This window comes from Myodes glareolus, chromosome 14 (genome assembly GCF_982192425.1).
Source record: "Myodes glareolus chromosome 14, mMyoGla1.1, whole genome shotgun sequence".
NCBI lineage: Eukaryota > Metazoa > Chordata > Mammalia > Rodentia > Cricetidae > Myodes > Myodes glareolus.
In genome coordinates this window covers 6,662,327-6,795,486 of record NC_142039.1, presented here as the reverse complement: position 1 = coordinate 6,795,486, position 133,160 = coordinate 6,662,327, and the positions used below count along the sequence as shown (strand labels likewise).

The 133,160-nt window shown below is 44.1% G+C and overlaps 1 protein-coding gene across 1 annotated transcript; it reads right to left on the bottom strand.

The window, feature by feature from the left end:
• Nucleotides 1-40,439: 40,439 nt before the first annotated feature.
• On the bottom strand, nucleotides 40,440-130,442 carry Prtfdc1 (phosphoribosyl transferase domain containing 1). The gene is made up of 9 exons (XM_048461116.3): nucleotides 130,348-130,442; nucleotides 120,312-120,418; nucleotides 114,225-114,408; nucleotides 58,352-58,417; nucleotides 48,690-48,707; nucleotides 47,284-47,366; nucleotides 46,794-46,840; nucleotides 42,127-42,203; nucleotides 40,440-41,699 (listed from the first exon to the last, which is right to left on the bottom strand). The coding sequence occupies exons 1-9, from the start codon at nucleotides 130,393-130,395 to the stop codon at nucleotides 41,652-41,654; spliced, it is 678 nt and encodes a 225-aa protein (XP_048317073.3). The 5' UTR covers nucleotides 130,396-130,442; the 3' UTR covers nucleotides 40,440-41,651.
• Nucleotides 130,443-133,160: the final 2,718 nt, after the last annotated feature.

Below are 133,160 nucleotides of genomic sequence, written 5' to 3'. Positions count from 1 at the left end.
GCTGAAGTAAATTTTTATTTTCAGTGCTTATGATTGAAATGATTTACCACTGAGTTATATACCTAGTCTAAATATTGCCTATTGCTTTTAATTTTATCAAAAACTTTGTTACCCAGGCTGACCCTGGACTAGTCTCAAACAATCCTCCTGCCCCAGCCTCCTAAGTAGTTGGGACTACAGCTGTTTGAAACTTTAATTATAGTCTAAACTAAAGACATGCATAGTGTATAAAAGGCCCTGCCTGAATCTAACACAGTGTGTTAATTGCTTTTATATTTGATGTGATCAAATACTAGACCAGAATCAATTTAAGTGAAGGAAGGTATTTGGGCTTATAGTTTGAAGGGATACAAGGTCCCCTGGGAGGAGTGTGAGGTGGCTGGTCACATGGTGTCCTCAGTAGAGAAGCAGAGAGAGATGGATGTTGGTGTTGTTTATAGTTCCATTCTGTTCAGCCCAGGAATGCAACCCACCATCCCTACTGTGTTTGTTCCCTTTGCTGTGGACCCTCACTGAGACACCCAGAGGCACAGTTTGTTTGGTGGCACACGCCTTTAATCCCAGCACTCAGGAGGCAGACAGAGGCAGGCTCTGTGAGTTCGAGGTCAGTCTGGTCTACAAGAGCTAGTTCCAGGACAGGCTCCAAAGCCACAGAGGAACTGTTTCAAAATATGAAAAACAAAATAAAGTAAAGATAAAAGGAAAGAAAAGAAAAGAAAAACTGTGCTGATTCTAAATCTGGTCAAGGTGTCGGTCGAGATTAACCATCACAGGGGCTAACTTGTTCTTGAAATTTCTTGGGCCCCAAATATTCACAGTAACAGCAGTGAATAATCGGCAGGACAGGAGCCGTTCTTGCTGCTGCTCCAGCAAGAAAGGAAGCTAAGGGCATTAGCTTAATAACAATGCCAGCAAAGCCACTACCTGGAAGAGTGTTGAGCTAGCTGGCGGTCCAGGGCAGCCCGATTGCACGCAGACTATTCATTCCACACAGCTCTAAACCTTCCTGTGTGTTCTGGAAGAAACCACGGCTTCCAAGCGACCAGGTCCTGCCAAGAACTCTCACTCCAGTGATCTCGCTTAATTGTAATGAGAATATGGCGAGTAGGTGTTTCCCACTTCACCAGACAGGAAATTGAAGATCAAGGCGTTTAAGCTCCTGCCCGTCTCAGCCAGAAGTCGGGAGGGCTAAGATGAAAAAACGATCTTTTCTGGGCGGCTCACGTTTGCCCTTGGCCCTTCACACCCACTCCTCATTCATCTCCCGGCCACCCTCCCTCACGCTTGGTCATTTGTTGCCACCTCTAAAATGAGCGAGTAAGGTAAACATAATTTGAAAGAAAAAGGTGTGAAATAAATGTTCTCTCAGTAAAAAGAAAAGAGGGGTTGGACCTCGAGCAGCAGCTCCGGGTACTGTTTTTAGGGTCAAGTGCACAAGTATTTTGACCCACTGCTGTTGTGGAGAGAAAGGAGGCGGGAAGGCTTGCCGCACTTCCCAGTCTGACTGGGAGGAGGGGCGCCGGGGTGGTGGTGGTGGGGGGAGGGAGTCCTCAGTGAGCTAAGTTTGAACATGAGGACGGGTTCCTTTGTCGCCCATCTGCTGCTTTGAATCCTGTGTTTGTGTTGCCGACACATGCAACGGAAGTGTTTCATTTCATTTATTTATTGTTCATATCCCTCCGGCTTCCAAAGATCAATGGCAGGCATGGAAGTGAGGCTTCAAAAAATTTCTTTTCATACTCAAGATTCTTATCTTAACGACTTGTTTTTGCTGATATGTGTGTTTAAAAATCATGGAGCTAATATAACCACAAGTCGGGAGGGTCAGACTTCTGCTGTCTCTAAAATTCAAATATTTGGATGGGACGCGAAGGTCTGATGCCAAGGACATGCTGATCCGCGACTGAGGGGCTCAAACACCAGAGTCCCAGTTTCATCCCGACTGTCGCAGGGATGCTCTGTTTAATCTCTTTCATCTGCCTTGCAGCTTCCAAAGCCACAATTATTTTGAAACCACACAAGGGGCTGGTAGCGTGAAGCCCGCTCCCTGAGAGTGGTTGGCGGCGGGGCCCAGAGATCCCTGCCGACTCTTTGTTTGGTGAGCACAGGATTCTCTCTGGCCAGCTGAAGGCCTTTTCTTTGTGTCCTGATTGACAGACATGAATTAAATATCACCCCACTGGGCTCTCTGATTGGCGAATGATGACGTACCACAAGAATGTCTTGGGAAAATGGTGTTTCATGATGGGTGGGTGGGGGGACAAGACCAGAAAGGCAGGGATTTTTCAGCTAATCCTGAACTTGACAAAACAGACCTTGATTCTGAGCGCTCTCTCTCTCTCTCTCTCTCTCTCTCTCTCTCTCTCTCTCTCTCTCTCTTTCTCTCTCTCTCTCTCTCTCTGTGTGTGTGTGTGTGTGTGTGTGTGTTTTAAATTTTGGCTGGTCCTGCTTTGTTCAGGCTCTTGAAATGGTTGTTCCTAGAATGGCCTAAGAGAGGATGGAAGCCAATGGACATGAAAACGTAGGAGAGAGAAAAGGATTGCTTTGGCTGCCGTTCCTGCAGATGTGCTTTCTGGTTCTGTTCTCAGGCAGCACTGCCATTGTCCCTGAGCCTCCCCCTCCCCAATGTATCAGTCATGCAATTAGTATTCCCAAGGGCAGTTCTTTGGGCTACAAAGTCCACACTGCTCCCAGCACACCCTGCACAGCCCTGGGCAGAGTCAGCTCCGCACACACAATGGTCTGACTTTGAGCAGGGAGAAACACAGAGTAAGAATGCTTGAGACAAAATGAAGGGCAGAGAAAGCCACTGAAGAACTGCAGCAGCTTGGAGCCGGCTGGATGAAGAGAACGGGTGTGTGATGACCAGAGCAAGCATATTCTTCAGCCTAGGAGCCGGTCAGGGCTTCAAGAGTGTGCAAAGTAGTGTGACTTAGCTAACTTCATTGGTTACCCCACCCCCAAAGACGACAAGCCAAAATGAAGTTTGAGGCAGGAAGAGTACTTGAGGCTCAGAGTTTGAGACCAATCTGGGTAACAAAGCAGCACCCCATCACTGAAACAAAACAAAATGATGAAAATTTTTAAAGAGCATAAATGAAGATTGGAGACTTCTTCATTGAGAAGAAGTCTTCTTTGAGACTGGTTACTCAAATCATGAAGACAGGCGTGGTCCCTGCAACTCATATGAAAAATGCCATGTCTGAAAGCTCAAGCTTTTGTCTCAGCACCGGAGAGTCTGTGACAAGCAGGTCCCTGCAGTTCACTGGCTGGCCGGCACAGCCGACTTGATGATCTCAAGGCAGTGAGAGTCTCTGTCTCTTTTTAAGATGATGGGCACTGATGGAGGACTGATATCTGGAGTTATCCTCTGGCCTCAAGCCATGTGTACGTGTGTGTGTATGTGTGTGTGTGCGCACGTGTGTGTCTCCTCTGCAATCACTCACAGGCTTCAGCTAAGAGCAGTCAGCTACATTTGTGTTTTGTGAACAATGTTTTCTAGTGCATCTAACGTGGACTTGGGTGTGAAATCAGGCTGGATTCCTTGGCCTGCCAGACAGATGATACTGACAGAAGACAAGGGCAATCTCTTGCCCAGCTGTCAATTAATATTGTCGCTGTTTGGCCTTCAAGTGTGGTGTAAAAATTCCTCTTGTAAGTTGAGAACAAGGGAGAAACATTTAAGTGTTGTCTAGATTTGAACAATAAAGGACATGCATCGTTCCTATAAAAGGTTTGCTCAGCTGGGCAGGGAGAGGCTTCTTAATAGTCTGAAAGGGTAGTGTCAGCATTGGGTTGGGGACTAGGGAGAGACTCTAATCCTCAAGTACAACAATTTACAGGGCTTGCTCAGATGAATGGAATGGTACTGTCCAGGGAAGAGTGGAAAGTGCAGTAGCCATGGGCAAACGGAACGGCAGGGTATGGCAAACTGAGAAGCACACAGTGCAATCGTCTCTGGAAATTGAGAGATCAGCTTGCAAAATGGGTCAGAATTTTGGTCAGTACATTGGGACCTTTGGATGAGGATGGTTGATGCTTGAACCCAGGAGCTCCTTCAATCTTGAGGCTGATTTGGATACATGCCCAAACTGGAAGGCACTGGGACCCAGGATTGCAGTCAGGTGACCAGAGGTGATGGAGAAGGTTCATATGGGGACTATGAACATAAGTTCATAACCTTTTAACATAAGGTTAGCTATGGAACTAACCACCTAGTCTTTGACTGCCAGAGGTGTTCCTTCTGGGAGGAGAGTGTTTGTGGTCATGTAAACCGTACTCTGAATGATGTCCTCATTCAACTGTGTAGCTGGAGCGAACTGTCGGTGCTGAGGAAATGGTGGGTGTTGGATGTAGTGTGGCAAGTCCAGCTCCAGGGAACCTTCCTGCATAAGAAGAAAACCGCACTGCTTTCCCAGGAGACCAGCAGCTGTCTGGGCTGCAGCATGGTGCAACCCACACCGTCTCCTCCATTCCTTTTCTTTCCTAAAGCCCACAGTGTTGCTGGGATGATTTATTAGCTCTGCTATTTTTTCTTCTGTTTTTGTTTTTCCTTCAGAAATTCAACAAATTCAGTCCCAAGGTCTTAGATTTCATTACTGCCTTGAAATGCTGCAGAAGGGAGTGTGATTTTTCTTTGTAAGTGAGGTGAACTGGGCAAGGCTTGAGCGCACCTGTTTGCTAGGCCCAGCCTACCTCTCAGTGAGGTGGGCTTAGGAGGGGGCGGCTTTCAGAAGGCAAGAGGGTCCAGATGAGTTTTGGATATGTTTCTTTAGTACTCACAGGCTATGTTTGCTGCTTCGGGTCACTATGTTAGCAGAGGAGCCTGTTTTGTGGGACGGGAGTAGTATAAAGTCCTGATATCGTTGGAGACACTGCTCTTGGAAAGGATGAAAGTAGATGTTGTGAGCTGTTTGGCTCTCATGACAGCAAGCCCCTTCTTCTTTCCCCTGCTTCCTGTTTGACAGCGTGGTCTTCCCTTCTCGGTGTCCTCTTAGCATTGCGCGTCCGTTCGCAGGGGGGTTCTTCCCAGAGTCCCTTATGCTGTTTGCTGCTATCATATTTTTGTTTTTTTTTTAAGTTTTTGGTTTTATTGAGACAGGGTCTCATTTAGGAGCCCTGGCTGTCTGTCCTGAAACTCACTACATAAAGCAGGCTGGCCTCGAACTCATAGAGATCTGCCTGAGTCTCTCACTCTTGTTTGGGTGTTGAGATTATAGGCACAAACAAACACACTCAACACTGGTAACATGCCCTTAAACCTCCAGAACTGCAAACTAGCTAAAGCTTTTTACTTTGTAAAGTTATTCAGTCTCAGACATTTTATTACAGCGATAAAAAGAGAGATGAATACATGATTGATTAGCCCATGAGGATCAAGCCCTCATAAATATTAATATTCTTACAAAAGATTTTTGAGGGAGTACCCTTGCCGCTCTGTCACAAGAGAGCACCACAAGAAGGGGCTGTGTATAGCCAGGATATATGCCCACAGTCTGCAGCACCTTAATCTGGGACTTTTTAGCCACTCTAACTATGAGATAAATTGTGTTGTTTCTAAGCCATTAGATCTATAGCACTTTCTTATAGCTGTCCTAATGGACTATAATGCTAATATCCCCTTTGATATTCCTACATGAAACTATAGTCGTATTCTGAATATTGGTGTTAGTCCTTCAATGTTTGAGTTTGAGAGGAAGAGAAGAGAAAATTCAGCCTAAGTCATGTTACCAGGGCCTCCCGTAACGCATTGGCCTAAGAGTCTATGACAGTAGTGGAATAGTCTTAACATAAAATGACGTAACAGTGGGGATAAAAGGCTTGTCATGCAAGCATGAGGACCAGAGTTTAGACCTCCAGCATCTATGTAAACATCAGGCAGGCATAGTAGCCCACTTTAACCCCAATCCTTGGGAGGCAGAGATGGGATCTAGAGCAAGTTGGCTAGCTAGACTCACCAAGTCGGCAAGCTATAATTCTACCAAACACATCATACATGAGTAAAATTCAGCAACCCATTGAGCACGGATTAATGAGTCCTACTCATGCTGCTAGTGTTCCATTCCTTCCCAGGCTGATGGCTTGTTTACCAACTCAAATCCTAGCACTAGGTGCTGAGGCTGCTGCCTTGAATGGGAGACCATTTTCTAGGACCAGAGGGATAGATGCTGGAGGAACTCTCCTTGGACACAAGCTACCCGAGAAGAAAGTAGATTATTTCATATGGGATAGGGAATTTTCATTTTACATTCAGTCCAGACACAGCCAAAGACTCCTCCTGGATTCATGGGACTCCTCCATAAAGGTTTATGGAAAGGTGAGGCCATGAGTGGAATGTGAGCCTCACCCCAGAGGATTCCAGCTTTGGTTTGTTGGTCATGGCTCCTGAAGACAATTCTTTCTTTCAGCAAACTTCTTCCTTAGCTGGTACCACATCACAGTCATAGCAGCCATGAACTTGTTCTATGTAAAGAGTACCTTCAAGTCAACCTACAACTCAGAAGGGAGGGCAAGGTTGTGGATAAGAGTTGAATAATGGAATCCTATAATATCGAAAGAGCAAGGTTAGGATGATTCTTTATAACAGTAAAATATGCAGAGTGTAATGTTTACCATTTAAGGGGCTGGAGAGAGTATTCAGTGGTTAAGAGCACTTGCTGCTCTTCCAGGGACCAGAGTTCAATGTCTAGTATCCACTCAGTTGCCTAACGACCACCTGTAACTCTAGTTCTGTGGGATTCAACACCCTTTTCTGGCCCCAAAGGGCATCTGAACGTCAGTTGCGCACTCGCACATGCACACGCGCACACACACATTAACACATGCGATTTGACCATATTTAAGTTCATTCCCAGGGAAGGGGGGTGACTCAACAGGTGAGAGTGCTTACTGCGTGAGCGTGAAGAGCCACGTTCAGCCCCCCAGCACTCATGCTAAGAGCCGTTGCATGAAGATGTGTCACTGGGATTGCTATAATAAATGGCTGAATGAAATGGCCAATAACTAGGGAGGAGGTAGCGGTGGGACTTCTGGGCAGAGAAAGTTCTGGGAAGAAAAAAGTTGGTGTTGACAGCCAGACGCAGAGGGAGCAAGACATGTGTGGCAGGATGCAGATGAATAGAAACAGGTTGGTTTACATTATAAAAGCTAGTAGGACAAACCTAAGCTAAAGACCAAGCTTTCATAATTAATAGTAAGTCTCTGTGTCATGATTTGGGCGACGGTGGTCCAAAAAGTCCTGCTACAGCCAGCTGTGGCCTTGTGACTGTAACTCCAACGCTGGGAGGCAGGGATGTGAGGGTCCCTGGAACTCACGGCCTGCTAACTTTGCAGGACAGCAGTGCTTAGTTCTGTGAGAGACGCTGCCTTAAGGGAACAAGGTAAAGAGGAATAGAGGAGGACCACCCACGGCCTTCACGTGTGCATACAAATACACATGGACACACATTCACACGGATGCACAGCTAACATGACCCCAACAGCAGAACTATTTCATCTTCTCTAGTTGAAGCTCTGTAGCCACTGAACACTGTTTCCTCACTCTCCCAGGGCCCTGCCCCAAGGCAAACATCATTGTCTGTCCACCTCTATGAATACTATGGAAGTGGAATAATTTAATGTTTGTCATTTTGTGACTAGCTCATCTCCCTTCCTATAACGTCCTGAGGAGTAATTCCTATTGTGGCATGTGTCAGAAGTTCCTTGCCTTGGCAGAACAATGCTCCATTGTGTGTGTGACCACGTGCTGTGCATCTAGTCAGCTGTCAGTGGGTACTGGGGTGCTTCCGCCTCTTGGTTATGTGAATAGGGTTTTTATAACACGGATGTGCACATATCCATTCAACCCCCACTTATAATTTGCAGTGTGTATGTGTGTGCTTACATGAGGAAATGAGATTACTGAGTGGCTGATTCTGAATGTCAGGCTTCTCTGCTGATCTTCAGGCCCAGGAGAGTAGTAAGAGCAAATAGGCGCTCACTGGAACCGAGGACACACCCGGAACAGGAAGCTGGGATAACAAGACCCAAGTCTTGGGAAGGAATCTGTGCTGGCATCTGATGCCACCCTTCTGCAAAACTGTTTATCGGGAATCATTTCTGCTTTTAGTTTGTGTATGCCTGTCCGCTCAAGGCTCTATCCTCCCACCTGCACCCTGGAAGTTATTTAGATACACATCGTCACTGTCCTACCAGATAATAAGCTTCCTTAAGCAGGGACTCTGCTTCAAATACCTTAGGAGTCCCAATAGCACCTAGGACTGTCTCTGGAGCACGGGCTGAAGTCCATAAATATTTACCAAACAGATGAACCCAACAGAAAACGTTAGAGAAACAGAGCAGCTTACTCATTTCCTGGGGTTCTTCGGGAAAAGCCCTAGGCTGATGTGGACTCACATGTATTAATAGTAGCTGCATAATCAGAGGAAGCTATAATATCATGGTGAAAAATAAAGCAAAACATCTGAAGCACAGGCAACCGTGCGCCTTCTGGACCGGCCTCTGTTCTAGATGTTGAGGACAATCTTACACGATCTTTGGAACAAAGTTAGCAGAAAGTTCAGAAAGCTGTCGGGGAGAAGCCCATGGATGAGTTACTATTTAGCTTGGAGACAAGACCACGAAGGCAAAAGCAAGTATCAAAAAGGCATTTTTTTTCCCCTTTTTTTGAGACAGGGTTTCTCTGTGTACCTCTGGCTGTCCTGGAACTAGCTCTTGTAGACCAGACTATCCTCGAACTCACAGAGAGCCGCCTGCCTCTGCCTCCCGAGTGCTGGCATTAAAGGCGTGCATGACCATTGCCCAGCCCCAAAATGCTTTCTTAAGAAAAGGAAAGTGACTTTCTGACTCTAACAACTGGTCCAGGGCAAGAACTGAAGGGCAAGAGGCAAGATGCTGTGTGGAGAACTATTCAATTTACACATGTAAGCTTTCCAATAACAGAGTGGCCCATCTGTTGTCATGGGGGTGTTCCCTTGTCTACAAACGAAGTGAAGTGCAGATCAGATCTCAACCCTCCCCCCCCGCCAAGTCTCTTAGTAGTTTTCTCTTAAAATAAAAAATTCTAGTCTCAGGTACACAACACCCTGTCTTATCCTTCTGAGGGTATTAATGCAAGACTTGCAGAAAATAAAACCTTCTGCTTTGTGATGCTCGCTTTTCTCAGATTGACCCTTCTCAGCTGTGAACTCATGTTCACCGTGGAGTCTCCTCGCAGCCTGTCATTGCTTTACCTGCTTCCCAGATGCTGGGTCTGCCTTGTCTCTTGGGTATGAGAATGCCCCTTTTCCTTACTGGACCTTTCTAAGGCACCAGCCGTGGTTTGCTTCCCTCCCTATCGCTGTGACAAACACCATAGCCAAAAACAACTTGGGAGGGAGGGAAAATGTTTGTTGGCTTACAGGTTCCAGCTCATCATCAGGAGAAGTCAACGAGGAACTCGAGGCAGAATCTGGAGGTAGGATCTGCGTCAGAGTCTGTGGAGGAACACTGTTTAGCAACTTTCTCTCCATGACTTGCTCAGTTTGATTTCTGACATCACTCAGTACCCGCTGTCCAGGAATGAACCTACCCACAGTGGGCTGGGCCTTTGCACATAAATCCCCCACCCATTTGCCTACAGACCATCCGATGGGGACATTTTCTCATTTGGGGTTTCTTATTCTCAAAGGACTCCAGATTGTGTGAAATGCATATGTGCGCGCATGCACGCATGCACACACACATAGACAAAACCTAACCAACAAAACATTCTTCAGACATTTACAGTCCCTCTGCCCCTCTGAGAACAGCCACCTCTGTTTGGTAGGTCAGGGTCAGAGGTTACCCCATGCAATCATCCTAATGCACTTTGGAAACCATCAACCCCCACTCTTTCCTATAGGTTCCCTTCTTGCTCACACTGCCACCACCTCCAACTTGTGGTTGGAGGCTCAAGGAGTCTAGAGTGGAACTTCCTTTCTATAACAGGCCTTTGCTGTTTGTAAAGATGCAAGACTCTAAGTGAGAGAACTGTAAACGTGGGTTTCATCTCTCTCCCAATGGAGCAGACTGCCCTAGGAATCCTGTGGAGTTTTGAGAAGAGCTTCCTCTGTTGATCCACTCCCGCCTGCCTTCTCTTCCTGAGGAATTCATTCTTTCTGACCCACAAGAACATGCCTTGCTGTTCTCCAGCCATATTACAAGTTTGTCATTTTAAACATATAATCTATTCTGTCAATTTCGGGCATCTGTGCTCAGCTAACCATGTAATCTAATTCCCTGTCCCTTCCAATTCTAAGTGTTATAATTCTCTAAGTGCAAGACAGAAGGCAAACAGAAAACACAGTAATAATAAATGAGTTTATTTAAAAGCCATGAAATCCAAAATTGTTCACAATATCGGCATCAGTTACCATGACATCAAGCTCTTCCAACACTTGGAATATATGTAGCATATACACCTACACAATTTAACTGTTATAAATAGGTATGCACGGATATAATATTATTATATATACATAGGCATAAGGGTAAACTCTCCAAATCACCTTGACTGTCTCTTGAATTCTCTACCAAATTGCCATGTGATTATTTCAGTAACAAAGCCAACAATAGCCTGCTGCCTACCTTCCTCTTCTTCGGATGTTGGTTTTTCTCCTTTTGTATAATGGTGTATGCAAGTGTTACAGACACACCATCAGGGAGCCCCAGATGCCTGCTAAAGCAAACTCATTTTTATTTTTCTTAAAATAACTCAAACATTTATTTTTAGAAATCTAATAGTATTTCCAAGATAAGTTTGTAAAAGATTTTTTTTTTAATTTGTATGTATGTCTGTGCATGTGTGTATTTGAGCATGTGTAGGTACCTGTGGAGGCCAGGAGACAGCATTAGTCTCTCTGGGACTGAAGTCACAGGTAGGTGGTAACGAGTCACCTGCATGGTTTTCTGGAAGAGCAACAAGTGCTCTTAGCCACAGATCCATCTCCCCAGGATTTTAAAGTCCTTTTTAAGACAAGTTGTTCGGGAGGCTGAAGGCGGAGGATGGCTCCACCCGGGAGCGCCAGGCCAGCAATGAAGTGAGCCGCTGTCGTACTGCAGAGCATCCAGGCTGAGAAAGCAGACAGTGCTGCCCAGCCTTTATCCTGCTCTCAGAACCTGCCTGTCCAGCATACTTTCCTGTGACATTTCTCTCCACAGTTACATTAATTAGAGTAATCTTTTGGAGATAAAGTCTCACTTTATGCACAGTCCGGCTTTCAATGTGTGATCCCCTTGCCTCGGCCTCTGAAATGTTGGGATTACTGATGTGTTCTACTGTGAGCCGCTCTTCCGTCTTAATTTTATTTTCTTGCAAAGCTGGAGACCAAACCCGTGGACTCACCTTAAGGCAAGCACTCCTCCTCTGAGCTACATCTTTAGACTTTTTTTTTCAATAATTTAAAGTAACGTGCTTTGACTTCCATTTTGGGCTTTTTATTTTTGGAATTTAAAGACCCATTGTCACACCCTGAGGTTAGAACTCCCTTCCTCACATCCCTGCCCCCCGCACCTTCCCCTCTTCCCTTCCCCTCTTCCTAGGGGTAAATCAACAGAGTTTATATTACCCAAACTATGTAAATTAATGCCTTTTTGTCTCAAGGTAAGCAGCATAACATAATCATGCTTCCTTTTTTTGGTCCCATTTTCAAAGTGTTCCTAGAATTATTAACCCCAATATCTTTTTCTTTGCTTGTACAGTCATCATCAACTGTTTTCATAGTTCTGTAGCACACCCTTGGGTTCTGTCTGCTGCTATTGGTTTAAATCTGGGTCTTCTTCCTCACCCAGTCTTTCCCCGCCGTTGTGTAACAGAGACCAGTTCCCATGCATGCTGACATTCAGTGGAACCCCAATTTCCTTCCATTTACAGATCTTTTCAGTTTTCAAAGATCAATATTCAGCAGTTTTTTCTAAAGCAAGATCCTATGAAAGGTAAAACATTGAGCATTTAAATATCTAAAATGATACTATCTTTATACTTGGTTAAAATCTCTATCTAGAAATCTGAATTTTGAAAAAAGGTCCCTTAAATTTATCTAGAAATAAAAAATCTATTATTGTGATTACTCTGCTATTATTGTGAACAAATCAATGTTGTTTTGATTCCTGATACTTTTTGTGTGGACTGATTTTTCAGAATCTCTTTTTTATTGTGTCTGTTTATTTGCAGTATTTAGTCTGTAACCCATAATTACTGTAGGTTATTCTGTTCTGTAGGAACCAGAAGATGACCAGGTGGGAGACTACATATCTGTGTTTTCAGTTTGTTCCTTGAACAACCCTCCCCTACCCCTCGTGTGTGTGTGTGTGTGTGTAACTAACTCTTTTTTCTATATTGTCCTTCCTTGTGGACAAAGTTATGGCTTCTATTCTGAATGCTGTTTCCCCTACCCTTTCTGTACTTTTTTTGTTTTGTTTTCTTAGAAGATGTTGGGGTTGGAGCGATGGCTTTGTAGTTAAGAACTCTGGCTGATCTTCCAGAGGACTCAGGTTCAGTTCCTTGCACCTCTGTGCCATTTACAATAGTCTGTGACTCCAGGTCCAGGGAATCCCACACCCTCACACAGACATATAGGCAGGCAAAATACCAATGCACATAAAATAAAAATAAATAAATCACTGGGTGGTGGTGGCAGTGAATGCCTTTGACCCCAGCATTCAGGAAGCAGGAGTAGACCAATGTCTATGAGTTTGAGGCCAGCCTAGTTTACAGAATGAGTTCCAGGACAGCCAGGGCTACACAGAGAAACCCTGTCTTGGAGTGGGTTGAAGAGGGGGGTGGGACTAAAATTATTTCTTTAAAGAGATGTTAGCATATCATTCATTTGATATTTTAAACTTTTATTTTTTATTTCTGATATTATTAGATGTTTGTGTTAAACCCATCATATGTAACCACAACCATAAAGGACTCCCAGAGTGAGTCTTTGAAGCTAGAGGTGGCCATCATTTTATGCAGAGTCACACATCAGAAACGGAAAGAACTGGAGCATACAATTTCTCTTTTCTTTACACACTTAACTCCCTCCTTCTGGCAGACAATGATGCAAACAGTACAGACTCCAGATTTCCCTTCTGGTTCAAGGTCCAGTCCTCTACTGATGTCTCCACTTTTCCTTCACTGATAAGAAATAAATATTTACTATTTACATGCCTGGGCTGAGCAAGGAATATAGATCTATGAGTTCTTTGGGGTGACTGTTTCTAAATCTGACCTGGAAGCTAAATCACCTATGTTTGTATTCTATCTACGTTACTTGTTAGTCCTATGACCTTGTACAAGATACTTAATCTCTCATGTGTCCTATGCCTCGTCTGAGAAATGGGAGCACAGTAGGAACCGACTTTTGAGGATATGTTAAAACAAAGTTGTGCTCACCCATTTTACATAGTATGTGTGGTTGTCATGATTATTGCTGCCCCCTTAAGTGACAGGTTGTTGGGAATGCTGCTTTGGTTCTCAATAAGCCCCTTGCAGACAAAACAAACAAGAACACCTGGAGTCAGAGCTCCTGCTGGATTACTAGGCAACTGGCTTACTCTTTAGTCACGAGGCATCAAGTAGCACATGAAGGACTTTTCTGAAGACATATATGATGTCAGTATTTGCCAGGTAAAGTTGGTGATCGCCTAACAAAGCCCCCACTCTCTACAAGGGTGCAGGATGGGTCAAGAGCCTTACATGAATGCTCGGCACCCCACATTTCCTCTTCCTTGTCTTCAGGAAGTCCTCTTTCTCATCTGCTTCCTTCTCTATAAATAGATGGCAAATGCTTGGGAGAATGTAACTCACTTGGAGTTGGGTGAGAAACTCTGCCCTGAATGACTTGCCACACTCAACCCTTGCCCAAGAGTGCAGGCAGGTAGAAAGCAGGGGAGTAGGGATGGGGGTGGGGGAGGTGGGGCCTGCTCTCAGGGCCAGCAGTCAGCGAACACCAGCAGACACACAGTTGGCCTAACTTCAACTTTTTTCCCCAAGGACCTGTGGTATTCTGGAAAGGTCCTTAGATCCAGAGTACCCCCAGAGTTCTAGTGTAAAACAGCTTTAGTGTATGTAAAATTTAGCACCACCCAGAGTCCTTCTACTCTCATTTCTTTTTTCTTATTCCTTCTTATAATTTTCTAATTATACATAATTACGAGTCCACAAATATATCTGCAGCTTCTGGTAATAAGAGGGATCTGGTCCAGGCAACACCAGAATGCACAGGTCCTGTGAGATTACACCACAGATTATGTGGAGACATAGAGATTATACTATTCACTGTGGAAGGAGCTGCAGAGAGGAAGATTTTCAGGGCTGTCTTAAATGGCTCCTGGTAAAGCCTGTTTAGGTTGCCAATTGAGTCATGGGTATCTGATTTAAATTTAACAGTATTTACTAAGCCCTGGCCAGTGTCCTGTGTGAAATAGTATTCACTAAGCCCTAGCCAGTGTCCTGGGTAATACAGAGGGCATTAAGGGAAAAGAATAGACTATAATTTTTCAAAAAGACCCCCCCAAATAATACAGAGCTGAACCAATTTATTGATCTTGGTCTGGAAGTCTGTTATGCTGAATTCAGAGAAGGAAGGGAACCTGACGCCTGGTTTGCATGCCTGCACTTCAGACCCTTGTGCTGGTGGGTGCCCTCCACAGCTGGCTAGGACTGCGGGGGGTGGGCACTTGTCTGTGTGAGACAGGGTCTGGGAGCTTCTGGGAATGCACACGGACTTGACTTTAGGAACCAAAACCTTTTGGAGCTCAGTACTGTTACAGTAAGGAGTTTTTCCTCATCTTCGTGGGAAAACAAAACAACAAAGGCAGCAATGCAGCAGCTTCTTCCTAGAACATTTTCCGCTTCAGGCTCAGTGGCCTGTAGATTTTCACTTTGGAGATTTGCTGGAAGTAGGACCTCAGTGTTGTAGTGTGCATCTTCTCTGGAACACAGAGTCTCTTCTTGTCTGCCTCCCACCCCACACGCCATGATCCCATTTTGCTCAGAGGGGAAGAAACCACTGCTTTAAACATCAGTGAAATACTCAGTCCGTCTATAACCTTGACATTGTATAACCTCAAGTTCTCTGAAGGTGTTGCTAAAACCAGCCATTGTGCACCCCTCAACTAAATGGTGATAGATGGAACTGAAGGTTCCTCCTAGTTTCACCCTTTTGATTCCATAAGAATTAGAATGCTAACTTTGCCAGGCTTGTTCCTGTTTTTTTTTCTTCTGCTTGTACGCTTGGCTCTGGTGTGATCCGCAATAATATTATGTTTACTTAATTCGATTGTGCCTTCTCCCTTGCTGGAACTTTCATAGTTAGTCCAGCTTTCTTGGTCCTGGCACATCCTTCTGTCATTGTATCTCTGGGGTTCTTGAGCATGTATGGTAGATATTTCTGAAGAGATGCCTAGTTGGTGTTTCCTGTGTCTCTACCTATAAAACCCTAAAGTGTTGACTATTTGCTCTCCTGCTTTGGCTTCCCGTGAAACGTCACCTTGTAACTTGCAACCAGGCACGAAGCAAAGGCACTACCCTCAGACACTCTCCTGAGCTGGGGCTGCCTGCTGCTCTTGGAGCCACTGGCCAGCACCGAATGCATTGCTTCTTCAGAGCAGCTGTGCCAACACCATACTGAGAAAGCCAAAGCATCCTGATGAGCCTGCCAATAGAGTTGCTGCCCACAGGGCGCGTTCTCTCACTCCTTGTGGGTAACTACCACCAGAGTGGGTGCTGATCTGGTGGATATAGCTGTTTGCTGCATCCCGGGGCTTCAACCTCATCCTGTCTGTGACTCCCTTTGCAGAGATGGCCTAACAAAACCTTCCTGTAGCCATCAGGGTACACTCTTACACTCTAGACCAATGAAGTGTTGCTAACCCAAGGTCCTGTTGAGAATGTCCATGCTAACAGTGTTCTCCATTTTAACTAGCCTCCTTCTCTTCCCCAGATAAGATGCCGAAGCTTGCTCCCTAAGGATGCACTGGTAGGAATGGCTTTGTTCCCTGTGCTGCAAGATTCTGCCACAGTGTGCATGATGTTGACCTAAACTGCTGAATAATTTCCTAGGGGAGCTTCAGTTCCTTAAAACATCAATCTATTTCCAAATCTCCTTTTGAATTCCAGCCATAAGCACAATTTACAAGCCTATTTCATTGCAAAAAAGTATATCAGTGTGGTTAATAAAGGACTTTCAAGAAAAAAGTTACATTAGGATAAAATGATATGAGTAAAATGGAACAGAGAAAAAGACAGGTGATTCCATCTCCACATAGAAGCAATACTTTTCCTGTGTGTTTCAGTGGCTGGAAATGAACACTAAATGATCTGGATGAATGGTCAGACACATGTAAAAATGACATGAAGTCTTAACATCAAATGTTACTGTTTACAGTCTGCTGGAAGCGTCCCCAGCTGTTACTTAAGCTTATGTGAAAATTGTTGAGTGGTATCCTTAAGACAGGTGAGAAAGTGATAAGCTTTCCACATTTCTAATTTTGAGTGGGTCACAGAAAGTGTGAACAAAACGTTGAAGGATCTCCGGTGGAGAGTTTTGTAAATATGCTTGGAAGAATGGATTGTTTTCTATGAATATGTTTCACATTTTCTTTTGTAAATTTGTTTAGGCTTGCTGAAACCTGAAAGAGGATAATTATCTTAGATAAGTAAGCTAAATTAAGCTAAGCATGGTGGTGCTTGCCTGCAATTGTAGCACTTGAAGGTAGAGACAGGAGGATCCTAAATTTGAGATCTGTCTAGGCTATGGAGTGAGACCCTGAACCCAAAAACAAAACAAAATGAGCAGTAAGTTCTAACAATTTAGTTTACCATTGTCATTGTCATTGTTGCTGTGAAGAGACACTAAGACCAAGGCAACTCTTATGAAAGACACCATTTAATTGGGGACTTGCTTACAGTGTCAGAGGGTTAGTCCATCGTCATGACAGTGGGGAGCATGGTGGAATTCTTGGTCCTGGAGAAGAAGCAGAGAGCCTAGGCCTGGCAAGGGCTTTGGAAAGTCCACCCTCAGTGACAAACTTCTTCCAACAAGGCCACACCTCCTAATCTTTTCAAAGAGTCCGTAGTCCCTGGGGACTAAGCATTCATATACATGGGAGCGATTCCTTATTCAAAACACCACCACCCTCCTTCCCTTTATTTTTTGGATTTTTTTTCAAGGCAGAGTTTCTCTGTATACCTGGCTGTCCTGTAACTGACTTTGTAGCCCAGGCTGACCTCTAACTCAGAGAGCTTCATGCCTCTGCCTCCTGGGCTGGGATCAAAGGCAACTGCCACCTCTGCCTGCCCCCTCCCTCCTTTTATAAGCAGTTCAGTCTCCTGCTCTGAGGACACTTGGGAGGAAAGCCAGGCTGTCACTCAAGCAGCCTGTCCTGCAGGGAAACCACCTCAGCACCTCTGCTTTAGTCAATCCCAACCTCATTCTCTGCTGCCCCCTCCTTGTCTGCTCTGCTAAAAAGAAGTGGAACCCAAGGTTGCTTGGTGAGGAGGCTGAGTAGGAAGAGAGCACAATAAACCCTCCATGTGGTATCCTCAGGGCCTCTCTGAGTTCCGGAGATGAAGGGAGGGGCTCTGGGTAAGAGGGGAAACTTGATTATCAAGAGCAGCCTTTCCTACCTAAAAAGGGCATGGTAAAGGAGGTGGGTCATGGTGTATCCCTTCCACCGCCATCCTTACACTGTGTTGCTGGTGGTCAGAACAAATGGCCTTCATGTCTGGAGGTGGAGAGGCCCTGTGGACAAAACTGTAGAGAACTGGAGTCTTCAGGATCCGCAGTCAAAGACAGCAATCTCTTCAGAAGTAGTTACCATCAGTGGGCCATTTATGCTGGTACCAGAGAAAATGGAGTAAAACTTAGTGTCTAAGTGCTGTGCAGAAGCTGCGCATGTGCCCCAGCTAGGCCTCAGACCATGAGAAGATGCTTGGGAATCAATGAAGTTCACTGATACCTCACACTGGCCATGAACACCAGTCACGTTTAAAATGAAAATGAATAGCCTGTATCTATGTGTTTACACTCCCCTTGTGACATTTTTAGTGACATTGTCTCCAAATTTACCACCAATTTTTTAAAAGTTGCAACTCTTATATGATTTCCCTCATGAGAATACACTCACAGTTTGATATGCACGCAAACATTCAGGTATATGTACACATACATAGCTTATGGCCAGTGTTTCTACCCAGACAAAATACCCAAGAAGACAGTCAAAAGGCTGGCCTACTTTTACTTTCTGTTGCTGTCATAAACACTACCATCAGAAACAACTTGGGGATGGAAGGGTCTATCTCATCTTCCGCTTCTGTCTTACCTCTTCTGGGGAAGCCAAGGCAGGAGCTTCAGCGGCGCAGGAATCCAGAGTCAGGATCTGCAGCAGAGGCCACGGAGGAGCTTCTTTACTGACCTGCTTTCCGTGGCCTTTCCAGATTACTTTATTATCTAACCAAGGACCACCTGCTGTGGGGTGGCACTGCCCTCCCGTGCCACTCACTAATCAACAACACGCCCTGCTCTTGTGTCTCCAGGCCAGTCTTATGGAGACAATTTTCAACGCAAGTTCCTTCTTCGCAGATGACTCTAACGTATGTCAAATTGACAAAACCCAATCAGCACTGTGCTGAACGTGGTGGCTCCCGGGCCCAGAGCCTCCAGTCTGTGGTCATTTTGCTCTGTAGCTTCGGCCTCATGTGTGATGAGGCGGAATAGCACTCGGGAGCACGTAGTAACCAAAGGATCTTACCTGATGCTGAACAGGAGGCAGAAAGACCAACATAGGAAGAGACCAGCAGGCAGAGATAGCCTTCAAAGAGACACCTCAGGGGCCCTCAGTTAGCCTCTCCTTCCTAATAGTCCATAAATGAAGTTAGAGCCTTCACGATCCAGTCGCCTCTCAGTCAACTAGCAGCTGGGGACCAAGCATTCAAGCCCTGAGCCTTTTGAGAAGATGCTTCATATCTTGAGCATAAAAAAAACAATTCTTCAGATATAGTTATTTGTCAACTGAAACTGTGGATGCTGTGTCCAAGAATAAATTCCCAGTGTTCCTAAGACTGTGTGCTAATCCACACCTCAGTCTCATTCACAGAGGTGGTAGCTGTGAGTTGCTCTGTGAACTCATGGCCTTGTCTTCCTGTACACACGTTTCAAGCCCTGCAAACCACTATCTTCTGTTCTATGATTTAAATGTAAGACTCCTGCCAGAGGAGCTGAAGAAAATGTGGAAAAACAGCATGTAGGTTTCAGAGACACACCGTAGATTAGGTTTCTGGCTAGGGTGGTGTCAAATGACCAGGTAGAGCATCCTCTAGATGCTGTTTATACAGGGACAACGTGTGACCCCAGAGATGGTGGCACCAAAAGTGCTTGGTATAGTAAACTCTCATGCCTTAGGCCAAATCCACACCCGGCCGTGTGGGCATCACCATTCCCTGCTTTGACTCAGAAAGTTGTGAATGAAGGCTCTTTGTACAGATTGGAAACTCCTTCCCCTAAAGTTTCACCTTTGAATGTCCTGGAGTTACATACAGCAAAGAGACCTATTTACTTGTTGTTCTTGGCCAAGTAGAAGGAGGAATGTTGGAAAGTGCAGGACATTCCCAGAGAAAAACAGGGCCCTGCCGTGGTATGTGGTTCACAGAGTTCCTTTCGGAGTGAAATTCCGCAGCCCAGAACTGGCCGGGGAACAAGTGTTCACAGCTGCATGTAGGATGCCGTAGAGGACACAATGGCTGCTGTGTGTGCTAGCGGACAAACATTCCCACACAGGCCCGTGCCTGGGAGACAATGGGGAAACGAATCGCCTGCTACACAATGCATCCATTTCCTGCAGCAACAGTGGGCTTCTCTGGTCAGCTCCACCCGATCAAGAGACCCTTCACCAGGGACCATGATTTTTAGAAGTCCACTTTGTATGGGAGTGAAAGACTTGCCTAGAAAGAGACATGGGAAATGATTTTTTCCTTTTATTTCTTTTTTCTGCAGCATAACATATAATTAAAATTGTAATTTTTAATGTCCATATAAAGTTATGTGGTAAAAATACCTTAGAGATGTTCGAAGCTGTTTCAATGTTAAGTCCTGCTGACACTAAATGTGCATGGTTCACCATCAGTGCTAAACAATACGATCAGGAGGCATCGCAGGCTTCTGTGTGGTTCAGCAAGTTGCTGGCTGTTCCATGGTTCTCTGCCCTAGCCTGTCTGAGTTTCTATGGTCATGTGGATGAAGGCTCTGTGGAGAATTGGAGTGGAAGAGGCTCCCTAATATAACAACGTCAGTAAGCATCGGCTGAGCACTTGAGTTGCTGGCCCAGTGTGATTCTTGGAATCTTCACTAGAACTCTGTGAAGGGGCACCATTTTCAGTCCCTGGTGACTTAGCCAAACTCACAGCTCAGGAGCCTTATGAAAGGCACAGCAGAGCCTCCCAGGACAGCACTTTGTTGAGGAGCATTCCGCTAGTGTGGGTGACCCATTCCTAGTCCGTGATGAAATGGTCAACTCTGCCATTGCCATTAGAAAGTTCCGGGGTCATCATAGGACAGACAAGAAGTCTCCAAGAGCCTGGAACGGTGTTCTTTTAAGAGTTAGTGTAAGGGGAGGCTGCACTGGGACTCGGGATCCCAACAAACCTGCCTTACTCTGAGACAAACCCTTAAGAAGGTCATGGGTCTAGGACAACTGCTGACTGGCCACCTGTCGTGTTGCTATCATCTCCTGGACAGCTAACAAACATCAAGAACGTCATGATGTTGGGAGAGTCTTGGGGCGGGGGGGTCCGACAGTGACAATGGGAAGAGAGAAGGCAGGATGGAGGAAACACTGCAGGGACAGAAATGGTGCTTCGGGGTGGGAACTGTCGTGGGAGATAGAGGAACAATAACCGTGGTATCCATACTAATACCACCCATGGGACTTTAAGATGGAGCCAAACTGAGTCTACTCTGTGACTCCCTGAAAGAACAAACCCAGTGAATGCCAGTCTTTACACAGAGAATGCAAACACAAGGGGCTTCTGGTGCACATTTACAATCTAAGCTGCCAAGGCATGAACTTGGCTAAATCGCGGAGAGTCCCAGTGTTTCCCAGTGCCTGTGGTCGGCAGGGGTATCATGGGGAAGATATCCAAGATAAGATCCCTCCCATTCTGAAACTTGAGTTTAAATCTGGGAGTACACAGTGGACACGAGCTTGCACTGATGGGCGTGATGCAGACTCTGGTGTAAGTGTAAGAACAGAAAACCAGCTTCCAGGGTGATCTACCTGGGATGCTGGTAACTCAGAAGCACACAAAGAGACCTGTGAATCTAGAGACAGTGAAAAGCATCCAATGGCAAAATACCAATCGTGCCCGCGGTCCAGGCAGCAGCAAGGGAGGGCCCTGATCCCAGGCAGCAAACTGGTCTGTGTGGCTGGGCCGCAGACCGTGTACCAACAAGCAATGAGAATGACCTCATGAAGACAAACCAACTTTTACAACATTCCTGTCATACCTGAAGGTAGGGACTGTCTGTCATTTGAGACACTGAAGAGTCTGCCCTGGCTTGATAGGTAAGGGATGAGGCTAATTTTAGGCAAAACAGAGACATTCCTTGCTTGCTTTCCCAGAAGACCACAGTTAGCCCCACCAGTGATCCTGAGACTGTTAACTGAGAGCCATAAATCAGTGCCAGAGGATGAGAGAACTCTACTGAATTCCAGGTATGGTGCTGGTCTTTAAGGACATGACAGGCATGCTTTTATATATATATATATATGTTTTGTCCCAATAGTTCTAGAGGAAACCTACATTCTCAAAGTCACTGAAAATATCCCCAGAAACAGTAAATAATCAACACATGTTTCATGCCTTTTTAAAGGTGCCAATGGTCCCTGGGCTTTTTCTCCAGTTACCCACTTGAGAGGAGAAGTAGGCACCCATTTATTTACCGGTCTTCATTCTCTGTTGGCTGGGAGCCAAGGCAGATTCGCTGTAGACTAGGTGTCAGTCAGCTTTCCATAGCTGTGGGGACACATCTAAAGACAACTTAGGGCAACTAAGAAGAGAAAAGGCTTATTTATAGTCACAGCTTCAGAGTTGTCATTTTCTGCTCCCTGTGCCCTTGCCTTAGACCTGAGGTTACAGTATACATCATGGAGGTAGTGACAGCTTCCTTCATGGCCGGCCAGGAAGAGAGAAGTGACCTATGACCCAATATCTTCATTTAAGAGTATGATCCCAAAGGCCTGACTTCATTCAAGAAGACCCCATCTCTTATAGGTTCTTTTCTACCTCCCAATAGCACTGCAGACTGGGGACCAAGCCTCTGGCACATGAGGAACATGTTCCTTTGGGGAACATTTAAGACTATACCATAACAGGTCTACAATGGTGCTGTATGGTTTCTGGACTTCATTTGACTTGTTGAGACAGGGTCTCACCGTGCAGCCCAGACGGACTTTGAGATTTCAGTCCTCTGTCCAGCCTTCTTTGTATTGGAATTACAGGTATGTGCAACCACAACCACCTAACCAAACTGTTGTCATTGCGAACATCACTGGCTAACACTTTGAAAGACCCTGTCAGGCTACCCTCAGCTAGTTCTTATCTGCAGAAGTCATAGGCAAGGACTCCTGGAACAGAGGAAGTTGGGGCTCATTGGAAGGGATGCCCAATCCTTCTGTTCTAGACTCACAAGGAAGGATCCAAGATAGTTCAAAGGGTACTTGAGTAAGGAAAGTGTTTGCATTAGGGTAGGAGGTGGAGCGGTTGAACAGTGTCTCACTAAGTTGCTCAGGGTGGTCTATAACTTGTCCTCCTCCTGCCTTGGCCTCGATAGTGGTGGGACTATATATAAGCATGGATCACCATGCCTGATCCAAAGGTCTGCATTTTAATAAGAGATCTACCCCATCTTTGTTGAAGGGCAGAATGAACAAAACTGCCTGCTTCTGGGGCAAAGGCTGCATCTAGGTTACAATAAGCCAGGCCAGTAAGTCAGTTTTTCAAATAAACCAACTCAGTTGTAACAAAGCATGTATCGGGTGCTCACTATGCACAATGTCTTTGGAGAATATTGATATTTTTTCCTAAGAAGCATTTCTTACCATCAGATGGCTAAAATTCAGGAATTGTTACATTTAGAAATGGCTGTATGTTTTTTTCTTTATTGCTATCCCTTTGTTTCTTCCAATCCTGTTTTCTTCCAATGCCAGCTTGGCTATGGTGTGGGAAGACAAATGATGTCCAGGGTAAGGACATGTATGTGACCTGCAGTGTCTTTGGTGATGTGAGGACAACCAACACTGAACATCCAGGTTACCGTTAAATGAAGTTTCGAGGTTGTGGAACAGATAGGTTTCCCATACACATCTCTCCCTGTCTCTACGATAGTTTGGGGTCAGGCTCACTTAGGAGCTGCCAGTCCCAGACACTACTTCCAAGGACCTGCACAAGTGATTATGTGTCTGGAGGTCCTGTTCCTGAGAAGATCATGGTAGGAGTAGAGAAAGAATGGAAGACATAGGGCTGGAGAGATAGCTTATAGGTAAAAGTGCTTTGTATGCAAGAATGAGGACGTGAGTTCAAATCCCCAGGATACACATAAAAGCCAGGTAGGTAGCATATCTGTAATGGCAGCTCTCCTGTTGGGAGACAAGAAGCAGAAACAAGAGAATCTTGAGAGGCTCATGAGTCGGCTAGTCCAACATATGCAGCAGAAAATCAATGGAGATCCTGTCTCAGAATGGTGGGAAGGTAAGACTGTCCCAGGGTTGTCCTCTGACTTCAGCAAGAGTGCCATGGCATGCACTTGCATTCCTATGCATTAATATGCACTCACGGATACACGCATGCACACGGAAAAAGGGAGCTTTGCCGAGTAGCAGCTTCTTTGCTAAAGGGACAGTACTGTGAGGAAAAACGAATGAAGTCTAGTTCCAGACAGTTGAAGACAGCCAAGAAACCTAGGCTTACCCTAGGATAGCTCAGCTTCAGTGTCCCCAATGAGTCAATGTTAGCATCAGTGCAGAGAACCATCCATTGTGAAATAAGGGAGAAGGATCACTGTCATCATCAGGGAAAGATAATGGCTGTGGTGATAAGTGGAGATCCATGTTGTATCAACAGGATAGGTTTGGAGATAGGAGAAATGCAAGCAAAACACTAACATACTGCTTGACACACAGTGGGCAGTTAACAAGTGTTGGGTACCTGATGTCTCTGAGCAACTTAATACGTATTTGTTGAACAAATGATCAAAGGAAGAATGTGCTTTTAATTTCCTTTTTCTTTTGCTTCCTTTTGTCCTTCCTTCTCTTTCTTTTCTTTTCCTTTTTCTTCCTTCCTTCCTTTCTTTCTTTCTTTCTTCCTTTCTTTGCTTCCTTCATTTATCCCTCCCTCCCTCCCTCCTTCCTTCCTTTTCTTCTTTCCTTTTCTCTTCTCTTCTTTTCTTTTCTTTCTTTCTTTTTTTGACGAGGTCTCACTGTGCTTCTTTGGCTGGCCTGGAACTTGTTTTGTAGGCCTAGGCAGGCCTTGAACTCACAGAGATCTGCTTGCTTCTGCCTCCTAAGTGCTGAGACTAAGGACGCGCACCACCATGCCTGGTCTAAAAATATGTCCTGCATCTGTGCTTCTCTGGCACTGGGTATATCAGTTTCTCATTCAAAGAGACTCAAATATCTTCAACTGGAAGATCCCTCAGGCAGCAAAGAGCTTGACTGCAAGCATAAGGACCTAAGCTCAATCCCTAGAACCCATGATTTAAAAAAGCCAGGAATGATGGGATGGTGCAAGCTTGTATTCCCAAGACTGCGGAGACAGAAATAGGGGCCTTGGGGTTTATTGGCTAGTCAGCCTCACTTATTTATTGGTGAGTCTCTTGGCTGATGAAAGACTGTCTGAAAAACCAAACAGGGGGCAGTGCCTAAGGGATGACCCATAAGATTGCCCTCTGACCCCCTACGGCACACATGGACATGTACAAATATGAACACATACCCCCACACCTCATAAACACAACATATCAATATCAATAAACAGCAATATCTGTGTCTATCTGTCCATGCATCCATCCATCCACCCATCATCCATTCATCTATCCATCATCCATCCATCCATCCATCCATCCATCCATCCATGCATTCATCCATCTTATCTATCTATGTATGCATGTAACTATCTATCATCTATCTAATCTATCTATCTATCTATCTATCTATCTATCTATCTATCTATCTATCTATCTATCACTCTAGTTTTGGGAGTCAGAAATTCAAAGTGTTTTTCATAAAGCTAAAACTAAGTTGTCAGGAGACCTATGCTCCTTTCAGAAGCTCAGTATGGAGCTTGCCTCCTTGTCTTGCCTTTTCCAGGTTGTTCAGACAACTTGCATGTCTTGGCTCATGTGCCCTTTGTCCATCTTCAAAGCTGATCATGCCACATCTTCAAGTACCTCTGCTAATGAATCTGATGCCTTTTCCTATCATCTTTTTTCTGTCTTTGCCCCATCTCCCACTCTTCCTGTCATAAGGACCCCTGTGAATACACTGGGTCAATCTGGATAAACAAAGAGAGCCTCCTTGTCTCAGAATCTGCACTTTAATCACCAGAAAATCCCTCTCTGCTAGGTGCAGCAGCAGCATCACCTGGGAGTGAGGGTGTGGACCACTCTCGGGACCATTAGTGTCCCTACCACTACAGGAATAAATGAACAGCATACTACACTTCCTTCTAGGGCTTCTTCTCACCATGTGACTTTACCTAATGGATCTTGCACTGAAAAATACTTCTCTAAACTGCATAGAAATTCCAAGAATGTTTAATTCTGCAGTGGGCATTTCCAAAGGCTGGTAGTTGAGCAGCTTTGCCTCAGGGACAAGGGCAGTTCAACATGAGGGTGAGCATCTCAGGACAGCTCTTGATCTTAGCTTCTTTGTCCCATATTAATTTTAGGCATCTTAAAGTTGGCTTTTTACCAATATCTTATGTTTTATTAATTGTTTATGCCCTGAAGCTACACAGTGAGAACCTTTTGTCTGTCTGGGTTTCCAGATAAGCAAAGTAAAAGTAAGTAGAGTGAGGACTATGGAGGATCCACTGCTACCTAGATTGGGCACCAGTGATGTAGAAGTCAGAAGCTTGGACTCCTGGCTTTGGCATTTCATTGGTAAAGGAAGGAGGAGGCGGTTGGGTCCTAACTGTTCATAGGATTGTGTATGATGAGATTAAAATTCTTGGTACTGGAGAGTTCAATTAGCAGTTAAGAGTACTTGTTAACTTTGCAGTGAGAATCAGCCCCCAGCACCCACATGGCAGTTCACAATCATCTGTAACTCAGTTCCAGGGATGCTGACACCATCTTCTGGCCTGTGGGCACTGTTCACACACATGGCATACATACACACATGCAGTCAAAACACTAATACGCATAAAAAATACATATGTCTAAAGACCCTTTAAAAAGTCTTTCTGGTTCCCCTGTCAGCTGGTGCACTTTCCTGTTGAAGGCTTCTGAACAGGGACACTGACCTAGTCAGGGCAGAGGCGCTCACTCAGGGTTTCTACCCTGTGTGGAGATGATGTAACAAAACATTCTGATTTCTTGATTACAAATTGAAACTCCTTTTTAAAAGTTTAAGATTATAATCAGTTCAAAGATGATTGCCAAAACAATTTGTACTTTTTAAAGAGGCCATCTGTTCATATTAAACCAGCTTCATAACTGTTTCAACCATAACTTGAATAAGAGTATCTTCAAAAGCTCAAATTCTGCATTTTTAAGAAGTCTTACCTAGCACATCTGTCAGGGTCTCACTTCTGTACCAAGATGCCTGTGACAAAGAGCTTCTAAAGGAAAACGTCTATCCTGACTCTCTGTTCTGGAAGTTTTAGTCCATGTTCAGTGTTTAATGTCAGAGTGTGTGGTGGAACAAGGCACCAAGGAAGGATGGGGGAGAGGGGGGAGGGAGGGAGGGAAAAGGAGAGAGACATACAGAGAGACACGCAGGAATGGTGGAGATAGAGAAAGGGAGAGAGACATACAGAGAGACACATACACACATACAGGGACAGGAGGAGACAGGTGAGTCCCACAGTTCCTTGGAGGGTATGCCCAATTAGCCAAAATCTCGCAAGGGCTTCCAGAATCTTCCATTAGTGCCATCTGAAGAAACATACCTTCAAAACATGAGCCTTTGGAAGACATTTCAGCACCAAACTGGACACCTTCCATAGAAATGCTTGCTAGGCGTTCAAAATATTTTTTGAAATGCAAGAACTAAGATAAAAAGAATACACAGAGAAAGTAATAGGAAAATGCCAAGATGAAATGTTTATATTTATAACCATATAGTTGCATATTTTATGTAATGTCCTTGATTATTACCGCCTAGCATGGACTTTACATATATTATCTCACTTAATCCTACACAAGCACTGGGGGGTAAGAATAAGTTCCATTTAGTTGAAGCCCAGTTTCTTAGGCCATTTGTTAGTCAGTGGAAAACCCATACTCAAAAGGTCTGCTTGTTGCCAAAACCTGTGCCCTTACCTCTTGTCTCCTATCCCAGAAGACACCCCTAACAATGGAGAAAAACATTGGTTTGGCTTAGTTCTTTTATTATAAGTAGGAGTTCTAGAGGGGCAAAATGATTCATTAATAACGTCCACAGTGAGACTGAGGGCATTCTGCTCAGTTTGCTGCCATGCAACAGGTGAACATGCAGTTAGAGTATGCAGACACATTCTGGGCTGGGGAGAGATGCTGTGGGTGAAGGGCAAATTGGGTGAAGTACCTGAAGCTGAAGGGGTGACTTACACCCTCCTGTCACAACGGTTAAGTTGGGATCATGTGGCAGGGGAGAATGGAGGCAGGCACAAAGCCTGGGACAAGCTGGATTACCAAGGAGCCATGGAGCCTCTGGATATAATTCAGAAGAGCGATCTGTATATTTTTTTTATAAGTCTGGAGTTTGTCCTATAAATCTTCCTTAGTGTCAAACTCTGGGAAGTTTACACACATCCGAGACCCTAGGAACAATACACAATTGAGTTGCTTAGTGTATTTCAGAAATGAAGATGCCTTCTAAGCTGTTCACCACAAAAATGAAAAGGGCTAAAGGGTAGCTGATGGTAGAGTGTGTGTGGTAGCATGCTGAGGCCCCAGATTCCACTCCTGTCACAAGAGAGAAAGAGGAGCAAAAAGGGAGGAAGAGAGGAAGGATGAGGGAAGGAGGAGGAAGAGAGGAGGGAAAGAGGCTGGGGAAGAAGAGAGGAGGGTCTAGGGATGGGGAGGAAGAGTAGAGGGTCAGGGATGGAAAGGAAGAGTAGAGGGTCAGGGATGGTGAGGAAGAGTGGAGGGTCTGGGGTGGGGAGGAAGAGCGGAGAGTCTAGGGGTGAGGAGGAAGAGCGGAGGGTCTAGGGGTGGGCAGGAAGAGCGGAGGGTCTAGGGATGGGGAGGAAGAGGAGTTGGAACAGTAGGCTGCCTAGAGAAGAGATGTGTGGAGGGGAGAGGATCACAGGGGAGGTGGGTGCAGTCACCCAATCACCTATCTCCACGCGCACAGACTCCAGCACAAAGGGGACTTCTTCAGCTGCCTGAAGCCTGCGAGCACCAGCTGCAGACTAGGAACGGAGCTAAATGCCAGGTTCTTAAATGCTGCGTGTGGGAGCATCTGAAACAGATCTTAGTCACTTGGACTCAGCCTTAAACACCCACACAACAGAGTCAGACCCCAGCGCATCAGAGAAGGCAGAGCAGCTGCACACCTCAGAAGACTCGGTTGATTAAATCCGTATTCCTTCACTCTTCTCTCTGCAGAACTGGGCCTTCCATCCCCTTTTCTGAACACTGAGAATATAGACTTCTCCAGAGAAGGAGGAAGTGAGCTTCCTGCGGCTATCAACAGCTTTCTAGAGAAGCACTGCCCTTGATGGCTTTCCAGTTTCATTGTCAAGCATCCTCCTGCACCAAAGCTGAGAATTTATAAAATCCCACAAGATGCTGACAAAGTGAATTGTTTGATATCGCTGAAGTTCAGCAACATATGTGGATTTTGGTTGCCCTGAAACAACAGGGTTCCATTTGTTTGTCACCCCTGTGAGAAAACACGAAGCGTAAAACTCAAGAGAGTTAAAACCCTTTCCGAGGAAATATTTCTTTATAATCCTGATAGCAAACACATACCAAATTTACCATCTTAAGTCTTTCTAGTGTATGCAGTGTGTAGCGTTAGGTACATGCACACAAAATTCTAAAGTGTTTTTATTGGTAGAAATGAAACACCATAGCCATTAAACGCGCCTGGCCCTTGGCAATGGCCATTCTATGTGCTTTCTGTAGCTTTGCTTATATCTCATAGGCGTTTTAGATGCCTTATACGAACAGAATCACATAGTATTTGTATTTTTGTGACTGGGTTTATTTCACTCGCCATATTTTCTTGAAGGCTCACTCATGTTGCATGCAGCAGTCTCTGTTTTCCTTCAACCCAGGCTAGCCTCAAACTCCCCGTGTAGTTGAGGACACCTTGAATTTCTAGTCATCCTTCCTCCACTCCAAGTATCAGGATTACTGGTGTGTGTCACCATGCCCCATTTATGTGGTGCTGGGAAATCTAATCTAGAGCCTTGTGTATATTGGGCAAGTAGTCAGCCAACTGAGCAACATCCCCAACTTTTGTTGTTGCTGTTGTTATATTCTGGGTGTTGAATCCTCCATTGTATATGCCTCCCATTTGTTTATTCATTCATCCATCAACACCTTTGACAGATGATTGGGTTGTTTCCATTTCTTAGCTATTTGTGAACTTTGTTCTATGAATATAGATGCTCTAGGAAATAATAATTTCTTAACTGAGGTGCTGTGTCACCGCAGGGAAGAATGAGTACAGCTGAGGTCTCACTAAGGGGTAAGGGGCATCACGAAAGGGGCTCATGGTGCTTTACAAAATCACTGACATAGTTCAAGTTCTGCCAAGACCTCAAAGAATGTTGCCGGCAGCATCTGTAGTGTCTACGCTCATTTCCTTCAAAAACAAAATGAATTATTCTAAACAAAATTGTTTTCCTTTTGAACTTGATGACAATGTTTAGTATTCAGTGAAATGTTCTGTAGTAAATATTGCAAAGGATGTAGAAAAGTTATATTTATTAAAATCTTTCTAACCATCAAAATTGGTGCATCCATCTGTGATTAAGTTAAACTAGTTCCACGGAAAGATAAATAAAAAATAGTTTCTGTTGAACATATGAATTATATGAACATATAATCAATATTAACTTATGAACATCCTAAATTGGATGCTAGCAAATTATTTCAAAGTCATTTGGAATCCTTTTAAATATCTTGAGTCAATTATCATCTCAATGTTACAGTTTGAGTACAGGTTTTGTTTTTTTTTTTTAACTCCTGAGCTTCTCACTGGATCCCTCCCTACCCCCTGAAAAAGTGGATTTAAAGACATGTGGAGAATAGTGTTTGCAGTTCATGTTATTCTTTTTCTGCCTGAAGTAATAATGATAGAAAGGTTTAAAAGCATTTTCAAATGTGTGCAATTCCTTCCCAGCAGCAAGCTTATGTTCCCTATTGCCATTTCAAAGATTAAAGAGAGACTAGACTAAACTATGAATGTGAGAAAATCCTGGAACATTGTTAGGGCCCTCCATCACATGAATATTGTGCATATTTTATTCCTGTCTAAGGAACTGTGAGACAGAAAGGATGAATAAAACATCTGGCTACAAAAAGCTAGTTTGCCTGGGGATGCACTTTGGAAAGCGTGAACTTTGCCTTCTTTGCAGTGGCGATCAGAGAGACCCCAGAAATTTCCTAATATAAATTTCTCCATAAGAAATAGCATTTTTAAAAAGGTGTATAAACAGTACACCCAGCTCTTGGGAGGCTGAGGCAGAAGAATGGCTCTAAGTTTGAGGTCAGCCTGAGCTACAGCATGACCCTCTGTCCCAAGAATATAACCCTAATCAAAAGAAACAAAAAGGCCACCACATTCTTCCCTGATGTGTACAAGACGGGGATTTTACTTCTTCGAATTCATTTCCAATTATTTCTAGTTTTCATTCTTTCATTTTAAGAGCAGATTAACATCAGAGACCCAGGGATCAGTCACTGCACAAGTTTACGGTGCGCTGTTTGACCAAGTTCCCGCATGTGTTAATCTTCACGGGGAAAATGGAGATGCTTGTTTGACTACACAAAGAGAGCAGCCGCTCGGAGGGAAGTGGAAGGCTGCCAGGTGCAGAAACACGGCGTCCAGAAAAGTCACTGATTGTGAAGATCATCCCTCTCCTTATATAAGCGGCCAGATGTTGTTGAACTCAAGTTTTTTAAAAAGCTCATGAGTCATAGAGAGCCGCAGAGCTTAGCAGCTCCGTTAGCTACAGCTCGCTGTGATATGTGATAAGCAGCTTGTAAATGAGGAAAATTGATTCTGTACCAAACAATTTCAGACTCTTAAGTTATAAATGTGAACGACATTGAGTGTGAATGCTGAGTAAGTGAATCAGAGCTGTGTATACAGTGTGTGCTCAAACGCCAAGCAAACAACTGAAATTAGAGCCAACCCATCTAACGAACTCTGGAAGGCATTCAGCTTTGGATAGACCTAGTTGTACTTTATTATCAAATGTGTGTAGGTGTGTCAGGGTTTATTTCTGTTGATGGTTCATGGGGTGTGAGGGGACGCAGACAACTGGAGTGTAAGGAAGCTGGTCAGTCACCTTGCCCACACAGCCAGATTTTTTGAGACAGGGTTTCTCAATAGCTATGGAGTCAGTCTTGGAACTTGCTCTGTAGATGAGGCTGGCCTCGAACTCACAGAGCTCTGCCTGCCTCTGCTTCCCAAGTACTCAGCTTAAAGGCATGTGCCACCACTGCCTGGTTTTTTCTTTACACTCAGTGCAGGGCCCTTGTGTAGGGGATCGTCACTCACATCCAGTGTGGGTCTTCCTTTCTCGCTTAAACCTGTCTAGAAAAACCTCACAAGCAAGCCCAGAGTGCTATCTCCAAGGAAGTCCTAAATTTAGTCAAGGTTAATCATCACAGTGGAGATCTGCGCACATATTTTAGAGATAAGAAAAATGCCTTTGACCTTTGTCCATTCAGAGATCTTGCCAGTTTAAGAGAGCTGAAAGGACTCTGGGAGGTCGAGCCTGGTTTCTAAAAGTGCAGCAGCAGGCGAGTTTACACGGAAAGGAGGCTGACACACAGTTCTCATGAGAAACGTGATTCAGCAGAAGGGACGGTGTCCAAGCGGGGCACCTGTAGGCAGGAGAGAACGTCAGGCAGAAAAGGGTTCAACGTGTTAAAGACCGCTTAATGGGGGCCTTAAAGGGGAGGTTTCCCTTTAAAACCTAGAGAACTTCCAGACAGAGCATGCCGTGGGAGGGGTGGGGGTGGAGCATGAGGAGGTTCTTCAGAGCCAAGGCTAAGGGGTCTTCTGAGACACACCCCGGCCCAGCAAATCCCTATGACCAAGAAAGTATTGGACTTTTATAAGTTTTTTGGTGAGCTGATAGGTTTCATAACTCATTACTTAGTTCAACATAGCATGTGCTAGAAAGAACAGGAAGGAGCCTGGTAGGGTAACTAAGAGCTGTGGAATCATAGCCTCAACTCTCTGTCCCAGACAGAGCTGCAGGGGTGTGTGGTCTGATGTCTTAAAGGAACAGGTCCCCACTGGCCAGCACTTCTGCAATGCCCACCTCTTGCCTTATTAGACAACCCAGGGCTCCTTTCTGAAAATCTTCTTTGTCTTTCTCTTCCTCCCTCCCTCCTTCCCTCCCTCCTTCCTTCCTTGCCTTCCTCCCTCCCTTCCTTCTTTTTCTCCTTCTCTTCTCTTCTCTTCTCTTCTCTTCTCTTCTCTTCTCTTCTCTTCTCTTCTCTTCTCTTCTCTTCTCTTCTCTCCTCTCCTCTCCTCTCCTCTCCTCTCCTCTCCTCTCCTCTCCTCTCCTCTCCTCTCCTCTCCTCTCTTCTCCTCTTCTCTCTCTTTTCTTTTTGGTGCTTGGGATAGAAGCCAGGTCCTTGTATATAGCAGCCAAGCACTCTGACCCTGAGTTATGATTATAGCCCTAGGTTTTATCTTTTAGTCTCTTACAGGACAGTGAATGAAGACAAAATATCCTCCTTCTGTCGGAATAAACCAGGTTACCACATCTCTTTCTTTCCAGGGAGAACAGGAATCTCTCTGTTTGGCTCTCTATCATGCCTAAGATCTCCTCGGAATTCTTGTATTCTTGCTTTACAGACCCTGCGCTTCCCCTTACCATTTTCTGTCTTTCTTATTTATTATTTATGATACTGGGAACTGACCATAGGGCTTCTCACATATGATCCCAGTGTTGAGCTATAGCTTCATAATTCTTATTTGAGAAAGGGCCTTACTAAGTTGCTCAGGCAGACCCTGGACTTGGGATCATCTTGTCTTTGCTGTTCTGCCTGGCTTTCTCTGTAGTTTTAAAGTCTGCTGTTGCCAAAACTACCAACACGATGCTAGAAAGTCAAGTTTGTTGTTAGGTCAACAGAGCAAACCACCTTTATTACCACACAGTATTCAATTAGCAAGCATCTATAAAAGCTTTCTAGCATGGATGTGGGAGATTTCAATGTTATTTCTCTCTCAAGATGGACACATAATACTGTGTGGGTAGGGATGAAATACTAAAATTTATGTTTCTTTTTCTATGTCTGAAAACCAGACCTAAAGCTTCAGAAGCATTTAACGCATGGCTGCCACGGGAGCTGTCACCCGGCCATATACAATGGACTTGTCACGTGTCCAGTCCGGTCTTTAAGGTAACATGCACTTGACGGAATAATAGTTTAGTGTGTGTACCACACGATATGCTTCTGAGTGGGATTACACTGGATCATTCATTTTTTCTTACAGCTTAAGATATTTTAGATGTATTCTGTGTATGAGCGTTTTGCCTGCATGCATGTGTGAGTATGGCACCCATGCCTACCTCCACAGATATCAGAAGAGGGCACTGGATCCCCTGGAACTGGAGTGATAGATGGTTGTGAACCTGCATGGTGAGCCTGAGGCATGATTCTTCCACCGTCTGCCTGCCATGTGACATTTGTGACAGAATCCTCTGTGAACGCCTAAGACTTGCACGGCCATCCTGCAGTTGTGCGGTACAAACTATTTTCTAGGCTGTGAATATTGTTCACATGGCACACCCTACTTGCTCTTGTTAAAATAAAGACAGTTTTGGGTTTTGTTTATTTGTTTTTGTTTTTCCTTGCAACCATCCCTTCATATTAGATTAGAAGCACCGAGGAGCTCCCGCTGTAAAACTGATGATTAGTACTCAGTAGCCTGTTGTCTAAGGTGATTTGGGGGTCACTGTTTCCAGGAATAAGATTATAGGCCCGGCCATTTTTACCACTTCCATGTAATAACGGGCTGTTGCTGGCGTATCCAGCCGTCTAACTTCTGTGAGTTAGATAACACCCAGCTCGTGATGGGCAGGCAGTTCGGGTTGCACTGTAACTGAGTGGTGAATTGTTAAATGTTTAGCTTCCATGAAGGCTACCTTTTAAGGGAAGAACCTGGCTCCCAAATCCCAAAGGCCTCCTCCTCACCTAGAGGGCCCTGCCAAAGGTTCGAAACTGCATCTCTAGTTACCGTGGATACTTCAAGTACCATCGGGTCTGTTGGATTGTATGGACCATGTAGTAGAGCAGCCTGCACAGCAACCTGGACCTGTTATAGAACCTCCTATTCCAGGCCCCACTTAAAACTAGTAGCTTTCCGAGTCGTCTGGTACATGGGCTGGAGTAACACCCCCAGAGGAGGAATAGCTATCACGGATGTAAAGAGGCCCAGTAGCCACTGTACTTCCCCTGGTGGAGGGACGGGCAAGTGAAAGAACTCAGAAGGAGTATCTCTGCATGCCCTGCACTCCTAGAAATCTTACTGAAGTAGAAGGTCCTTGAATTTTGACTTTGATTTTTTTCCAATTATTTTATGCAAATCTCATATTTACATATTTGGTCATGGTGTTTCATCACAGCAATAGTGACCCTAAGATAATCACCCATACATACATGCACACACACACACACACACACACACATACACACACACACACACAGAACATGCATAAGTAGATATGTTTTATCCACACTTTATAACCACTGAATAATCAACTTCTTTACTAATCTTAATAGGAAAAGCACAGGACATTTGTCTTAGGGTTTCTTTTGCTGCAAAAAGACACTATGACCATGGCAACTCATTCCCCACCCCCCACTACTCCACCCCCCCCCCCCCCCCCCCCGGAAGGCAGACCAGGTTGATCTCAAACTCTCAAAGATCTGCCTGCCTCTGCCTCCTAAGTGCTTGAATTAAAGGGAATTAAAGGCGTATGCCAACACCATGCTGCTGACCACAGCAACTCTTGTAAAGGAAAACATTTAATTGGGGCTGCCTTACAGTTTCAGAGGTCCAGTTCTTTATCTTCATGGCGAAAGCAAGGTGGTATGCAGGCAGACATGGTGTGGAGAAGGAGCTGAGAGTTCTACATCTTGATCAGCAGACAGCAGGAGGCCTTGTTACATTAGGCTGCGTTTGAGCATATGAGACCTCACAGCCTGCCCCACAGTGACACACTTCCTGCAACAAGTTCACACCTACTCCAACAAGGTCACACCTACTCCAACAAGGTCACACCTCCTAATGCTCCCACTCCATATGTGCCAAGCATTCAAAGGCATGAATCTATGAGGGTTGTTATCTTGGTATAGGAGGTCCTTCTGTCTATGTGTTGCTTTCATTGATGAATAAAGAAACAGCCTTGGCCTGTTGATAAGGCAGAATTTAGGTCGGCTGTAACATGAAGGCCGGCTAGCTTGTTGGGGTTTCCGTCCCGCCCGGTATCCCGGCAAATCCCAAAGAAAATCACACAGAGGTCTCCATAAGTTATAAAACTGATTGGCCCATTAGCTCAGGCTTCTTATTAGTTATTATGACTTATATTAACCCATTATTCTGATCTATTTTAGCCTTATGGCTTGGTACCTTTTTTAGCTGGCAGTACACATGTTGCTTCTTTGGTGGTCTGGGCAGGAATGGTGGAGGGAGCTTCCTGCTTCCCAGAATAATCCTGTTCTCATCATCCCGCCTCTACTTTCTATCTGGTTGACCCACCTATACTTCCTGCCTGGCCAATCAGCATTTATTTAAAGCATGATTTACAGAATACAGATAATTCTCCCGCACCAGTAGGCGGAGAAGATGGAAGTGAATTCTGACAGGAAGAAAGCAGAGTCAGAGAGATGCCATGGATCCTCTGCCTGAGACAGATGCTGGTTAGAATCTTTGCTGGTAAGCCACTGCCACATAGCGATATACAAATTAATAGAAATAGGTTAAATTAATATAAGAGTTTGCCAATAAGAAGCTAGAGCTAATGGACCAAGCAGTGTTTTAATTAATACAATTTCTGTGTGGTTATTTTGGGTCAAAGCTAGCCGGGCATCCGGGAAAAAACAATCAGCCTACTACTACAGAACCTATTCAAACCACCACAACATATAACTTTCCCGAGGGGGCTGACTTTTGAAGGTAGTCACAGCAACTTATACCCATGCCCCTCGATCTTTTAATATGTTTCTATTCTTCTATCAGGTTATGGCAGTCTTCTACCTTCCTTTGTAATGCCTAACTAAAAATAAATAATAAATAAATAAATAAATAACAAATGTGGTAGAAGTGAGCCTGCCATATAAAATCCAACGCAAGCCACGCCCCTTACCTTTATCACTCAGCTACCATGTTTAGAGGAAGACTGGGCCTTCCAGAAGGGCACATGGGCGATACTCTCAGCTAATCTAGCCGAGAGCCAGCAGTGACAGCTAGACATTCAGTCCTTGGTGTTTATGTGACTTTCTATGAGCAGGGAATTGTCCTCGTCTGCCCTGCCCTTTGTGGTACCACACACCACCCCAGCTTACTGAGCCATAGTGACGTAGCTAGCTTGAATGGGGTCGTATATTGCTGCTTTTATTTACCATTAACTTAATCATGAGCAGCTAATTGTTGCCCCACTGGGCAGTTTAGTATCACTTGGTTGAAGCTCTCAAAATTTAGGTCTTTTATCTGAAGCATCAGACCTCATGAAGCAGAGGAACCTAGACCATACCCCTTCCAGATGCAAAAAATACCAAATAAATACCAATTGTTGGTTTATGCTCCTTAGTCTGGTAATGTTTTATTACAAAGTACCCTAGTAAGGGTTTCTACTGCTATGATAAAACACCATGACCAAAAACAAGTTAAGTAGGAAAGGGTTTATTTGGCTTACACTTACTTCTTTAGTTCATCATTGAAAAAAGTCAGGACAGAAACTCAAACAGGGCAGAAACCTGAAGGCAAGAGCTGATGCAGAGGCATGGAGGGGTGCTGCCTACTGGCTTGTTCCTCACGTCTTGCTCATCCTGCTTTCTTATAGAACCCAAGGCCACCAGTCCAGGGATGGCACCACCCACTATGGGCTGGATCCTCTCCCATTAATTAATAAAACGTCGTCCAGTTGGATCTTACGGAGGTATTTTCTTAATCGAGGGTCTCACCTTTCAGATAACTCTAGTTTCTGTCAAGCTGACATAAAATTAGCCACCACAGAAAGCAATAAGCGATTCCTCCTCTCTGGATTGTGTCACTGTCTGTAGCAAACAACAAAGCACAAGTGTCTCCCCTGTCCTTTCTTGTTGTTTGTTTTTCTTTGATGGAGTTACTCACCACTGTCATACATCACAACACCATCCCCTAGCTTTTGAAATCGTCATTGTTTCTTCTTATCCCGGCTTCTCAACTGAACCTTCCAGGACAGCCTGGTTTGCCGAGTGAGTTTCAGAACAGTCAGGGATACACAGAGAAATCCTGTCTCCGACCCCCCTCCCCGAAAAAAATGAGGCCACGGTGATATGTGTTCAGGCTTATTTTCCCCTGTGAAGATTAGGATTCTGCCCTCCTCCCCTTTTCGTGCCTCCAAGTCTTCATGTTCACCTTTCAACTCTGAGGAAAAGTCTGCTCTGGGGGAGAAAGCTGTTTACATCTAGTTAGAAACTGCATGCATCAAGAACAAAACAGCCAACCTAACTTTGAATAGGTAACAAAAAGACACCTTTTCGGTAAACGTGACCACATTCTGGGGCCACCACAGCTATTAGCAAGGATCCTGGCTGGGTGAGCATGGAGTTCGAGCAGCTGCTTCAGCAGCGCAGACAGACTGCTGTCTGCTCCAGGCTTTCTCCCATTTCCATCAAGGGTCCTGCCCCGTGCTCCTCTGGGCATGGTGTCTGTAGTGCATGAAGCCTCTGGAGTGTGGCCCATTGTGACTGGTGTGAACTGTCTTTTCACAGCGCCCTTTCTCCCTGCACTATACACCCCATAGGTCCTAAAGTGTAATTGCTGCTTAGCCCCTCCTTGTATCAAAGCGTTGACATACTACAGGTGCCCTCGTGCTGTGTAAAGTGGAGAGTTTCACTGTTTTGGCTAAGCCTTCTCTCCTCAGGGTTCAGATGCAACCCTAAAGTCTGACATGCAGCGCCCCCTCCCCCCAAGAGCACCCTTTTCTCATCCCTACACACCTTTGCATGAGGGCATGGTCACCACTTCCACAATCTCCTCCTTCTCTCCTGGAATCTGCCTATCCACTCATCCTCTCCTATTGTCTTGGGATCTGAAGGAATTTCATGACCAGCAAATTAAGAAAAATTCTCAAAGTGCTAAATTTTCCAAATTAGACAGTTGGGTGGAGAGTGAGCTCAGGGTTTTCTAGAATGCAGTATTTTTATTCCAGAGGGAGGGGTAGCTCCCTGACACCTGGGAGGGAATGAGTGACCGCTCTTTCACTGGGAAGACATAAGTGTCTAGCACAGGGGCTGAGCATCCAGACTACTCCGACAGGCTGCTTTTCACTGTTTCAGAATACCAGAAATATGGCAACCCATTGGAGATAGCCAAAGAACACCAAGAGAGTGGTTTATCGACTTCTTACTCGTGAGTATGAAGCTGAAAGTGTAATAAATTCCAGCCAGTTTATAACTAGGCATTTTAATTTGTTTAGAAAACTCCAAAGTATTAATAACTTTATTGATTAAACAGTCCAAATATTATAGAGTAGCACATATATTTTCTCACTCCCCCCCCCCTTTCTGTTTTTGTGGTGTTGGGGCTGAGCATGGCAGGAAAGGGTCCCACTATGGAGATGCAGTCCCAGTCCCGTTCCATGTCTGTGGCAATTAGTGCTGTCAGCTTGACAGAATCTAGAATCATCTCGGGAGCTGGTCATGCCTGTGTGGCGTTATCTTGATTAAATTAATTGATGTGGGACAACCCATCTTAGTTGTGGGTGGGGTCATTTTCTGGCCAGGGGATCTTGGACTGTCTGAAATGAAAACTCTGAGCTGAGCACTTGCCTGCTTTCTTCTGTCTGTCTGTTGATTGTGGATGCGATCAGTTCCTTCGAGTTCCTGGGGGTGTGACTGACTTCCCTGCCAGGATGGACTGCAGCCTGGAATAGGGAACTAAAATCCTTCCTCCCTTAAGTCACTCTTGTGAGGGTTCACAGCAGAAGGGGAACTGAGGTAGACCCTACAAGTGCTCACTGTTAAATAAACACCTGGATGTGTTGCTAAGCAGATTTGATGCTTTTGGAGTGATGTGAGTAAACTCAGGAGCATAAACCCCAGTCAGAGTTTTGCAACAGGAAAAAAAATGTTTTTCCCAAGACGACATTCTCCCATATCCGTGTCAAAATAGTCTGATATGAAAAACTAGTAGAAATGATTAAACTTCTGTGCAGTTACTGCTTTTTTCTTTTTGATGATTAAATATACAAGCCTTCACAATTTTGAGACAGATCAGTTTTCTAATCTGAATAAACACAATTGTCACAAATGATAATGATGCTTACTTAAAATGCAAGATTTTTAGGAAAGCGTTTCTAATATGCCTACTTCATGGATAAATTTCTATTCCAAACCAAGTGTATGTCTGTTTTTCTAGGCCTTTGGGTAGAAATATGGTGTAATGGTAAAGTATATATAAAATGTGAGTCTTATGAATTTCGTTCTACACGATTATTAATCAGTAATGTGCTTACGGAACAAAGCCAGAAGTGACTCCCTTTGTGGCTTCCCCCTTGGGGAATCTGGGCAGGGTCTGTTTTCTTCTCTGGCTGAGACGGGAATAGATATACAGGAAATCTTCCTTCACACGTGAATTCCTTGTCCTCACAAAGCAGGTTTAGGGAGGACAACAGGAAAGTGGCAGATGGCTCCTGGCTTGACGTTTGCTTATCTGAGTGCATGTTTTGGATTTAATCCAGGCTGCCCATGGGATAGCTGCACACAGCCATGCATCCAGGCTCCTGGCTCCCACATATTTCAATGACTGAAAGCATATGAAAGCAGTTGGGGACCATGTCTTTTTTATTATTAGTTTAAAGGGCTCTACAATGTAACAATATGCCATAGATGGTTCAGAACCAAACAAAGACTAGTTATTTCATTATGCATTTTCTCCTTTTAGGAGGCAATATATCTAGCACTGTGAACTCTTGAGCTTACTTTTAATTAAGATCCTTAAGGAAGTGTCACGTATAATGGTGCTAATAGGTCTGTGTGTGTGTTGTGTGTGTGTGTGTGTGTGTGTGTGTTATGCACAAAAACTTCGGTATGTGTGCTTGCTTCCTCTGGCACCCTGGATTGTGTGGGGAGTCATATAAGGACATTTAGTCAAATAATTCGACCTCTGTTCATGATTAAAACAACATTTAACTGTCTTATTCTTCCATGCAAATAAGAGGAAAAATCCACACTTGCTTAGTGCTGATTTTTGAAAACACCCTCCGCCTCTCAATCCCAACATTTGCTCATGTCCCACGTGAATAAAAGGATTCAGCTCAGTGGGGGGGGGGCAGGCCTTGCTGCCATTGTGTTTTTTCTAATTAAAATGCAGAGTACTAAACACAGTCGAGTACATCCATGCACACATGACATGCTGTCATCACATATAGGAAGCTCACAAGAGCACACAGTGAAGGTTCATTTCATAACATCATTAAGGTTCATTGTACCCGCACTCCTGAAAGGCTTTGTCAAAGCAGATAATAACGTCCTGTCACAGCCGGGCAAACAGACGCTCCCGGGAAGCTGTCCTTTGGCTCCAGTTTTAGTGAGGGAACTTAGCTGCATTCTTACTCTACAGGCTCAGGGCTAAAGCGAAGGGGGCTGCAGGTTCTTATTACTGTAAAATGTTATAAAGACACATAGCATTAGAGGAGTTAAGTGAACAATATTTGAGTAATCGGATGGGAGTTTTCCCAGGAAGAGCCCGTGACCAGTGACTGTACTAAAGCAGCAGGTGTGTTCGGGAGCATGAAGGTGCGTGGGATTTGGGATCTGAGATGTTCAAACTGGAAGGAGTCAAAAGCAGGCACAGTCTTCTCTTCCCGAAGAACCGTTGGTATTGACATTTTAATATCCGAAAAGAAAAACTCATTTTTTAAAAGTCTTTTCTATCCTACTGAGTGAAGATGGCCACGGAGACAGACTTTACACTCTGGCTTCCTGAGTAGAAGAATCATATTATCTGGAAAAGAGACGCTGAGGAGTTTTGCTTCATCATATTCGGTATTTTTCTTTACCGTGTTCGTTGATCACGCATATGTGCTGAAACCATAGAGGGTAAAAAGGCATCAGAATTCTATTTTCAGCTTAAAAGTTCACATAGAATGTGTTAGATGCCTTGATGATATTCCCAACAAACGTGTTCACATAGAATGTGCTAGATGCCTTGATGATTATAGCAAAACAAAATAAAATAAAATAAATAAACAAAAAACAAAAACCAGTATAGGGCCATTGTTCTGCTTCCCTTTTCTCAGCACAGAAAACAGAGAAGTGTGACTTGTTTCCACCATCCTGATAGTCCACTTTGTGGGGTACTGGAAGGATTGGAAGAATTAACTGTTTCTCCCCAAGTGTTCCCATCACAAAGTACAGCTACATTTTGCTACTGTTTTTAGTAATCTGTTAAACTGCTGCTAGTATTAACGTCTTAGGTATAGAGAATTTGGGTTTTGTATGCAATACTTACATTCAGGTCTCGGAAGTATTCATTGTAGTCTAAGGCATAGCCCACCACAAAGACATCTGGGATCTCAAATCCAGCATCTTAGCCGCAAAGGACAAGGAAGGAAGTTGAGAACATATTATTGCTGTATGCTGCTCTGGCACTTAAAAGGTAAACAGAAGTGAGAAGTGTTGTGCAAGACAATCCAGTGAATGCCCAACCCAGAAGGATGGCTTGGGGGCTTAGGGACACAAGGCAAACAAGCAAGCATGTGTGAGGAATGGGCCTGCAGTGTACAGAGTAGAGAGAGTTCAGGAGGACCAGCAGATGATGAGAAGTGTGTGTATGGTAGCCATGTGACTTTATTCACAACAAGCGGTATGGAAATGTCATAATGTCTAAGGAGATGGTCTCAAAAGCACAAAGGCCCATTGAAACAGAAAGCCTCATGCCACTGCCATATGTAACCAGGTGCCGGCTGCAACAACTGGGGAGCCATTCTCCCACTATGTTCACGGACTGGAAAACAAAACCTGGGAGACAAAACGAAAGGAAAGGAGCTTGTGAACTCTAAGGAGAGGATGCTGAGGGTCATTTCTGTGCCGAGTGACAATGCAGGGAATCCTGCTTAGCTCTTTCTCTCTGATGAGCGTGGACCGAGAGGAAACGGGTGCAAATGGGTGCAAGGTACTCAGGTTCAACAAAAGAAGACAGTTGAGAAAATGATGTTTATTAGGGAACAAACAACAGGGGACTGGAGAGATGGCTCGGTTGGTCGTTAAGAGCACTGGCTGCTCTTCCAGAGGAATCCGGTTCAGTTCCCAGCACCCACACGGCAGCTCACAACTGTCTGTAACTCCAGTTCCAGGGGATCTGACCTTCACACCGATGCACATAAAATAAAGTTAAACAATTTTTTTTTTAAGGAAGAAACAGACAGCAGTTTTCTCCCAGAGATCATCAGGCAGGATAATGTGTGGGGGCCAGTGGTTTTCAAATTTGCTTCAGTATGTTGGAATCTTGTAAATTCATTTATTATAATACGATCGAAGAGGGGCACGCATGCCTAGCTACATGACACTGCCTTTGGGACGGCCAGTGGACTGGGAGCACAGATAGTGATCTTCATGGTCACGACCATTCTGGGTTTTCATGTTTTTATTTGTTTTGTTGCTGTTGCTGTTTTCTCTGGAGACACTGTTTCTCTTTGTAGACCTTGGATGTCTTGGAACTCCCTCTGTAGACCAGGCTGACCTCCATCTCATGCTGGCCTGTCTCTGCCTCCCAAACGCTGGGATTAAGGGCATGTGCCACCACAGCCCATCATTTTGATATCTATGACCTAATGTTTTCAGCTTACAGACAGTCCTAGAAGGATCAGTTTTCTAGGGGCCTGCATTATGGGGTCACTAAGTAGATGGCCTTTTTGATTCCTTGAACTTGCTGTTTCTAGGAAAAATAACCCAAGAAGAACTGTGGACAGTGGTGTATTTCTGTAATCTCAGTACTTGGGAAGCTGAGCCAGGAGGCTTTTGAGTTAGATGCCAGCCCGGGGTTCCCAGACAGATCCTGACTGAACAAAGAGAAACAAATTTAAAGAGGAGAAGCAAGGACAGAAGGAAAGACATTAGCATTTGAACATATAACAACGAGTCAAAGACGCTCAAAAATGCTGTCTCGGCACTTTAGAAAGGGGAAACAGATTCTGAGCTAGCTAACACACAGAATTAGATTCCAGGAAACCCTACTTGAACAATTATAGACTTTCCAGTGAGCAATGGAGTCCCTACAAAAGTGTGACAAATCAGACTGTGAAAACGGAAGACCAAAGCCGTGTAGAAGGCCGAATATTGTGAAGTTATGGAATAGGAAATATGGATCCATTTTCATTTTTCTCCTTGTTTATACACAGCTATTCCAGCACCATTTGTTGAATATGCTTTCTTTTTCCGTTTTACATTTTTTGCTTCTTTGTCAAAAATCAGGTGTCCGTATGACACACACACACTCTTAAGCAATAGCAACTAACACTGTGAGAAGCTATGATGTGCCAGGCCAGGTTCTTACAGCATACAAGATAAGTTAATTTAGTCTCCAGAACAGTTGCTATTGATATGCCCATTTAAAAGACAAAAAAATGGAACACAACAAGATTAAATGGCTTGCCAGGGTCATGTAACCATACGAAGAGGGCCAGTAAGAAGCCCAGACAGTCTGCCTCAAAGCACGGCATTCACAAACCCTGCAGAAGCTGTACTTGCCAGTGAGCAATGGGCCCTCTGATTTCTGACAGCCCCACTTGTGGGCATATACCCAAAGGATGCTCAATTGTGCCACAAAGCCATATGATCAACTATGTTCATAGCAGCATTGTTTGTCATCGCCAGAACCTGGAAACAACCTAAATGCCCCTCAACTGAAGAATGGATAAGGAACATGAGGTACATTTATGCAATGGAGTATTACACAGCAGAAAAAAATAATGACATCTTGAAATTTGCAGACAAATGGATGGATCTAGAAAACATCATACTGAGTGAGGTAACCTTGACCCAGAAAGATAAATATAGTATGTACTCACTCATAAGTGACTTTTTGACTAAAGGAAACAAAAACCAGCCTACAGTCTACAATCCCAAAGAACCTGGATAACAAAGAGGACCCTAAGAGAGACATACATTGACCTAATCTACATGGGAAGTAGAAAAGACAAGATCTCCTGAGTAAATTGGGAGTATGGGGCTCATGAGAGAGGGTAGAGGAGGGGAGAGGAAAGGAGGGGAGCAGAGAAAAATGTATAGGTCAATAAAATCAATAAAAAGGTTTTAAAAAAGGAAAAAGTGTCTCTGGGTGTCTGTGTCTTTCTCATCTGTGTGTATGTGAATATCTGTGTGTGTGCATCTGCATGTGTGTGCCTGTGTGTGTGTGCTGCTGGGCACCTAGGATACTTCTTGACAAGTGTTCTATCACTGAGTCACATCCCCAGTCTTAGTTGCTCTTATTTTATTTTGTTCTTATAAAATGACACAAGAGATTAATAACTAATTGAATTTGGCTTTGTTTTGTTGTGTCTTCTTGATACGAGATCTCACTATGAAGCCCAGGATGGCCTTGAACTTGCAATCCTTTAGCAGTCTAGTAATTTGAGTGCTAAGATTATGGGCACATGCCATCATGCCTGTCCTTAAGTGGATTTGCTTGTTTTGTTTTGCTTGTTTTTAAGGCTTTATTTTTAATTCTGTGGTGCGTGTGTGTATGTATGTATGTGTGCGTAGGTGGCTGTGGAGCCCAGACAAATCCAATCCCCATGGAAATGGAGTGACATGTGGCTGTGAGTTGCCTCATACAGATGCAGGAGGTGAACTTGGATCCCCTGCAAGGGCACTATGTTGTTAACCGCTGGTCCATCTCTCCAGCCCTATGTTTTCAATGTTGATTGAAAATCTTCTCACAAAACTTCTGCTTAGTAACTGCATATAATGATAGTGACATACAGACCCACTCCCAAGGCCAGCAGCCGAGAGGAACAGGCCATGGGCTCGAGCTATCTGCCTAGAGATGACCTGGTGTGCAGTTAGGAACCCAGCAGAGGACACCTGTGTTTAGAACGAAGAGACCCTGGCTCATGACCTCTCCATACTATGTTTAGTCTAATGTTTTTTTTAGCTTGCTGATGAGAATTGGAACCAAATTGTCCTAGGAGCTTTAGAGCAAACGCAAGTTAGAGAATTTTAGCTGAAGTCTGCCTTAAGTAAGTAAAAAAAAAAAATCTCTTGCTTAGAATAAAAAATAATTCAGTGGCTTGTCTGTCCCTCCTGGGAACAGAGCCAATCTTATTGTGAAGAGGACAGCAAGACACTCTGGACAAGGAAAGTCCCCCAGAGCACATGTCTGTGGTCATGTAAGAACATGGCATACCGAGAGCTCTGCTTGCTCTTGCTCTGTGCTCCTGAATTTTTATTGGCGGTAGCAGGGAGATGTCTCATTAATGTGCAGGGTCTGGAAGGGGGCAGGATAATCCTTCTAAAGCTTTGCAGTGTCTCTTTGATTGGTGCAAATAGCTGCCAATCAGAGACCCTGAATATCTGAATTGGTCTTAGGGGAGTAAGGCCATTTCCACCCTAAAACTGGTCAACTGCATACAATATAACAGTAGAGCTGGGCATGGAGGTTCACGCCTTTAACCCTAGCACTTGGACGGCAGAGGCAGGTGTATCTCTGTGAGTTCCAGGCCAGCCAGCTCTACAGAGAGAGCGATCCAGGACAGGCTCCAAAGCTGTACAGAGAAACTGTATCGAAAAACAAAATAAAACAACAACAAAAGTAACAGTAGAAGTATCCAATGCACCAGGGTATCCTGGGGAAGACCTGTAATCCCAGTACTCAGGAAGCTGTAACAGAAGGGTAGATGCCTGTTTGAGGCCAGCCTGGGCTACGTAGCTAAGCTGATAGTAGCCTGGACTGAATTACATACCAGTGAAGTTCTTTAAAATACAATCAATCAATCAATCAACCAATAAATCCAATACATAGAATGGGGTTGTTGTGAGAGATGCAATTATGAGATGTGCACCCTTGAGGAGCCCGAACCTCCACCACGAGGTGGTGAACGCAAAGAGTTTGTAGGACTATTAGCATCATCTGAAACGCCACCAGCACCAGAAAACCATCCCAAACCCTGAAACACTTACAGTCAGGTCTAAAGCTGTCACTTCTGGCTGTTCTCTTTACCAACAAACTGCCATTAAAAAAAAAAAAAAAAGACTTTAACTACTCCAATAAATTAGGATGTGAATTGCAAAGAGAATTAAACATTGTTAAGTTGTGCACTCCCCTGCCCCACCCCCACCCCCAGGCCTGTGACGAGCCACTGTGGCCTGATTTAACTCCTGCCTGTGCAGCTGCAGTGTGGCATCGCTGGCTGGATGAAGGAACATGCCGAGCAACTGCTGAGGGCTGGCCTGGCTGCTCCTGGTAGCATGTGGAGCAAGGCTGCTGCTGAAGGCCTTGCTCTCTCGTCCCTGTCTCCCTCAGGCTGGCAATCAGATGAGTTTTGTCAGGGAGGTCAAAGCCCAGCATCCCAGGTTCAGGGCCAATGGCTCGGGACAGTGTTCTGGGAGAGGACGCCTCTTGGTCTTGTTTGGGAGGACAGAGCACTGAGTTGTGCTGTGTCTGACTCACCTGGCTACCTTCACCATGTTGGGCTTGTATTTCTCGATGCTGCTGAGCAGCGCTTTCATGGTCCTCCCAGTTCCAACAACATCCTTTGCAAAAAGCAGAAAGTTCACCAAGGCAATTTGCATAGCATACTGCTCTTTACATTTGCAGAGCTGTTCCTTATTAATAAAATGCACATTCATTTCAAATGCCAACCCATAGGAGTCCACACAGAAAGCAGAATCAGTTATGTGTTCGTGGGCATATCATTTGGAGATTGTGCTGGTGAATATTCTTCTTGCATCCTTCAGCTGTGTTGAAGGATTCGGTTCAGCCTCTGGGGAGCATGTGGGTCCGTCCTCATTGAGTGGACCCAGACTCTTGCATGCACAGTCAGGGACTAAATTTGGCCTGGAGGTTACATTTCACAAAAAAGGAGACACATGAATTTTCATGGACATGGGATGTACGTCTGAATACACTGAGAGGATAAACGCCTTGGCCTCCCTACTCCTTAGGGGATGCCGTGGCTGGGAAACTAAGTGTCTGCACGGCAGCTGGTGACAGCCAGGGGTTCCGAGCTCCTCGGCTGCAGTGAACACGGGGTCTCCGCTGCTGACGAGCTGCGGATGCACGATTACACAGAACTGGCAGCTGCAATCTATTGTCCTCCTGACAGAACTCAGCTGTCACGGGTTGGAGAGGAGCACGACAGGTCCCAGTCTAGCCAGGGTCCAGCGACTTATTTGGCTGGAGGGGCTACTCCCTGAGCTGTGTGCAGCCGGAACTGTGCACAGAGAAGGACACACTGAACATGTGGAGCAAAAGCCTGACAACAGAAAGATTTTTTGAATTTCGGTAGCTGATTAGACAGGTGTGCTCCCGAGGGACCATGACCATTTACTGTGGGGGTCTGCTGAGGTCAAAAGACAGCCTTTCTGCATCTTTCTTAACAGAAAAACAAAAGCAACAAAAAACCCACCACCACCAAAACTCCATAACTTTCCCTTGGACTGTCATGTTGATTGATTGAATTTATGATTTTTGAGGCTTGAGAATGGATTAAAGGCATTAGAGGTCATTAGGTGAGGAGAGTTCTAGTTGGTTTTCCAGTTCAATAAATAGCAGTGAATGTATTGGCTGGTTCCACAAGCTGGTTTACTCTCCCTCCAAATGTCTGGCTCATAAATCATGAAAGAACCGACTGAGATGTCTGTGAGATTGGCTATAAGACAGGACCAACTCCCACATAGGCATTGGAAACTGTTGGGATCATTTGAATCCAGCGTCTATAGTTGGCCTCTGTTAACCACCTTTAGAGAGTCACATGCCGGGGGGGACTTGATACTTGGTCGATTTGATAAACAAGGCCAACATTTTGAAACTCTCCTTTAGACTCTTCCGATATCGAAAAGGAATGGTCAGCTTACCTCAACAATGAGGACATTCTGGAGGGAAAAAAAGACAAAAAGGAAAGCATTTCAGAATATGATTAAATAAATAAATAAAAAGCGTGGATCACAAGACAATGCCAAGTTTTGCTTACAGTTAGAATTTCATCATGTGCTCAGTAGATCCTTCTCATCCTGAAAGCCCAAACCATCGGGGGAAACGGAAGTCTCCCAGATTCATTTTAACATCGCCATGGGATTACTTGGCATTGCAATTTTATCGTCTATATTCAGGTTAGTAGCAGGCTCAGGTCAGACCTTGATGCCTGTTTGAAGCGACTATCCACAAAATTATGACATCTCAGTAGTCCATGTCCCCCTGTCTCCCATCTTTGGGATCCCAAGCTCACCTGCAGGAAAGCCGGCCGACATAAGCTACATCATTAATGGAACTCAGCAGATATCATACACTTAACTGTGACAGCCCTGTTCCCATCTAGTCACTCAAATCTCCGCTGTACCTACCCTTAAATTTTCAACCCAAAAGAAAGAGAGCTGGGGTGGGGGTGGGGGGGGTAGTTGAAAGAGCTTTGAGGGGCCTGCTGTGGGCTTTTACTGACACGTCAGATCCCTTGCTGCACGCTCACAAGGTATTCATCGACTTCCCCTAAGAAACAAATTATGTTTTATTCCATTTCTTGTTAGAGAGCTTCTTCACCCACTAGACTCTAAATTTCATGTAGTAGGGGACTGTGTTTGTCTTGTTCACTGATGTATTCCCAGACCCTACTGTATTGCCTGCACGCAGAAGCAACAATTATTTTTTTAATTTTTTTTTAAAAAAAGAATAGGGACTATTAGTTTTTAATCAATAAATTAAAATAAACCAACTGATTGGATTGGTATTAGTAAGCAAATAATGCCCACAAAATTATGACTATGGTAATATACTATTGCAGTCACTAAGTGGGAAGAATTTTCCTTAAAAGTAATGAGGTTTTATTTTATGCTTTAAATTTTTTGTACTTATTTATTTTTTGTGTCAATGTGTGTGGGCACATGTCCCAGATTCCTGATCTTTCATTAATCCTTGATTAAGTAACTGTGATATCAGATCAAAGCATACATTTCTTATTTATATCTGATACATAGGAGATTTAATAAATGAAAAACATTAACAAGCTATCTCCCCATACAAGAAAACTGGGAAAGTTGTATTTTACAATCCATGTCAAATGTGTAGAAATGCCTGTCTGGAAGAGCTTTTCTCTTAGGTATCACATTCTTATTAAACCTACTTATTACGAATATTAATTTTCACCTGGGAGGCAGATGCAGGCAGGTCTCTGTGAGTTTGAGGCTAGCCTGGTCTACAAAGTGATTACCAGGACTGTTACACAGAGAAACCCTCTCTTGAAAAGAAAAAGAGTATTAATTTTATCATCAAGATGAAAGGCTATATTATCTTCTCTCAAAGCCCTTGTATTCTCTCTACACCACTGGACGTTGACGTCATGTGTGGGGCTCAGTCCACTATGTCCTCTAAGACTCCCGCTGCCAGGAATCTGTTTAGCATTTTGAACATGGCTTGCTATGACCTTTGCTCTCGATTCATAGCACTTAACTTGGACATGTATTTTCAGTTTGACTGAGGCTTAACCAAGCCTATTAGCTAACCAGGGTGCTTAGAGAATGCTGTGGTTAATTGAATTTCCTTGTTCACAATCCCTTTTTGGTTCAATTATGTAAACAAAAATTTCTTTCCAAAATATGTTGGTATGCATTCTTGTCTAATTAGGGAGCCCTGAAAAGAATGGTCTGTCTGTCTGTCTGTCTGTCTCTCTCTTTCCCCCTTCCTCTTCCATCTAAAAACTATGTAATATAGAAGTCATCTTTGAAAAGATTAACCCCAGTTCTAAGACTGTAGGAAGTGGGGCTTGCATGTGTACTGATCATAAGGTACGTTGTTAAGTTTGAACAGTTTTAAAGAAAACTGTCACCTCCCATTTCAGCTCCCCTCTCCCCACTTGCAGCTGGAAGAGGCCATCACTGTGAGCTCTGCACTGACTTCCTGGCTGGTTTGCCTGTATTTCTCATATATGTAAGTACTTTACATTCATAAAAGTACATGCATCATGTTTTTTGTTTTTTGTTTTTTTTTTTTTTTTGCAAGGCTGAGGTTGAATGCCGGACCTCCTGCATATCAGGCAAGTGTTCCTGTCTTAGCCTGATATATTTACTAACACATTTTATATAGTTAATTTGTATTTTAAATGTATCAAATCATGTTTGAAAACAGAAAACCTAAAGATTTTCCTTCTATACCCCTTCCTTCCTTTTTTTCCCCAAAACACACAAGGTAAGCAAGTGATCTCCCAGAAAACCATACCCCAACCCTGGCCTTTTTAAAAGTTTTGGTGTGTATTTAACTTTAAAGAATTTAAATGTATGTGTGTTTTAAAAAATATTGAAATTACAGTAGCATTCTCTATTTTATGTAACCAAAATCTCACATCTAACAAAAATGATAAATTTTTAATATCATATAAAGTCAACTACATATTCAAATGTTTCCAGTTGTCCCTAATAGGGCCTTTGTAATTTGTGTCTTCAGTCTAAGACCACACATAGGATTCTACTGTGTTTTGAATGTATTCTCCAGGATTCCTGCATCTGAAAATTAATCACCAGCAAATGCTAAGGTGGGGCCCAATAAAAGATGATACAATCATGTGTTATTCCCTCAAAAATAAAGTACGGTCATCATTGCAAGGATGGATTAGCTGTCTTAATAGCAGATTGTTATAATCTGCTATCAGTCTCTTATCCCTCTCTGTTTCTTGTTTTCCACTCTGCCGTGGTGTATGAAGGCCCAAGGTATAAAAGATGTAATTGTCCCAACCTTGGAAGCATTTGTGTTGGTATCTAAGGAAACCGATCCTTTCCTTTTCATGCACCAGGATTGAACTCAAGGGTTGAGAGACAAATAGTAGAACATTTTCTCTGGTAAGCAAAGAACACTAGCTGACAGGAAAAGGCAGTCCAGAAAGGCTTATGTTCAAGGTGTGGTGGTGCACACCTAAGCAGAGCCCCTGGGAAACAGAGCCAGGAAGATCATGAGTTCCAGGTCAGCTTGGGTTACACAGCAAGACTGTGGAAGGGAGGGAGGAAGGGAGGGAGGGAGGGAGGAAAGAAGGAAGGAGATGGAGGACAAAAAAAGAAAGGAGAACTCTGTGTGGTAAATGAATAATTTTGGCTCCTTTCTTTCACTTTCTGCAGCTCATTTTCCTTATGAGACGTGGTCATCTGCAGTTTTCCCTAACCGGCCTTCCATCACCATCTACTGCTTTTAATCTGCTCTGAATGAACAATCCACTAAAATCCCCACTTTCTGAGTGGGCAACCGTGGGGATTTTTTTCAGAACTCTCTATGCCTCCAAAACGCTTCCCATCTGATAACCGTGATCGCTGAATCTGAGATGTTTGCCAATTACTGTCTTAGTCATCTCCTCACACCTAGCTCACTTCCTCCCAGAAAGCCAGTAAAAATCTGCGGGGGCTGTAGGCGTAAAGTCTGTAGGGACTCCAGACTCCAGTGTGTTGTTTTGCTGCTATTCGGAGGTCTGAGCAAAGCCCATTGCCTTGAGTTTTCCTAATGAAGAAGGGAGAAGGTAGGAAAGAATTATACAAATATACATGATGTTCTGAAGCTGTCTGTCCCTACTTTTAACCTTTGAAAACACAAAGCAATCAACACACCACACTGTCTCAGCAACCGCGACAGGGGTTTGTGGGTGTGGTCACCCTCGGAGGGATTGGCACGTCAAGGATGGACTGGAGGGTGGGCTGCTGACCGTGAGGAGGAGCGCGACTGTGAATCCCACAGAGAAAGGAATGTCGCTCAACATTTCATTTTATGCGATAACTCCCAAAGTTGCCAGAGTCATCCATCAGTGGGCATTTCCACTATTGTTCTCAGCCTAGTCAGAGGCAATAAAAAGGAATGATTTAAACAGTTAAGGCAGCCGGGGAACGGACTGGGGGGGGGGGGTTGTTGGATTTTGGCAAGTTTCAATGCTTCATTCTGGCATTTGATTAGAAACTTATTTGGGGGTGGGGCGCTTGTCCCCTGAAGTCTTGCACCGAACCTGCACAGCTGTGCTTCTGCGCTGCCAGATCTGGGCCTGCTTCCCTGCTTCCCTGGTTTCTTTCACCCTTTCAGGGGTTTCTCTCCAACATGAATAGAGTCTTCCTGCTTTAATGGATACACACATTTTATGAAGTGCTAGGATTAAATCGACTTGGGGATAAAGGAAATAAGAGCGACAGCGTGTTGCGCGGACAGCTTAAGCTCACCGAGTAAATGCTTTTAAGCGCGAGAGGTGACGGAACAGAAGCGGTGAGGGCTCATTTTGTTCAGCAGCAATGACCTAGTTAGAACTGTGACTCAGCCAGCCTCCCTTGAAAGTGAAAGAAGGCAAGAAAGAAAAGGAGAGGGAAAGGCAGAATCCTTTCTCTTATTTGAACTCCAGCATCTTGAGAGGACCCCAGAGGTCCCAGAGCTGTTGGGAGGGGTTGCCATGTGCTTTCTGAGGCCCTGTCTTTCACAAACAAATCTAGGAACCATTTCCATGCCTCCCTCTTCATTCTTGCTGCAGCCCTTGTCTGCAGCTTTGCACACACAGGCAAGTAAGTGCTCAGGGTGGCTCTGCCCCTCCTCTCTTTTGCACTTCCTACGCTCTATTTTTTATTTATATTAAATTAGTTAGTTAGTTGATTGATCTTTTCTACAATATACCACGATTATATTCTTTCCCCCCTAAGTAGCTCCATGATGTCGCCTCTGTCCAAACTCAGCAAGTTTAACTCTTTATTGAGTCAGTCAGTGTTCTCTACAAACCCAACCCAGCTACATTTTCAGCTGTGTATTTCCTTGTTCAGTTCCTGACTTGTTTCCTTAGTCATGCAGGGCCAGCCCTGGGCCTCCCTACTTTCCCTTCCCCCCCCCATTCTAAGTCTGCTTCTCTTTCCTCTTCCTTCTTCTATGTTACTCCTGCCTTCTTCTTCTTCTTCTTCTTCTTCTTCTTCTTCTTCTTCTTCTTCTTCTTCTTCTTCTTCTTCTTCTTCTCCTCCTCCTCCTCCTCCTCCTCCTCCTCCTCCTCCTCCTCCTCCTCCTTCTCTTTCTTCTTCTTTCCAAGGAAAGGGATTTATGGAATGACTCAGGAAACTATTCTGTATGAGAGAAGCCCTATCTAATTCCTGGTAGGGTGTTAACATGATAAACATACATTTATTGACTGGCTGATGGTCTGTATGATGAGCATATGAGAAGGCAGAAGTTAGATGACCACTTGTAACAACCTTGCCCCCAATGCAAACTTTATTATAGTTTTGGACGATTCAGTCACAAAAGCAAGGGGCTATTAGGCTTTGGATGCTTTATTCTCTTAAGTTTGTCCTGGCTCATCCAGAGTCTGCTTCAATGGGAAGAGATTCTGAAATTTATGAGATTTCTTTGTTGTCTTGAAAATTCTTCTTGGGCAGACAAGACTGAACAGGTGAAGGATTGAATATAACTTGTCCTCCCCAAAGGCTCCTGTGTTGAAGGCTTTGTGCCCCGGCGGTGGCACTACTGAGAGGTGATTATGTCAGGAGGACCTAATTTCATCACTGTGCTATTTGGAAGTAGAGCCTTATTAGAGAAAGTAGGTTGCTGGGGCGTATCTTCAATAAGTGATGTATGTCCTGCTTTGGAAGACTCCGCCTCTTCACTCAGCCCCTCCCGGCAAGGTGAGCAACCCTCCCTTCACCTCTCACCATGCCTTTCTATCATCATGTTCTGCTGCACTACAGGCCCGAAGGCAGTGGAGCCAAATAGATAGGGATCTCTGAAACCGTGAGCCAAAATGAATCCTTCCCTTCTTTAGCTGTCTTCTTGGGTGTTTTGTTACAGCCCTAAAAAGTCTGAGAACACAAGGTCCTTATTTTATAAGAAAAAGGACATCCCTAAAGTTAAATGAAAATTTTAATCCCCCCCCCCCAATAGTACTTGCCGTTCAACCCAGGGATGTGTGAATACTAGGCAAGCACTCTAGCTGCCACTGGGCCACATCCCCAGCCAGACGAGCACTTTACCACTGGGCTACATCCTCAGCTAGGCAAGCACTCTACCTACCACAGCTACACCCAGGGCTAGGGAAACCACTTTTATACCCGCACTGAAGCAAACGTTCTACCACTGAGCTACAGCCCCAGTTAGGCAAGCACTCTACCACGGCTACACCCCACCTCCAGTTACCTTCCCTCTCCCACCTGAGTGATGCAGTTTTTACTTCTGCCATCTTCCTTTTTAAGTTTCATTAATACTGAAGCCTTTTGCCTTCTCTTGGACATGCAGCACCTTTCTCCTCCAGTCCTACCCTAAATCAGCTGCTTTGATGTGTCCTTTCATAGCTACCTTCATTAGCTATCGCTGCTCTCCAAACCACTCTCTGTAAAGCTGCCAATGTGGTCTTAAAACACAAGCTGGATCCCATCACTTGCCACCAGAAGCCTTGCCAAACTGGCTTAGATTTAGCATTTCCCTCTGCCATGTCCTTGCTCAAAACGAACTGAAACTGTCTTTCTGATTTCTGCATAAGATGATGCACTCTTGGCTCCTCCAACGTTTATTCCAGCCTGTGATGGACCAGGCTGTGTGTGATGCTGCAGATGAGATGGGGAACACAGCGGTCTCTGCGCACTTCACGCTGACTTCCTGGTAGGGAAAGGCAAATAATAAAGGGCCTCCTAAGTAAGTGCTAACTTGTAGATTGTAGAAAGGGCTCTAAGGGACTGGGCTCGCATCTAGATGTATACTGGGCTGGAGGACGGTAGAAGGGCTTGCAGGTACCCACGCCTGCAGGGGAATGCTGTACAGAGCAGATATTGGTCTTCAGGAAGAGAAAAGTGGGGTTCCAGGAAGAAGGCGCAGCTTTTCCAGGGGGTTGGCAGAAAGATTTAGCTGGTGAGGGTTCTGTACCATGAGGCCAGTGAAGTAAGACTGGTGGTGCCAGCAGGAATCGAGCAGGACTTATTGTAGTCAGGAATTTGGCTCATATTTACAGAATTTTAGGTGAAGGTTTGCTAGGTAACCCACAAACATACAATTATATTTGAAAGTCAGGTAATCAGTGAATAATTTCTTAGGGTAAGTATGTCCCAAATACCACACAAGGCACAGCTACAGAAAATATGCTTACTATATACTTATATTGAACTTTTATTCAATATTTAAAGTTCAAATTTGACTGGGCTATTTGGTTTTTGTTTGTTTTTGTTAAGTCTGGCAACCGCTAATTAAGAGGCCACTGAAAGGTTTCATTTGGCAAGAGACTTGGCCCAATTTGTATTTTAAGATCCCTTGGGTGAGTTTGTGGAGAATGAGTTTTTGAAGGCTAGAGAGAGTCAGCTGAAGGCTGAGGTTCAGGAAAGCAAGGTGGGCTCAGCCTGGTTCAGTGGAGGTGGCGGGTTGGGGTGGGGTGTCCAGCGTCTTGCAGGGCTCCAAGTGAGAAGAACCCATCTAGAAGTTGCTGTCAGGAGCTCTGGTGTGGCTGCTGAGACTCTGAGTTTCTAATAAGCTCCTAGGTGGTCTAACAGAACCTAGGCATTGCTGACCTCGAGCCAGCAAACTCCTAGAAGTAACTGCGGCCCCAGGACCACAGTAGGGCCTCATCCCTGTTTACGTGAGCAAAGTTGTATCGGAACACATCACTGCTCTCGTGCTACAACAGGGACTGTTAGTCCACGCTGTCTAAAATATTTATATTTGACTCTTTATAGAAAAACTTGCCTACCTGAACTATATTTTGAGTATTAAGGGTCAAGACTTGGAAGACAGCCAGGAAGATAAAATGCAGATAAACACCCAGGCTAGCTGAAGATGTGATGGTTGGGGGATGGTCTGCCATGGCTCACCTAGCTTTTCCCTCTGCTCCTGAAGTTTAGTCTTTAAAATCAAGTGAGTCTGTCAGTTGCCCAGTGACTAGTCATTGTTGATTTACCTTAGAAGTTCTTGGCCCAAGGGGTTCTACTTGGCACGTGTTTAAACGTATGGAAATCTTTCTTCATAAACAGGAGGTTATAGATATAACTAGATAGCATCGGATAGCCCGAAAGAAACGGCCCAGTCAGCAGGAAGCTGGTGTTGACTCCTGCTTGTATGCGCTCTTGGCTAATTGTCCACTTTCTCTTGATTCGCGCCTGCTTTGATCTCTCAGTAGTTTACAGCAGGAGACACCAACGCCAAGAGCTGCCCGGTCTTCTGCTTACTACATCGCTGGTAAGAAGCCATCCCATCCCCAACCCCTACCGCTAGCGCTCAGAGGGCACACCTATGCCTGTCCATGAGGGAAATCACTTCAGAACAAAATGGGAAGGAGGAGGGAGGAAACCCAAACAGAATCCTTGGGTTGTCATTTAACGGTCCTCTCAGCAAAAGCACAGACAAGATGTAGGCTTTGTATAGTGGTAACTGTATGGAAGGAACAAAGCTAAATGACTTAACGCACCCTTCCAGGGTGTTGAAAGCTATGGATTTCAGGAAATTGCTTTGTGTATTAGCTTCTCCAGGCCTTCCTGCTGCAACGTAGCGACACCAGATGCCCAGCAACGGGCCAATGCTAACAAGTTCACTGCAGTTGCCACCGAACAAAATTTACTGCTCCTGGAAACCACGAGGCTGTCTTCCGGGGAAGAGGAAGCTTCTTTCTAGTCAGGGTCCAGGCAGCTCAGTAGCGTTCCAAATACTATGATACGTACTTTTATTAAATGTGGCTGCTGTTCTGCTTTTCCCCATCTGGGGAATTGTGTAACAGTAACAGTTGCCAAGGATGAGAGATTAAACTGTGTGAAACAGACTGACCAATCTACTTAGAGAGGTGAAGTTGTTTTTGTTTTTGTTTATTTGGTGTGCACGGGGTGGGGGGTGGGGGGAGATGTCGGGCTAGATCAGGATAGTCAAAGAGAAACAAATTCTACACTTGCTAATTGCTTTCCCCCTCAGTGACTTTGCATCCCAAATCACTCCAGGATCATCTGCTTCAGAAAACTGCCCTCCTCTGAATCCCAGAATTCAGATTAGAACCCAAATAGTCCTTTCACGACATAATTAGTGAAGGGCAAATTTAGAACTCCAAATTAAAATATGGTTCTCCTTTGCCGCCAGCCCCCCCGAAATCTAGTAGGTTTTATTCTTTGTGTAGGGGTGTGGGTGAGTGGGGTTGTTAGCCCTTCAACAAATGGTTAAAAACTGTACTCTCAAGAAACGCCTTCCAACAGTAGGTTGTACGTCTCAATGAACCTGTTTAAACGTCTCACCACAGTGCTTGATGCAAAATCAATAGACAGAAACCCCGAAAGAGAAAGCTTCTTTGGGGGTAGAGGTGCCTTTGAGGTGAATAGAAAGAAGGCCAGCAAGGGCCAGGGTTTTGCTGTCTGAAATAAGACTGCAATTGGAAGCTCCAAGGGTTTGGCCTGCAGCGTGTCCTACACACAGGCTGTGTTTGGGACAGGAGACCTTATTAAAGGGTTTCACACGTCTATTTGCATGAATTAGCAAACCCGGGAGAGCTGCTGAAATGCATTTGAACCTCTGGCCTGACATGAGGGTCACATAGACGTCCCCAGAAGTGCCCGCCTACAGAGAAATTACATTAACAAACCTTTCCAGTCAGTGTTGAGAGATCCTCGCCTCCTATGATCTGCATCTCACCCATGGACCGGTCATTCTGCAAAAATCGGGGAGCGGGGAGAAAAGGAAGACAATGACTTTCATGCACAAGAAAACTTGAAAAGCACATTTTCCCATCTTCTTGGTTAATGGCTAGATTGTGCCTTGCAAATACAGTGCACATAGCTAGCGCACATAGCAAGCAAGGGCTCACGGTTGCCTATGGTTACCAAGAGCCACTTTCCTGCAGGCTCTTGAGACAACGCCAGCTAATGACTGGCTGGTGGAGAAAGACTGTAGCGGGGGATGGACAGCAGGAGGGAGGATAGACAAACATAATAAACCATAGATAGTACTGTCCTGGGGCAGACACGTAGGGAAAGACGGCACTTGTGGGCTTTTCTGAGGTGAGGGTTGGGAGCTCCAGGAGTGATTTCTAACAAACCCAAGCTATGGCTTGCAGTGGAGAACAATCCGATTCTGACTTCACAGGAAATGGAGCCCTCAACTGTCTTCCGTCCTTGGAAATTCAGCCCCTCATCTGATGACAAGAGCAACGGCAGCAGACCCTGGGGTCAAGAAAGACTTGGTCTTCTGACATGAGTGATCAAGCTTCAGGACCTGTCTGTAGCTCCAAGAATATGAGAACCAGGGAGATTGTTGTCTAAATTTAAATCGTCTAAGAGTGAGTTTATCATTCATTGTTTACAATGTTTAAATATCAAACATTCCTGTGTCCTAAGAAAACTTCAAAAAGCAAGCAAGCACACAAACAAGCCAGCAAATACTTGCTTTTTATTTTTAAGTATACATAGCACGAATCACTTGGGGAGGAATTAAAGTGGAACTTGTCCTTTGCTTCTGCCTCTGCCTCGTGACAGACGCACATCAGAGGAACTGAAGCAGACAGACTCAACCAATCCTCTTCATGACCAAAGCAAGAATGTGGTGCTGTTGCAATGTCAAGATGGAAACGACAAACTTGAGAAGACAATTGTATGTGTGCCGAGCCGCAGCTGGAGATGTCCTCTGTTGCTGATGCAGACAGCTATTCCGTTTGGTAGTCTAGCAGTCTTTCCCTTGTCTTGACAAGGACTTCCCTCATTCTGAAAAAGTCCATCCCATAGGGTCAAGGAGGGCCGGGCTTAGTGGAGTAGAGAGATCAGTTCTGCCAGAGGCTACAGTCAGCCTTAGAGTTTGTGGTCTCTCAAGCCACTTCCTGGAGGAATTTTCTTGAGCTGTCTTGTGTTGGATTCTGCTGCCTATAGGCAGCAATTTCTGTCAGTATGTAGAGTCACTTTGTCAGGGGATTGGTTGCTTGGGAAAGGGAGAAATAGCCCAAACACAATAATGACAATTGTGCCAGGGAAGAATCTTTGTGTGACCAAAGAGAGAGAGAGAGAGAGAGAGAGAGAGAGAGAGAGAGAGAGAGAGAGAGAGAAGACAGACAGAGCTACACAGTGAGACCCTGTCTCTGAAGAACCAAAGTAAATAGAAGTGTTGCTAAAGTGTTTTCCCTTAGCGCAGTGTTGGAGAGCGTCTGAAAGTGAGCCATTAAATTAGATAACATTAGCAGTCTGACCCAGGAGAGAGAAGGGTCACTGAATACCCAGAATTCTAGACTTTTTTGTACTGGTGGTTCAGTCATATTCACAAGCAGTGATCATAGTAGCTAAGAACTTGCAAAACAGTACCAAAGGGGGCTGGAGAGTCAGCTCAGCGGTTAATTGCTTTTGCAACACTCAAAGAGAACCCAATTTCTGTTCTCAGACCACTCATCTAGAGGATCACACAAGCAGTTTCAGGCATCCAACACTCTATTGCAGCCTCCAGAAGAGCTTGAACTCTTGTAGCATACACAAACACATCCATACATTAACCAAAGTCTTTTTTCTTATTTGGTTTTTGTCTTTGTTTTTATCTATCTATCTATCTATCTATCTATCTATCTATCTATCTATATGTATGTATATATATATATATATTTCTCTGCTCCCTTTCCTTCCTCTTCCTTCTCCTCCTACCCTCTCCCATGGCTCCCATGCTCCCAATTTACTCAGGAGATCTTGTCTTTTCTACTTCCCATGTAGATGAGATCAGTATATGTCTCTCTTAGGGTCCTCTTTGTTGTTCAGGTTCTCTGGGATTGTGGACTGTAGGCTGTTTTTTTCCCTTTATATCTAAAAGTCATTTATGAGTTACTACATATGATATTTATCTTTCTGGGTCTAGGTTACCTCACTCAATATGATGTTTTCTAGATCCATCCATTTGTCCACAAATTTCAAGATGTCATTATTTTTTCTGCTGTATAGAACTCCATCGTGTAAATGTACCACATGTTCCTTATCCATTCTTCAATTGAGGAGTATTTAGGTTGTTTTCAGGTTCTGGCTATGGCAAACAGCACTACTGTGAACATAGTTGAGCACCTGGCCTTGTGGCACAATTAAGCATCCTTTGGGTATATACCCAAAAGTGGTATTGCTGGGTTTTGAGATAGGTTGTTTCCTAATTTTCTGAGAAATCACCATACTAAAATCCAAAGGGCTTATACCAGTTTGCACTCCCACCAGCAATGCAGAAGTGTTCCTTTATCCCACATCCTCTCCAGCATAAGTTGTTATCAGTGCTTTTGATCTTGGCCATTCTTACAGGTATGAGATGGAATCTCAGAGTTGATTTGCATTTCTCTGATGGCTAAGGATGTTGAGCATTTCCTTAAGTGTCTTTCAGAAATTTTAGATTTCTCTGTTGAGAATTCTGTTTAGGTCTGTACCCCATCTTTTTTATTGGTTTATTTGTTCTTTTGATGACCAATTTCTTGAATTCTTTGTATATTTGAGATTAGCCCTCTGTCTGATGTGGGGTTTGTGAAGATATTTTCCCATTTTGTAGGCTGCCGTCTTGTCTTGTTGACCACGTCCTTTGCTTTACAGAAGCCTCTGTATCAGAGTCAAGCATTGTGATCTCTCCAGAAGTTCCTTTATTGTACAGGATTGTTTTTGGCTACCCTGGGTTTTTTGGTTTACTATATGAAGCTGAGTGCTGTTCTTTTCAGGTCCGTGAATTTTGCTGGGATTTTGATGGGAATTGCATTGAATCTGTAGTTTGTTTTTGGTAAGATTGCCATTTTTACTATGTTAACTCCACCTGCCCAAGAGCATGGGAGATCTTTCCATTTTCTGATGTCTTCTTCAATTTCTTTTTTCAAAGATTTAAAGTTCTTGTCATACAGATCTTCCACTTGTTTGGTTAGAGTTACTCCAAGATATTTTATGTTATTTGTAGCTATTGTGAAGGGTGATGTTTCTCTGATTTTTTTCTCAGCCCTTTTATCATCTGTGTACAGAAGGGTTACTGATTTTTTCAAGTTTATCTTGTATACTACTACATTACTGAAGGTGTTTATGAGTTGTAGGAGTTCCTTGGTAGAATTTTTGGGGTTGCTTATGTAAACTACCATATCATCAGCAAATAGTGAGAGTTTTACTTCTTCTTTTCTGATTTGTATCTCCTTAATCTCCTTTTGTTGTCTTATTGCTCTAACTATAATTTCAAGAACTATATTGAATAGATATGGAGAGACTGGACCTTGCCTTGTTCCTGATTTTGGTGGGATCACTTTGAGTTTCTTTCCATTTAGTTTGGTGTTGGCTCTTGGCTTGCTGTATATTGCCTTTATTATGTTTAGGTATATTCCTTGTATTCCTGCTCTCTCCAAGACCTTTATCATGACGGGATGCTATGTTTTGTCAAAGGCTTTTTCAGCATCTAATGAGATGATCATGTGTTGGGTTTTTTTCCCCCAGTTTGTTTATATGGTGGATTACAATGATAGATTTTTGTATGTTGAACCATCCTTGCATCTCTGGGATGAAGCCAACTTGATCATGGTGGATGATCATTTTGCCAGTATTTTATTGAGTATTTTTGTATCAGTGTTCATGAAGGAGATTGGTCTCTAATTCTCCTTTTTGGTAATGTCTTTGTGTGAATAAACCAAAATCTTAAGAAATCTTTACAAAGTATCAAGGGAGAATGCATTTTTATCACTCCTGGTGACAGAGAGATACAGAGTTCCTCATGGGATGATCTGTATATTATAGTCAGCTATGCTATAACCAAGAGTAATGCAATTTCAGGTCAGGGATAATCATAGCTGTACGCCACCACAAACCACAAGCACCGCATAACTAGTGAGATTTGGATTAACGGATCAGAGTACATTTTCAAATCATTCTGTTATTCCACCCAACTGTCGAATGTTTATCTCTATCTTATTGGCTTTATATTTGTTTGTTAAAAACACAATGTCAACAACAACAAAAACCATGGACCATCAGAAAACTAAATACTGTACTCAAAGTCACAGAGGGTGCTGCCAAGCGAGTCTCATTTACAAAGACCTTTCTTAGTCCAAGTTTCTAAACGTGTTTTTAATATTAGATTTGTCCTTAGCCCATCTGGAAGTTATATCTTCCAAGTGTGTATATAGTCGATTATCCCAACACCCTTTACGGAATTATTATTTTCCCCTATGGTCTAGAAATGCCTGTTTTTAAAAGCATTATTTTTTTATCCTCATGAAAAAGGGTCAGTTTCTGTATTTTTCCAATCTAACATGTTGATTCTGGTATTAATTAGTCTGATATGCTCAAGTAATTAATTTGATTTCCCAATTATTTATAAGTAGGAAATAATAAATTAGCTTTTCCTCACATTAAAATTTTAGTCTTATAGTCCCAGTTTTAAAGTATGTCTTAATATCTAATAGGGTCTTGTGTCCCCCCCCCCCTTTTCTGTTTCATGTTTTGCTGTTTTTGTTCTTGCTCTTTCTCCTTGGGTTGTTTTGAGTTGATAGGTATGGAATACTAGAAACAGAGACTGGTATATGGACAGCTGCTGGTCCATCAGACACATACAGTTACTGTTTTAATGGCAAGCACCCCAACACCACCACATGTTGCCAGCTTGGTCTCCAGCTTGGTGTTCCTGGGAGGTGGTAGAACCTTTGAGAGGTGAAGTTGAGCAGGAGGAGAATGTGTCACTGGGTCCTTGTTCTTGAAAGTGGTATTGGCACAATGACCCTTCCCCCTACTCTCTCTTATTTCCTGGACACAGGGTCAGTGGCATTTGTTGGGATTCAGGCATTATGCTGGCCTGCCCTGTCATCTGGCAGGATGTACTCAGGCAGTACCCTGGCCAGCCCAGGGTCTTAGTCTATAGGCAGGTGCCAAGGTCCCTTTAAGAGACGAACTCCGCCCACTCTCTTCTCTCTTCCTTTTTGCCATTCTCTCCGAGCCGTTTTCTTTCTCCCTCTCATCTCATTCCCATTTTTTTCCTTTTTCATTTTCTTTATCGCAAATAAACTGCACACTGAAACTCTGTCTGCATGGCATGTTCTGTCACTCCCCGCAGGCCTCACGGGCCATGGGACGCACCAAGGTCTCTCCCGCTCCTGTTTAGAACAGCTTTGCTTGTGTGCTCCCTCCCTAATTGGCTGCCTCACCACAGGTCCAAAAGCAAGGGAAGCAGCTAGTCCTGGACCGCACCCTCAGAACCCTGAGTGAAAACAAACCTTCCCTGTTTGTAAGCTGGTCGTCTCAGGTATTTGTTACAATCACGGAAGCTGATGACAACCGAACGTCAAAATCTCTTTTTCCTTTTTAATCTGTTAGGAAATGGCCTCTTCCCAGGCACACCAGGGTCTGCAGCTCCCCTGCTTTAGTGACTATGAAAATGAGTGGCCTTTTCTTTCCATTTCATTTCTTTTCTTTTTTTTGACTCTTTCTGAAACAGAAAAGGGAACCGAGAGATCCAAGTTCTCCATCTGTAGGCTTTCAACCAACCTTGCTGCTTTCACTCCGGTCTGCCCTTGAAGGTCACAGTGGCAGGCTCCTCAGCCTTTCAGGGAATGCCATGGCAGCTTCTCTCAGCTCCTTGCCTGTGGCTGATGTTTCCCTCCGTAGACATTCCACTGGTCCCTTTCTCTGGTCTGCAGTGCCGGTGAGCCTCCTCAACTTGTCTACTTTCTAAAGCTTAAATGCTGACCTCCCCTGACCATGGAGGACTTCTCTTTCTTCTTTTAGTTCTCATGGACAAACATTTTATTTCTTTGATCTCATTCTGTTAGCTAGGAAAAATCTCCATTGGAAAGAATAGACTCCCCGGCCTGAGTGGATACCTAACATTCCAGGCAGCCAGGTCATTCACTTGGTTAAGGGACCACACCTAGGAAGGAGACCTCAACGGTCAGATGATGAGTACTTTAATGAGATGTTGACTTTTCCTTCCTGTTATCCCCACCCCTAGTGCTATAGTTTGCAAGATCACACACACACACACACACACACACACACACACACATACACACACACACACACACACACACACACACACACACGTAACTCCTCTCTTCCCTAAGCGTGCTTTTCTTAACGCTTTGAGTTTCCCCAGCATTTTGAACATCCTTCCTTATCTTCCTCTTAAAGCCTTCCCCTCTGCTTCCTAGCTGCGTTTCAGTTATGTGTCTACCTCCACACCAGCACAAGCAGCATGGCCTTTCTCCTCCTTCTCTTCCCCATCCTCTTCCTGCAGGTAACACCTCAAGTTGAGAGTTCCCTGCCTTACTTTTCTTAGAAACTCTAACAAAACTGGTCTTGGAATTCTGCTTGGGTCTGTTCTTCAATTCTTTTATTAAGGAGACCAAGAACCCAAAGAGGGGGGCCATGATTTCCTCTGCAAACATTCTAGCAAGACTTTAGGAGGGGATAAACTTAATTGTATAAATCCAGTCCATGTCTGTAGCCATGACTTATAGCTAATGGTTCTCAACTCTCATATGCAAACTGCCATAAGGAAGTAGGGTTGGTGTTTGTTTAAAACTGAGGTTACTCATCAGCGCTTCCTCTGTCTGGGCTGCTGTGTTCTGTTGCTGGACCTTCAACGCAGAGTTGTTCTGGCCCCATAAAATAAGCTGGGTGTCTCCTTCTCCACCCCATAAATTTTTTTTTTTGTATGAATGGGTAGATCAGTCTTCTACGGGGTGGAAGAACTCAGATGAGCTGATGGAGCCCAGGTCCATCCCAGCTGCACCTAGCAGGCATGGTCCCACCCCTCCCTAGTGTTGCTAGCTGCAAGAAGCACACAGTGGCACTTGAGAGCAGCACATGCAAGGAGTGAAGTAAGGTACAATAACTAAGTGGCCAAGAGAAATAAACATCCCGATATAAATGCTGATGATAAAGGACGTGTGGACAGACTAAAATACTAAAGGAAACCTCTGACATTCACTTCTGTCATTCTTAGGAGAAATATTCAGAAGATTTCTTTAGGTGAATTGCCTCCAGGTACTGCTGCACCCAGCAGGTCCAGACAGTCCAGCGGGTGACATGATTCTGCACATAGCATTGGACGTCTTAGATATCACTTAGCGACAAACAAACTGAGGAAGAATAACTACTGAAAATATCCTGTCCCGTTGAAGAACCGGAAGAGGAAAACCAAGCATATAAATAAACAGAAGAACCATTCTCCAAGCCACTTGCAATTTGCTTTGCAGTTCCCGTGCATCCCCAGCTCTCTCCTCCGCAGACGTTGCTGCTTGTTGCTTCCCACACTCATCACTGCTGTGCTCCAGGAAATGGACAGCCATGCAGAACAGAAATATTTCATTACATGAAATTTTAATGCTCACAGTAGAAACCTTCTAGTTAAGATGTTGCACAAGGCTCCAATGGAGTCCTTTCTTCTCAGTATATTTGATACCAAGCCAGATGAGGATGACTGAGCTGGTGTTGGAATCCCAGTTTTTTAAGCAAGGGCCGAGTAAGGTTGGACATGACTCTTAATTGGGTCCCTTAGTTCTTTAAGCTGCACGGGATAGCACAGCACAGTGAGGATACAGAGCCTCGTGTGTTATCTGCGCCTGTACTTGCTTCCAGCTGTGTAGTCTCGATTGCCTTACTTACTGAATTCAAAGGAAAATGTGTGTGGGGGGAGCAGGGACAAAGTTCTATTGCTAAACCCAAAGGACTGAAAACTACCATGCTAATGTTTGGGAATTTATTACCCCTTTACATTGTTTTATTGTTTAGTCTGGTTTTGGTTTTCTATTTATTTATTTTATTTAGTTTTTTTTTTAAGACAGTTTTTTTATGTCCTGAAACTCACTCTGTAGACCAGGCTGACCTCAAACTCACAGAGATTCACCTTCCTCTGCCTTCAAAGTGCTGGGATTAAAGGCATGCGTCATCATAGGTTCCTTTTAACAGGTATATGAACTTGAAACAATTTCACCTCTCTGTACTTTAGTTTTTCTGTGCATGAAAAGAGTTCTTACCTCAAAGGATTATCCAGAGAGGTGGGCCGATTCATGTGCACTATGCATTGGGAAAAGCACCTGGCATGTTGCAGTCAACAGGACTTGCTGGGCACACCCTCTTCTTGCCATCTGCCCGTGGTGTGCAGTCACAGGTGCACCTGCTGTTTCTAAGACTGGGGCTGTGATTTAGTCTTTGTTTGAATTGCTCAATACACTGAATACGTGTTAACTGTGTGCTCTGTGGTTGTGGTCCACCGCCGATGACTGCAGCCCACAGCTGGCTGCCTGCACCCAGGGAGGCATGTGGTTAAGCTGACTGCAGCCCACAGCTGGCTGACTGCAGCCTGGAAGGCATGTGGTTAAGACTGGTGAGCTTCCAGTGGCACTCTGAGTCATGGTCATCATGGTTTGAAACAAGTTCTTTTGGGAGTTTCTTTGGGGTTTCTTAGTGACTTCCCAGTTCCTAAGTCATAGTCCTGACGCTGTATAAAGGTTTATTTGGTGGGCATAGTTTTTATCCCCGTTTGCGATTTTCATCAACAGAAGTACTGGGCATCATGTTTTGACTCATGTTGGAGTCATGCTGGTTTTCCAGCCAGCTGTGGATAGATCAGTAGGCATGGAGGTGACCTTAGACACCTTAGACGTGTATATGATCTGGTGTGGAGTTCAGTGACAGAGTTCATATGCAGAGTGCATGAGCCACTGGGTTGGTCTTCAGAACTTTTAAAACAAGGTGGTAAAAGATCTAGGTGGGATCTAACATGGATGGGTAAGTTTCTGATTTTCTAGATTAGATTACATTATTACCTTTGGATTATAAAAACTGTTTACATAAAAAACATTTAAATAGGTTTGTCTGCTTGTTAACAAAAGAGTATTTTCCAAATATCAATATTAAGAAAAATTCAATATTCACAAATTTTGACAAATACTATGAGTCCCCTATTTGTGAACTAATTCACCACTGCTGATAGATACCACTGGGTGCAGAAGACCCTGGGTGTCAGGATTCATCACGGCCTTTGTCCTCCAAGTCATGGAGTTCGTGTCATATCTTGCCATCTTTTGTCACATGGGTAATTATTATTACTTATTTATTTTATTGTATCTCTGTGTGGTGCCTGTGTATAGGTGTTCACATGAATGTGCCTACATGCATACATGTATATTCATATACATTTGGATGCCCAAGTTTGACGTCAGGTGTCTTCTTTGGTTGCTCATTACCTTCTCTATCAAGAAGTGCTGCTTCGGAACAGTGTTATCCAGGCAGCCTGGTCTGGTGACTTAGGGCGTCCAGTTGGAAGATACAGGACCGTTTTGTTTCTCCAGGTCCACCTTGAATTTAATGTACCTAACTTTGTAAACATGTTGTGAATTTCTCCCATATCTGAATGGTTTTCTGCTTAAGGGCAATGATGTGTTAATCCTTTTTGACTGGTGCTCTTTCTACCCCATCTTCAAGAAGGTTGCTGGTTAGCTAAGAGCAGCCCCCAGTCAACAGAGCGAAGTTGTTGAGAAATAAGGCCAGTTGGATCAGAAAAAGGGACCACAGTGACACGAACAAACTGCAGACCAACAGGAATAAGAAAGGTCACTAGGAACACAGAGAAGGATGAAAGCAGAAGCAGTGTAGCTTCCGCTTAGTTCCAGACGATTCCAGGAAAAAGGAAACAGAGTTACCCAACAGATCCAGCCTCTGAGCTTTCAATGAACCTTGTGTGAAACCTTGGAGCTGGGCAGGATAGCCTTCTGCTTTGAACCGTGGTATAGACTTCTTGTTTTAATTTAAATTATGGTTTGAAAATCATGGAGCAGGATAAACAAGCTGAACCTCTCAACACATCTGAACACCCACCCCACCCTCACCGCTGCTCCCCCACCTCCACATCCAGCATGCAATCCTACACACACACACACACACACACACACACACACACACACACACAGAGAGAGAGAGAGAGAGAGAGAGAGAGAGAGAGAGAGAGACTGCAGTAGAGTACACCTTAACACATGCACCGCCAAAGCCCAGTGGTGGCTAGTTCTTATAGCACAATTCTCTGCAGCTTCCTCCCCCTCCTTTAAATAACGCAGGAAAGATTTCTAACTATAACTTTAAAAACTAGCTAGATGACTCAAGATGGGGCACTCAAGGCTTCAGGGGTGAGCTTACTGCTATTATTCGGCCAAACGGACACAGCATCAAACTGTCCTCTCCATGTAGACCGCTACCTGTAAGTTACGGGAGCTCTTGGACCTCATCAGAGAAGGTTCTCTGTGCAGCAGAGGGTGGTTGATGGGGAAACTAACACCCCAGCAGGTCAAAGTGAAATAGAGACTGTGGGTGCTCAGCCACAAGTGGGATATCTATTGTACACCGCCTCCCTCAAAGTTCAGGGACCATTGTCAAAGAAGGGGTGGAAAGATTGTGAATCTTGGAGGCTGGGAAGGACCAGACCAAAACAGTGTCTTTGGGGAGCTTCAAGGAAGGAAAGGGGGAGTCAGGTTTCTGTAAGGGTGTGAACCCGGTAGACTGACCACGCTCTAGGAGGTACCTCGTACCCAGAAGCGTATGGACAGCACAAGTTAGAGTCTATGATCATTAAATAATAACTTTAAAAAGAGAACACAAAATTGGGGGTAGGGAGGTGGGGTACATTAAGGGGAAGAGTTGGGGTGACTATGTATACAATGAAATGTTCAAAAAGATGAATGAAAACATTTAAAAAGTTAAAAAGTAGCCAGATGAACACCATTCAAACCTTAAAGCAGCTCGTATACTTGTGTTAGGATTGCTAGACACGGCAGGGATAAGAAAGGGCCAAAGGAGAGCACCAGAGGAAGATGCTGTGCTGGATAGCGTCTAGAATATTCCATTTAGATCTTCCTTCACGCCCACCAGATTCTCTAGAGTCACCTGTACTGTCATTGCTCATCTCCAGCTATTTCTCAGGATGCCATGCCTGCAGAATGAAGTCCCATTTAGTCATGGAACTGTTTAGGCTGCAAACAGCAGCACACAGACATCTGTTTTATTCTTTTAAGTCTTCTAAGGCTTTTAGCTTGGTTTTGTTTTTTGAGACGAGGTTTCTCTGTGTCGTCCTGGCGGTCCTGGAACTCACTCTGTAGAACAGGTTGGCCCCAAACTCAGCCATCCGCTTCCCTCTGTCTCCGGAGTGCTGGGATTAAAGGCGTGCACCACAACACCCAGCTCCTCCGAAAGTTCTGTAGCTGAACAAGCTTGTTAGAGTTGAGCAAGGTGGACTAGTCTGGAAATGAGCTTCTTCCCCTCCCTGCAGGACTGTCTGTGTTGAGGGTGGGGCTGGAGGGAAGAACTGCGAACCTGGAGGAACAAACGGTCCTGTATTTTCCACCTGGACGCCCTAAGTCACCAAGCCAGGCTGCCTGACAACACGTTCCTTCCTGCCACTTGGATCACAAGTAGCACCTGGTCCTGGTCAGCAGACCAAACCTCCAGATGCTTCTGTGCTCTGCCCCTTTGGGGCATCACCTGTGGTGAGGAGCTCGAAGCTTTAGCTCTGCCCTGACAAAGCTAGCTACCTTATCTGCTTTGGACCTTCATCTACCCCTGCCTCGGGCAAGGCTGACAGTCAGAATCATCAGCTAGGAATTTCCTAAGTGTTAGCTATGCTGAATACACAGCTGTCGCGGATCCCAAGACCTCTGCAATATGACCTAGCAGTTACGGTATATGACTGTACAGAAACCTGCCCACGACAGCTTTGCTCACAACTGTTAAACAACAGAAAGGTCCTAGTGAAGGTAGTAGAACACCCACTATGGCCCATCTGACAGTAGACTTGGTTTTTTGGTGCGAAAAAGTGAGTTTTCAAGCCATGAAAATACATGAAGAAAATTTAAGTGCATATTTCTTAGTGAAAGAAGTCACCTGCCCTGTGTCACTCTAGCTACATGACAGATAATCCAAGCTACAGGACAGATATTCACAACAAGGCAAAACTGTGAACATAGTTTTTAAAAAGATTATGGGTAGATTGGCCGAGGTTGGAGAGAGAAAAAAAGTAAGTAGGCAGAGCTCAGGATTTTTAGGGTAGAAACCATTTCTTATGATATTTCCATAGTATTGATAGGTATAGGCCATTGTATTACTGGTCAAACCCATAGAGCATTAAATGCCAAGAGTGAGTCCCAGGCCAGGTATTATGCCACACATTTTTAATTCTAGCTCTTGAGAGACGAGGCAAAAGGGTTTCTGTGAGTTCCAGGCCAGCCTAGTCTAGTTCCAGGCCAGTCAGTGCTATACAGTGAGACTCTGTCTCATTAACACTCCACCTCCAAAACAAACAAATAAAAAGAGTGAGCCCAGAGTGAACTGTGGGTGCGGGATGATGGTAATACGTCAACACGAGCCCCTGGTTGTCATGAACACACTGCATTGGTGCAGGGTGCTCATAAGAGGGGAACATTCTTGTGTGGGTGGAGGTGGGGAGGGGCTCTTTGTACCTTGTGAACAACTTTGCAGGTACCTAAAATTTTCCCTAAAAGAAAACTATTAAAAATTCCTGCTGGGTCCGGGAGGTTAAAGGGCAGAGGGCAAATGTGAGGGATGGGGAGATAAGTGTGATCAGAGTGTAGGATGTGAAATCCATAGAGAATCAATAAAAGGAAAAGATTGTTGCTAGAGAACGGGCACTGTAACTAGCCTAGCTGTGTCTCCGTTACTGTTTTGTTTCTGTAACCACGATACTGGGTGGAAATGAGGAAGTCAGGATTCTCCTTAGCTTTAGAGTTTCAGAGGTTTTCTGCCTGTCATGGCAGGGCAGGCATGGTGGAGCATATCAGTTTATAGTGGCAGAAACGCATGGCAAAGACAGGCAGGAAGATGGAGCGGATTGAAATAGGCAGGAAGGAGGGCCCTGCTGCATGCAAACTTCCCTTCCAGCAGTGGGAGCCCATGACAATGCTACCATTACCATCAACTGAGGAACAAACGTTCAAAATATGAGCCCAAGTGTGTGTGTGGGGGGGTCATTTCAGGTTCAAATCATAACACCTTGCTAAGTAACTTTGCCCAAGGTCTTCCAACTGCAAAGCAGGATACACAAAATTTAAGGAGCTAGAGCACCGGTTCTTAACCTGTGGATCACAACCCTTCTGGGGACGGGGGGTGTCGAATGACCCTTCCACAGGGTCACCTAAGACCGTTGAAAAACATAGATATTTACATCATGATTCATAACAGTAGCAAACTTAGAGTTATGCAGAAGTAACAAAAATAATTTTGTGGTTGGGGTCCCCACAAAATTAAAGGATTACAGCATTAGGAAGGGTGAGAACCACTGAGCTGGAGAGACGGTCTGGTGGTTAAGGGGGCTTACCGCCCTTGCAGAAGTCTGGTGTTTGATTCCCAGCACCCATACTGGGCAGCTTCAACTGCCTCTAACGATAATTCCAGGGGCTCCATTGTCCTCTTCTGGCCTCTAAAGGTACCTCATACACATTGTGTAGATACAGACAAATGGACAGGGACAGAGTCATAAACAAAGAGTAACAGATTTGTCAAAGGGTTTCGGTTTCCCCTTTCCAGTTGCTGTAAAACTCCTGCTTGGGGGCATGCTTTCCAGCCTCTCAGGTCTGATCACAATCTACCCATAGTGGGACTTGATTTCCTACATTCCTGCTTTCCCAGAGCTTCCCAGCACATCTTTGTCACTTGCCGAAATTGTGGCGGTGTATCTCTCTTCTCCCTTTTCCTCGTCTCTCATCTACTCTCTTTTTTCCCTCCCCACCTCCCATCTTTCTCTTCTTCCCACCATCTTTTATTTGCTTCCTCCTCTTTTTCCACGACAGAGTCATACAGTCCAAACTGACCTCAGACAAGATCCTCCTGCCTCACCCTTCCAGATGCTCCACCATGCCTGGCTAAGACTCCCAGAAAGTAGAGATGCTGCAGGACCATAGGCCACCCTCTGTAACCATAGTGTGTGTTCCCCTTGTGTCAGTCTACTGGCCAATTGAGTACACGCTCTGCATTTTATTTGATGTCTGCTAGTGCACCTTCTACATAGATTGTCTCCCTGCAATAGTTCTGCCCGTTAAAACTGTAATCACTCCAAGACAGTCGAGTTGAACCATTGTCTGACTTCACTTCCCCCATCAGCCTGCTTCCTTTCAGTCAGCACCAGTTCACAAAGCACGGTAGTTTCCTTCTTGTGACAACCTCTCCTTATTCGATGTAGCTGCATTTGCTCACCTCTGCTTCGTTTAAGGGAACCTGGAAGTGATTGTGTAGCTGCATCCCATAGAGGCTCCTACCACCAAGATGGTCTGGCTCCGCCTGTCATTCACCATCTTGCCCACTCTTTGCTTTTTTATGGATGATAAAAGAACATTTGATTCAGCAGGTATTTATCAACATATACAGGATAAGGACTTTACATATGACATTAAATGAGGTATCATGATGACACAAAAGGAGAGACATGTCACTGTAAGACCAAAAAAAGTCAGAGCCCGTCTTCTGCTTCTATACCATGTTGTTTTCTGCATCCAAAAAACCAGTGTATTCCTACATCCTGGGAAACTAAATTGTAATAAAGCATGTTTAATACACACTTCCCATGAAGTGTAGCTATGTCTCTGAAACTCAAAACAACCAAATTTAAGATGAGGTGATGATTTCCAGATTAAATATGATCATATAAGGAGAAACAATTATGACAACCAATGATAATGACTGACAGCCTTCAACAAATCGTTGGACTGCTCCTTTGTTGTGGGCTGCCTGCTGAGGTGTGAGTGTTCATGCCGCGTCCGTGTATTGGCTGTAATAGACTCACCAATGGACTGGTACTGAGAAGTGGGGCCTAGCAGTTGGAGAGAAGGCTCAGTGGTTGAGAGCACGTGCTGCCCTTGCAGAGGAGCAGAGTCCGATTCTCAGTATCCATACGGTAGCGCACAACCATTCTTAACTCCAGTCCCTGGAGGTCCAGTGCCTTCTTCCGACCTCCACAGGCACAGGCCCCTGTGTGCACATCTACACACACAGGCAAAAACACTTATAAACATAAAATAAATCTTTAAAATTATTTAAAGATTTTTATATTTTGGTCTTTTGAAATGGGGTCTCTTTATGTACCCCTGGCTGGCCTGGAACTTACTGTGCCTACCAGGCTGGCCTCAAACTCACAGAGATCCTCCTACCTCTGCCTCTCAAGTGTTGGGATTGAGGGCATTTACCACTATGCCCAGCCTCAAGTGGGTCCTTATAAAGTGAATAGGTTTATTGTCCTTATAAAAGTGATACTGACAGCCACCATGTCCCTTTCACGCTGTGAGTGCACGGATGGAAGATGTCATCTACGAACTGGGATGCAGTCTGCAGGTGTCTTCACCCAGCACTTCCTAGCCCACAGAATGGTGAGAGATAAATTTCCTTGTTCATAAGCCACTTGGCTTATGGTATTTTCTTATAGGAGCCTGAACAGATTGAGACGATGCCTTACTTGCTTCTCAAAACTAATGTACGAAGCAAATAATCAAAATGTTTATGCACTGAAAAAAAATCTAACCAATTTTCCTTGGGTAAAAACTTTTATCAGAAACTTTATTCATAATCCAGAGCTAAAAAGGAAAGGCATTTTATGTGAAATATACATAAAACAAGAGACTGGGGGAGGCCAAATGTCAAGCGCTTCAGCGTCTGCTTTTATTTCTTAGATTATGTTTTTTACTCAAACTTCTCCAAATATATCATGAGATGTCAGCAATATACAAGAGGGTTGGAGAGCAGGATGCTTTGAGAGATACCTTTCATTAAAATAAAACACGAAGTATAAGAAAAGATGGTCCATTTGATGTAGGCATGTTGATCAGTAGTGCAGGCTTGCAAATACTTTAAGTATTAAGTCATGTCTTCAGAACTGGGTGGGGCGTTGAGTTGTTACATTTTCTCTTTCCCTCTGGAGGCCAAGGCTTGGAAAGCTGAAGACTGCATGTGAAATGAGTTGGGTGGTCTTGGGAAAACTCTGTAAACACCATTGCTCATCGCAACATAGCACCAGACTCTGCATGCGTCTCTCCATAATACCCAGGCAGAAGCTGGGCCCCAATCAAGTGCCCCAGGAGTCTGTTATTCTCTAACAAGTGTGTTTGTAACCACAGAGAGAAGAGAGTCTTCGGGAAAGAGCAGGAAATGAGGCTGGTGGATGCCTGGAAGACGAGAGGTCCAGGGCAGGAAGGACCACAGTGGAGTCTGGATGAGAAGGGCTGAGCTTTCTCGATAAAGCTCAAAGAAGGGTCTAGTGTAAGAAAGGTCCTGGAAGAGTTCTTACCCTAGCCTGCCAAGGAGGAAGGCAAGGTGTCTGAGGACACCTGTGGTGTGATCACCCTGATGGATATTCGTCAGTGTAGTGTCCAGGCTAGACAGGTTCCATGCTCTGAAAGTCACATGACCCAGCAGGACAAGAGTCAGCAGCCGTGAACAGTGAGCTTGGGGCTCGACTATTATCCGTCAGGCATCACCAGCACTAGAACACCGGCTCTTCCTCTTTGCCCTTGTTATATACTTATTGTAATTGACTGAGGACCACACGGCCCCTTGTTGAATGGGGGAGGGGAAGAGAGAAGAGAAGAGTGGAGGGGAGATACTTCAAGCAATGAAGCTCTTACCATTTGTCACAAGAATACTAATGCTGAGCCGCTTGAGCGGTGGCTCAGCGGCTAAGAGAGCCTAATGCTCTAGTGCCAGAGGACCTGGGTTCGAGTCCCTTTGGCGCTCATAGCGGTCGATCAGCGATCAATACAGAATCGCTATCGATCAATAATCGGAAAAAAAAGGAATACTAATGCTGGCATAAGGCTTCTGATGTCAACAGAAGATGAGGTAGGAGAAATTCTGGGAATCAGGCCCTAGGATCTCAGAAATCTAGTCTTAGTCACTTAGCGTTCCTGATGCTCCTGTAGACCTGCTGGGCCCCTTGATGACAGCTTCTTAGATCAGGGCACCTGGCTTGGGTCCTGCTACAGTTTAATCTGACCTGTCCACTCACGAGCAGATGTTTGAATGCTTCTTCTCCAGCAGGTAGGAGACAGGAAACTTTGGAAATTGGGGCCTCGCTAATAGAATACACCAGGGTTGGGCTTTTAAGGTGATATCTGACCCCTGGTTCCTTTCATAGTCTCTGATAACCTACTCCACCATGATGTGGGCAACCCTGTTATACATTCCCGCCACTGTGAACTAAATTGCTTGCCAGGCTCAACCCACTGAAGTCCTTCCGTGACCATGAGCCCAAGCCAATTTCTTCTCCCTTAGGTTGTTTCTGTTTGGTATTTTTTTTTTAAAAAAAAAAAATTAAGACACAGGTGACTAATACAGATCCCAGGCACACAGCTACCTGCAGAGGGAGGCAGCCCAGGCTCAGGACGAGCCACCACAGCACTGAGGCTAGAGGTGTTGCATGAAGGCACCTTACACAGCTGACTTAACTCCTGGGCATAGCAACGTGGCGTGAGGCTAGGTCATCAGCCAGCAGCTTCTTGAGCAGCAGGGGCTTTACGTCCTAACTCACATGGCCTGCTAGAGCCTGGAAGATGTGCCTTGGATTTGTGATCCTTGAGAACTTTAGGAAATCTTGTCTCAAAACAAAAACGATTGTGGTACAGCTCAGTGATATAGTGCCTGCCTAGTATGTATGAGGCCTTGGGATCAATCTCCAGCACTATGGAGTGGGAAGGAAGGAAGAATATGGCAAGATTCCATGTACTCCTTACAGCAGATGGACTCATAGGAAGGAGACGTAGAATGGTGGTTTCCGGGAACCAGACTCTCTTCATGGACCCAGAGCTTCCATTTTGTAGGATTAGAAAGTTCTAGGATGTGAATATTCACGCCGCCACTGCCCTATATTCTGACAAATGCTTAAAACACCCAATTTTATGTTACATGATCTTTTAAAAACTACAATTAGATATGATTTTAAAATACTATTACGCATTAGAATACTTTATAATTTTTGACATCTGGTGAGAGATTACTAGAACAGAGGCAGGGAAATTTTGAGAACAATCAACTCATTAAGATCACCCAAGAACTGACCCAGACAGTAGAACTGGAAGTCCAAGTCACTGCAACGGTTATCAGAATGGGACTCTGTGTCCCAGCAGACATGTTGTGCTACCATGTCAGAGAGAGCCATGTGGCAGGAATGGGGGTGGAGGAGGAGCCCACAGCTAGCAGCAGACAAGAAAGAAGGGCTTCAGACAAGTAACCTCAGAAAATGAATTCTGCCAACAGCCGAAAGGGACTTGGAAGCAGATGCCTTTCCTAACTGAGCGTGTTTGGAGGCAGCCAGATGACAGCCTTGATTTCCGCCTTGAGAGGCCCGAGTAGAGGCCCCAGCAATGTCAGTCAAGACTCCTGACCATGGAAACTGTGAGCTAAGAAAAGATGTCTGTTGTAAAATCTAAAATCTGTGGTAATTGCTTATGCAGGAAAAAAAAATCTACACAGCTGGACAGGGTTGGTTGATTACAGACAAGACACTGCAGAAGACATACGTGGAAGCTAGATGACAGAAACAGGACATACGAAACTGGGCGTGGGGGCGCATGCCTGCAATCTGAGCACTCAGAAGGCAGGAGAATGCCAAGGCTGGTCAGGGCTACACAGTGAGACTCTGCCTTAAAACAAACAAACAAACAAACAAACACCAAAACAAATCCATGATAGGAGGCTTCTGCCTAACCGCAGCAGCAGTGAAATAGTAGCAGGCTGACACACTGAAGTATGTGCTCACATAACCGTCAGCCGCACAGAAGTGCACACCTAGCAAGCAAAAATATAGCTCAAATCTGCGGCGAGAGGAAGGGTCTCCCAGATGAAGGCGCGGCATGGTCATCAACGAGCGAGCTTTACCACGAACCGGTTATAGAAATACCTCAGGCAGAAGGAACATGGTATTGGAAGGAAACAGTTATGTGCAAACAGAAGAACATCAGAAATGATTCCCATCTCATTGAAAGCTGTTAAAGAGCAACTTCCAAAGAGTAGTTTTAGATTTATAAATGTTTCAATGCTGCTACAAAGGATTCCTGTATAATCATCACCCAATTTCTCATTGTTTAAAGGTCTTACACAACTCTGGTATGGTTTCCCCACAAATATGGATACATTATTGCTTCCATTAGTCTTTAATTAGATGTACTTTACAAAGACATCTCTTATATTATCAGAGTTTAAATGAATTAACTATGTTCCATAATCTAACGTATTTAAGAAAGAAAGATCACTTGAAAATTAAATACAACTCAGAAGGAAAGCATCTAAACTTTAAGAAAACAAAAAGGGTCCATGGGCCCAATTCTAAATCAACAAGTAGCAATATATGTTAACACAGCTTATAAAAACACTGACTCAACATTCTCTTACAATTAGAATATTAACTTCATTAATTTGAATAGTAATTAACAATAATAGCTAAACTGACGATGGGTACTGGGGTAAGTTTTACTTATATAACCTCATTTTCTAGATGGGAAAACAAAATATTTCTAAAATTCCATTTTATTGTTGTTGTTGTTTGTGGTGGTGGTCTTGCTCCCCTGCAACAGAATGAAGAAAGATATTGGTGATCGGGGGTCAAAATTAGACCATGTGATGTTTTAGGAAAACCTGTGGATGGCGGGAAACTGTTGTCATTTTGATAGGGTGGCATCCATGGGCTGATAAGGGTGACATGAGCCTGGCACTCCAGAACTGGAGGGGGCTCCAGGGCTTCTTCATAGCTATGACCTGTTTTCCCCAAGAAATCAAACCTGAAAACCGGAAAACACTGTGCTGGCCCTTTCTGCCTATCAAAGTGGAAGCTGTATTAAAGAACTGGAGCAATGCTATCTAGAGGTTGCAGTACCATGAAAAGAGGACACTCTCACCAACTGCCCATGGAATATATGAAATACAACTCTTTTATAGGGAAAGCAGGATATCAGCTTTCCAGGGCACTTGATTCTGAAAGCAAACTCAACAAAAGATGTGTATACAGCACTTGTATGAACAAGCATGTTTATCACAGAACTAAGAATCTGAGTATATGTAATAGAGAAATGCTCCTAATATCTGTAACTGTACATACAATGGGCCCTTGCCAGTTGTTAAAAGAAACCTTATATTCTTGATGACCGACTTGGAATTTTCTCCAGCTGACAAAACAGGATCCCTATTTTTTAACCCATTTAAATGGGAAAGTGATTGGTTAAAAGGGAGAGTTGGGGCAGGGTGGATAGCTCAGTTGACCGGAGAACCCGAGGAAGAGCTTCAGCACCACAAGTTTTAAAAGGCTGGTATGGGAGCTCACACTTGTGTTCCTAGTGCTGCGGAGGCCAAGACAGGAAGATCCTGGGGCTTCCTGGCCAGCTACCCTTGCCGACTTGGGCAACTCAAAGAGAGGGAAAGACTCTGTTTCAAAAAATAAAAGGTGGTGGCACCCATGGAGCAATACTCTGGGTCTTCCCCCTTTCTTCATATACATATGACACTTGCCTGCATGTGTCTACATATAGTTGAAGGACACACACGATGGGTGGGAAGAAAAGAGAGGGACAACTGATCATAGAAAGCCAGGGCACGAGGCAGCTGAAAGGTCACGGGATAGCAATGCTTTTCCTCTTGTCTCTGCTTCTGTTTACCATCTTAGCTCACATTTCCTCCAAGAAAAAAGTTTCTCCCTCTTGAGTGTGAGAATTTCCAGAAAGACTCAAACTATTTTGCATTAGCCAACCCTATTCGTTAGGTGTACATGAGCTATCGTGATTAACCAATTTCATATCAGATTATTTCTTGGGGAGACATGATCAGTTATTCACCCAGAGAAGACTCTAGCAACAGACCAAGGATATGAATGCTTCTACTCAAGTCCATCTTGTTGGACGAAGGAGTTTATTTGGGTTACACACAGGAGTGTGGGGGAGGGGATACAGTAGCATAGGCGGTTCCCAACTTGTGTCACTGAGGAGACCCACCCTGGTATGTGTCCAGATGGAGTCATGTCAGGTGGCCCCACCCTTCAACCTGCTACCTCTTTTTTTTTTAATATTTTTTATGTTTTATTTAACTTTATCTTATGTGCATTGGTGTGAAGGTGTCAGATCCCCTGCAACTGGATCTTTAGACAGTTGTGAGCTGCCATGTTGGTGCTGGGAATTGAACCCACGTCCTCTGGAAGAGCAGTCAGTGCTCTTAACCACTGAGCCATTTCTCTAGCCCCTAACCTGCTACCTCTTACGTACTGTAGACCTCCTAAGATCGAGAAGAACCCAGGGTAATTGGCCTAGAACAATGCAGTCCACTGGGAAACTGCTGGGTTCCAGAAAGCAGCTCCCATTTATACCTGTGAAAATTCCCGTTGATAAAAGTATTCACCAGCACTCTCCTTCCACACTAACTAGAGCTGGTCTTTTTGAGAGGTGTCAACTTAACCATGTCTTACTTTATAGAAATGAATGGGATCTCTCGGCGAGTGAAGTGCTCAGGGTAGGAACCCCATTCCTACAGTTGTATGTGACCATCTCTAGTTATGTTGAAGACGAGATGACACGTGTGGCCAGTACTAACAAATGAGTTCATGCCCCTCACAGAACTCAGTGCAATCATTTGTCTAGAGCAGCTTACCCAGTACCTTGCAATCCAGCAGAACGCTCCTAGAATATATTTATTTCTAACTAAGCAGAACACAGGATCCATAATGCTATCCCTAGAGATGCCTGTTCTGCACCATCTGTTATATAGAAAGAAACATAACACAGCAAGGATCTTTGAAATTCAGGTTTTCATAACCACAGACCTAGATGGTTATAAAGAATGACAATTGCGTTAAACATGCTACCAGAACAGTCAAATGCTCTCTCAGTTGGGGAATCCCTGTAACATGAAGGGCCAACTTACTTGTTTGTGTTTTCTGTCCCAGAGAAAAATCACACTGAAATCTCTATAAGTTATAAAGCTGATTGGCCCATTAGGTCTAGCCTCTTATTAGCTAATGCTTACATCTTGATTAACCCATTTTTCTGATCTATGTTAGCCATGTGGCTCAGTACCTTTTTCAGTGGGGCAGCTCACATCTTGCTGCTTCGGTGATCTGGGCAGGAGTAGGAGGAATCAACTTCCTCCTCCCCAGAATTCTCCTGCTCCCCTTGCCTCATTTCCACTTCCTGTCTTGTTTTTCCACCTACACCTCCTGCCTGGCCAATCAGCATTTATTTAAAACATGATTGACAGAATACAGACAATTCTCCTGCACCAAATCCCAACCATGTTGCAGGAAGTATTCCGAGTTGAACAGTAATGCTGCTTTTTGTGAGTACATTCAGTTAACAGTCCTCTGATTATCTTCTCTGATATTAATGCTGTAGGGAACAGGGTAGAAGATGGATCTGAAAGGAACTTCAGTTCTATTTGGGAAGATTAGTGGATATTCTAGGAAGCCACATCTTAAAAGCCAATTAAAGAGTCCCATGTGTGGGTGCACACTTGAAATCCCAGGACACGATAGCCCAGTGATTGGGAACACTGGGTGTTCTTCCAGGGGACCTGGGTTTGATTCCAAACATCAACATGCTGGTTTGCAGCCATTTGTGCCCCTAGTTCCAGGGGAGCTGGTGCCCTCTCTGGCTTCCATGGGCACTGGACACATGCACACAGACATGGTACATATACCTACATGGAGGTAAAACACCCATAAAATAATAACTCTTTAAAAAAAATCCCAGAACATATGAGGCTGAGGAGGAAGAAATCAAGAGTTCTGTGTCTGAGCAACATGGTGTGACCTTCTCTGAAAAAAAAAATCAGTTGAAAAGAAAACTTTAGCCTCTGCACTAACAGGCAGAATGCCAGTCTCCTAGTGGATGAGTGCAGCCCTTCTCCGTTCTATGTCAGATAAAGGGAATGGATTAATAGTTGTTTATCTCCGCAGAAACGCTTTTCAAATACAAACTGGTGAAATGATGCAAGTGTATATTAATTTTTAAAAACTCCAAAAAATAATTTGAATGAGAGAGACCTAAGTCAACCCTGGGGAGCAGTGAGAAACGTGGCAAACACACTTTGAAGTGATATTATATAAACATGTTGATCTGTCTTGTAGGTTTCTTCTATCTAGCGAACAATTCTGATGAGGATACAAAAAAGAATAAAAAAGCTATGGATCTCAAAGAATGTATTCTTTTCTACCAGAATACTCCATCCCCAAATTAGAGACCACATTTCTTCTTTATTTCTGTTCAAGATTTTAGAAGGGTCTAGATTTGCAATGGTCAATGTAAATATTCCAATAGACAGCATTATACAATTTTACAGAGAATTAGTTGTGTCTTAGTGTTGACAGAGATTTCTGTCCTGCCCTGTCCCACAGTTTATTTTCAGTCCCAAATAAACACACATTAATTATAAATTGGTTGGCCTATTAGCTCAGTCTTCTTCTTAACTAATTCTTACATATTACAGTAACCCATAATTCTTGTCTGTCTTAGCCATGTAGCTTGATACCTTTATCAGCAAGGCATTCTCATCTTGCTTCCTCTGCACCTGGGTGATGACTATAGATGAATCTTTCCTCTTCCCAGAATTCTCCTGTTCTCACACCACTCCACCTCTACTTCCTGCTCGGTCGCCCTGCTTATACTTCCTGCTGGCTACTGGCCAATCAGCGTTTTATTAAAATACAAGTGGCAGGATAAAAGACCATTGTCCCACAGCATCTTAATTCCTTTATGAATGCACAATCAGATGGCCACAATAAAATTCTCTCTATTGCTCAAGTGACCATGCCAGACTCCTACTTCCTTTCTTTTGTGTCACCAAAGGGCTAAGAGAAGTCAGCATGTCTCAAGAAAGAAATGAAGTAGGTGTTTCTTTCCTGGCATCATGTCAGCAGTTCAGCGGAGGAAAGGGAAGCAGCCGGCTGAATGTGTTGCAATCAGGGATCAAAGGAGAAGTTACAGACAGAAGGCTGCTTCTCAAAGAAATGACCACCAGGGCCTTGGTGCAGGGATTCACAGATATGCGCTGCCGTTGTTTTAAGTAGAAGCAGAACAGCTTCATTTCTAAGATTTCATTTGCACTATTTGCTGACAGAATCTCCAGTAGTTAGCGTCCAATTCCTCTGCACTTCCTGAGCCTGGATGGATACCCACCTTCCCAACAGATGGTGGATGGATAGCCACTTCCCTAACAGATGGCTTCAAGGCAGAGAGTCTTGTTGCAGGTCTCACCCTCAAGGGCCAGAAGCTGGGAATTTCATAAGGAATCTCCCTGCCATTCCTGCACAGTTATCTGTAAAGTGGGGAGTTGTTAGGAGGAGGCTGAGAGCAGAGACCTCTGTACCCACCGGTTCAGTCCCTCCTGACAAAGCTGACGCTGCCATTGGTAATGAAAACCACGGCACAGGGGTGAGAGAAGAAAGCTGATGATCCAGCGCAATAGACGACAACTTATCAAAGCCGCTGGTGTGACTGCGTGGCAGTGGGATCAGACTGCCCAGGATTTCCCCCTACTTAATCTTTAAATTGCTCTTTTGGAAAGCAACAATCCACATTCACGTTAGGCATTAATCCCTGCCCTGCTTGATTGGCCAACTCATCAGGCTGTGGACTGATGCCAACAGCTCACTGTTGTGGGGCCCCAGGTTATTTTGATCTGCTCCATGGCCACAGACTGTATTCTGAACTGCAGCTGGACATTTTTTTTAAGTGTGTGTCGTCAGAACCTCAGAGCGGGAATGGACCCCAGCAGTTGTAAGTCCTCGGCTTTGACAAGTGAGGGGCTTAATCAGCCGTGACAACAGAATCATAACCAGAATCTAGAATCATAAACTCCTCTCCCGCACAAACTGTCTCTCGGGAAAGGAAGCTTTTCCTGGGTTTTCCACGGGATGTTGATGTCTACATTTTCCTTCACATTTGGACCAGATGCTGATGACATCTGGATTAGGAAGCATCCTTCCCTCACCAAGTAGCGGCAAGGGTCTAAGAATCAGGCCTTGTGAGTTAAAGGATGCAAAGACCCACGTGAGCAGCATGCACTCTTTCTCCTTCACTGTCTTAGTACTTGGACATGAACATTGGTTTAGCTATTCATTCATTCATTCTTTCAACAAACATCCAATGATTTTAAATGACTCTAATATGCGAGATCAGTTATTCAACACAGTTCTTTCATATAAAAGGAATATCAAAGTCTGGAGATTTTTGAGAACAAAGAGGATTGCATTTTCCTCACTAAATTATTGACTAACCCTTTTAACCAAGACCAAAGTAGCAGGCAGTTGGTAAAGCCCTTCAACCCACCCTTCCTTCCTTCCATCATTCCTTCCCTCCTCCTTTCCTACCTCATTCTCTACCCTTCTCTCCTTCCTTCCTTCCTTGCTTCCTCCCTCCCTCCCTTTCTTCCCTCCCTCCCTCCTTTCCTACCTTGTTCTCTCCCCCCTCTCCTTCCTTCCCTCCTTCCCACCCTCCCTCCTCCCTTCTTTCCTTTGACACAGTATCACTGTGTAGCTTCAGTTGGCTTCAAACTTGCCATGCAGTCCAAGCTGGGTTTGAACTTGCTACCCTCCAGCTTCAGTTTCCTGAATTCCGGGGTTACAGGCACATGTTACCACCCGCGGCCTCTATTGGTGTGATGACACAGAAACCTGTTCACTTAGTGGAAAACTCATTGAACTGCAAGTTTCTGATCAGTGTACATTTTTGCTTGTCACATGTCAACACAAAGTCTATTAACTATGCAAGCAACAGGCACAGTTCTGTACTCAAGGAGTGACTGCACTGGCCACACTCCAGTGCTGGATGAACACCAGTGTCCAGGAGATTCAGGTGGTGGGCTGGGCTGAGTCAGTCACACTACAGTGCTGGACGAACACCCGTGTCCAGGAGATTCAGGCGGTGGGCTGGGCTGAGTCAGTCACACTACAGTGCTGGACGAACACCCGTGTCCAGGAGATTCAGGCGGTGGGCTGGGCTGAGCAAACCCATGCACTGCTCCTCCTGGTTTGGCTTTCCTTCTGGTCCATGCTTGTTCGTCACAGCAGTGTGGTGCTCTGTGAAGTCCCCCTGCCCATTGCCGGAGGCTACTGGAAAAATGAACCATTTTATTCTTGGTAGCCTTGTTCTGTTCTATTATGTTAGCTGAAACATTTAGCCTTTTAAAAATTAAAACAGAATTATTAAGTTCTAAATGGGTACCTCAGCTTGATAATAAAATGAATGACTTCAGCATTGTGAGTGAGCTACACACAATGATAAATTCTCTCTGTTTTTCTCTCAGGCTGTGTCTTTCTGTCTGTCTGTCTGTCTGCCTGCCTGCCTGCCTGTCTGTCTGTCTGTCTGTCTCTCTCTCTCTCTCTCTCTCTCTCTCTCTCTCTATATATATATATATATATATATATATATATATATATGTGTGTGTGTGTGTTATATAGAATATAACACATATATATAGAATATAACATATATGTGTGTATATATTTGGAAAACTGAGATTTTCTCAGGATTTCTAAAGTTGACAGAAGCTAGTGTTGTAGAAAGGAAGCACTTTTCTGCAGCACCAGATAGAACCAGGGCTACCTTCATCCTAGGCAAATGCTCTAGCGTCCAGCTTACTCCAGCCCTGGGGAGTGCCCACTTCTGAGACAAGTCATGTTATCATGCATCTCCACTGCGATGCCTCTCTGCAGATGTCTGTACAACCAACTGTGCACTTCCATCAAGAGCTCTCTAGAGGCTCTGAGGCAGGCATGCCAAAGCACATTAGGAAGACACTCCAGCCAGCAGCGCTAAAGGCTGGGCCACATCAGGCTCACAGCTCTGGAACTGTCTGGTATTTTGTTCATGATTTGTGTGTTTGTGCATGTGTGTCACCAGTGCATGTGTTGAGGTCAGAGGACAACTCTGTAGGGTCAGATCTTCTCTTCCACCTATATGTGGTTCTGGGAACGGACCTCAAGTCGCCAGGCTAGAGTGGCAAGTGCCTTTACTTGCTAAACCATCTCAGCTCCCCTCCCCCAACCTTCTTACCTGGAAACACCTAACCTTCCAGAGGCCTCCAGTGACCCTGGGATTATCTATAGAAGCCTAGAGGAAGGCTTACAGAGAAGTCTCTTACTGCATTCTTTCTGGTGTGGAGGCCTTTTCTTCAGTCTGAATGTGGCTATTATCTAAAATCTTGTCAATTCCTTTCTTTAGGCAATCTGGCCCATAGTACCACTTTCTCCCTATATGCTGGTGACTGCCTGTTTTCATCTCTTATTAAGGCATCCTGACAGTACCGAGGCTCATCCTTCTAAAGGTCTCCTAGGAATCTATAGACGAGCATCTACAAGGTCCTCCGAAGCTGGACAAAATCATGCGCTTCTGTTGTGAGAGCTTCTTCTATGTTCTGATCTCAGTAGGGATCATTAGGTATCAGATGCTTCGGTCAGAAGAAATGAGGTATATCATTCTCTCTCTTCCTCCTATCAAACAGATTCAGTAAGCCATCTATTAAGTCAAGCACTTAAAGGAATTAATAGTTATTGATTATTTCATAAGAATCTGAGAAAGTGGGAAAGGCCTTGTAAATCATTTCTATGGCGTCTGAATCATAAGGAGTCAGTGAACTGCTATGAGCCTTAGCAATGCTGCCACTACTACTTACTGCTTTGATCTGTTGCTAGATACACACATGATAGACGCATAGAATGAATGAACGACTGTCAGTTTACACTAGTTATGTATGCATTCAGAGATCCTTATAGGAAGCTCTGTTCATCCCTGAGCTGTCTACGGCAGCCATTGCTGCAGCCTCTGAGACTTTTTCAGGACCCTAACAACACAAGCCATGGTTCCCGGGATAGTGATCTGCCCGTGCACAGCATCTTCTTCTGGCTCTAAATGATGAGGAGAAAGCACAGGTGAACTTGGCTCCTTAGAAGCAAACAAAATAAGATTTGAAGGAAATACATTGCTGCCAGTAGAGAGAAGTGAAAGTGGAGGAGTTAAAATGTACCTGGAACAGTAGCCTGGCCGTGGGTGCCCAGGTGCTTTAGACTTCGGGTGAAAACTAGCACCCTGGGGACTATGATGCTTTCTTTGAAGCCTGAGGAAATACTGTAGTTCATGCCTTTTGAGGCTTGAGGTTCCACCTAATTCAAAGGTGGCAGAAGCCCAGGCAAAGTCAGTGTGAACGTTAGGCATCTCATCTTTAGCGGATTGAAAAAAAGTCTCCATCACATTTATAAAATAGCACAATTATTTTGGCTTCAAAAGAAATAGGCTTAATGTTGAGATAATATACTTATAAGTGTTCTCAACATAAACAATCAGGGTGAATAATAATTAAAATATGAACAAACATTACTGCAAGGAAAATGGAAAATGTAGCCAAAGCTCTAAGATGATCTCATAGATTGGTATTGTCATTTTTGTGTGCTTTAAACACAGAAGAATTAAAAGGGTGGGTGTTGGGGAATAGTATTTTAAGGTGTGTTATATTTGTTTATGCTATGAAGCATTTGTTTTAATGATGCAAATCTGTGCTGCATTCTTTTTTGTTGCATTTGTTTAACCCTGTGAAACTGTGCTACTTTGCCTGCCTAATGCATTGATTGGTTTAATTAAGAGCTGAATGACCAATAGCAAGGCAGGAGAAAGGATAGACAGGGCTGGAAGGCAGAGAATAAAAAGGAGGAGAAATCTAGCAAGAGAGGTCGAGGATTGAAAAAAGAAGGAAGGGCCCAGCTCCCCAGCTCCCCAACTACATAGCAAGATATGGAGGAAGAAGTAAAGAAAGGGATACAGAAATAGAGCAAGGTAAAAATCCAGAAGCAAAAGATAGATGGGATAGTTTAAGTTAAGAAAAACTGACTAGAAGGAAGCTAAGCTAAGGCTGAACATTCATAGGTAAGAATAAGACTGTGTGATTTATTTGGAAGCTTAGTGGCTGGTCCACAAAAGAGTAAGAGTGAAAACCAATCAGCAACAGGTGGGGCCAGAAGAAAGACTTATTTCAAAATTGCCTCATTACATAAACATGTACCTTTCTCATGTGTGTTTGTCATTGCAGGCTATGCTTATTATGTATTAAGCACTGTTATTTCTCATGTTATATTTGACATTCACATATATGAAACATACACATATGATGCATATGTAATATGTATATTGTATATATCACATATATGACACACACACATATATATATAACACATATATAATATATATTTTATAAAGTATTCTAGGCATCATAATAAGTCTTTCAAAATAGATGACTTTCCACAAGAAAAGCATTAGATGCAACAATGGATTCCTTGTTTAAACACATAGTGATAATGTAGCAATGCTTCCAAGTCCCTAGGGTCAGTGGAATGCACATGGAATGCCACTCCTGACATCTGATCTGTTTGTTTCAGTTTAGGGAGACTGTGTGAATGCATTGAAACAAGCAAAAAGAATCATTATTGTGATTTCATCAAAGATCACAGATATCAAGCAAAAGGAATATCTTTTGAAATATGTTTTGAAGGCTTCCAAAAGGACAAGAAATAAGGCTCAAATCATACCTAAAAGATATACATATTGCACTTTAGTCCCATGATACTGTGTATCAAAAGCAAACAGTTTTGATTTTATTTTTATTATTTCACAGTGTCTGTCAGTCACAAGACATACTCTGGAAAAGCCAGTGTTTAATGAAACCATGACTTTGCTTGCTAAGATATAAACAATGCCATGCTTTAAAATAAACCATGTTTTAGAAACATAAAAGATATTTACAGCATCCTACAATGTAGCAAACACTCTTAGGATCTGGGGACACTGCTGTGCACAAAACCAAGTGCCCATCTCATGGACTCCCTGTCAGGAGAGGCCACAAATACAGACACGTGAACAATGTACAATTAATACATTCTTAAGAAAATAACACAGGATAAAAGGGACCAAAGATGGAGAACACTACTTTCGATCAGGTCTAACGGGTGACAGGAAGACATCTGAAGGAAGTAAGAGTACATACACCTCATTTCACCCTGATTAGAATCTTTAAAGAAGTACCATTAGAAAGATTTTACAGACAATAAAATTGAGGTTTGCAAGATTTAACAATTTGCGCAACACGAAGTTTCATGCTGACCAAAGTATTGTCTGCTTTCCTCACCTTGGTCTTAGAACAGCCTCTGCCTATCCTTTGAATCCTTAGGTTCTTCTGCCAGAGGTCTAGGTCAGGGCCATCAATACTTCAAGCCCTTCCTCTATTTCTGGCCCTCTGAACTCACAGGGCCCCAGGCAATCCCTCAGAGGCGCAGGAGGTGCAGCCTGTCAGGTCCTATGCACACAGCGCTCCGCCCAGCCCAGCCCAGGTGGCTCCGCCCAGCCCAGGTGCAGGTTCCCCCGTTTCTGAAGATGCACCATATTCTCTCTGCACTGCGTGTCTCAGCCAAGGACTCTTCCCTCGTGCTCCTCCCAACCTCTGCATCCATTCTTTACCAGGTGTCTCATCCTGGTACCAACTACGCGGTGACTGAGGCCAGGTCTTCTGGCGAGGTTTTTGATACACAATGAAGAACAACTGAGAGTTACTGAAGGACAGCGTCATTGGAATCTTCACAAGCTTGCCCATGCTTGTACATTACTTCACAGAGTTGGAATAAGTTAGTTTTGTACTTGTGTGAGTAAGTGATAGCCCACTTAGACACATGAACAGAATATAGATCCCACAGACAGTGCATGAAAGACTGTCTTTAATTGTCTGCTGTACACAGCCTTGGGATTTCTGACCAATTAATGCACATTTTAATTCATCAGAGAAATAAAAAAAGAGGTTGCTACAAGATTCATTTCACAGATAAGCCACAAAGCCTACATGTAGAAGAGTCTCCTCAGGTATACCAAGGCTAGCTCGAGGCCTAGGCACTGCTTGCTCCCATCTGAGCATAGCAGACCTTGGCTCTAATAGGCCTGAGGCTGCAGAGTGAAGACACAGGGATGTCAGAGGTCCTGACATTCTTCTTGGCTTTGCCTCCAGCTCTTTCTTTATGTTTGGAACATAGCCAGAAATATGTACCCACTTAGGGTATGAGAAGGCCTACTTACTGTTTTCTAAAATGAATATACTTCAGAAAAAAATGGGATAGAATAGCTAAGTATGAAAATGAAAAATTACCCTGAACAGTGACGAAGATAAATTGATGGAGACAGTGAGTCACATAAATTATTGTCTCTGCAAAATAAAGGCATAGAATCTTGAATCACCAGTTCCACAAAAGAAATAATTCCTATCAAAATGCAGCATCACTGGTTTTGATGGTTTCTCTTTTCTTGATTTCTGACTATCCTGGGTAGCTTTATCAGGGTTGGTGAAGCCATCACATCCTTTCAAATGCAATATCTAACAATAAATAATATTTAGAGTAGCTGCTTTCTTTCATTTCTTTCTCTCCTTTTTTATTTTAAAACTACAACTCAAATCATTTCAAAGCAAAGTTTTCTCACACAGTATAAATAGAAAACACAGAATAAAAGATCATTTCATTCTAGAGCCAGGCCACGAAATGTCATGACCTTTGTCCTAGGAGTTTGAGTTTCAGTAACATTTCTTCATAGACTTTTCTAGCAATCAAGTGTTTGGAACAGTAAATGTGGGAAAATTTTATTTGAGGACAACACAGCTTTCTAGGATATGATCCAAGACTTTTGAAATGAGTGCTGAATGGAGCCTTTTATAAGAAAGTGTATCCAGTATTGCTAGATCCACAGCAAAGGCCCCAGCGTCCAGAGCGGCATCATACCCTTGAACCCCACCACTGAGTGCAGAAGACTCCTCCTCAATACATCTTTGTAGAATTACATTTAGTCAAATATGCCTTCTGTCTATTGTGAAGAATGGGGGGGACTATCACACTGCATCATTTTTATGCAAAGCGTGCTTATGTACTTTAATGATTTCCCAATCCATTCAAGCAGAAATAAATCAGTGAGAAGCCTAGGTTAACATTTTTTTCTCAGCATTGCTGGCATGGCCAGAATTTGAAGGACTGAGCACTGGAACCTTCCATGTACTACTATGGCAGTTTGAATTTAAACGACCCCCAAAGGGAGTAGCACTGTTAGAAGGTGTGGCATTCTTGGAGGAAGTGTGTCACTGTGGAGACAGGCTTGGAGGTCTCATATTCGCTCAAGATACTGCCTAGTCTCTCAGACCACTTCCGGTTGCTTGCAAGATGTAGGACTTGGCTACTTCTCCAGCACCATGTCTGCCTGCATGCTGCTATTTCTCATCATGATGATAATGAACTAAACCTCTGAAATGTAAGAGAGCCATGCCAAATAACTGTTTTCCTTTATAAGAGTTGTTGTGGTCATGGTGTCTCTTCACAGCAATGGAAACCCCAAGTAAGACAACTACTGAACATTTCACTGCATCTGAGACCTAATTCTCCTCTGTCCCTGGTAACTGAGATTAAAGGAATGTGGGAAATAGCATGCCTTTTTCCAAATGACCACTTCAATTCCAACTAATGTGAGAAAGACAAGAAGAAGAAGAAGAAGAAGAAGAAGAAGAAGAGGTCTTGTTGGGGTCAATACAAAGGAAGAGGATGAAATTCCTTAAACTTTATTTAAAATTACATTCTATTTATTTTTATGTCTGTGTGTGCATGTGTATGTATGTGTGTGCCCGTGGAGATCAGATGACAATTGTAGAAATAAGTTCTTTTTCTCCTTCCATTTTTGTGTTTCAGAGATAAAACTCAGGTCGTCATGTACCAGGGAACTTTATCCACTGAGTCATTTCTCTGACGCCTAAATGTAAATTTCTATTTCTATCCTGGGATGCCAAAGCACCCAGTTCTCTGACCTCAGTAAGTGGAAAGTGGATTATGCTTCTTGCATTGGCAGATAGCCTTGACCTTGGGACCATCTTCCCTCAGCCTCCCCAGGCTGTATATTAGACCTGACTCTTTCATCAAAGAGTGCCCATCACTGTTACCTGGGGTGCAGGATGCTTTTGTTTGTACTGAAGTTTGCCTCACCCGGCTGAGAGTTCATCTGAAGCCACGGATTGAGTGTGAGTTATTTTCCCCCCTGAATTTTCAGGGTCTACCAGGATCACTGATCCACAGACTTCCCACAAATGCTGCCTAAATGGATACATTTTAAAATATTGCGCATATTTCTTAAATTCTTTCACCTCTGCACAAGCAAGAGTCCTGTGCTGGTCTGCTGTTTTATGTCAACTGGGCACAGGCTAGGGTCATCTGAAAAGAGGGAGCCTTGATTGAGAAAATGCCTCCAGAAGATCCAGCTGTAGGACATTTTCTTAATTAGTGATTGATGGGGGGCAAGCCATTGTGGATAATGTCATCCCTGGGCTGATGGTCCTGGGTTCTATATGAAAGCAGACTGAACAAGTCAGTAAGCAGCATCCGTCCATGGCCTCTGCATCAGCTCCTGCCTCCAGAACCTTGCTGTGTTTGAGTTCCTCTCTTGATGTCCTTCAGTAATGAACAGTGATGTGAAGTGTAAGCCAAATAAACCCTTTCTTACCCAACTTACTTTTTGCTCATGGTGTTTGATTACAGCAATAGTAACCCCTGACTAAAACAAGACCCCTTTGGGCAGTAGAGGAAGACTGATGTAGCCACACTTGGTGCTAAATTTGGATTTCATATGTTCTCCTTCCCTAGTTTATCCTCTAACACAGAAAAGTGATACTTTGTTTCATCTTGCTTCCTAGTCCAAGTGCATGGAGCTCTTAGCTCCTCTGTGAAATGATGGAGTAGAATCAGCAGAGCGAAACCCTACCTTTGCCTGTAGCCAGACAATACTGGCAATGATGCTTTCCTATCTAGAATTTATAAAGTGCGTAACCTTGTCCAGTAAGCTGGACAACAGCTGAGGATTACGGAAAATCACAAGCTTGACACTTCTCATGAACAAGGGGTGGAGGTGCTGGGGATCTCACTCAGAGTCTTTTGGATCACTGGTGAATGCTCTATTCCCTGGGCTATACCACAGTGCTGCACTTGTATTTGAATGACTAGGAGGGGTGGAGTGGGGAGGGGCTTGAGGAAAGGCGGGCACTTTGAAAGCCTGGTAACCTAAGACATAATTTTCATTTTACAATTTGACTGACCACAAGCAAGTCAGTGAACAATTCGGGTATTTTAAAATCTATTCTGTGTATGGTGGATACAATCAGTCCCATGTAAAGAGGCTGGTGGCAATTAAGGTAAGGCACACAGAAACACAAGCAAGTAAGTACGGTCATTCAGTGTGAGCTGAGTGTGAAGAAGCAGCTAGAACCTCAAATTCCTGGCTGTTGGGATGGGGTAGAGCGCTCCCCTCTAATTACAGATCCACCCAGCTTTACGCAAACTAACCACAGTATGCAAAAGAATAAGCCTACAAAGTAGTTCAAGTCCGCTTAAATTATGCTGCAAGAGAATATAAAACAAACCACGACTGGATTGCGCTAAATTCAAACTGAACTGGATGCAGCTGACATTCAGTACAATTAAAGAAAACCATCATTACACATGGCTTTTGTATTTAAAAAAAAAAAACAAACCCAAGTCAGTGGCTATGATTTGCACTTCACAGCTGAGGCGGCAGATACGAAGAGTTATGTAATATTTTTTTTGTTTTTTTTTTACAAGATTGTTTAAGCATGGTCCATTTGCATATTCATTATTAAATCTCAATTAAAATCTGCTGACCTCAAACATAAAATGCAGTAATAGTTAGAATTATTTTTACAAAAAAATCAGTTCCTTTGGGGCAAAAAAAAAATGCATCCATCAATACTAGTATTTCATCCAGTGAACTATGACAGATGCGTTCAGTCTAGAGGCCATTGTCACAGTCCTGACACAGCAGACGATGGTGCCCAGGCAGCGCCTGGCATCCCTTTTTATTTTTACTTTGTTTTATTTTTTAAATTTCATTATTTATTTATTATTATTATTTATTTTTTGAGACAGGTTTTCTTTGCTTAACAGCTCTTGCTATCCTGGAACTCACTCTGTAGACCAGGCTGGCCTCGAAATTACAGAGATCCACCTGCCTCTGCCTCCCGAGTGTGGGATTAAAGGGATGCGTCGCTATTATCAGGCTTGGTCCCTTTCTAAATTGTGTCTTTGCTCTGAGTGTGGCCTCTCAAGGTTGCTCTGCCTTCTGCGATAACTGTTTTGTTTTTTCCCTAGAGTTTCATTTAAATGTAGTCACGTAGCCTTTTGAATCCAGCTCTTGTACTGAGCCTAACTCGTCTGAGACTCTTTGATGCTGCAACATAGCTATTCTTGTTCCTTGCACGCAGCGTGCTCCTTTTCAGATGCTGAGTGGTGTTAAATGCACGATGCACCACCATTGCCCACTCTCCAAATGCCGTGGATATTTGAAACAGTCTAGTTAGAGTTATTACAAATACAGTCGTCATGAAGATTTGCAGACCAGCCTTGGTGGAAAAAATGTCTTCATTTCATTTGGATAAATGCCTCGGTGAAGACTTGTGGGTCATGTTAAGTGTGTGTTTACTTTATAAGAAACTGCCAAAGCAATTTCAAACTGGCTGGACCCTTTAACATTCTCACCAGTGGGTTCCAGTTTCCCCACCCACTAACAACTCTTACTACTTCACTTCTGGGTTGTGAATACCCTAGTAGGTGTGGAGGATGTGGCCTCCTGATTTTGCTTTGAATTCGTTTTCCCCCGCAACCCATGCCATGTCTAATGATGCTGACAATCTTCCTACTTTCCCCTTTACCACTTCCCTGTCTTTGACTGGTAGAGGGCCCAATTAACTCTTTGACAGTTAACAACAATTCAGTTGCTTGACCTCTTTTGAATGAGTTATGAGTGCATTATGTGTTTGGACACCTGATCTTTATCAGATTCTTTTAGAAATGATTTTGTCCCCTTGGTGCCTGTTACCCAACTATGAGGTCACCCTTGACAAACACTTGATTTCACCTCCCATGCAGTCCTGGTTCTAACGGACACTGGACACAGTAGCTCACACTCCTCAGCCCCCACAGTCCCTCCATCCTGGCTCGCCAGCTCTCACCCAGCTCTCTACGGCAACCTTTCAGCAGGTTTCTCTGATTCTGCCCTCTGTCCATTCCACCCTAAGCACAAAATCCCTGCCATCCTCTGAAACCACAAACCAGACCTGCTGCTCTTCCATCTGCACTGGAGGCTCCTCTTTACCGACCACAACTCTACAGGTGTTGACCAAAATGGAGATGTTCCATTTACTCTGTTTTGAAAGCAGATTCTGCAGTACAGCATAACACAATCTTTACACCAAGTAAACAAGGCGTCTAAGCGTTCCCTCTCATTTATCATCAGAATGTAAAGCATTTTGTGGAGGAAACAGTACAGTTTAAATAACTGCCAGCTTTCAAGGCAGAGTTACCCACAGAGCAGCTGCAGAAATGGGTAAGCCGTAGTCAGCTTTCCTGGTTGGCTCAGAGGCAGCTTAGCTTAGACCCGAGAGTGTGACACGGCCAGGGAACACTGCCAACGCTGCTCTTCGCATGATCCTTTAGATCATGCGTATTGACTAGGTTTCTGAGAAGATCAAGTGTGTGATTTCCAGTTACTATGAATTCCTCAGTTGGGTATTATCATTGTTACTATGTCTCCAAATGCTTCAATTCATATTAAGTCTAAGCTCATAATTCTATACGCTCAGATAACAGGTTAAGTAAAATGCCCCTATGACCATGACAACCAAGAGATTAGAACAAGAAAGGCAAAAAAAAAAAAAAACCCTCTTAGCTGAGTGCTTAGAAATGACCAAAGTGACCCTTCCAAGTCTGCCCAGATGATTTAGCATGCCTCTATTAGAGTATATTTTCATTTTTCAAAAGACAATAGGATAAAGCCCCTTGGAACAATGATCCCAAAGCAAGCTCCAGACTCCGCTTTTCTCTAACACAGAGGCTGGCACTCACCTCCTGAAGGAACCTGTTTCAAGAAGCAGGGCCAAATCCTCCTTGAATCCCACCTTAGAAACAGGATTTCCATGGTCATTTTTGAAAAGGGATAGAAGATTTTTAAATTCAGGGACTAATGAAATTTTATGTTTCCCCTGGGGAAACCATTAGACTTCTGGGAAATATCCATGTGCCTTGAATTTTTTTAATGTTGATAAATTGAATGACCATGAAATGAAATAAAAAAACTGAAATTCAAAACCTACTTTCTTCCTTGAGTGTCTCAGCTCAAGGGCTCTAGAGCTATACAGTTTCAAGCCAGATAGACAAAAATAAACCATAGGCTCAGAGCTCAAAATCATATATTTAAATAAGAAAATGACGTTAATAATAGCCCCAAGTAAACATTGTTTTAGACATTGAACCCACTTGCTAAAGTTTTAAATATTTTCTTCAAGAGTGAGGAATGTGACTGTTTCTTCTAGATTTCAATTTGGTCTTAGTTTCTGTGAAAACAAAAAGAAAACCATAGTGTGCTCTCAGAAGCTGATTCCTCAGGCGTTGGCTCTGCTTTCTATTCCGTGGGAACAAAACCAACGCCCTTATGGACCTAGGACGTCAGTGTAAAAATAAATGAGATCGAGAGGAAAAACAGAGCAAAGGTGAGCCTGAGGCCACTTAGTGCCTGGCGACAAAGTGTTCACTGGCCCCCAGCCCCCCGAGGGTGCATGAGTACCCGAACCTTACACATGTGAGAGCTGGTTTAAAGGGCAGAGTGTCAGAGAAGTCAGTGACATTTATTTTGGACTAGATTGAGAAAATGTGATCTCAAGTCTTGCTTTGCTTCATATAAGGTCCAGCCCATGGAAATGTCTTCTAGGGAATTTTATGAATGCTACAGCTTCTTTCTCTGGCTACACTCAGGTCAGCACAAATAATGCTACATTGGGCTTATCTCAGAGACAGTAGCAATAACAATAGCCTTGTTTATTGATCCCATTTAAGGATGATATAGCTCCAGAGCTCTTCCTCATGGCATCTAACTTCTAACTTCTTACTCATAAAATATCTTCATGTGTCATTCGCCCCTTGCTTTTCTTTTACTGGGGAGAATGCTGTGATCAGAGACGTTCAGTGACTTGGTGCCGAAGCACAGCTTGTGACTCTGAGATTTATGCCGATTACATCTTTCTTTTTCTTTAAAAAATTGCTACATTTTTGTTTATTGGTGTTCATGCTGCGCAGTGCATGCAGAGGTCAGAGGAAAACTTGTGGAAGCCAGCTCTCCTCTTCCACCATGTGGGTTCCACACCACTGGACTCAGGTTGTCAGGCTTAGTGACAAGCACTTCTCTCTCTCTCTCTCTCTCTCTCTCTCTCTCTCTCTCTCTCTCACACACACACACACACACACACACACACACACACACACACACACACCCCTGCCTTGAACTCTGGTGCTTCTGGGATCAAGGGTGTACATCACTACACCCAGCCCAGATGCTTCTTTCTTCTGGGTTGTGTTTATGGTTTTCATATTGCTTTGTGTACTGCTTGCCTTTCTTCAAGGGCTTCTGATTTTTGGACAGGGAATCAGTCTACCTTCTCTGTTTGCATGGTTTCGACACAGACAAAACCTCCACAGACCACGCACGTCCGCTCAATGGAAACCAACACACCAGAGCATCTCATTTTTCTTTCAATGACCCCCTTCCCAGAGTAGGCTCCCATGATTCCACGGGCAAGGTGGGAATTGCACGAGCCACCCAGCCACAGAATTACTTTCAAGCTTGGCTCTGCTTGCTTTGACTCTGGGGATGGTTGCGGTGGCTCTCGCATCACCGTTTGCTATCACTGGCAAATGTTCATCTTGTCAAGTATGGTGGTCTGATTGCAATCTTCTTTTCTTGGTTTGCTGTTTGTTTTGATCTTTGGCATTTGTGCTTTTTGAGATAGTCTTGTTGTGTAAGCCAGGCTGACCTCAAACTTGCAATCCTCTTGTCCCTGCTTCCTAAGAACTGAAATGACAGGTGGAGTTTCAGTTTCCCCGATTGGTATATCATTTGCGCCTTTCTGGTGGCAGGACAACCTCTGTCCACTTGGCTCCCAGGGGGTGGGTCCCTGAGGCAGGCTACTCTTCATTGGTTTATTCTGTTTCCTAGTTTCTAAATATGCAGATGCCCCTGACTCAGCCCCTTAGAATGTTCTTCTACATAGAACTCTTCTCTGTGTACTCTCATTCCCTGGATCCATTCTTCATCAAGATGACATCATTTTAGATGGTAACCTCACTCAGTCTTTTGACTGACACATCCAATGCCCACCCAAACTGGATACCTCAGAGCAAATCAAACTCTCAGTTCCCTCTTCTCCTTGTCAATGAATGACAACCCAGTTCACACCTTTGCTCCAACTCAAGGCTAGAGTCCACCAGGACTGAATTTCTCAAGAACAGCTTTGTCTCTCCAGGTCCCCGCTAAACCACGTACTTCTCACCAGGTCTTCTGTCAGCGTCTGGATCTCCCTGTGCTGGACTCCCAAACATCTCCCTGCTTTGAACTTTGGCTTAACCCATAAAGCACCAGTCAGATCACACCATTATACTCAGGTCCCAAGAAAAACTTCCCACCTTTTCTGAGTAAAAGGCTCAGCCCATGCCATGGCCTGCCAGACTCAACAGCATTTTACCTCAGTTTACTCAGTCACCTAGTGTCTCCAGCTGACTTGTCTTGGCTGCCTATGCTTTCCTGTCAATACACTCCACTAAGGGCCTCTAACCAGGCTGTCTCCACTTTCCAGAACTAACTTTCCTGTCCATATGATTTGCACCCTTGTTTTCTCCAAGTCTCTGCTTCCAATGCCTGCCATTAGCAGAAAGCTGCCCTGACCTCTGGTCCCACTTCGTTGAAGCCTACCTTATCTCTCTGGCCCACTTTAGCTTTCCTCATAGTATTTTTCATGAATGTATTTCATATTTTCCATTTTATTCCCAATTCTCATATGTCCTTCTGAAAGGTAAGGTTGGAGATGTCAAAGAGTTGATTTTGTTCACTACCTAAAATGTCATTAGGCAGAACAGGGCCAGACTCAGTGTAACTATTTGTGGAGACAATGGGTTACATGACATTGTGTCCACTGGCTCCTTGGCAACAGCATCTCTCTTTCCTGCAAGACTCTGTCTTGCCACCTAAACTTCAAATCTGCCATGATGGCCCCCATACCTCACTGGTGCCTGTGAGGACCCAGCTCTATTCCTCTTTTCCCTGCCATCTTCAGACAATAGCCAAACCTTTATACTTGGTGATCTCATGACCCCCAAGGAACCCATTACAGTTCCAGAGTTCACTTAAAGCAATGCATTACTCCACACAGAGAGATTTCTTGCATGCACGCGTTTAACTGGGGCAGAAAATTCTTTACTTCGGGAAGAGTCTCAGTAAGTCTCCCAATGACAAAGGCCCATATCTTAGTGCAAATGAATGTGGGAAAGCAAGGTGCTTGGTGCCAGCTGCCTCTGTGACTGAGCAGGGAAGTGTGCGGGAGAGTAGGGACAGTTGTTCAACGGGAGATCAAGAGCAGCTACTGAAGTGCATGTACTTTTAATTGCAGAAACAAATCTTCCTATTTGTGTTCTTTTGGCATGTTTCAGACTTGATTGTGCTTAATGGATACCAGTTACTTATTCTGTCTCCGTGGGAATAATATTTGGACAGTTCCTGCTGTTTCTATTGTGCTCTACAAATATGAATCCATTAGTGTTTTCAGAATGTGCTCAGTACTAATGCGTTCATATTTGTGAAACACTTAAGACAATACTTTGATATAATAGCTTCTGAAGCAATACTTACCATAAATCTAGCTGAACTTTTAATAAAAACAATCAGAACTTTCATACTAGAAAATATCTGTCATCTATATGTCTGTTTGTCTGTCTGTTTATCTATCTATCTTTCTGCCTGTCTGTCTGTCTGCCTGCCTGCCTGCCTGTCTGTCTACCACAGTTCTAGGGTTCAAACTCAGGAAGTTGTATATGGTTGACAAACTTTCTGTGACTAAAATTCTAGCCCTTGGTTTTACAGGTCATGGGCTTATCATGTAGCCCAAACTGCCTTGAATTCACAATTCTCTTGCCTCAGCCTCATAAGTGTTGGGATTACAGATACCACTATGTGTAGCTTAAAGGTTTCTTATTTTAAGAAACACTAGATAGTCAAGGAAAACCTCCATTTTTAAGAAAGACATTATTTCATTTTTAAGTGACTCCCCAGAACTGCGACCATGTTCTTGGAATCCCAAGGAGGCGAGCAAAAGAAAGGGATTTCTTTTCTTGAGCATCCCTTTCCGATTGTTGTTTTTATTTTGTTTTGCTGTGGAGTGTTTCTCCTTGTCTGCCTTTCCACACTTTAACATGTGATACCAGCCTAGTCTGCTAGCAAAGGGTATACGTGCACTAGGGAGCTCAGGGTGGCGGCGTACTAGGAGGTTTCCCTGGGAGAGATGTCTCTTCAGCTGTGGAATCCCAGTGCTGTGTGTAGAGGTCTTTTCTTCAGATCCATTCAGTCTCTGCACAGAGCATCCACTGCCCAGTTCCAGCATCAGTGTGGGAAGAGAGAGGTAACATGTCTGGCTGATTGGATAGTACAGTGGTTGTCTCAGAACTTTGTGCAGAGACTGTAACCAAAGCTGTCCAGACGTCTGCTTTGCTTTATAATCACATTTTGGACAATTATTTTTATTGTTTTTTTTTCCTTTCAGAAAAGTTCATCTTCAGTCTCCTGCAATAGTGGGTGACCAGGTGTGAGGGGAGGTGAGTATGCACCAGTAGAAATGAGTAACCGAGACGTGCTAATGGGCCATACACTGACACCGCCTACGTCTGCTGTGCCCGCTGTCTTCAGATGCCACAACTGTTCTCTGCTGGTACCGTTCCCCAGGCCCTCACGGCTGACGTAACCTCCAACACCATTAGGCACATTATCTTTGGCCTTGCTGTCTCTGCCCTGCTCAGCCTGTCATCTGAGACTTTATGGACATATTCATGTCATTCTAATGGAGAATGCAAAGCAAATATGAGCGGGAAACCAGTCATTTTTGTAAGATTACATAAACTCAAATCTGTCAGGGAACCAAGGGAACTTGAAGGCCAGCCTTGCTGGTTCCAAAAATAAGGGGAAGCCCAGAGAAAACAAGTGAGCCAAGGTCATAGGAAGCAGAATAGAGAGGTTGAAAAAGGCTGAATTCTGGGGTCAAACAGCTCAAGTTTGCATCTTGGTCTCTTTCCCAGCTAGTGTTTTGTGATACTGGGCACTTTCTTTGACTCTGTGCCTCATTTTCCTCTTTTGTAAAATGGAGGTGATAGCAGTTGCCTAATTCATCAGACTGACCCGTACTTAGGAAGTAATATTCCTAGACTCACCCAAGAGAGTACTTTTGAGTTAGAAATAAATTAACTATTTTAATTATTATTTTGGATACCTTTAACTAAATGAGGATTGTCTTTCATTTTGTTATTTATGTGCATGTGTGCTGTCCACATCTGCATCTGTGCACCACGGGCATGCCTGGTGCCGATAGAAGCCAGAATATGCATCAGTCCCCTGAAGTTGTCGTTTCATATGGTTCTACATTGCAATATGGTGCTGGGAATTGAAGAAAGAAAAGCCAATGTTCTTAACTGCAGAGCCATCTCCAGCGCCAGAAGGATATCTTAATTTAAGAAAAAGGAGAGGTAGTTTTCTTTGTAGATTTGTACTGCATGTAGCAAGTGAACTAACAGAGCAGCTGAGAAAGGGAATGAGTAACTCTGGAGAAAGAAGCCTTGGCTCATCCTACTCCGACATGTGTTTAACTTGTATCCAACAAAAGAAACAAATGTTGTCTTATCCAAGTTTTCTAAACACATTGATTGATCTTCTAAATTATTAATAATTCTAACTTTTAAGAATGTTACAATATATATTTCCAGCCCAAACGGATCTGCCCTAAAGGTCTCTGGATGTGGCTGTCGTGATTGCTGTTGTATCAATTTGCCACAAGCTAGAGCCCCCCAGAAGTGGGAAAGTGCCCCTATTAGATCGCCAGGGAAAGGTCTGCCATGCATTTTCTTTCCATGGTTGATGTGGGACCTAGCTCACTGTGGGCGGTGACACTCCTGGGGAGGCAGCCCTATGTTAGTAAAAGTGAGCATTCTGAGCAAGCCCGGGGGAGCAAGCCAGTAAGCAGCTCTTCTCCATGGCCTCTGTTTCAGCTCTGGACTTTGGGTTCCTGACCTGGTTTCCCCAGTTATGTGAAAAGCTGACCATATCAGCTCTAAGATGAAAAAAAATAAATAAATCTTCTCCTCTCCAAGTTGCTTTCTGTCATGGTGTCTATCACAGGAATAAGATGCTAACTAAAAAGGTGATGCTAGGTCCTGGGTTCAACCCCCAGATCTATCGGAGACTGAAACAAAACAACCTTTTGTGAAGTTGTTTCACAGGTTGATTTTGTCTTAAGTAGAGGCAGAAACTATGATGTGCTTCATCTGCAGCCAAGCGTCTGCCTGCCTGCAGTGATGTTACAGGGGAGCAAAAGAAACCACGGGAGAACTGTCATTTGCAGTGATATTTCATTTGTACTTTAATACATAAAGCTTGCCTGTAGATCAGAGAGTAAAACAGTCACACCGGTCAGCCTCACATACCAGGCAGGGGTGGCACACACCTTGCATCCCAGGAGCCACAATAGTTTGCCATAGAAACCAGGCAGTATTGGTGCACACCTTTAATCCCAGCACTAGAGAGGATTATAAAACAGGAGGAGACAGATCTCACTCACAGTCTAATTCTGAGGATTCAGAAGCCAGGATTGCCATTTAGGTCTGAGGTAATGGTAAGAGTCAGTGGCTGGCTGCTTTGCTTTCCTAATCTGCAGGTTGAGCTTCAGTGTCTGTCTCTGGGTTTTTATTATTCGTGCTACACCACTTCCTCAGAGATCTGGGCTCTGAGATGGGTGGAAATGGGCAGGTGTTCAAAAGCCATTTTCAGAGCTGGGGCTGGAGCTCAATGAGATTGCTTGTCTTGTTGGCCCCAATTTGCATCCCCGGGACAACCATAGATTACTTAATTAGTTAATTAATCTAAAGGCAAATTTGATATGAAGAGAGAGAGCATAATTTCTTAGATTCCAAGTTGGCTGTTTTGACTTTGGGGAGTGAGGGGTGTGCTGGCGATCAACTTTTAGGAGTGTACCATAGCCTTTCAGCTGTCCTAAAAAATACGATATGCTCTCCACTCAATCAGAGGTAGGTTTAGAGGTGGGGGGGCACTCTAGTTCTTTTTGTTTCATTTGTTTATAGAGACAGGATGTCTCTGTGTGGCCCTGGCTATCCTGGAACTCACTCTGTAGACCAGGCTGACCTTAAACTCTGAGATCCACCTGACTCTACCTCCAGAGCACTGGAATTAAAGGTGTGAGCCAATTTTTAAACTATGCTGACAGGGATTATCAACTTAATTAACAAAACTAAATAATTTTTGTCCATGAAAGTTATGAATCTTAACATTTCAGTGTGTTAAAATTTCATTGTTAGTGATAGGATTGTCCTTAGCAATGCTAAGCTCGGGCCATAAGAGAAATATAGCCTAAGTGGGAGGGTATTGGGAGGAGGGGAGGAAGTGGAAATTTTTATAAATTATTAATTAAAAAAAGAGAGAAATATAGCCTACAATTTAAAAAAGAAGGGGACTGAAGAGATGCTCAGTGGTGAAGAGTATGGATTGCTCTTCTGGAGGACCCAGGTTTTATTTTCAGCACCCACATGAGCCTTACACCCTCTCCAGGTCCAGGCATCCAGTGCCTTCTTCTGACATCCATGGTCATCAGGCATACACACACACACACGGTGCATAGACACACATAGAGACAAAATACTCACACTCGTAAGATAAAACATTAAAAGAAGCAGGGCATTAAATTCAAAGAATAATTACCTTTAAAGATTTAAAGAGACACCATTCCTGTGAAAATTTTCTAAATCACTTTATTGTATGTCTGATTGTGTTATATTTTCCCTTCCAAAACCACACTATTTCTGTAAAAGCTGATGACAAAGTCCCCATATTCTCATAAAATGCATATGGAACATATAAATTTATGACTGTTACGGTCTCCAACATCAGTTACCAAACATTGGTAAGAGCAGTTGAACTTAAAAAGGAAAATTGGTTTATTGCCTGTAATTATTTTTTTGTGCAGGAAATTAGATGTTATGTGTTGTAACAAATTACCACATTGTTACAACCCTTTTGAGACAAGTCAGATACAAATAAGAGTGGATTAACAGGCTCGGTGTATTTATGGCATGCTTAAGGTCCATGGAACCAGCATGCTTTCGAACTACAACGGAAGAGTGCAGGTGCAGGAAATGCACTGAATCCCAGTGGCATCATGGGAATAATACTTGAGGACACACACTCCCTGTTGGGTCACACACTACCTGGTTTCAAGGTTCTGCAGCCCTTTTCTAATAATTAAGGCACCCTGTTTCTGTCTCGCCTTCTGGCACAATGCGACAGACTCACCAAGACAAAGCTGGACCTTGGGTGGGTGCGGTCACTGCACTTGCAAGGCAGCCAAGCAGAAGTAGTACCGGGTGCTCGTTTTGTGCCTCTCTAGCTGGCTTTGGCCTTTCTGCCTGGCCCTCAGGGTTCAGTTCTCACTGTATGTTTTGCTTTGTGCTATGTTCTGTTTCCTACATCTAAGGCTCTTGCTTTAAGTTCACTCAGCACACCTAACAGAAGACGAAGAGATACTCCAAGATGAAGTTGTGGTGGTTTGAATAAAAATGGCCCCTGTAGGCCCATAAGGAGTTGCACTATTAGGAGGTGTAGCCTTGTTGGAGGAAGTGTGTCACAGACTCTTCCTGTTGCCTGAAGACCTGGATGTAGAACCCTCAGCTACTTCTTTAGTACCTTTCCACCAAGATGACAACAGACTAAGCTAGCCGCAATGAAATGCTTTCCTTTATAAAAGTTGCCAAGGTCACGGTGTCTCTTTACAGCCACAGAAACCCTAACTAAGTCAGAAGTCAAGGTGTGACTACAAGCTGTGGGTCTGGAATGAACCACACCGCCCCCTTCCAGGGGGAGTCCTTGGGAGTGCAGCTACCACTGACCTCCATGGCACAGCCTGCAAAGGAACCATAGGTGTCCGTGACTTGATGGCAGGATGTAGGGGTGGGGCAAGTTCAGAAGGACCTGTGGAAGTTTAATGAGTTGACACATACATAACCCTCAGAGCTGTGGTTACCCAGAAATGCTCTGTGAATTGGGCTGTATGTGTAGTAATACTCACTTCACAAGATTATGGATATGCCTGCTTACTTCCCAGCTAGTGTCTACAGCCACAAAGCCATACTCCAAAGTCATATCTTCTACCTCCTTGGGTTCAGCAGTGACCAGGTTCCACTTGCTGACGTAGGAAAAACTACGGGACAATTGTCTATGTTCTGTCAATTATGTTTAAAATAAATGCTGACTGGACAGTAGCCAGGCAGGAAGTATAGGCAGGACAACCAGACAGGAAGTAGAGGTGGGTCAGTGAGAACAAGAGGATTCTGGGAAGAAGGAAGCCCATTGCTCCCCAGTCCTGTCCAGACACTGAAGACGCAAAATGTGACCTGCCCTGCTGGAAAAGGTACTGAGCCACGTGGCTAACATATGCTAGAATAATGGGCTATTGTAACTTTTAAGAGTTAATAAGAAGCCTGAGCCAATGGGCCAATCAGTTTATTATTAATATAGACCTCTGTGATTTCTTTGGGGCTGAACGGCTGTGGGATCTGGTGGGAGAACAGAAACCAGGCAGGACAGAAACGCAGACAACAACTATCCTCAGAAGACTTTCACTTAACTGGTTTCCTGGATGATTTAGTAACCCTTCCTGTGTTATTCCTTTACTCGCTGTCCCACTTTTTGATTTTCATCCGGGAAGTCAAACTCAAGCAAACGTTCCTATAGAAAACTAAGTTTGAAATGTAAAGAATGCACAGTAATAGTGCCGGTGAGATGGCTCAGCGGGTAAAGGCACCTGTCACCGAGCCTAAAGTTCTGGGTTCAGTTCCTAAAACCCACATGGTAGAAGGAGGGAAGTGACTCCTGCAAGTTGTCTTCTGACCTACACAAACACACACATACACACAGACACACAAACACTCTAAATAAAATTGTAACAAAAAGTTAATCTTCTACAGAGTGTACATTAATAAAATCCACATGTATTTATTAAAAGAGCATAAGGAATAATAAAACTAACTCGTATTGAACAGATTGGGGTCTCACTTCAAATAAAAACAACAAGTCTTTGACTTGATAGACATCTCAAAATAGTCCTGCCAGATATGTGCTGAGCAGAAGGTTCTTCAACCACGCATGCTGAATGAAGTCCAGTCGTAAATACATCTCATGATCCAGAAGCCAGGGCCTAGGGAGATGACTCAGCCAGAGGACACGGGTTTTATTCCCAGAACCCATATAGCAGCTCCCAACTACCTGCAACTCTAGTTTCAGGGAACCAACACATTTTTCTAGTCTCTAGAGGCGCTATGCACATACGGAGACAAAACACACATGCACATTTAAAAAAATCTTGGAACAACAACAACAAGAATCAGAAGTTAAAGAAAAAGGCAGGTGGTCCAAACTCACTGCTTCAGGATGCACCTGAGCACGGCCACACCTCACATCTCCATCCAGAGGCCTCGCAGACGTGATGCACTGGCTTCACACCTACTTCCTATTGATTGTAAGGTCTTTACGTGACTCCATATAAGCTAGGCCTATCCATGGTTCATTATTTATTGACTAGACCTTAGATAAATATTACAGGACCTAAGATTGGAGAAGAATCAAAGAGTAGAGACAATGCTTTTCATAATACTTCATTTAGTCAAATACTTGCCAATGATACTGTTAAAAAGTTATGGGAGAAAATTATTATCTATTTTATAAAATCAAACCCATATTCTATATTTCTTTTTTACATTTTGCTATTTCCAAAATCAGGATGCGTTTCAATAATCAATGTCATGCCTATGTCGTGATTTAGTTTAGTGTGTTGTAGTATCTTTATTTCCCCCTTTTTTTTGGTTGTTTGTTTCTTTTTTGTTTTTTTTTTTTTTGAGACAGGATTTATCTGTGTAACATCTCTGGCTGTCCTGGAACTCACTCTGTAGACCAGGCTGGCCTCAAAGTCGCAGAGATCCGCCTGCCTCTGCCTCATGAGTGCTGGGATTAAAGGCCTGCACAGCTACTGTCCATTCATTTTTCTTCTTGATGGAACATAGAGAGAGGTGTAAGTGATAGCCAGTGAAGGAATTTAATGAAGCCTTTTAAACTCTTTTTTTGTCTTTCATTAACCCTTTTGGCTTAGGTTACTTTCCTCATCCTTTAATTTAGCTCTTTGTGTGTGTACATGTGTGCATATGTGTGTGTGTGTGTGTGTACTTCCATACCTACTTTGAGCAGATCCAACATCCCTAAGAGCTGGGGACTCTAAAGTCCTGGACTCTGTGTCCTCACTGAGACTCCAGGAAATTTCCCACTGCTCTCAGAAAAGGCAGAATTTAGCTCAGCCTTCTGACATGAGGGCTGTGGGGACAGAGAGAGAGAGAGAAAAAGGCAGACAGAGACAGAGAGATATAGAATTAACAAAGTGCATTAGATAGGTAGGAAAATGTGATAATGAAACTCTTTATTTTGTGTGACTAATAGACTCTCATAGGAAGAAAGGAACAAAACCAGTTCAGCAAACGGCCTGGCACAGGACAAAGTGAGGCCTGCTAACACAGGATACTGGGATGCTGTTTCTGCTTTATCCAACCTGCTCATGCTCACCAGCATGGATTACCAAGGACTGACTTGAAAACCTTTATTCTCAGCTGTGGCAACAGAAGGGGGGAAAACCAGATGCTTGCTTTCCTCTACCTTCCCGGGAACAGGCCTGTGGCCAGCGTTTAGCTTCAATGCGCCTCTTTACTACTGACGCCTGCTTCCCAGGGACTCACACCACTGTGTGGCCAATCTCACAGGCCTACTGTGGTTACATCTTGGGTTGTGTTTTATCTTCTTTATTGTTTCTTTCTCTTGATGTTGCCTCCACACAAGAATTATGAACTAATAAAAAGCGCAGTATATTCAAAGAACTGGCAGGGTAGGGGCTGAGGATGTTGGGGGAAGGCAAGCCTGTTTAAAATAGCATGCCTCCTCGAGCTGTAAATCCTTGAAGCCTGAATATCTGTGCTCACAGGTAAGCTAAACACACTGGTGGAAAAGCAACCGACTCTGAGTGCTACACCCTCACCCTGGCTTATGTGTAAGTCGATGAGCCTTTAAATTAAGACATTTAAGAAGAAAAAGAGAAAAGTTTGGCAAATATCACATCCTCACACACACACACAAAGCTGGCTGGAAATGCACTTTCTGGCACCTAACAGCATTCGTCCGCAAGTTCTCCCCAGTCTCCTGTTTGTCCGCCGTCAGGTGCTGCAAAAGGGCTCCACACTCAGCTGGCAGTTAGGTGAAGGGAGAGTTCATTTATAGGAATCTTGCCTGGGTTGGGCTACTCCCTGCAGAGATATTTTGGACTGACTTTTATCAGGCAACATGAAGACATCCTGGACTGAGGTCAGCTTTAAAATCCAGGTCTTACAAAGGTGTTTCTGAAACTACAGAGGTGAGATGAGCTAAAATTTCAGACTACTTATTTTGCAGATCTGTGTTTAAAAAGCACACAAGAGACTGTGTGGTAGTGTGCTTGTCTAACATTGCGACAACCTAGGTTTGATTCCCAGAACCACACACACCAACATATTGTGTCAGAAAAGATCTCACTCTCTTCTAATCCCCACCAAGAGGAATAAACTAGGTTTTTGGGTTTCCCATTACTGAATGGTGGGTTTTTTTTTTATCAAGGATATGCAAGCATTGCTGAGGACTCTGACTTATTAGAGGGAGTCTCATTCAGCTTCCAGTTTTATTTTAATCCAAGTCTTTTTCACCTACACGAGTGTTGTAATCAACCCTACCAAAACCGACACACTTCGCTTCTGCTGCTGTTTACACACTGATCGCTCTTCATTTTGGCCTCTGACCATTCCTAGCCTTTCTGTGAGCACCACTAAGTGCTTCAAGTGCTTTCAGAGTCCACCTCCCCAGCACTTTTAGACGTTTCTAAGAGAAAGACTTCAGTTATCCACATTATTCCCTGAAAGTGCCACAGTCATTTTCCACCTGTGAACGTGCATATGTTAGAGTTTAAGAAAAATAAAATACTTTAAGTAGTTTAAGGAACATAAAACACTATAAAAATTTAAATATGTAAAGCAGTAGCAGGAAATAGATGGTCACAGACACAGTGTACCTTTGCGTTCTTGCAGCTGAGCAGCGCGGGCCCACAGGCAAGTGAACGCCTATGAGAGCTGATCAATTTGATTTCTCATTAAATAAACGGGGAATAGTATCACAGATTTTGTCAATATTGAAAAGATTTGCACCCCAATAAACCTCTTCACTTTATTATTATTTGCAATAATCCAAATCAGACCAAATCAAACCAAATTAGAAAAAGCCCAGGTTTAATAAATACTAATGCTCCAGGGTGTCCTTCTAACCCCCAGAGAGGAGACTGGGAAGGAAGACCAGGAAACCACACGTTTTTTCTCTAGGGGGCTGTTTAAATGCCCTGTGGGAAAGGTCTTGAGCATCTCTGAGTAGGGGGGGTCTTCGTTTGGCGGGCTTTCTCGGGAGTGGAGTCTGGACTTAGTCAACTCCTAGGGGAGGGGGCTTGGGATGGAGCTTTCACCCTAACATTCCAGACTCTTTGGACATAGGGATGCCAGGGACTAGGGTGAAGCCTTAACCCAAACATTCCAGACTCTTTGGGTATATGGATGCCAGGGTCTGGGGTGACGTTTCCACCCAAACAAATATTATAGGACACACTACTGAGCATATTTACATGTATGCATATGGAATGTCACGCATGTAATTTCTTTTTGTTCATGCTAGGTTTTCAGATTTGATTGCTTCTTAAAAGCAAATTTTTACATAATGATGACCATTATTTATACATACTTAATATTTCTCTTGTGTATATTTTAAGAAGAATGCATAACTGATTTCCTAAAATGTTAGCAAACATACCAATAGTTTATAAAACAGTGAAGTTTTCTCGGAAAGCCCTGGGGAATTCTGTGGGAAATGTTTGCTTGCTACAATGGACACAGGCCTGAGAGACAGCTGGGTGTGGATTATGACATCAATCCTACTGCTTCTTGGCTTGTGTCACTGTGTGACAGGTGGGAGAGAGCACTAGCAGCACTCCTGACAGGGTCAGGAGAGGTAATGACTGCTGTGAAGCACTAGCTGAGCATCAGTAGAAAGAAAGACAGAGGAGGAACTGGCGGGAAAATGGAAGGGATAGAGGGAGGAAGAGTGAAAGGGAGGGAGGAGGATTCAGTGTTAGGGAATTCAGGGTACCAGGGCCCTTCCTTCCTTTCAAGCACAGGAATAGTTACCATGCCCATAATCCACCAGTCTTGGACTGGAGAGATGCCTCAGTGGTTAAGGACACTGGTTACTCTTCCAGAGAACCTGAGTTCAATTCCCAGCACCCACGTGGTGACTCATAGCCATCTGTACTGGGATCTGATGCCCTCTTCTATCTGATACCCTCTTCCATCATGCATGCATATATACAAATAGAACACTCATATACATAAAATACAAAATAATAAATCTCAAAAGATTTTAATAAATAATACAACGGTTTCATGCTAATTTCTAAGCCATTGGTCTCTAGATTGCTATCACTCATGCAAATTTATTCTATGTTTTCTGTATTTTTAGCATAAGAACAAAGACAAGTCAGACTGCCTAAAGCACTGAGATGTTTAGAGCCCTCTGTCCACAAGAAGGTCCATTCAATGGAACATCCTTGGGAAGAGTGCCCCTGATGTAAGCTACTGAGGCTGAGGGCTGGAAATGGAGAAACGAACTTTTCGCTTGCTAGTCTCAGAATCGTATTGTTTCCCTAGAACACAGTGGAAATGGCTCCCACCTGGGGCACTGAAGCAGGAGAAAGGCAAGAATACTAAATCATCCTTGTCATTCAGTGTCACACATGAGTTACCCTAGCTTATGTGTGACATAACACATAAGACAACAGGATAGAAGCGGTGGTCGTTATTTTCCACTTAAGAGCATTTCAAATCATCCAGGAGATACATCTGGGTGTGTGTATGTGAGGGCATTTCCAGAGTGATTAACTCTGTGTGTGTGTGTGTGTGTGTGTGTGTGTGTGTGTGTGTGTGAAGGGTGTTGTCATCATGACCGCAGTACTTGACAGAAACGTAGGAAGAAGGATGTATGGCCCAAGGATTTCAGTCCCCAAGGCACAGAGGAGTAGATCGGCTGAAGTATGTGGCACAAGCTGCTCTCATCACAGCAAACCAGGAGGCAGAGCGAGCAAGAGAGGTGCTAGATCCAGACTATAAACTTCAAAGTGTGACCCCAGCCCATGTCCGCTTTCTCCAGCAAGACCCCACAGCCTCCTAGAGTACCACCAGCTGGGGGAAAACATCCAAACAGCAGTCATAAAGGTACAGTCAGAATCAAATTATCACTGAGATGTTTTCAAGATGCACGCATAGATGTGGAGGAGGGAAGGAGCACCAGATGCCTCAGAGAAAAGTGAGCTAGTCCCCTCCTCCTCATTTATTAGGGCTTCATTTTTTATTGACCTTTACCCTCAGGCAGGCTGAAAGAATTCAGTTTTGCAAGGAGATGACCAGTTCCAGCGTGACCTAGCACTGAGGCATTTCTGAATGGGGACAGTGTATGAGCCATGGGTGGAGAGTTACTCACGTCAAGGACCAGGCTATGACTATGGGTTCCCCTCCATTTTGGATGCTATGTATTTAGAGGAATATCTTGCCTGAGTGAGCAGACAGACTGTTACATGAGGTAAGGGCTCGGGAGATGATTTTAAAATTAAAATTAAAATCTATGAGATGTAGCTAAAAATGTTCTTAAAGGAAAGTTGACATCATCACATGTTTATAGTGGACAACAAGAAATATCCCAAACCTTTGAACTAAATCTCCGTCTTACGAAACCAGGAGAGAAAAAGCAAACATTAAGAGGGAAACAAAAACCATAAGAGTTGATGCAAATCAAAAGAGTAAGATAATGGAGAAAAATCAAGGGATTACTAACTACCATTGAAAAAATAATTTTTAAAAAGGCAAAAATATGGAAGGTGCTAGAAAGAAAACACTCGGAAGAGAAAACCTAACAGTAGTTTCCAGGGCCCTGGGGTTCTGAAGACTTAGCGTAAGAACAACAGGGCAGGCGGAGTGACAGGGAACTACACGGATCGAAGACCCCTGCACAGTGAGCTGTGTGGTTGAACCTGAGCAGAGCTGTAAATTACAGGGATAAACGCTTCTGCATAGAAATTAAACCTCAGGAAACCTACCTCACTTTCACTCTTCAACTTTCGCTCTACAAAGATCTTAAAAAAGACTTTTTTTTTTAATGTGCTAGAACAACACAGTGAAGACCAGGGCCAAGTGAGAAAAATCTGGTTAAGATGGAAGGACAGCTATTTAGTCCAAGAAGAGAGGAAAGTAGAAAGGAAAGTTTTCATGAGAGCACAGAATCCATCAAGCAGGTGAGGATGCCCACATAAAAACAAAAGCATCTTCACTGTATCCGGGAGATTCAGGAATTCAGAAGATGCATCTTAAGAAATGTTAGCCCATCTACAGACACCCTAGACCTGAGGCAGCTGGAGAAGTGCCACATGAAAACCTCGGCAGAATTCCAGGCACACCTCCAGATGGCCTTGCTGGCTATTTTTATGTCAACTTGACATAAGTTAGAGTCAGCAGGGAAGCTTCTCAACTGAGAAAGATGCCTTTGTAAGAGAGGCCTGTGGGCAAGTCTGTAATGCAGTTTTTTGATTGATGACTGATGTGGGAGAACCCAGCTCACTGGGGACAACATTCCCACACAGCCGCATCCCACATTGAGCAAGCCAGTGAGCAGCATTCCTCCATGGCTCTGCTTAAATTCCTGCCTCCAGGTTCCTGCCTGAATGCCTGCCCTGACTTCTTTCATCAGTGGAGTATGACCTGAGAGTTGTGAGGTGAAATAAATGCTTTCCTCTCCTAGATGTTTCTGGTCCTAGTGTTTGATCACAGCAATAAAAATCCTAACTGAGATCAAGGCTCTTCCTGGAGCACAGGCCCTGAACAATCCTCCTCATTTTAGTGTGAATGGAACTTAAAAATGTGGCCAGAAATCCCTCCCAAGGTTGGAAGTCTAGTCAGCTGACTGGGTGAACAAGACCTAATCACTTGCGCTTAGAAGGGTGGGGTCCTTCCCTGAAGGGTGAGCTTCCAGCTGAGGTGGAGAAGGGGCTGAAACACCTTGTGAAATGACCTTGGGGAGGTCTTGGGGCAAGACCTGAAAGCCGGAGGGGTGGAAGTCAAATCCAGCACAGCTACAGGAAGGAGGTGGGAACTGACTTCTGGCTACAGTTGGAGTTCCTGGAAATCGACCCTGAAGCACAGCAGATCAGAATCCATCTAGGAACAGAGACCCTAGCCAGAAATGCATTTGGATTTCTAACCAAGAAACTGTCCGTGAATAAACCTGTGTTGATTTCTGCCATTCAGTTTGTGATGGTGTGGGCATGGACCGATAGGAAGACAATTAAGGCTGACTACAAAATTCAAATGTGCCAAGGTGGTTTAGTCAATGAAGATTCTGTTATGGTTTTGACCAAAGGATGTTCTAAATGAATAGCACACTAGCTTTAGTGACTTATTGATCATTAAACAACAAATGTCACACAGTTAACGTTTTGGTGAAAAGCGACTAAGCGAAGGGTATGTTTGAAAAACCACTGGTATCAGTTCCATCCAGAGGTGGCTAGGGAACTATCAGAAGTTGGTGGAGAGCTTCTGTGGAAGATCCCTGGCCTGGTCTCCCCACATTGGCATCCCCTCCAGACTTCCCTTCTCTACCTCAGGTGATAGTGGCAGAGAACTACATCTCCCCATTGGGTTCGGACTCCCTCCCACGGGGCTCCAGGACTAAGAATAACAGCATAAAAGCACATCGGTCTCCCCTGGGTTTTCTTCACTCTGGTCACACTCATTGGCTTTACTCACATGAACAAATGCATGAATTATTCCCAAAGAATGATTTTCCACATATGTGAAAATAGAGGAATATTATTTAAATTCTTATCATTGTCATTTAAAAAATTATGCTCAAACTGGGCGTGGTGGTGATGCCTTTAATCCCAGTAGTCAAGAGGCCAAGTCAGACAGATTTCTGAGTTCAAGGAGAGCCTGGGCTCTCAAGAGTTTCAGGGTAGCCAAGGCTACACAGAGAATCCCTATTTTGAAAATAAACAGTAACAACAAAAACATTACAATATTTAGACACAAGACTCTTCATTTTCATAACTTGTTCTTTTGTTCTAAGGAATTGTGAGTTCTAATAGTCATGCAATAAAAAAATAGAACATGTAATGACTTACCTTGTAACTTTTTAGTCTGATGAAGTCAACCTTCATAGAGACAAATCTATCTGAATTTCGACTGATGTTCTTAAGGTGCTCTACCAGATCAGCACAGAATTTGTAACCTCCTTTCAGCACACACAGGACCAGAATATCATGGAAGCCTATGTCATTCATTATATCCTTGGCCAGCCGCTCAATTCTGGAAAAACGAAGAAAAGAAAGATACATTATGGCACAACTAACAAACAGTATGACGTTTCATACAGATCGGATCACTCAGGTGAATATGGAGAAAAACTTGGGAAACAGAGCTTCAGGCGGATAAGTTCTGGTAAGGTGAAAACAGATTCCCGAGCACATCACAGCAACATCACAGCTGCTGTATGTCGTAAGCACTGAGGTGCTAGAGCTCACGCATGCTATCTGTCCTTCTATCATTACAGAACCTGCTTGCTAAACTTTAGAATGTTCTGATGGTATCTGGTGATAGCCTCATTTCACAAGGAAGGAAGTGGAAAGAGAGAGAGTGCCAACCGGCTGTCTTCTAACTTGTTACAGACCTAGACCTATGTGGGAAGAGGGATCTAACTGAAACAATGCCTCCATGAGACTGGCCTGTAGGCGAGTCTGTGGGATGCTGTGTAGATTATGACTGATGTGAGGAGGGCTCAGATCATGTGAGCAGATGGTCCTGGGTGTGGAGAAAAGCAAGCTGAGCAAGCTACGAGGAGCAAGGCAGTAAGAAGCCTTCCTCAGTAGCCTCTGCTCCAGCTCCTGCCTTCAAATTCCCACCCTGCTCGAGTTCCTGTTCTGACTTCCCCCAGTGATGGACTGTTACCTGGGAGTATAGGGTGAAATAAATCCTCTCCTCCCCAAGTTGCTTTTGGTCCTGGTGTTTTATCACAGCAAAAAAAACCGTAAGACAGGGAGTGACTCACTTACCTTATGCTAGAAGAAAAGTAAAGTTCAACGTAACAAAAAGGTCCTATATTCACCAAAGGAACAGAGACAGCATATATGGGAGAGATGCTCCCATGCAATGGCAAGAGGTACGATATGGTGTGAAATCAAATATGGAGGATGCTCCTGGAGGCAAGGAACTGGCCTTGCCTGCTCTGGCAGCTCACTGGAGCTGTCTTCACAGGTTCCTACTCATTCCATATCTACAGGGGCATAGATACTCCCCCACAAAACTGAAACTTAAACAGAGGCAGGATCTCAAGCATGTACTTCAAAAAGAAAATCCCCACTAACATTTAAAGTTGGATTAGATTAAAAGAGACAAAATTATGTATATATGCATAAACAATTTGATAATCTCTATATTCTGCATATTAGATGGATTCTATATTATACTTTGTAAATGTTCACATATAGAATGTTGGCTATGTTTTCAGGCAGTGTTTATCTAAATTTTTGTTTGTTTTTTTGAAACAGAATTTCTCTATATAATAGTCCTCGCTGTCCTGGAACTTGCTTTCTAGACCAGGCTGACCTCTAACTCACAGATATCTGCCTGCCTCTGTCTCCCAAATGCTGGGATTAAAGAAGTTGACCACTACCACATGGCATGTTTTTCTAAACTTGATCACCAAAGTATTATACATCAGATCTTACAAAAGGCATTTGAATTCATAAATTCATATGACATTTATTTATTTAGTGTATGTACACATGTGTAAATACATACCACTGTGGTGTGTGTGTGTGTGTGTGTGTGCACATGTGTATGTGGGGGATTCTGCATGCATATATATGCAAGTGCATGTACATTTGTAAGTCAAGGGCCAACCTAGGGTATCATTTTATGGAAGCTGTCCATCATATTTTTTGAGACAGGTCTCTCAGCGGGTCCTGGAGCTTATCACTTATGATAAGCTGGCTGCTCTGCAAGCCCCAGGCTCTGCCTATCTCTCTCACCCCAGAACTGGAACTACAGGCACCAACCTTTTTCCTCCCTTCTGGGGCTCAAACTCATATCCAAAGAACAGCAAGTACTTTACCAACTGAGCACCTCCCTAGTCCCCCAAATCCCACTTTAAATGTAAAGACTCAGATTAAAGTGAGAGGCTAGAGAAGAACATGCATGCAGATGCAGAACAAAAGGAAGCTGAAGAGACCATCTTACTTTCAGTCAGAACGGAAGGAAAACGATCAGGACTAAAGATGCTCATTGCATCCTCATCAGTCCTGTTGGCTCCTGAGGAAAATGCCAAAGTCCTTACTGTATGCCTTGGGTGCCCAATGACTGATAGAGCAAGGAGAAACAGATGTATCCACTACTGCACTTAGAGACTTTTCACTCCCTCTACTAGGCTTGAAAGATCCAGCAGTTGGAAAATCAATAAGGGTAAAGTTGAACAACCCATCAATAAACTGGTTCCAGCTGATAAGTGTGAAGCATTCTGGGTTAGGAGGTTCTTCTATCTACGTGTTGCTTTCATTGGTTGAATAAAGAAACTTCCTCATCCATTTGATAGGGCAGCACTTAAGTAGGCAGAGTAGACAGAACTGGATGCTGGGAAGAAGAGTAGACAGAGAGCCACCATGGAGCTGCCAGGTCAGACATGCTGAATCTTTCCCGGTAAGCCACGACCTCGTGGTGACATACAGATTAACAGAAATAGATTAAATCAAGATGTGAGAGTTAGCCAATAAGAGGCTGGAGATAATGGGCCAGGGAGTGTTTAAATGAATACAGTTTTGTGTGGTTATTTCAGGTGTAAGCTAGCAGGGTAGCCAGGACCAAAAGCAGGCCCTCTCTTCTTCAATAGCATTCCACCAAACAACAGAATATACATTATTCTCAAAAGAGTCCAATAAGAAAATGACAAAACCAGACACTGGAAAAATATTTTTAAACCATAACCTGATAAAGGATTTGTATCTAATATATCTACTTACATAATTATACTATATAATTTTATATGATTATACATACATACATACATACATACACACACACATACACACACACACACACACACACACACATATATATATATATATATACACACATACCTTTTATAACTCAACAGGAATACAACAAAATAAGAAAACTGGCAAAGGGCTAGGATAAGAACCTTTAATCCCCACAGAAAAAGGTTATGAGTAGCCAATAAGCACACAAATGGTTCAGAAAGTCTAAGATCAAATGACAGGGAGATATCATTGTACTTATAGTAGGTTATCTGTGACTCAAAGGACAGACAATACAAAATGTTAACAAATATGTGGAGAAAACTGGGAACCTGCTGAACTATTACTGAGGTCACAGCCTCTTTGGGAAACAACCTGCAGTTGTTCAAACTCACTAGGAAGCCCAAAATTCTACCCCAAGAACCCCATTCAGAAGAAACAAAAAGATACATCCACACCACGAAATGTAGAAATGTACATACACTGTTCACAAGTCCAAATTAGAGGTTCAAAGGTTCTCTGCTGGATTGATGATTAGATATTATATGACTTTATTTTCATGACACATTCAGAGAAATTTCAAGGGAAAGAAAGCTGATAAGTAACCTGACTGTAGGTGAACATAATTGCAAGACTGGATAGTGGAGATGGGGTCCAAGAGTAAAAATGTACTGATATCTTGGGTTCATTTCCCATATTGTGTGAACTCTATTCTGAAGTCTGTACAATGTGTCAAATGTTTGTTTTAAAGATGAGGACTGATATCCTGGACCCCACCCTGGACCATGACATAGTATTTTTTTACATAAAGGGTAACAATACATACTCCACCAAGTTCTCTGGTCAGATCCACTGTATAGGGAAAAGGCTAGGGTCCTTTTAAAGATTTCCTGGCCTTTTCCCCAGATTTGATTATGCTTTCAGTCAGGGCACAATTAACTAAAGCCACAAGATTCAAGTGAGAAAAGTGAGATTTTGTTTATACACAAGGCCTCCCAAACTGATAGATACTAGGGGAAATTGCTTGTGATGTGTTTGAAAAAGTGAACAAATGAAGTGAAGTTTTTGTTTTTTTTTTTTTTGCACACATTAAGCTGATGTAATTGCTGAAGGCAAGAGCCTTCATTACAGTTTTGGGAGGCAATATTTCCCAATCTTTAATATGTTAATGAGATTTTGCACTTTGAGAAACTGTAAAATTCCCTAAATTTATTTGATGGAAAATCTTCCGTTTCTAAGAATCAAATATGGTTGCCATGGAAAATCCATCTTAGGCCGTGATAAACTTCGAACTAGAATTTATTTTCTATGATACACTGTGAGTTGAGACAATAAAAAACATACAAGTCTCAGGCAATAGAAATCTTATGCAATCTAGTCAGGCGGTGGGGGTGCATGCCTTTAATCCCAGCACTCAGGAGGCAGAGACAGGAGGATCTCAGTGAGTTCAAGGCCAGTCTGGCTAAAAAATGAGTTCCAGGACAGCCAGAACTGTTACATAGAAAAACCCTGTCTCAAAAAACTAAAACAAACCAAACCAAAACAACAACCCAAAGAAATCTTATACAATCTAGGAGTTTGTATGAGTCCTTTTTCTTACTGACAGTAACAATGTATGGGAAAGTGTCTTATGGATATTTTTTAACTTTTCTTTTGCTTTAAGGACTTGGTTCAGAGTTAAATTTAACCTCACGAGAGTATAACAGATTAAAAAGCAATAGAGGTAGAAATACTACATATGGAAGAGTGAGCCAGGGGACACCAGCGTTTCACTCCACTGTCTTCCTCTCTCTGGGTCTGGACCTCTGAGGAGTTGCTGATTCCCAGCCTTAGGCTCTAAACACCAGGAAGCTTGACTTCCCTGTGAACATGAACTTATTCAGTCTTGGTACAAGAACAGGCTAGATGGTTCAAGTACTGAGGTGGTTCTGTTAAAGGGCTACACCTACAAATCCAGATCCATGATAGTGACTCAGAGGCAGCCTTTGGAAACCAAGAGTAGGGTGAAGTGCCTAGGACTGACTGGAAGTGAAGGACCGAGAACGGGAGAGAAACATCTGAACTCTTCACAGAGTTTCAAGTTGCACGTTCTGTTATTTTTAAAACATTACCCCTGAAGTAATAATCTGTTCTGTCCCTTTAAGAGACAATCCCATTCCCCTCCCCCCTCCCCTGCTGAGGCAAGCAGATCTTCCTTCCTGCTTGCAGCCTGAGTCTCTTCCTTTTCCTTTTCTGGTCTCTCCCCCCCAAAGAGGCAGCTTCTGCCTCACTCCACTCTCCCCACTTTTCCCTTCCCTCCCTCTCTCTGTCTCTCTCTGTTTCTCTCTCTCTGTTTCTCTCTCTCTCCCCGCCTCTCTGCTCTTCTCCCCTTCTCCCTTTCCCCTCTATAACCCACTAAATAAATATCCAACTTCACTCTGTATGGTGTGCCTAACCATGTTTCTGTCTCTGACCAGCTGCGTGGCTCCTTGCCCTGGACCAGCCGCCTTCGGAAACCTGCAGTGTGGTTTCCTGGTGTGCCCACCTGTCTGTCTCTCCTTGTGGCCTGCTGCAGCCACTTGGAAAACTGCACCATCCCTGCCTGGGACTGGCTGCTCTGGGGACCCACTGTTTGCGGCCTGCAGCCACATAGCCCACTGCCATTGCTCAGGGACCTGCAGCATTTCTGCCGCTGCAGCCACCAGGGATCCACAGCATTTTATTATTACCATTACACCTGATAGACACAATCACACACAGGTGACTGTCTGACCTGTGACACACTGCGTGTCCCTTCCAAAGGGAAGGAAAGTTGCAGGGACAGTCAGGGTTTTAAGAGTGTGTCCTGCGGAGGTAAAGTTCACTTCCTAATGCTCCCTGGTTAACCAAAAATCTGTGAGACAAAGATATTTCTGGGTGAAAAGCCATTTTTCGGTGCTCTTCCCCATGGTTTGTTCAGGGCACTGCTTATTTGGGTGCGGGAGGGTATTATTTATAATAGCTTATACATGTATATCCTTCTTACTAACCTTCCTGAGTGAACGCCTACAGACACCATTCCGTAAAGACCCATACTCCTTGTGTTCAGATTTGCTACCCTAGAGAAGTTCTCCCAGCCACCAAGTAAAGTCCCTAACAGTCCTGTAGGAGTCACACAAGAGGGGGCCGCCCCAATGCAGCGCTGACACAGGACACAGCACTCACCTGTCAACTATGATGCCATGAGGGAGGAGCACACACTCCAGATCGCCGTAATAGTGCTGTGGGTACGTGAACAAATCCAAGTCATATCCTGGCCAGTTGTCCAAAAGCTGTAAATCAAAGTAGTTCGGTTATGGTTATTTTTCATTATTAATTTATATTTTAATGTCAATAACAAGAAAAAATCCCATCATTTGAAAAGAGAATAATGTTGAACACAGAGAAAAGGTCTGCAGATCTCAATATATCAATATATTCCCTTGAACTCTGAAAAGCCTAGTAAGAGGTCATGGTTTATGCAATGTGATAGAACAAGGCAGCACTGAGACAACAGTGTGCTCCACTCCTAACTAGGTTATTATTTATGCAACCTGATGAAACGAGGGAGTCGTAAGATCAACGGTGAGCTCCACTCTACTATTGGCAATCACACAATAGAAAATGCAAGCCTAATCCTTTTAAAAATGATTTATTGTATTTATTTACTTGTGTGTGTGCCTGCATGAGTTTGGGTGTGCTACATGCAAGCAGGTATCCTCAAAGGTCAGCTCAGAAGCCAGAGACCAGCTGACGCCCTGGAAACAGAGTTGTAAGTGGTTGCTAACTAATTGATGTAGGTGCTGGGAACTGAACCTGGGCCCTCCCAAGAGCAGTAAGTGCTCTTAACTACCCAGCCATCTCTCTAGTCCCTAAACTCAATGTCTTATAGCTAACCTGATGGTACGGTATAGAGATCACGTGTATGTAAGCACTATATCGGTGCAACTCAATAACAGAGTGAGCATCCAGCGTATCTGCAGCCCTAAGCTCAGTCTCTAGCACTGTAATTGGTATATGTATAATAAGCATGTACTTTGTGTCTATATTATAAAAAGATTATGACTACATTATACACATTTATAATTGTATATTATACAGTATTATGATACGTTCTGCATTTCTCTTCACTATGAATTGCCTCATTTGCTGGGGAAGGTGAGGTACTTATAAAAAGTATATCCCGGGGTCACAGCCAGCCCAGACTTCTCGGTGCCCCCACCAGTGCGGTAAAGACTAAAACAGGAGATTCTTTTTAAAGAACGTCAGTCGGTCTTAGGATGTGAAACTCCAAGAAAACGGGTTTGTTCACAGAACACAGCCTGGTAACAAGCCAGAGACTCTTTCTCTTGCTTGAGACTTAATGCACAAGTTTTCTGGTTAGAATAATGAGATGTGGAAGGAAATGAAGGAGAACGCGGCTTTCCCTTTCACATAAGCAAGAAGGATGCAGTAGTGAAAATGCCATGCCTGAAAACCTTTCTGCATAAGGATTCGTAGCTCTCCTTCTTTAACCATTTTCCACACCGTCTGGACCACCCTGTCCAGCTTTGAGCCACAGAGGGCTTTTACAACACAGGCCTGTGCTGTGTGTCTGCCTCATTTCTACATCTAATCCCTTCCCTTGCCCTCAGATTGGTTTCTAGTCTAGTCATGATTCTGTGTATGTGTATCATATATCTGTAATACTTTGTTAAGTCTGAGCATTTTGTACATGCATGCAATGTATTTTGATCATATTCATCCCCAACTTTTCCTCCTCGCTTCTTTCAGATTGATCCACTACCAACCACTTCTACAATTTCATATTCATTTTTTTAACCCATTGAGTTCAGTTTGTGTTGCCTTTGTACTGAAGGACATGGGGCTGTTATTCACTGGAGCGTGATTGATCTACTAGATGCTATGCCCTTAGAGAAAATGGACTTTTCTTGTCCCAGAAGCCATCAGTGCTCATTAGCTCCTTAGTTAAACTCCTCTCCACGCTATAACGTGGGCTGCATTGATCTGCAGGAAACCACGTGTGCTGTGAATTCATGACTGCCCTCCGGTCCTCCCTGACCTCTGGCTAGTTAAATGTTTCTGCTCCCTCTCCTGAGCTGGTTCCTGAGCCTTGAGGGAAGGGGCGTGATGCAGATGTCCTGTTTGTGGATGGCTTCTCCACAGTGACTTATTCTCTTTGCTTTGGGACTCTCTGCATTAGTGGTTAGTGGGCGTCCAGTGTACAAAAGAACTTCTCTGATGAGGTTGAGAGCTGCACTAATCTATGGGTAGAGAGTCAGGATTTTTTTTGGCTTATTTGTTTGCTTTTTGGTTTTTTGTTTGTTTGTTTGTTTGTTTTTCAAGGCAAGGTTTCTCTGTAGCAACCCTGACTGTCCTGGAATTCATCTTGTAGACTAGGACGGCCTTGAACTCACAGAAAGTCATCTGTTTCTGCCTCCCGAGTGCTGGAATTAAAAGTGTACACCACCAGTCCTGGCCCAAGGGACAGGAATTTACAGGTTAGTTTGATACTATATCATTTCGAAAAATAATTGTAAAAGGTTCACTGTTGCAACCTACGAGCTTCCCAATCATGGGTTCTGGGCCATATTTGCAGTACCTGTGGCGCAGGCCTCAAGTTCGTCAGAAGGTGGTGGTTGCACCCATAAAACTCAGGTCACTAGGGTTCCTACAGGTGTACCCTGCCTGCCAATCATTCTACCACATAGTGCACAGCACTTTCCAGCACTATGAACACTAACTGGAAGGGAGGAAGCTTCTTAGTTAGAACCAACTTGACTCTTCCATGCCCTGTGATCAAGGTGTGTGATATTTTCAGCAATAGGGTCTTACCATCAAGTTCTGGTGGCCAACCAAGAGCAATGACTATAGCCTGTGGCGTTCTGGGGGTCTCCAGGACACCTAATTCTTCCCAGTCCTGATTTCATTCACCTCTCTGACACACTGCCCTTGTTTCTGCTCCCTCTGTCTCTATGCCAAAGTTCACCTCCTTCTTGGAAGCTCAGGTCAAGCCCACGACTTCCTGGAAGCTCCGCTGACTGCTCTCACGTTGCTGTCCTCTACCCTATTCCCTTGGGCTTCTCTGCAGCTCTGCTTTAGCAAAGGCTCCACCTCCAGTTCTTTGGGAACGTTTTCACACCTCCCATTCTCCTGCTCTGTCTTATCTGTTCGTGGCTGGTTTAGAGTCCATTCCTGTCACTCCATCACGTACTGAGACATTCCCCACCCCTCTCCTACCCTCCTCTGTATGGAGGACTCAAAACCCGCTCCCTTTGACTCGGGATTTAGAAAGGATGTTTTATAGCACAGCCCGCACCACTCTCATTCAATTTTGGTCTCTAGTCAGACGAAACTCATGCTATTTTTCCCCAAATTTATCCCTTCCCTATCTCAGCATGCTCTTCTAGCTCTTCAGACCAAGACCTTGACATTGGCTTCGTTCCTTCCTTTAATCTTTGTGCCTCAGTAGTTCATCCTCTCCCCAGTTCCCTCCCAGGGTGAGCAGAACCGCGCCTGAGCGAGCTCCCCTGCTCCCTCCCTGTCTACCCTGATCTGGGTCTATGCGGCCATCATTTCAGCCTGGACAGCTGCTGAAATGGCCAAGCCTGCCTTCCTTCTCCCACCATGATAGGCATAGCGAGTGTTGTGGAGTGAATTTCCCATCATGGCATAATCCTGATCAAACTTTTTCAAGGGCTTCTCGCTTCACGATGAGTAAAACCTAGAGTCCTCACTGTGGCCACAACAGTGCCCCTCTCTTGATTCTCTCTCTCCTTCTCTCTGCTCCAACCACTTACTCCTCACTGACTGAATCTGCTGAAAATGTTTAGTATTTTGCTCTTTCTTTAGCCTACAATACTCTTCCTGCAGATGACCACATGGCTTGCATGTTATTTTTCTCCAGTCTTTGTTACCTTTACAGAGAAAACTTTTCTGAGCACAAAGACAAACTGGCACTCCCCTCCTTTCCCATCCTCTTTCTGTAGCCTTTATATCTAAGTTTACTTTCCTTCATAGCGTATATTACTACTATGTGAGTGTGTATGAGGGTGTGTGCACATGAGTGTGTGTGAGAGTGTATGCGTGTGTGAGCTTGTGTGTGCTGTGTGTGTATATGTGTGTGTGTACGTGTGTGTGCATGTGTGTGTGTATTCTGACTTGTCTCACCCCTCTAGGACATGTGTTCCTTCTGGAAGACTTCATTTTACTTTTTGTTCAATCCCTAGTACCCAGACCACTGACCTGAGATCTAGTGTTGAGTACTACAAATACTGAACAATCAAATGAATGAGACAGTCTTTCCCTCATAACTCCAGTCTCAGCCCTCACCTTGTCTCCTCATGACGGAAAGACCTACTCTTCACAGCTCTGGAGATTCAAAGAGTGTATAACATCCACACACTCAGAAAGGGTCACATTTGCTGGACCTTACCAGCACACTGGTTGGTGTGACTGGTGAACGTGTACAGAGCAACACTGGCTCCCACCTGGAAGTTCCAGGAGCCGGCTGTGACCTCTAACACCAGAGGGGCTGCTCAGAATCCAAAGAGCTGCACCAGAATGGCATTCAGTCTGTGCGAGAGCCCCTGGCACAGTAACGATGTTCCAGGGAGGTCATCCAATCACTTTCCTTCTGGACACGTGATGCTACCCCTCCACTTCCTGGTGCTTGTCTGCTGGCACTGTAACCAGTGGTCTCTCAAGCTAACTCCTCCCCAGCATGCGAATCCTTGCAGATCTTTGCCTTGAATTACAGAGATTGCTCTCTATGGCAAGGTCAGGCTCCGCTCTAACTTTTCCTACCACTTTTACAGATTAGGAGACCCTGTTTCCCTTTTCTTTCTTTCGTTTTTGAGACAGGCTCTCACTTTGTAGGCCTGACTATCCTGGAACTAGAGAGGCAGACCAGTCTGGGAGGTAAAATTCACAGAGACCCAGCTGCTTCTGCCTCTGTCTCCTGGGTGCTGGGATGAAAGGTGTGTACCGCAGTGCCCGGTCCTCACTCCCTTTTCTCTAGGATAGAATAAAACCCATGGAGTGGATAGCATCAATAGTGCATGCAATCACTAGTGCAGAACAAGTATTGAAACGCAAAACTCTCCCAACGCACATGCGTGTGCCAAAGAGAAGGAAATGATGATAAAAAAATTATGAAACAAATCTTTACATGAAAATGGTCAAAGCAATCAATAGCTCAGAGCTATCTGAGTAATGGTGGATATCACAGATGTCAAACTCTACCTCCTCTGGGTAATCTGTTAGCTATAGGACCTGGGGCATATTAATATTTCTAAAATAAAGCCAATGGCTGCCTCACATGGCTAGTGTGAAGGTTAAATAGGACAAATAATATAAGACTCACTAGCACATGGTCTATAGTGCTTAGTGACACTGGCCATGTAACTATACTGAAGCATCAGTAGTCCGTATAACTCACAGTCATTTACATAAGCAGGCTTTGACTCATTTAAGGAAAAACCTCAGTGTAATTTTCAAACTCTTACTACCCCAGCTCAAGCAGTGAATTGAATCTGGTAGAAACTGTTCTAACAATCACAAGTGGCCATTGTTTCTGGCTAATCTGAAATGGTGTTTTCACTGCGGAGATAAAACACTCAGAGACAAGAGGCTCTGGGCCTGTTTTCCTGTCTTTGCACACAAATCGTGTTATGAGAAAGTCTATTCCTGAAGGGATGCAGGGTGTCTCTGAACCTTAGGTAATGGATTCACTTGCTTTAAAACAAAAAATAAAAAACAAATCTTTAAATAGTTTCAGGATCACAGATAACATGGTCCAAGTTTACTCCACACAATGCTTTCTCTGTTCAAAGAGGCAAAACATCTCCCAGCTGGAGAAGTGACAAACACAGAAACTGAGTCACCTTATACCACGTCCAAATCCAGAGCCCATCTAACTCTCTTGTTCCCATTTAAAGCACAACGACAACCTGTTTTGTTTTTCTTCTTAGACTGTTTCTTCCCAGGGAGAAAAAGCGGCTCAGAGACACATGGCACAGACTAAGTCTGCTTCCGTCCCCCTCCAAGCTCCATGCACTTGGCCCTGCTCCTCCCTGCAGGCAGACTATTGTCATTGCTTTTCACGCCTGTGCCTCTCTAGCCATCAGCACAGAATCCCAAACAGCAACAGCAACAGGCCCAGCCCCAGAGACCAGCTCTACCGTGTCAGAACAATGGACACAAGAGGTACTGAAAGAAGGGCCCGTGTTCTTCTGCTAACGCAAGGACAGCTCAACAGGCCACAGGACACTTTGGATCCCAATGCAACACCTTCCTCTCCTGCATGCTTTCTCTTCCTCGTATTTATTCTCACATATTGCCACTCCACCCGCATGGGAATGAGGATAGGCGAACGGGAAGGAGAGAGTCAAGCAGAACAAAAGCTCAGCAGTAACTTTGATCTTTCTCATCTTTTCCCAAACTTCGTTGTGTAGGTACTGACTATGGATCGTTTGACAACACATTGATAAAACACAAACTGTCTGAGACCCCAACCCCTAAAAGCCAGGTGGACAGAGAAGATCTTAACCCCTGAGAAATAACCAGGATGTGTGAACTATGCATCTGGTGACTTTACTAGCTTCAAACCAAGTGACAACCAACTTCAAGCAAGATCTCTGAACTCGGTCTACATCTTTTCCTTTAACAATTTTTGTGTGCTACTATTTTAGTCTTTAAAATGCCAAAAGTCACTTGTAGATAAGACCCATTTTAACTTTCCTATTAGTAAATTGTTATTTCATGTTTTCATACATGTGCACTATGTATTCTGGATCTACCTTCCCTCTTTTTCTCTCTGGAACCTTCTGGCCAACCCCTCCTCCCTATAATTACCTTTCCCTATTAGCTTTGGTTTTGTTTTGTCCCATATTGTTTAACCAGGGTCACCTGAGTTTGGACCTCCCATCGGATTCTGGTGGGCAGCCATGCTTCCTTCCCCCTCCCAGAATCTGTGGGTTGCCAACAGATCCGCAGCATGTGACCAAGTCCCTCTTCAGAGCTGACTGTCAGGAGGGCCTGACTTCTGTCAGCACACCCGCTGCTGGGGAGTACATGGCTCCCAAGCCTACATCCTGCTCTTTCCCAGTCCTGTTCCCCATCTTGAGGCTCCCACATTCTTTCTGCCCTCTCCTCCTCAGTGTTCCCTGAGCCTTAAGGAGATCACATCCCTCTTGTGTGTGGGCGGATACCTCAGCCATTTTTTATTTTTATCATCTAAATCAGCCATGGTCTTTGCCCTTCTTTCCATTGCCTGGAAGGGGAGACGTCTCTGCTCACGCACACTTTTTCTGGTAGAGCTGGGCTACGAATGGCTCGAGTTTCTTGCAGTCGCTCTTCTACACAAATCCTGCTTGGGTCATGAGTAAATCGTTCTGCTCCCCTCCCCAGTACCTTTACCCCCGCAGCTCTCCCCACGCAGGTTTTCCTTCCTAGTCATTGCTAAACACCTTGGATGCTCTCCTAAAGCCGCTGTCCTGATCTTTCTAACTAGTCCATCCTGTAGCTCCTCCAACTGCCCCACTCAGTAGTTTTACCCTAGTTCTACATGAGCAACACATTCCCATAAACACACCACTCCCCCAGAGCAGCCCTACCTCTGGAGCTGCAGTCTTCTATGTAGCAGTGTTTGAAACCGGGCTCAGATTCTGCTTCTGCCACCTGCTAGCCATGTGCCTAGCATGACTACATAACGTGGGCTTTATGTATTCTCAAAGAGCCTTCTTTTTTTTTCTGTAAAATAAAGGGTGTGTAGTACCTACTTACAGATTTGTTCAGATTAAATGAAAGACTTGACAAAAATACAAAAGAAATATCCAATAAACCCCTGGTTTTTATTATTTTAATTTTTGTTATTTTTCTGCTAGTATTTTTATCGTTATAACTTCCTTTTGATGTTTTTTTGTACCATCCATAAGATTTTGGATCTGTTTTTCCAGCACACTCATCTTCTCCAGGTTTCCCAGCTTCTCCTTTTCTTCAGCACCTGAATGTTCTCTGAACTTTACAACCTGAGTTCACAGAAATTAACATACACGGAGGGCATTTCCGTCACACACTGGTTATTGTTAATGCCAACCTTGGGGGCACTTTGTGCAGTTTAGCAGCTACCCTTGGGGCCCAAACCCTGCACTAGCTGATACACACAGCTTCTCTCCTTATGCACCTCTTGCTATGACCATGCATTTCTCTCAAGAAGGTGTCTGTTGACACTAATAGATGAAACTGTTATATTTACACCGTTCTTTCACTGACTTTTTAGATTTCAATAATTTACTCATCCTATTAGTACATCTAAATTTAAATCCTTTTGATTTTTAACAGTGGTGTTGGGGGTGGATTTGATGCAAGGCGAATGCTCTGCCTCTGAGGCACGCATTCAGCCGGAACACGCCACTGTTCTTCAGAAGCATCTGGTATTTACCAGACAGTGGTATTCTAAGTATTCTAGGGGCAGCTATTTGAAAGATGCCCCATAATAAAGGCCTCTTGCCCACCCCCATCCTTGCTCTGTTGGTAGCATCTGACACTCTTGATGATCTCATGACCCTGGCATATTCACTTCCACGAAACTGTGTTCTCCTGGCACCTACTCTTCTCTTGGTTTCTCCCATACAGTTCTTCACTCTTGGTGGTCCCTTCAGCTGGCTTTGTGCCACAGTGTAATGCTTGCATCTGGGCCCCGGGCATCTCTTTTAAACAGTTGTTTTTATTTCTTCCATTTTCCACTTCATTCTTCATTTATCCCCAAAATATTAACTAACCTTCTGTTGATGATTTTCCAAATCTACCCTATCACACTCTGGAGTTTAAGTATGGATTTCAAATTGCCAACAGGGTAGCCTGATCTGTGAGCATTATAGACTTAATATGAGAGTTGATTTAATGATTTCCCCTTCACGTCTGGTCTGTCATACCCATGATGACTGGAGTGTTTCTATTGTAAAAACGCATACAATGATCTCTTCTTTGTCCCTGACACTTCTCTGTGCCTTGGGTCCCCATGTTTACCTTCTGTTTATGCTTCAGATCCTGGGTGAAATGTCACAACAACTCTCTGAACATATGAGCAGAGACATCACACTTACCTCCTCCCCCTAATTGTTTTTCTCTTTCCTGTTGTCCACCTGGCTGTCTGAGTTATCTTGACTATGAGTTTTCACACTGCTTGCCTGGGTCCCTCCCCAAGAATGCACATTTCAGGGAAAAGAGCCTTTGTCTTGCTCCATCAGTGGGACCAGACTAGCAGAACAGACTAAAGGCACCCCTCCTTTAAGAAAGGCATGTCTTGCTCTTGAATTAAGAGCTGAACCCCTCATTTCAATCTGAACAGTTCTATTTAAGTGAGAGGTGTTTCCTTTCCAACACACTCATTCTAATTCAGTCCATTCATTTCCATAAACAGATTAACTGCGAATTACACACTGAACTCTGGGAAGAGAATCTTAGTGTCAAGTCAGCCCCACCCACCACCCGCACACCTTTTCACACCAATCCTGGTAGTCATAACCGCCATCCGCTGGAGCTTGATGCTAGGATTCTGGGAGGTGATTACCCGCTGGTTGACACCTGAATCCCCAGAGTTGAACAGGTTCCGATCTGGCCCCACCCTCCATCCTTCCGTTTCGACACTTTACTAGGTATTTCACACATTCAGTTTGCCTTCCTTCACAGACAAGGCGCCGGGCACTCTGGCTGCTGACTTCTGCAGAGCCGCGCCCCAGATTCAAGGCTCCAATTCCATTCACTTGTGCTAGTCTATAGCTTGGCTGCCCTGAAGAATTCTCAGTGGCTTTTTTGAAAACAAAACTTGAAACTCATTGAAGTGAGGAGGCAGCGCTGAAGGGAGGGCCGCTAGAGCTGTACCCTGGGATCTTCGCAGACCCCAACTCGCAGGCCAGGTTCTTTGTGGTTAGCAGAAGTGGAGACCCGAGAGGACGCAGGCTTCCAGGCCGGGAACCCGAGGGAGGGTGGGAGAGGAGGAGTTACTGGGAACTAGTGAGGAGGGAGCAATGTTAGCAGGGGGTTTCGTCAGACAGGGTGGAGAGGGGAGGCCTGAATGCGAGGAGGCAGCGATCTCCGCCCGGAGGAGGAACAAAGCCGTGGTCGGTTCTCACCGGAACGCATTTCGGCTAAAAGAGGATGCTACGAAGGGGGGCAAGGGAGTGAGCTAGGGAGCCCGGGGTCCGGAGTTTGCATTTACCACGACGCCTCGCCCGGAGTCTGGCGCCTTCTCACTGCTCCCGGCCATGTCTCTCGTGGGGACCGCGGGAAGGACAGAAGCCGGGAGGATGTGGAGGCCGGGCTGCACTGGGGGGGGAGGGGGTAGCGGGGGAGGAGGGATGGGACGCGGAGGTTGTGGCTGGGGCCGCCCCGCCCCCGAGCCTGCGGGCGGGAAAGCTGCGACCTCAGCCGAGCCCCATTCCCGAGGCGGCGCGGGAGCAGCTGTGGAGCAGCGGCTGGTGCACCTGAGCGCGCTCCTGGGAGCGTCCCTGGCGACCCGTGGCCTCTCCCTCTGCCGGCTCCGCACCCCGCGGGGATATGGGGCGGGCCTGAGATCCGTTCTGGGGCGAAAACAGCCTCTTGTCTTTTGCCTTCCCAAAGTCCGCCGCTGCTGCCCCCAGGCCAGCAATCTCCAAGACTCCTCCCTGTCAGGTTTTAAATGCACATTTGTCCCAAGTCAATGCAGAAAAGAGCGGTAATGCTCTGCGTTCTCCGGCTTTGGGAATGGGCTGGAGCATCCCGGAGGGCTTCAGTTCCTGGCGCCCTGCCAGGAGTTGGAAATAGCCAGAGGCTGGCATTTCCTCTGACCAAATCCTAGTGATCTGAACGGCCTAGGGCAGGGACTTTTTTTTTTTTTTTAAACAAAATACTGTATCTAATTTACCACTTGAGTCTAATTGTTTCAGGTTGTAGCTGAAGGCAATTGCTCTACTCCGATAGAAAACCTTGTTTTATGAATCTGTTGTCAAACCCAACCCCTAATCCCAGTTTTCTCGGAGCCCGGCGACCTAGTTCTTTGTTCTTTCTTCCAAGGCCTTGCTTTCTGTTTCGTGTGTCTTTAGTCTCCCTCCTCTTGCCAGAGCCTGCCTACGGCCCCCTTGGGGTTTAAAGGCCTCACATGGATAGTCTCTTGATTTAGTCTTCTCCAAAAGATTTTTATTGGGCTAGGGTGTAGCTCAGTGATATAACAGTGTTTGCTTAGGATGTGCAAGGTCGCATGGGTTCTAAGTCCAGCAACAACAACAACAACAATAGCGCGCACACACATACACACACATACACATACGTGCGCGCGTGCACGTATCTTCTTCACCTTTTAGATAAGATCAAGTGCAAAAGAAGTGTTCAATACTCATTTCCTGGCACCCACTGGCAAGATGAATGCTGGTTGTATCTGGTTTGAAGGGAAAATAGTTATCCGTCAATTCATGTTACTTACATTGGAATAACTGTGTAATAATATTGTATTTATGTGATGTGGACAATCGCTTTGGCTGTTAATGTCCAAGAGCCAGAGCTAAGAAAGAAGAGGGGTGCAAGGTACAGGCTCCCCACGTTGTACTTGCCAACTGGCTGTATCGGTAGGTGGTGTTCCCCAGCACAGAGGCCAACCGTTCCAGTCAACTACTTCTGTAGCTACCTTTCACCCGTTTTTCACTTTCATTCGTCAATACTGGGCCCAGGATATAGTCATAGGAAATATTATTGAAATTTCCAGAAACTGGGCTGGAGAAATGGTTCCGTAGTCAAGAGCAATTGCTTCTCTTACAGAGTGCTCAATTCTCAGTACCCAGATGGTGACTGTAACCACTGTTATTCCTTTGCGGTGCCTTTAAGAACTAACCACGCCCACTCCCAACGACTTCTGACCTCCTGGCCGCCATCTTTAACACTTTCTCTCTCTCTGTCCCCTGTCTCTTGGTGTGTACACACGTGTCTCTGTCTCTCCCTATGTTTTTCTCCATGTCTCTCTGTCTCGCTCTTCTTTAAGTAATAAATGGTTAGCCTTATGTATAGCCTTATGTCCATTTACTCTGCCGTTCACCGCATCCAGCCGCCTGACTGTGCCGCTTGCCCGGGGAACCTGCACTGCTCTGGAAGCCTCTGCCTGGCTCGCAGGCAGCTTGGGGCATCCCAACATCATATCTTTTTAAAGAACAAAAACCACCGTGACTCATTTCCAGGGAATCTGATGCTCTCTTCTAACTTCTGTGGGCACAAGACACACACATGTTGCATACATGCAAGCAAAGCACTCATACATAAAAAGTCTTGAAAAAAAATGTCCAGGAACTGAAAAGTGGTGTTGTTATGCCAACCATCTAACTCTAGAGGCCAGAGAGCAAGTAAATGCAGTTCACTGGCCACAGTCTTCCCACTGGGTATGGGTAGATGTAGGGTAGGATTGTGGGTAGTTCACAAACCATGCTTGTCATTGATGCGGGAGAATTGTCTGTATTCTGTCAATCATATTTTAATAAAATGCTGATTGGCCAGGCAGGCAGTATAGGCGGGAAAACCAGACAGGAAGTAGAGGTGATGCAATGAGAACAGGAGAATTCTGGGAAGTAGGGAGGTTCCTCTGCCATTCCTGCGCAGACCACCGAAGAGGAAACATGTAAGCTGTCACACTGAGAAAGGTACTGAGGCCGTGTGGCTAACATAGATCAGAATAATGAGTTAAGATAAGTCATAAGAACTAATAAGTAGCCTGACCAAATGGGCCAATCAGTTTATAACCTTATGGAATCCTGTGTGTGATTTTTCTTTGGGCTTGCCGGATGTGGGGTACTGGGCGGGACAGAAACCCCAACAAGCCGGCCCCCTCATATTACATATGGCGCCCACGTGGATAACTGAATCCACAGAAAGCTTGAGGAAGCTTGGGAAAGAATAGAGTAAATCATGGTTTCTTGGTAGCAGCAATTTCTTGGGTCTGCTCTGCTTGCTAGAGGCAAGCAAATGCTCTCATCTAAGAGAGGCTTCCTGACTCAGCTTTAGCTGCAAAACCCT

Coding starts and splice junctions, on each gene's coding strand:
- Prtfdc1 (XM_048461116.3), bottom strand. CDS start 130,395: ATGGCCGGGAGCAGTGAGAAGGCGCCAGACTCCGGGCGAGGCGTCGTG. Junction 46,841..47,283: donor AACATGGTGAAGGTAGCCAG/GTGAGTCAGACA, acceptor TTTTAATGGCAG/TTTGTTGGTAAAGAGAACAG. Junction 42,204..46,793: donor TGACAGCTTTAGACCTGACT/GTAAGTGTTTCA, acceptor TTTGCGGCTAAG/ATGCTGGATTTGAGATCCCA.